Here is a 114,386-nt window from a genome sequence, read left to right as displayed (position 1 = left end):
TATAAAATTGTAAATAAATTTATTATTAGAGTAGTAGATTATTCTATTTAGTTCTTTTTTTCAACATAACATTGTAATGTAAGTTTATATCTATAAATATTCTGTAAAGTATTAATATTATATGAACATCTCCATTTATAAAGCTAAAAAGTGGGTCAATGACAGAATTGGTATATCTGCAATCACACAAAGATAGAAGTGGTATTTCTGCTTTCTATGCTTATCCAGAGAAAACATTAGATAACGTGAGATTAACTTTAATATATAAAGATTTTTCTTTTTTAAAAAATAAATAAAAAAAATTATTAATATTCTCCCAAGATAAGTTTGTTAGAGAGATATGTGGCTAAGATGATTTTTTTAATTTAAAAAGAGATTATTAATATTTAAAAGATTGTTTAATTTTTTGGGTTTAATTATTGGGTTTATTTGTTAACGGGAGATCAAACCTAATCGTTAAATTTAACAGAATATTCTTTTATTTTTAAGTATATTCTGTTAAACCAAGAAATGCCGTTAGATAGGCACTTTTAATATATAAAGATATATATATATATCTATTCTATATAAAGTGTGCCTATATAACCGAATTCTTGGTTTATGAGAAATTCGTGGGAGACTTTTTATTTATATTAAAAATAAAATGATTTATTATTAAAAATAAAATAGTTTATGAGAAATTCATGGGTTACTTTTTATTTATATTAAAAATAAAATAATTTATTATTCAAAATAAAATAGTTTATGAGAAATTCATAGGTCACTTTTTATTTATATATAATAAAATAAATAAAATAAATCCCATTAAATCTAAAAAAAACACGATTGGGTTTTTGCTGTTGTACATTTATGATTTTTCTCTTCTAGAATTACCATTTTCCTATAAAAATACTCATTAAAAGAAAAAGTTATATTTTAGCACATACAGTATAACTAAGAAGTCATAAAATTTATAATTTCTTCTTCTGTTAAATAAAAATAATAGCAACTTGAAGCATTATTATAATTATGCTGCTCTGTACATGCTGCGACAAAAAAGAATGTCAATCTTATTAATTTCTCCATGTTTTAGCTATTAATGCAAACCAGAAAAAGAAAAACATTTACTAAAACCCACCAAAACTTATCATAATTAAACTTGAGGCATTAGATGCAAAAAAAAAAAAAACAAATCAGAGAGTACATTACAACATTTTTTTGATCACGTGCTCATAAATTAGAAGCACAATTAAATATATTAGCGAAATAGTGACTAACATCCAAATTTCAGAGTTGATGAAAAATCTGCAACTGAATGAGGTAAAGACTACTACAATATTTACTTTATAAAACTTTTATTTCAATATCTTACTATTATTAACACCATTTAATTTGGATGTAGAAAAAATATTTTTGGATTGAGGCGGCAATAAAAATAATTGATACTGTCGAGAGTTTTTATTACATGTTATGTGACGCATGTCATAAAAAAATAGATTTATACAATCGCAATGAAAAAATTATATGTGACAAGCCATCATGCAGCCAGGAAAGATTTCTTACACCACGGTATATTACAAAAAACATATGATGTTATTGAAATTAAGTTAAAATAATAATAAAAAAAGATACTAACAATCTTATTATGCATTTTACAGTGCTATAACATATGTTGAACTTGATGACAATACAAAGAGCCTATATGCTGTCATGTTCTCAGATATTGTGGAAAAAATATTTTCGTGTACCGCTGCCCAACTAATGAAATATACCGCAAAGGTGTAATTTTAAAAAAATAAAATAGTTTTACATGCCTTTCATAAGTTGATTTTTTTAATTAAATAAGCTATGCACACCATGTCTAATCATTTTAAATGAAAATACATCACGATTTGTAGGAACACCGCCGCTTTGTCGACACTACCATATTTAATTTATCAATGAAAAAATAGACAATCCAGATATATGCAGACCCGGCTAGAATGAAAAGTGCAAAATACAAAAATTACACTATTATCTCTATCGAAGCAAATGAAGATTGAAATCCACCAATGACTATCATTAGTTTTCTTATCTACAATTTTTAGACAAATGCTATCTTCAATTATCAACAATTTAGAGATTGATTTTTATTTTTCTTTCTATCTTACACCCATTTAAGTAATGTTTCTTTAAGTATTGGAACATCACCTTTTAATTTATTTTTGGATTAACTTAAGAACATATTTAAATCATCAAGCTTTCTTAAACACTAAGGTGGCGTTTGGTTGGAGGTAATGAAATGGAATGGAATGGAAAGGAAATAATTTTCATTCTATTCCTTTGTTTGGTTGCATTTTAAAGTATTGGTGGAATGGTTATTCCATTTTAAAAAGAAAGGAATGACCATTCCAATGTAACAAGAAAAAAAATTAATGATTTTTTTATAATTTTTTTTATGCATTTTAAATTTTATTCTATTCCATTCCATTCCTATTCATATTCTCATTCCCATTCTCATTCCTATTCCTATATTTTCATTCCTCCCAATCAAACGCCTCCTAATATATTACATTCGGTATTCACTTTTAATTGACAACATTATAAACTATAATATTTAAATACACATAATAATAATCTCACCTAATAACTAATAATATTTTTTCTTTAATTTTTAATTATATCATTTTCAAATAACATAAAAAAAAAACTAGCATAAAATTTAGTATACGTGCCTCGCACGTAATTTTTGCTAGTATATATATAGCTAGCTATAGATAAAACATAAAATATATAGGGATTCAAGACAGCACATCTATAATTTATAATAGATTCATGATTATAGATAACTAAGTGTTGTGAAAGTTACCTCAACAAGAACAGAAAATGAAGCAAAACACAATTGACAAGTTAAATACAAAACCATAACAATAAAAAATAAACTAATTAAACTATGAACAAGCAATATATATAATAAAATTAGAGTAATAAGAACAGCTATATATTACGTGGTTCAATCAAGATAACAATGTGTTTCCTTACTCCCACTATAAGAAATATCACTTTTATCAGTGCAATTCACAGTGAAATTACAGCCTCTAATGAGTTAATCTTTATTGAACACTTTGAGAGAGATTACACACAGTAATCTGTCCAAGACAGTAGTTTGATCACACCAATATTACTCTCTATTACAACCCTCCAAATTCTCAAATATGTTCTCTATCAATCTCAACTATATAAGCCTTTCTTTTCTACTCTCTCAACTATCTTATTGAGTTGATCATCACTTACTTATAGGTATAGGATAAAAGCTCGATACCAACTGTCATAACTAATTCTGTTATTTCATCAGTTAGCCAAAGACAACACTAGGTATAGCTCATGTAATATTCTTATATCTTTCTGTCAGTTCTATATATAGTTTGTTCATTATGATGTATAAATAATTAAAAGGGACTCTCTTATTGAAGTTTGATAACTTTGCAAACTAGGACTGCACCAGGGTGATCCCATCTCACCATTGCTTTTCGCATTGGTGTTGGAGTATCTTACTCATCTCCTCAAACAATAGTACTCAAGATGAAAGTTATTCAGATTTCACCCTATGAGCAAGCACTTAAGATTAATAAGTCTTTGTTTCGCTGATGATCTTATACTATTAAGTAAGAGTTCTACTAACTCAACACAATTAACGTATATGAATTTTATGAGTTTAGTAGCAAACAAGGATGAATCCCATTTATATTTTGCAGGAGTCACGAATGGTGAGAAGCAAAATATAAGGACATTGTTAGGGAAGGGCTCATTTCCAATGAAATACTTAGGGTTTAATTTGAGGCCTACAAATGGAGAGAGATTTATTGTGAGTTAATACTTCAAAAAATTAGATCTAAACTAGGGCTGTATATCGGTCGGTTTGGGCGGTTTATCCTATATATTTTCTAACCCAATCTAAAGTTCGGGTTGCTAAAATTTAAGTGCAACCCGCCCAATTTTAAAAAAAAAAATCTATAAACCGACCAACGGTTTGGGCGGTTTGGTCGGGTTAACCCGCCCAAACCGGCCAAATTTTTTTTTTTTTAAGTTTTAAAGTCAAAATCAACAAAAATTAAAAAAAATAAATTAAAAATATTACATTCCACCAAAGTACAATACCATATATATGACTTTAAAACTAATAATTAAGTATATAACTTTATATTATTATATATTTAATCATTTATATTATATATAATAAAAACTAAAAAGTTTTAAAAAAAAAATAAAGGTGCAAAATCGGGTTGGTCGGTTTAATTGGGCGGGTTGGACCTATTTTCAACCCGCCCAATTAACAGATTGGGCGGTTTGTAATTTTTTCGGGTTATTTCGGTTTGTAATTTTTATTGATTTTTTCGGTTCGGTTTGGGCGGGTTATTCGGTTTAGGCGGTTTACAATTTTTTTTGTACAGCCCTAATCTAAACTACACACATGCGCTAGTCGATATTTGACTTAGGCAGGAAGGGTGCAACTCATTAACTCAGTGTTGATTGGAATTATATCTTATTGGATAGTATCTGTCTTTACCCTCAAAAAGTGATTGACGAAATTGAGAAGATGTGCACGAATTTTTTATAGGTAGAGAGAGGGAATACCAGCAGGATGCATTTGGCCTCTGTTGGTTTTATGGTACTCACTCAGGTACTTAGCGGAAGATTTCATATGTCTAATTACCATTGTACCATAGCTCTAATAAATGTGTATACATTAAATCAAAATATAAATTACGAGAAAAGAATATATACCAAGGGCCCAATGGATCTCTAGATGTGTATCCTCGAAACTTCTTGTAAGTTGTATCTTTTTGGTTAATCAGAAACTCATACCGTAATCTTCCAAATCGATCCACCACACACAAGAAATAGTGTGGGCTATTAGAATAAAGTGTATAATTTGTTATTGATTAACTCTCAACACATGAGCAAGAACTATTTGAGAGAGAAAAATAATTTTTCTTTTCTCCTCTGTATTTCAAAATTAGCAGTATAAAAGCTTCTCTTGATTTCTCAAATCAGGCTTCTATTTATTGTGATTAATTCCCCATTAATTAAATCATATTTAATCATTCAAATAAATATCTATAACTGAATTCAGCTACAGATATTTTAGATGAGAGAATCTCTTAACCACTTGATGATCGTCGTAGGGGAGGGTCGTAAGACAGCATGTCTGGTGAACATAAAGCACGTGTTCTTGTCTCTAACTCACACAATGATGATCAATTGACTTACCAACAAGCAATGGAAGACCCTGACTCAGACAAGTGGAACAATGCCATGGATCAAGAAATGGATTCCATGCGCACCAACAAAGTCTAGGAATATGAAATCCCGCTTGAAGATGTTACAGCTATAGGGTATAAGTGGATTTTTAAGAAGAGAAAAAATGTTGAAGGGAAGGTAGAGACCTTTAAAGCTAGGCTTATATAGCCAAAGGCTACACACAGTGAGAAGGCGTCGATTATCACAAAACCTTCTTTCCTATGGCGAGGATTAAATCCATTCGTATTCTTCTATCCATAGTTACCACTTATGATTATGAGATATGGTAAATGGAGATTAAGATTGCTTTTCTAAATGGAAATCTTGACGAAACCATTAATATGGAACAAGCTGAAGGGTATGTCAACCAGGGGAAGGTCGAAAGGTTTACAAATTACTTAAATCCATATATCGATTGAAGAAAACCTCTAGATCTTTGAATATTGCATTTAATAAGACTATTAAAGAGTATGACTTTGAACAGAACGATAAAAAAGCTTTTGTATACAAATACATTAAAGATAATGTAGTGGCATTCCTTGTTTTTTATATTGATGACATTCTACTTCTAGGACTCAATGGAGAAAGGTTATCAGAAGAAGTGGTTAGCCGAACAATTCCAAATGAAGGATTTGGGAGAAGCAAGCTATGTTATTGCCATTAAAATCTATAGAGATAGAAAAAGGGGAACATTAAAACTTTCTTAAGCAACTTATAGAGATAAGGTTCTAGAAAGATTCTCAATGGAGAATTCTAAGAAAGGACAGTTACCGTCCAGCCATGGAATTTCACTATGCAAGGATCAATGTCCAAAGACTCATCAGGAGATGGAGGACGTGAGAAAGTACTCTTATGTATCAGAAGTTGGGAGCTTAATGTATGCGATGTTGTGTACAAGGCTTGACATTTTCTATGAAGTAGTGATTGTGAGTCATTACCAATCGAACCCAAGTCTGGAACACTGAATAGATGTGAAAAACATTCTCAACTATCTTTAGAGAATAAGAGATTTCATGCTTATATATTTCGATGAAGAGTTAAATCCCACTGTGTTAGGTTATTTTTAGTATTAATTTTAGAATAAGTTTAATATATTTTAAATTTAGTTTTAATCGTGTTTGGAGCACGCTTGTTATCTTTTATTTTTGTAAATTTAAAATAAAAGAATATTAGAAAATATGAGAGGAAAAAGATGGGAAAAAAGATATAAATATCTCACAAAAAGATGATATTTAAAATAGAGAAAATTGTGCAAGAAAATAAAACTAAAATTTTAAGCCTAAATTTTACTATTTTCTGATTAGATTTTGGAAAAAGTCAAAACATAAAAGTTCTAAATCTCTCTTTTATCTTTTTGGTACATCTTGAATCATCCAATTCCGAGCAATATCGAGAGAGTTATGGCCAAAATACTATCAGTGGACGCAGTAGAAAAATCACTGTCAAAACGTGAAATTCCAACACGGGCCGCGACATGATAAAGCTGGGCCGCGGCCCGCCCCCCTAAAAAGCAAAAAAATCATATTTTTTTTTGTCTCACGTGGGTTTTGGTGATTTCCTAATTTGAATAGCATTTAACATGTGTGTTTTTCTATCTTTTTAGTCCCTAAAAGCCTATATAAAGGGTGAACTAGAGTTGATTTCATGCAAGCAATTTCAGAGAGAAATAAACAGATAATACATGTGCGAATTGGAGAGATCAACTGCAGTATTAGAGGCATTCTTTAGAGGGTTTTCAACATTATTCTCTTCTCTATTTTTATCTCTTTTCTTAAAGTTAATATGTGTGATTGTGCTCTTATAAACATGAGTAGCTAAACATTTAATTAGGGTGTAGATCGATGGAGATTGTTTAACATTGTTTTATGGTTTTAATATGATTTATTTTCCCCCTAATTTTTATGTATTCTATTTCATTCGTACTTAATTACTTTTAATTGTCTGGCCATCAATTAACTGTTTTATGATTTCGATGCGAGATCTGAGAAGTGAGTGTCGATTATGCTATAGTAAAATATAACTGAATTTCGATATAGGACGAGAGTACCTGTATGGTTTAAATAGCTTATAGGGTTTCTGTGTTTAATGCCTGTTGCATGTTAAATTTATCACGAGAGTAGAAAGTTTGCACGTAATTGAGATTTATATATCTGAGAAGACTATAAATTACCTTAGTAAACCTGTTATTGCATAGAAATAGGGAGATAATCATATTAGGCCATAATCAATAGAAACAATTAAAATCGAAGTCCTAGTTTTTATAACTGTCGATTTTCTTTAATTATTTGCTTCTTTCTAGTTTTTTTATTTTAAATTTCTTTCTTAATTTTTATTTAACCAAATAGAAGTAAAAGTTTAATTTTAACGTACTTAACTACAATTCCTAAGGAAGCGGTTTGATTGAAGATGTTCTACACGAATCTAGAAGTAGTTCCAGAAGTAGAAAAACCACTGGTGCTCTACTATGATAACAGTGAAGAAGTGGCGAACTCCAAGGAACCAAGAATCCACAAGAGAGGCAAGCACATTGAGAGGAATTACCATCTACTAAGAGATATAGTAGAAAGATGTGATGTGACAGTCTTGAAGATTGCATCGAAATATAACATGGCAGATCCATTCACAAAGACGCTACCAGCAAAATCTTTTATGGGTCATATAACTAATATGAGACTAAAGGAGATGCCAATTTACTTTTAGGTGAAGTGGGAGATTATTAGGGTTTATGCCTTGAAAAGCCTGTAAAGATATTTTTGTTTATAAATAAGAGTTTAATATTTTCATATATACTTGAATTAATTTTTAATATTGAATAATTTATATATAAATATCAAAAAATTTCTTATTCATACATGAGGCTATGACTTGTATTGTATGGAAAATTACGATCACTTAGCCTTTAATAAAATAGTCAACAACATATTAAAGTTCAGGAATCTTTAATCAACGGTTGCTAGTGCGGTTCACCGATGCCTGTTATTTGGTACAAGTAGTCTCAATTTGGATTATGGATGTAGTATGAAATCTAAGTGAATGTGTTGTATATAATAGGGATTATATACGACATTGTCTTTATCAAGAACGTCGTTTACTATAAAGACCTAATTCATATCATAAAGATGATTAATAGTAGATCGGCCTGAATCCTGAGTAATCATGAACTCGTGTTCATGTTATTAGCTTTTTTGGTTCACTCGTTAAAGTTTCTCAAAAAAAATAATTCTTATAACTTCTATTTTAGGAATCTAACAATATGGATGGCTGGAAACATGATCTATAATTATAGAATCCCGACTTTCCTAACAAATCGAATGTTGGTTCTCTTTAAGTGTTAATTCTAGAACTAAAAAGTTGTGAACAAATTTAGATTGGATCTAAATTATACGTTCACTAGTAAATTAACGGTACTAAAGGATAAAGAAGTAATTAGAAGGGTAAAATAATAATTTAACCAAAACTAATTATGAACCGATACAAGGAGGGCTAATCACTAGAATTGATTATATCAATGGACACTGCAGTAAAACTCAGTAAATATAATTCTATAATTACTAAGAGTTCAATTCTATATTTATAGTGGAGTAATCATCGAATTAATAAACATGATTAGTTGATTGATGAGATTCAATAAATAATCTAGTTTATTGGAGCTTAAAATTATAGATTCATGGTCCCCAGATTTCTACTTTGAAACACTGTCAAAGGTAGAGATAACATTTATATATAAAAGTTCAGAAAAATTTATTTTGATTTGTCAAAATAGTAATTATTTATTTTGAAATGAATAATTTATTTTTTTCAAATTTATTACTTAAATAAATTGCTGGAAAAGATAAAATTTGTTTGGACAAAAGACACCAATATTTTCTTAATTGAGACAAGGGTGACGCCACCTACACTGTGTAACATAGTGATAGGAGTATTGCCCCACTAGATTTGTTTTTGGATTAGTTATTTAATTAATTAGTTCAAAAAAGAAATATTTATTTAAATTTAAATTTAAAAAGTAGTTATAGATATTTCTAGTGGATATTCTCTCAAGGTATAGTTGAGAGATTCCCTCAATTGGTTGAGAGATTCATTCAATCGGTTATAGGAAATAAATATCTATAAAAGAACTTGGTTATATTATTTATTCAAATAATTAAATATGATTTAATAAATGATTTGAATTTAAATAATTAATTAAATAAAACTTTTATTAGATTTATTTAAATACCGTATAAACAAAATTCTAATAACAAAATTTTAACGTAACTTTTTAGAAAATCTAAAAAGGATTAATCTCATTTAATCTTTTCTCAAAAAATAATTTAAAATTGTTTTTCTCATGTATTGAGATTCCAATAAGAAATTCATATACATTTTATTCTACTAACCCACACTAGTCCTTGTGTGTGGTGGAAGATCTGGAAGATCAAGGTATGACCAAGTGACATGCTATTGGTGCATGGCCAGGTGACATGTTCTTGGAGCATGACCGAGTAACTTTTTCTCGAGCATGCTTGTCGAGACACATATGTAGTCAAGTAAGATCACACATTTGGGGTACCTCTTTGAGTGTGTCTCTGCTAATCTCCCGGTTAGGGTCGGCTAATCTTGAGAGTTAACCTTATTAATTTTCGGGATTAACATTTGGACATAAAACTCTAACACATTATGCCTCACTTTTTAAAAAATACAAAGAGAAAGAAAACCATAACCATGAATTAATTTGTTAAAAAAAGCATAAATGAATTAACTCTTATTTATTAATATATATTTATATTTCATAATGATTAAAAGAACCATAATAATATAAATATATCTTATTTAATTATAAAATAATATGTGGAGTACACACTTTGTTCATGTTCATAGTAATTAATATATTGGGAATTAAAAACCTCTCAACCAACCTTATGCCTTAATTATTGGTGGATATCTTTATTTTAATCCAAAGCCATATCAAGAGCTAGAACTAGAATATGAGCCAAAGTCAGAGTCGTAGCTTCAGGATTGGTCTAACCTTAATTATGTCTTAATTACTTGGTGGATGTCTTCACCCAGATCCAGATCCAGACCCTGAACCAGACATAGAGCTAGATCCAGAGCCAGAACCAGAGCCAGAGCCCGAGCCTGATATGGAACCAGAGCCAGAGCCAGATCCGGAACCAGAGCCAGATCCGGAACCAGAGCCAGAGCCTGAATCAAAACCGGAACCTGCTCCAGGACTTTGGTGCAATCCTATGCCTTTACTTGGTGGATGTCTTGACCCGGATCCAGAACCAGCAGCCGAACTCGAACCCGAGCTCGACCCGCAGCTCGAGCCCGAGCGACCCGCAGCTCGAGCCTCGAGCGACCCGCAGCCCGAGCTCGAGCTCGACCCGCAGCCCGAGCGACCCGCAGCCCGAGCTCGAGCCTGAGCCTGACCCAGAGCCTGAGCCTGAACCCGCTCCAGGACTTTGGTGCAACCCTATGTGTTTACTTGGTGGATGTCTTGAACTGGATCCAGAACCAGAGCCAGAGCCGGATCTAGAGCCAGACCCAGAACCAGATCCAGACCCAGAACCTGAACCTGCTCCAGGACTTTGGTCTAACCTTATGTGTTTACTTAGTAGATGTCTTGAACCAGAACCGGATCCGGATCCAGATCCAGAACCAGAATCAGAACCAGAACCAGAACCATAGCCAGAACCTGAAGGACTAAAGTCTAATCCAATTTCCTTTTTAGACATTATTCGACACTCTGACACTATTAAAAAGCTTAACAATAACAAAGTAAAGAACCATAGCCATTTCAAGGGAGCCATTTTTTCCCAAATTCGTACAATATGAAAGAGAATGTTTAGAATTAATGTAGGTACATTGACAAAATAAAGAGCTTAAAATATAGATAAAGTAGGTAAAACGGATAAGAGAGTTTTATGATGAGATAAGAGGAAGTATTTGCATAGGTATTTATAGAAGAGAAGTAATAATGTAGTGTAGCTAGAGAGAGTAGATAGATAGGAAAGATGATGAGAGTATAGGATAAAGCGCGGAAAAGTGTAGAGAGACTACCTAGCATGGGAATATGTTAATATTTGTGGTGCAAAATTTGAACGTATGTAATAATAATAATAATAATACATTTTTTTTTTAAAAAAAAATCTATGTCAGATGAATAATTTTTTGAGATTTTTTTTAAGAGAGAGAGTGGGACTGGGGAATGGGGATTATCGTGTAGGTGTAGCCAACCCATATGTGGGACAAAGCATAATTAATTTTGGTTTTATTTGCATATTTTGTGTCTAATTGTTTCAAATACACTTAGTAATTTTTTTTGAGATAAAATACACTTAGTAATTAGTCATTATGCTATTATATATATATACAAAACTCATTCATGTTGCTTAATAATTATCAGTCCTTGAAGATTATTAATTAGATAATAATTAATGTAATAAATAATTCATTAAAATTAATTTGTTAATTAATCGTGGTAATCAAGAAAGTTATCGAGCTAGATAGCTAGTTTAGTCGTAATCGTGCATGAAAATACTCAGCTTTTAATCAATATATAATCAATGCATGCATATAATAGAAGATAAGAGAAATTGGCAAAGCATTCTCTCCCGCATTGTACTGGCTGCCGAAGAAGTCACGTACAAAATAATATTAATATAATATAATATAATGTAGTCCAATTAAAAATGTCACCACACATGATGAAAAAGTAATATTTTTATTTTTTCATTTTTATAGATTTTGGGTCAGAACTTATATGGGTTCTAGTCGGTTTATTTGCTTTTTTTTTGTCATTTACTATTAAGGTTATTATTGGATAATTTATTAATTTGCTTTTTAATTACGTAGTGTAGTTTTGTCTATTTGTTATACTATGGTGTCATGCAATACACAATAATTACCTTTTTTTTTGAAAGCACAATAATTACCTTAAAACACACCATACTTCCTAAAAGATTCACATTATTTTATCGGTTTTTATAAAAGTTTAATGTCCTTTTTTTTAAAAAAAAAATTGGATGTCTTTGTTGTGTAGTTAAGGTATATTTTTTGTAGTGAATGCAAATACTTAAAAGAAAGAAACAATTACATTAACATTAATATTTATTTCTATATTTAAATTGGTAGGCACTAATAATTATTAATTGTGCTTGTGATGTCGCTGAGAGTGAGGAGTTCAAACTCTCTCTTTTTAGATTTCAATCTCTTATTCTAAACACTTGTGCGGTGTTGTGAAATTACATTTCTCAGTCTCATCTGTGTAACCGTAAAATTCTTTATTAATTATATATTTATATTTTGTTAAAATTATTGTAAAATAATATAAATATTGACAATAATCAAGAATATTATAAAATGAGTGAGATTATCATAATTACATATAAAATTAGAAGGTTTATAAAGGTCTTATTTTTTTAAAATATTTTTCTAAATAAAAAAATGATAATTGTTCAATAAAAATAAATATAGATCCATTTAAAATGATATGTCTTGCATGTCGTAAACATGTTGAGTGAATTTTATGACTATTATATTAGTTTTTCTTTAAGAATATAAAATTAAATTTTGTGAGTTAATTTTATTATTTCAAAAATTAATTTTAATGATTTCATTCTCAAGAGGGGTATAATTTGTTTGAGTGCTAATTACAATTTTATATTACAACCTCTTAGTTAATTTTTATTTCTGAAATCACATTTCTAAATATTTTTTTTTAAATTTCTTTATATAGAGGTATTCACTATAATTCTCAATTAATTTTATATATAATTTATAGTACTGAAAATATAATTTTGATATTTCAGTTTACTACGTGTGTTCAAAAAAAATATCAAACTTATTTTCAATACGGTAAATTATTCGACAATTTTTAAAAATTTACAATAATAATGTTGTAAATATAATATACTGATATTAAAAAAATTTAAAAAAAAATATTTTAACATGTATTTTTGGTCACACATATTGACTAAAAGATTGTATTTTATATATATAGGAAATTAATTATAATGTTAAATTTGGGTTTCAGTAATATTTGTGCAATAATAAGATATTTTTGACATTTATTGGAATGGTTTATCTCATCTAGCCATGTACAGTAATGAGTTTTTTTGTTTTTTGTTTTTTTTTGAAAAAAATGCATTTATAATTGATTAGCTATACAAGGAGTTGAACATTTGAAATAAAATATAGATTAAAATAAATTGTAGAACCAATATTTTAAGAAGTTGATGTTTCATTATTTAAAAATAAAATAATGTTACATTATTTAAAAACAAAAAAGTTATTGTTTTTTTTTTGATAATAGAAAGGGTGCTAAAGCACCCCAAACCAGGGAAACAAACGAAACTACAAACAAACCAACGAAAACTGAAGAATGAACGGAAAAGAAACTAAACAGCTACGACAACAAACAGAAAAAAATTGGTCAGAGACTAGGATCCCACTCAACCAAATCGTCAAGAACCGAATCAGGCAGAGCATCGGAGCTAATCCTCCCAACAACATTAAAGCAAGTTGGCCGTTTTGCGATATTGTGCGCCATGAAGTTGCACCTCCTTGGGATATGAATAATACCCCACTCCTTGAACTTAGAACAGTAATTGGAAAATCTGGCTTTAGCATACTGAATTCTAAGGTTGAACAAAGGAGAGGCTAGGTCTTGAAACTCATTTACAACATTGAGGTTATCACTCTGGAAAATGATGTTGTTCAATCCCATAGAGGCCGCCAATTCCGCAGCTAAGCACACAGCAAGAGCCTCCGAGAGCAAAGGATCAGTGACAGCGGTCTTGGAGGTTATGATTGTAGTAATATTACTCCACTCGTCACGGAACACAGCAGCTAGCACACTGCCAGAAGAGGAAATCGCTACATCAGAATTGCAGCACAGCCATGATGAAGGAGGCGGAGACCAACTTAGGATCTCAGGAACAGTCCTGAAAGAGACCATAAGATGATCGTTGGTTTTGTATCGGATCATATCAATGACACGCATGATGTCCATCTCTTTTTCGCCCACTAGCCTCCGGTTTCTCTCTTTCCAAATACCCTCCACTATACATAATGTATGGGCCATAAAGTCGATGAATGGCACATTGGATGGCCTGTTTGAATCCAGTTTGAACCACTCTGTCCATTGGGTCCAAGTGTGAACAGTCACAAGCTCAGTGCGAATGCTCCAACCTAGGTGAAACCAAAGGGCTTTAGCAAAGGGGCAATACTAGAACAAATGCAAAGAAGATTCGGTAGCCTCATTACATAAGATGCAACTATCAAATATTCCTTCCAAAATCGCAGCAAGCTTGCCTCTTGTGGGGAGGGCATCAAGGAAGAGATGCCACCACAAAATTTTCAATCGAGAGTGGAGGGGGGAATGCCAAATCAATTTCCAAATCTCAGTGCCAGCATTCTCAAGGATATCTCCCTTGAGTAATTTACAGGTTGATCGAATGGAGAATTTGCCATTCTTTTCTCCTAGCCAAATCCAAGAGTCCTCCTTATCCTCCTCAGGCAAATCAACATTAAGTATTGCATGCGCATCTGCATGTGAAAACCAGTCACGAACCATGTCAACATTCCACCGATTGTTTGGCAAAATGAATTGACTCACCCACGAGACCCCGTGAGTAGCATCTTTGAGGGGAATGGGGGTACGGTTTGAGGAAGGCACCCAGGGATCAAACCAAATTGAGGTATTATTACCATTACCAATTCCTCTACAGATCCCTTTCTGTAAAATCGACCGAGCTTCAAGGACCGCTTTCCACGTCCCTGAATCACTGCCCCTGCTTTCAATATCCATGAAGTTTCCACCCTTAATGTACTTTGCATTAATGATGGAACTCCATATGCTATCCTTCTCAGTGAGAGCCTTCCAAGCCCATTTAGTCATAAAGGATTTATTAATCTCTTCCACACATCTAAATCCAAGGCCTCCCCTGAGTTTCGGTTTACAAAGAGCACCCCAGTTAATGAGGTGCAACTTTCTTTTGATCTCAGTATCACCCCACCAGAAATCTCTAAGATTTCGATCCACTTTACGTGCAATTTTTAACGGTATCGGATCTGTAGCAGCCACATATGTTGCCATAGAGGAGCCAACAACTTGGATTAGACAGGCTCTTCCTGCTTTAGATAGCAGTCTTATTTTCCAGCTCTTCACTCTTTGGAGAACCCTCTCTGTTAAAAAATGCAGATCCTTAGATCGGTTGAGAGATCTAAATAGAGGAAGTCCTAGATAGGTCGCATCTTTTTCATTCTTCGCATATTAAGCAAGGCTGAGATTTCTCTAGCCTGGTTAGTAGGCACACCGGACGTGAAATGCACTGTTGATTTATGGTAATTCACAGCTTGACCAGACCAAGCGCAGTAATCCTCTAAGTACTTAAGAAATCCCTTAGCTTCTTTAATTGAGGCTTTCCCAAACAGGATTACATCGTCTGCGAACATAAGGTGAGTAATGGCCGGTCCATCTCTTGTGATTTTGAAGCCTTGGATAACTCCTTCTTCTTTCCTTTTCATGATGAGCCTAGAAAGCACGTCTGCAGCGATGATAAAAAGGGCCGGTGAAAGAGGATCTCCTTGACGGAGACCGCAAGAAGGAGAGATTGAGCCATGAACAGAGCCATTAAGCAGAAGACCCATCCTTTCAATGGTAATGCATTTTTCCACCCACTTGACAAAGGTAGAATGAAATCCCAGTCCCTTCAGAGTATTCAGAATAAATTGCCAATCCATTTTGTCATAGGCTTTCTCCATGTCTAGTTTAATCATCATGAACCCCTTCTTGCCTTTCTTCTTGGACATGGAATGAACAATTTCTCGGGCTACCGCAGTATTCTCAGCAATAAGTCTTCCATGGACAAACGCAGATTGGGCAGGGGAAATAATTCTGGGGAGAATAGGCTTCAGCCGAAGTGCCAGAATTTTTGAAATGCATTTATAGTCTACATTACAGAGGGCGATTGGCCTGTAATCATTCACCCCCACAGGACACTCTTTTTTTGGTATAAGAACGAGGTTGGTATTATTAACACTACAACATTTAGGACCAATAGCGGCGGGCCCCTCGGCCGCTATTGGTCCACAATCTCGCCGCTAAAGGGCAATAGCGGCGGACCTCGGCCGCTATTGGTCCGCCGCTATTGCTTGGTCACTATTAATAGTATTAGCGGCCAAAAACGGGGTCCGCCGCTAATACTATTAATAGCGGAGGGACCCCGCCGCTATTGCCCTAGGCGGTTAGGGTTTTTAAAATTGAGAGAAAAATGGGAAAATGGGGATGAGGGGTCTGATGGGGTATATATAGTGTTATTAGCGGCGGGGTATTAGCGGCGGACCCCGTCGCTAATAACATTTAATTATTTTTTCTATTTTTTTTTAAATAAAATACTATTAGCGGCGGGGTCCGCCGCTAATACCCCGCCGCTAATAGTTTGAATCAATATGGGCGGGATTTTTCCCGCCCACCTATTAGCGGCGGACCCCGCCGCTAATAGTAATAGCGGCGGGCATTAGCGGCGGACAGCCCGCCGCTATTAATTTTTTTAGAAAAAAAAATCCGCCCCCCAATAGCGGCCCAGCAGGGGCTCCGCCGCTAATAGCCCCATTATTAGCGGCGGAGGAGCTCCGCCGCTAATAGGCCTGCCGCTATTGGGGGGAATTCTTGTAGTGTAATGAATTGAGGGAGCTCCATACTATGGAAAAAGTGACGCACCATAGCCATGAAATCATTCTTAATCACATTCCAATGTTGCAAGTAGAAACCATTGGACATTCCATCCGGCCCCGGGGCCTTATCCTGTCCCATACTCTTTAGACAGATCTCAATCTCTTTTTCAGAAGGTATAGAGATAAGGGAAGAGTTATCACGCTCTCCAATCAATGTATAGTTTAGGAACTCAACATCAGGGCCACTCAATGAAAGGTTCGAGGAGAAAGTAGAGTTAAATTTATCAATGAATAACTCAGCAATAGATTTGATGTTGCTCACCCAATCTCCATTATCCGCTTTGAGTGTTTGAATGAAATTCTTTCTCCTTCTGATAACAGTAGACGCCATAAAGAACTTTGTGCAGTGATCACCATCTTTTAGCCAGGCTACTCTGGATTTCTGTCTCCAAAAAATCTCTTCTCTAGAGAGAGCTTCTTTTAGTTTGAGTCTAGCCCCATGGAGAATGTACGCGTGAACATGAACAGTCGATTCAATTTTTTCAACATTTAATTGCGCCTCCTTCACTTGCTCTTGAATTTTTCTGAAATGAGTTTTGTTCCAGTGTTGGAGATGTTCCTTTGATTTCTTCAGCTTACGATACAGGTTCACCATGGGATTATGATGAAGCTGATCCCTCCACGCATTGCGAACTACCCAGTAACACCGAGGGTCTCTTCCCCACATTAATTCGTACTTAAACGACGCTTTCGTACATCTCACACCCCCATCAGTACTGAGGAGGATTGGCTTATGGTCAGAAGTGGCTACCGGCAATAATTCAACCACCGCATTAGGGAATAACAGTCTCCAATCAACGGATACGAGAGCCCTATCTAGTCTTGCACGCTTCACCGCGCCTCCTCCACTTGAACTCGAACACTTTTGGAACCAAGTGAACTTTCCCCTAAGACACCCCAAGTCCACTAGCCCCGTTCTTGACACCATTCTTCTTAGATCAAAAGAGTAACAGGCAGAATTATTGAGTTTCGAATAATTGAGACTCTCATGATCCGCGAGAGTGCCATTCAAATCCCCTAATAACAGTATAGGAGAATTACAACTCGCACAGAAGTCACCAACACGGGTCCAGAAAACCTCCTTACCATTCAGCGTGGGGGGACCATAAACTCCCAGCAGATGCCACTTGAGACCAGGGGGATTCGATTCAATCGTGCCATTGATCCAATTTTTATCTTTCTCGTTAATCTTGCAAATAACACCCAGTTTCCTGTTGGGTTTTATGCCCTAAATAAAACTCATTTCAATATAATCAGATTTACTTATTAATATAGATCAGAAATAACATTTAATGTTGCATGGTTCACATGATTTATTTCATGATTATATGTACATAATGTATAAATTCATCTGAAACCCTTTTCACATACTTGATCCTATTTATTGTGCCGTCAACACATTGGAAAGTAAACATGACTATGTGAATAAAGTTTCCTAGATTTATCAGACACAGGGTTTTACTGATATGATAATTTACAACAGAGTTTACTTGCATTTGGAGAAGTGCTATGTTCTTTTCAGAGCATTGGTTAAAGTAAAGCTCAGGTTGGATGCATGGAGTATGCATCGGAAGGGACCGATATTGAACTTTGACTTAGATTTAATTAAACTTACCGTAAAATCTATTCAAGTCAATATCGCCTAGTTGATCCTAGATCAAATGATCTTAATCCTGTTATGATTAGGCTCAATCTTGAAAGGCTATTCGTGTTCCTTGAATTGTTAGTTAAGCCTGCTTTTAGGTTAGGGTGATACGTACTTTTTGGGAACACGGTAGTGCAATTGAGTGGGAGCGCTATCATAAACATGGAATCTATAGCTTCTATCTGGCGAATAGTAAGCAAAGGATGATCTCCTTCGAGCTTGACCAAACGAACATAAATGGTGGAGTACTCATTTCACATAAGCTGAAATATCATTTATACGGGGTCAAGTGTTTTAAGGAATAAATACATTGTAGGGTGTAACGGTAATTTAATCCCTTTACAGTGTAGATCATTCATATAGAGGATCATTGATCACATTAGGATTATAACAATGGATAACTAATGATGTGTCTATATGGTGGAACATATAGAGCATTCTATATATTGAGAGTGCAATTCTAAGTTCTATGCGTGGATTCAACGAAGAATTAATAAGTTAGTGAATTTTAGTGCTAAATTCTTGATCTACTTATTGGAAGCTCGGTTATATAGACCCATGGTCCCCCCACTAGTTGAGATAATATTGCTTGTAAGACTCATGTAATTGGTTTTGATTAATCAATTATAATTCTCAAATTAGACTATGTCTATTTGTGAATTTTTCACTAAGTAAGGGCGAAATTGTAAAGAAAGAGTTTATAGGGGCATATTTGTTAATTATGATACTTTGTATGGTTCAATTAATAAATATGATAAATGACAATATTATTTAATAATTATTTATAGTTATTAAATAGTTAGAATTGGCATTTAAATGGTTGAATTAGGAAATTGGCATTTTTGAGAAAATCAGATACAAAAGGTGTTAAAATTGCAAAATTGCAAAAAGCAAGGCCCAATCCACTAAGTGTATGGCCGGCCACCTTTGTAGCTATTTTAATTTGATTTTTTCATTATTTTAATGCCATATAATTCAAATCTAACCCTAGTGGAATGCTATAAATAGATAGTGAAGGCTTCAGGAAAATTACACTTTTCTTCAGACTTTCTGAATCAGAAAAAACTGAGCCTTCTCTCTCCCTATCTTTAGCTGACCACTCTCTCTCTTCTTCCTTAGAATTTTGAAATCCTTAGTGTATGAGTAGTGCCCACACACATCTAGTGATACCTCAATCATAGTGAGGAAGATCGTGAAGAAAGACTTTCAGCAAGAAGGAGTTTCAGCATCAAAGATTCAGAGAAAGAGATCCAGGTTCAAATATTGATTATGCTCTGCTACAGAAAGGAATCAAGGGCTAGATATCTGAACGGAATGAGTCATTTAATTCCGCTGCACCCAATGTAAGGTTTCCTAAACTTTATATGTGTTTATTTCATCGTTTTAGAAAGTTCATATTTAGGATGTTAATAAACATACTTGTGAGTAGATCTAAGATCCTGGTAAAATAAATTTCCAACAGTTCCATCCAACTCCAAAGCCCCCCGAAAGACCAACAGGGGGAACATAAGTGAAATTAGGAAAGTGAAGCTTGTTGAGAAGAGCAGAAAATCTTTCTTCAGTTAATCTAGTTTCGGATAGAATTAAAACATCGGGATTCGACCGGCGTAGAACCGCCGTCAACTGTCGAACTGCCACGACATTCCCGAGCCTGCGACAGTTCCAAGCTAACAACCTCATGGAGACATGGGAGACATTTCTGGGCAAGTCTCCACAGCCCCAAAAAGAAAAACCTGGTCGAATTGAGAGTCATTCGCATTCTTTTCACCAACCCTTTGAACCCACGATTGTTCCTGGTTGTCTCCGATTTCTTCAATTACACAGCATGAGTGTTTCTCGTTGTTCTTCTCAACAATAACAAATTTGCTATCCAAGTCAATAGCCAGTTCAATTCCATTTGCATTCCACAGGTTTCGGTAAGCCCGTTCCTTCCCATTCGAATAAAAGGTGAATAAAAGGCAACACCTTTTTTCTTAAAGCTTCTGGGAGTGGCCCCCAGTCCACGATTTAGAGGTCTCGGGTTTTCCTCTCTTTTTTGAAGTAGGCGATGGTGATACAGGGGGTTCTTGATTCTTCCTTGGTCTTCCTCTTTTTCTCTTGGGACATTTACTATCAGGAGATCCTGGTGAGAATGGAATAGGATCATCTCCTAATTCCACTGGATTCTGAGACTTAGTCCCAGTTGGGATATTTTCTATATGAGAGCTAGCCCCTTCGTGGGTTGAGAGAACACCAGGCACCATAAAAAAACCATCCACGACCTTTCTCTTTGTCGGCCCATTATCATTTTCAAAAGTCTTGAAATCTTCAATATCAAGAATAGGATTGAAAAGAGAAGGCTCTCTAAGGAATTTGTCAATTGTTGCAGCTCCAAGTAAAGGCCCAAAAGCTCTGGCCCAGCATTCAGGGGAAGGCCAATCCAAAGGTTGGGCCTGAGGCCCAAGGATAGAGTTGAAAAAATTCCCCACATTAAAATTGCTTTTTAGTGTGAAATTCTCACTATTACTAACGGCTATTTCTGTAGGGTTTTCCGAATAGGGATCACTAACCGTGGCAGAGGGAGCCTGCAGACTGTTCTTGCTTGCTTCAGGAAAATTGCCATTCTTGTGATGGGGCTGGGAAGTAGCACCTCTATCCATCTTGTTTGTAGTCCGAGAAGGTTTGGGGGACAGAGTACTGATGTCAGAATCACCATGCAACGTAGCTGGAAGTTCAGAATTGTGGTTGGAAGATGTAGCCTGAGAAGTCGCCGTCTTCTCCAAAGGCCGGTAAGGGATCACCTTCTCGATAACGCCCTCTGCCGTGTTTTCGAACGGAGTAACCTCTCCTGTCCCTGGAATGTAGACAGCCGGAAAACGATTGAGAACCATTTCTCCCGTTTCCACCCTGTTTTCAATCACAACTTCCACTTGTCTTCGTTTTCCAGGTAGTTGTCTGCGAAGCTCCCGGCATTCAGATGCCTCTGCTGCCATCTTATTATTTGTTGGGAATAGGTGCTTTATTATTTCCATATATTTTCTTAACCACAAGATTATGGATATATATAATGGATGGCTTAGATTTGTGGGCGGTACAACTTCCGCTTCCGTACTGGGCGTGACCAAATCGGTGCTCAGAGAAATTAAAGGAGAATAAAATTATTGAGAAGGAATTTATTTAGATAGATGAAGCTTCTAGCTGCCAATAATGGATTCTACTGATATATAATATATATATTCACTTAGACTATCAAAATATCTCACTAAAGTCGTAATAATATACATTGAGACTATCAAAATATGAGAGTTATAATATATATATATATATATATATCTACACGTTTTGGAATAACATACACTATTCAGTTTCACATTCTCCACGTACGTACGTTTTGTCAAAACTAACCTGACATAATGAATTAAAGATACTTAATGTATATGATGAGGATGTGAAGAGTTATGACGAAGAAGATAGAACAAACACATCATAAATTCTTTCTTTTAGTTTTGGAAAGTGAAATAGACATCAATTCTATATTTGTATAATAACTAAGTATGTAGTTATTTCAAGACTTTTCAATATTTGAAGATGTCTAGATTACCTATTTTACTTCACTATAAATATCAAAACAAATAATATAAATGTAATAACCTATTTAAATGTTTATTAAATATGTTGAAGACAGTTAAGTCTGTTAGGTTGTTAGAGTTAGTTGGAGCTTATTCTAGCATGTGTTAAATGTTGTTGAGTTAGTTGCAGGAATCGGTTAGGATTCTGTTATTGTTTTACCACTGTATTGCTAGTATAAAAGCTGTAACATTTTCCATTCAATGAATCAAGTCTTTCCACTATCTTTGCTACTCTTTCATTTCCTTTCTTCTCTCTCTCTCTCTGTTTTACCTTCTCTGTTACAGGTTCATGTTCATCAATGGCTAACCATTTTAACATGGTATCAGAGCAGTTCCCACCTTTGGGAGTAAACATGGCGACTGTTGGGAATGCTGCAACAAACTCTGGTAATGGTAATCAACCTGGTCCAGCTGGTGTTAATGGAGTCCCTGCGCGAACACGAAATCATCAAGAACCTGTGATCTTCAACCACAACATCTCGATTCGCCTGAATGACCATAATTTTCTTTTATGGAAGCAGCAAGTTTTAGCTGCAATAAGAGGAAACAGATTGCTGAAGTACATTAAAGAACCACCACCAGCTGAGTTCTTGAGCATTGCAGATCAAGAAAACAATCGTGTCAATCCTGTGTTCTCCGAATGGGAAGTTCAAGATCAACTTCTTGTTTCTTGGCTTCTTTCTTCCATGACTGAAAGCCTCCTAACAAGAATGGTTGGATGTAATTCCTCTCTTCAGATCTGGAACTCTCTGGAAAAGCACTTCACGTTACAGGTTTCGTCAAAAATTCTGGAGTTCAGGACTAAGTTACAGAATCTAAAGAAAGGATCCATGAGCCTCAATGAATACCTTCTCAAGGTTAAGCAAACTGTGGATCTGTTGGCCTCAGTTGGTGAAGTTCTAAGTGATAGAGATCATGTGGCTGCCATATTCAAGGGACTACCGAGTGAGTATGATACGTTTGTAATATCATCCAACACAAGGATTGAAAATTACTCAGTCGGAGAGATCGAAGCCTTGCTTCTTGCCTCTAAATCTAGGATTGAAAAATCCAATAAGGAAGTGGATCTGAGTGCTAATCTGGTTACGAATGATCTGGAGTCCATTGCTGAAGCTAACCTAGCCTTTCGAAGATTCAGGCCCTTCAATCGTGGAAACTCACAGTTCAGCAATCAACTCCAGTTCAACAAAAATCCTAGCATCAGATTCAACTCCAGTCCTAATACAAGTATCCCTGGGAGAGGTTACTTCAATGTCAACAGAGGCAACATGTTTGGTGTTGGTACTAATTTTTCTAATAGATCTCAATGTCAATTATGTTTGAGACTTGGTCATATTGTGCAAGATTGTCCCTTTCGTTTTGACAAATCGTTCACAGGCCACTCTTTAGCAAGCAGTGTCAATCCACCTCAAACACCAACACAGTCCCAATCTCAACCTCAAGCTCAAGCAAATATGGCAACAAACAACAACTCCACTGATACAAGCTGGTACCCCGATTCAGGAGCAACAAACCACTGCACTTACCAGGCCCAAAATCTTGGAGTCAGCACAGATTATGGAGGTTCAGACCAGCTATACATGGGAGATGGAACAGGTTTGTGCATAAAACATGTTGGTCAATCTCTTCTTTTACCAAATAATTCTTCTGAACCCCTTCTTCTAAACAACTTGCTGCATGTTCCTGAAATAACTAAAAATCTCATTAGTGTGTCTAAGTTTGCTCGGGATAATAACGTTTTCTTTGAATTTCATGCTGATATGTGTTGTGTTAAGGACAATTTGACTCGTTCTACATTGATGATGGGGAAGCACAAGAATGGCCTGTATTCGTTTGAATCCAGCCATGTCAAGATTGTCCCTCCACCTCTTGAGCAACCTGTCCAAGCATCTCACACCAGTAGCCTTAGTGTTTTTGACTCCCCAGAAATAAAAACCATTTATATGGTTACTGTCAATAATGCCAAAGTTGCTGTGTCTAGATGTGGCAAATGTAATTCTGAAGTTCACAATGATTTTACCCTTTGGCACAATAGACTAGGGCATCCCTCTGAGAAAATTGTAAACAATGTTTTGCAAGCTTGTAACATTCATATCAGCAATAAAATTTCCAATTTTTCCATATGTTCTGCTTGTTGTCTTGGCAAGATACACAAATTTCCCTTTCCTAAGGCATCCAATACTGTTATTTCAGAACCATTGCAGCTTGTTGTGTCAGATTTATGGGGCCCTTCTCATACTACTTCTCTCAACAATTACAAATATTATATCCATTTTGTAGATGTCTTCTCTAGATTTACCTGGTTATATCTCTTGAAGAACAAATCTGATGCATTCAAAGTATTCTTAAACTTCAAAGCCGAGGCTGAATTGCAGTTAGGCAAGAAGTTAAAATGCTTGCAAACAGATTGGGGGGGTGAGTTTAGGTCCTTCTCTAAGTACCTTACAGACCATGGGATACAACATAGACACCCTTGTCCTACCACTCACCAACAAAATGGTTTAGCTGAAAGAAAACATAGGCACATTGTTGAGAATGGTCTTGCATTGTTAGCTCAAGCCTCATTACCCCTCAAATTTTGGGATGAAGCCTTTAGGACTGCTGTCTATCTTCACAATAGACTTCCTACTCCCATACTTGACAACAAATCTCCTATTGAGGTCTTGTTTAACATTCAACCCGATTATACAATGCTTAAAACCTTTGGTTGTAGGTGCTATCCTAATATAAGACCTTATAATAAGCATAAGCTTGAGTATAGGTCCACTCCTTGTATTTTCTTGGGATATAGTCTCAATCACAAAGGGTACAAGTGCCTTGATCCTAATGGTAGACTTTACATCTCTAGAGATGTCATATTTGAAGAATTTTCCTTCCCATATGACAGTCTCACTAAGCCTACACCTTCTAGTTCTACCAGGTCTTCCATAGTGACTGCTATTATTCCCAAATGTTCTCACACTCCATGCATCTACTCCATGTCTGATCTAATGAGTTCCCATAATGAGATTGATCAACCTGTTGGCACTAATACTGTACCTTCTTCACTGCTTTTGCCTTCTAACAGTTGGTCTCCCAGCCAACATTCTGTTTTGCATACAGATCAGGTGTCTGCACCAGATGTCATCCCTGCTCCTGTACTCAGTTTACCTCAGCCTACTGATGTTCAACCAGATCAGTCTCTCGAGTTACAGGTTCCAGCTGCATCTGATACTTCAGCTTCTCCTACCAGTCAGTCTCTTCCTGGTATGGTTCTCCCTACTGCAGACAACAATTTTGGTTCCCCTGCTGTTCCCACACACACAGATGCCCCTCAGCCAAGCACTTCAGGTCCTCATCCACACAATGCTCACCCTATGAAAACCAGATCTAAGTTTGGTATTCACAAGCCAAAGGCCTTCCTAGTCACCAGGGAACCGTGCTCCCTTCAAGAAGCTCTTAGCCAACTTGTTTGGAATAAAGCCATGAGTGATGAAGTTTTGGCTTTAGTGAGAAACAAAACCTACACCCTTGTGAGATTACCACCAGGGAGAAAGGCCATTGGGTGTAAGTGGGTGTACAAAAAGAAAGAAAATCCAGATGGTTCTGTTCTCAAACATAAGGCTCGGCTTGTTGCTAAGGGGTTTCATCAAGAGTATGGGTTTGATTTTACTGAGACTTTTATTCCAGTTGTCAAACCAGTTACTATAAGGGTTGTCTTAACCTTGGCATTGTCAAAAGGTTGGCTTATTCGACAATTGGATGTCAATAATGCCTTCCTAAATGGCGATTTACAAGAAGAAGTGTATATGTTGCAACCCCCAGGTTTTGAGGTTCCTGGCCAGCCAGATTTGGTTTGCAAGCTCCACAAGGCTATCTATGGTCTTAAACAAGCTCCAAGAGCTTGGTTTGAGAAACTTCAAACCTGCCTGTATTCTCTCGGGTTCATCTCTTCCAAATCTGATCACTCTTTGTTTATACAACATACTGATGCATCTGTGACACTTTTCTTGGTTTATGTTGATGATATCTTGATTACAGGGAGTGACACTACTGTTATTGACACCATTATTGCAGCTCTTAACAGGCAGTTTGCTCTTAAAGACTTGGGGCCTCTTTCATACTTTTTAGGCATTGAAGTTACACAATCAGCTGCTGGTTTACACTTGTCTCAAGCCAAGTATGCCAAGGATCTTCTAGTTAAGGCTCAAATGAGCAATGCTAAACCAGCCCCTACACCTATGACAAGTAGCATTCGTTTATCTGCTTACCAGGGGGAACCCGTGGAAGATGTTCACCATTATAGGTCAATTGTTGGAGCCTTACAATACTTGACCATTACAAGGCCTGAACTTTCTTTTAGTGTGAACAAGGTGTGTCAATACATGCAAAAACCTCTATCCACTCATTGGTCAGCAATCAAACGAATCCTAAGGTATGTGAGTGGCACAATAAATCATGGATTGCATCTGCAAAAACCAGCAAACATGGACCTTGTTGCATACTGTGATGCTGATTGGGCTTCGGACCCAGATGACAGGAGATCCACTACAGGGTTTGCAATATTCCTTGGCTCAAATCTCATTGCTTGGAAAAGTAGGAAGCAGCAGACTGTATCTAGATCCAGCACAGAGGCTGAATATAGAAGTGCTGCTGCAGTTACAGCAGAGTTAACATGGCTGCAATACTTGTTTGCTGAACTAAGATTGCAGCTGACTCAAACTCCAACTATATGGTGTGATAACCTTAGCACAATAATGCTAACTCAGAATCCTGTGCTACATCAAAGAACAAAGCATATTGAACTTGATTTGTACTTCATTAGAGAGAAGGTTCTGAGTAAAACCATACAGATCAAGCACCTCTCCTCTTATGACCAATTAGCTGATGGTTTAACTAAAGCCATATCTAGTCAGAGGTTTGGTGAGTTCAGGCACAAACTCAAAATCGAAGATCGTTCGATTGTGAGTTTGAGAGGGGGTGTTGAAGACAGTTAAGTCTGTTAGGTTGTTAGAGTTAGTTGGAGCTTATTCTAGCATGTGTTAAATGTTGTTGAGTTAGTTGCAGGAATCGGTTAGGATTCTGTTATTGTTTTACCACTGTATTGCTAGTATAAAAGCTGTAACATTTTCCATTCAATGAATCAAGTCTTTCCACTATCTTTGCTACTCTTTCATTTCCTTTCTTCTCTCTCTCTCTCTGTTTTACCTTCTCTGTTACAGGTTCATGTTCATCAATGGCTAACCATTTTAACAAAATACATAATTATATATATGTTAGTGTTATATATCTAGTGCAGTAGAATGAGTAAAGCATATATAACTGGGATATTTATCTTCATTAATTTGTTCAAGACAATTTATTTTCAAAATTATTGAAAATATTTGGACAATATAATTTTCGACAATTATATATATGGTCATTAATTTATTATTATTATTATTATTATTATTATTATTATTTTCATTATTTTCATTTGAAAGATATGTGTACTTCTGTACCCCATTTTTTTTAGAAAAGAAAATTAACACGCGTTAATCAAAATTATAACAGAGCATTAAAATTTTAGTAATTAGCTAAATTAGGAAACAAACTGGACTTCGCGTGCGATTATATTTTATTTAATAATAATTAAGTTATAAAATTATATGAAATTTTAAATTTTAATATTTTTATATAACATTTTTAATAGTGAGTGCCTATTCAAAATTTCATTTTTTAACTCTTAATAACACAAGAAAAATATATTAATATTTTAGAGTCATAATTTTTTTTAATTATTTTGAACTCAATAAATTAAAATATTAATTAATTTATTTAGTGTACACATGATAGAGTTTTAGTAATTGGATTAATGTTATTTTGGTGTGATTAAATTTATATAAAAAAATAGAATTAGAAAAAAAAAATATATAACAATTCATAAGTCTATAGGAAACCCACCAATGTTGTCATCATTGTATCTCACTCGTCACTACATTTAAAGTTGTTGTCATCACCGTATCTCAATTGTAATCGTCACTATTTTGAAAATAAAAATATAACAATTGATAAATTTATATAAAAAAAATAATGATACCGAATAAAGAGAATGTAGAATATCAATGAATATATAATAATGTAAGCAAAATTAAGTTAAATTATAAGATAATATCATGTAATTTAAAAACTGTTTTGAATGAACTTCTAAAAAACCTACCGAAAAAAATAAACATAAGAGGTGAAGATGATAAATAGAAAATCGTGATGATTTTTTATTTAAGATTATAATTTCACTTAAGAAATAAACCTAAAAAAGTAATCATTGTTTAAAATCATGATTATTTTTCATTTAAGATTTTAATATTACTTAAAAAATATGAAAAAAAGAGAGAGAAAAATAAGAAAGTAGAATGAAGTTATCGTAGAGTGTTATGTCACAGTCTCATACTTAACTTTATATATATAGAGATTTGGATTAAAAATCTCATTCAAATTTTCCCATAAAATTATGTTTAATGTAACCGAACTATATATATATAAAGATAAGAAAACTTAACAATAAGTAAAAAGAAAATCAAACAAACTAAGATATTCAAAAAAAATTACAATACTTACTAATTTGTTATAACTTTAATGTATTTTTTTATAACCTCCACAATAATGGTACGGGTAGTGTCATTTACCCCTAGACTAATTTGACCCATAGGTTTGTGGTGATCGTTTATCCCACCTATGAGGGTGTTAGTCCACCCTTTTTTCCTTGGAGGCGACCACCTTGCTCAAGCTAGAGGTAAAGGTAACCGTCAGACTTCCATTAACGATCATGACCACCCGTCATGACCAACGGTCCATTTCAATGTTCATGACTTTATATTCTCCATTAATCCAGTCTCGTTATTTTCATGCCACGTGTCGTTATTCTTGCCACATCATTGTCATCAAAATTTGGGTAAATATTTGCCCTCCAAATTTTTAGCAGTATGACTATACGGTAGAATCTATATATTTTACTTGGTTTAACATAATATAATTCTTAATTTCTAATTTTCATGTGATAACAAATTTACTAAAGAGATTTATATTTTGGCTAGGACATATATAAATCTCAACCTATATGCAAATTTTCTACTCTCGTGATAAATTTAAACACATATATAGGAGGCATTAAGCAAAAAAATCGTAAATGCTACATAGATCATATAAGTGCTCTCGTCCTATATATATAATCAATACTAACTTCTCAAATTTTGTATAGAAATCATTAAACAATTAATTGGTGATCAGACAATTAAAAGAAATTCAATACAAATGAAGTAAAAAATCGAAGAAGACTTAAATCACATTAAGCCAGAATAAAATGACAAACAATCTCTATTAACACCCTAATAAAAAGCTTAAGTACTACTCATACTCATTGTGAAAACTAGATTAAAACTAATAAAAAATGGGCCTTTATATAGCTAAGAAAAGATGAAACCCTAATTTTCTCAGAGTTTAATAAAAGAGGCGGGCTGTAGATCCCATGATCCTCTTTGCTTAATCTATCCAACTTTATTTATTTATTTTTTTTTTTGTAAAAAAAGTAAGAAATTGTATAATTAATTATTTTATATAATATAACAACTGCAATTTCAAATCATTCATTCTTCTTGCAATAGTTATACAATGAAATCTAGTCATTACAAATGTCCACAAGTACTAAAAAAAATATGGAGGTATATCATAGTAAAACTCTTTTACGATATTCAGCAAGAGCCCACAGTGGAAATATATTTCTATATGCAGCATAATGTAGCATACAATTCTTCAAAAAAGTTCCAACCATTTCTTGTTGTGGAAAATCACCATCTTCCATTTGGGAATTAATTAACAATTTTGCAGCCTTATGAAGAGGAATTGGATCTCTTTCTTGTTGACCAGCATGAATCAAACCCATCATTGCCCAAGCAGTATGTACCAAATTTGAACGATTTCCTTCCAGAGGAACATATTCCTACATCATCAACTTATAAGTAAATCATGATATAATATTATTCCTATAAAAAAAAATAACTAAAATGTTCACTTGACATGATTACCATGTTAGGGCATGAAAGATAACTTTCACCCCAACCACCATCCTCATTTTGTATTCTTAGTAGAAATTTGACTCCTTTGCGTATTGATTCACTGTTATTGTAAGTCTTGCCAGCATATGCTAATCCAACAAGACCAAACCATGCACCATATGTAAAGCAACATCCCCATTTTCCATACCTTCAAATATACATATATATGAAATCATACACAATAAATAATAAGATAAATATCATTTTTTTAAATCATGTATATTTTGCAAAAATTACAGATTGAACCATCTGCTTTGTTAAGTGACAAAATAAATCTTGTATTTTTTAAAATATTATAAATAAGACCCTGAGCATAATTTTCGATATTTTTTTTTTTAATTTAAGCAACTTGATGATAATTAATTCCTAACACGAATAGATTCCGAAAATTTAACTAGTTTTATCATAACACCTATAGGTTGGATTAATTATTAAGTTTTGTTTTGACAAAAAAGTAATTCAAGGTTCTATTTATACTATTTTAAAAAATACAAGGTCCATTTTGTCTCTTAACAAAACAAAATGTCCAATCTATAACTTTTGTAAAACACAAAATCCAAAATAATATTTACCCTACCTAGAAATATCATCTGTATATTAATAGTAATGTAGATGAAAAAGGAAAGATTATATAATTACCATGAACCATCATGCCTTTGTATGTCTTCAAGGAATTTAGTAGCTTTAATTATGAAATTATCAATTTCTTTTTTTCTATGTTGAGGATACAATGTTTTGAACAAAACCAAAACCTGGATGGCTGATGAAGTGCATTCTACATATTCATGCTCAATCACAATGTCCCCGAAAAATTCAGTTGGATTAAATATCTGAATTTAAATCATATATTTAAAATAATGTTAAATTAATTTAAATTTTAATTTTTAAGATAATTTATCAAAGTCCTTACTTCCATCCATTTTTGTCCTCTTGCTGGCTCCCAACCTGTTACACCACCATTCTTACTCTGCAATTATGAATCTTAATTATAATGAGATTAATTGAATTATGAATAAATCCATAGAAGTGGTAACTTTTTAAGGAGTCTCAAACTTATTACCACATACACATACATAAGAGTATATACTTTTATATGTGCTATTTCATTGCTAATTGATTTTGAAATAAAATTTCATACGTATATATTAATGCATTCACCTCACCACATCCTAATTTATAAACCAAAGTTATGTTCTATCATGGTATCGCGATTATCACTTGCGATTTAGGGATAGTATTTTGAAGGAATATTAATAAAGAGGATCATACTTCTTATCAAAAATTTCACACTATATATCCTACTTTCTAAACACACTCCCAAATTCTAATAACAATAATAATATATTATCCTTATACATAGTTTAATAATTTTAATTAGAAAGCTTAACAAATTGCACATACATTTTTCATGTAAAGAAAAATTTTATTACCTGTAAAGAGAGAATAATATTAATAGAATCATAAATTCTTTCAACATCAATATTTTCACCAACTACATCTGGTGGCATCAATGACAGCAGCAGACAACACTGTATGATTAATTATGTATATATAATATTCATTACTTTATTAATTAGTGACCATAATATGGTATTTACATACATAAATATATATTAATTAAATAAAATAATTAATTAATATACCTTCAAACTTTCAGCAGTTCCATCAGAAATTTGCCATCCTTGATCCTGATCTGAAAATGTCCATGACCCCTTAGAAATATGGCGGTACATCTTCTTAAAGTCACCAGATGGGTTATCTTTAACCTGAGATTCCTTTAGAAAATTGTAACCTCTTGCTAGGGTTTCTCCAATTTCACCAGTGAGATCAGTAGCAATCAAAGCTTGAATGATGAAACTAGTATCCCATGTTTGACTACCAAAACTCTGTGAATTCAATCCATTCTCTTATAGACATAATTGTATCAAAATTTAAATATATATTTTCGATACATGTGGATAAGTTAATTTTTTTTTATATGATTATGTATAATATAAGTAAAGGAGGCATCCCAAACTTTCTTAAAAATATTCAAATAACATATTTATATTAACTTTGACATACAATGAAGAGAAACTTTCCAAAATGTCTAAAATTTTAGAAGAAAACAAAAAAAAAGGTTAATTAGGATTTTTGCCCCCCTGAACTTTGACATGTACCAAATCATGCCCTTGAACTTTTAAGGTCATTGAAAATGCCCCCTGAACTATTGAGATTGTTGAATTTAAAGATTTTTGTCTAATTTTATTCAATTTTACTATTTCAATGATTGTTTATGTACTAAACCATGTTCCCTAGACTTTAATATCTACCAAATCATGCCCTTCGAACTTTGACATGTACTAAATTATGCCCCCTGAACTTTCATCCATGTTAGACTTTTTTACTAAAATTAGAAAAAAAAAAAAGTCCTTAAATCCAACAATCTCAATAGTTCAAGGGGCTTTTTCAATGACCTTAAAAGTTCAGGGGCATGATTTGGTACATGTCAAAGTTCAGGGGGCAAAAATCCTAATTAGCCAAAAAAAAAAATACCAAATATTCGAAAGGAGCATAATTGTAATTACGAATTTTTTTTCTAATACAAATATGTAACCTGCATATAGTTTTTTGTAAGTCAAATTTACAAATTATTTTTTTATATATAAAAATTTAGTGATTAAATAAAAACTTAATACAAACTAACTATAGAATTGTTACAAATTGTTATCCACTTTTTTGTAATTAATTGATTTTACGATAAATTGCAATTTTTTTTGTTAAAAATCATTGAACTAATAAAATGTATATTATATCATGAATTAGCCTACAATATTGACTAATTTAAAGCACATTCATCTCTATATATGTAAATGCAATAGATGTTAATCTATATTTTATTTTTTAAAAAAATGAAAAGTATAAAGAACATAATAAGAAAAAACGATTATATAATCTAATTACCACGATTATATAATCTAATTACCTGCATTTTCATTCCATCTTCAGCAACCCATAGATAGTCTGGGATCCTAGCAAGATGTTTTTTAAAATAATCTCCATTTGGATTTTCAACCCAACACGAAAGCATAAATAAGACCTGTGAATGTTCCATGTAAGATGAATTAATGTTAAAATAATTATTTCTGAAAATTGACTAATGGATTTATGTGACAAATACTATTACATCCAAGCTAATCACCTAATGATTAAATTAAAAAATTAAAAATAACAAAGAATGTTATACATGTTTATATATTATTTTTGACTATTTTTTTAAAAAAAAAATGTATATTATATTTTTGACACCTTAAATTTAACAATTGAGTTATATCTTTATATATTAAAAGTGCCTATCTAACGGCATTTCGGTTTAACAGAATATACTTTAAAATATTCTGTTAAATTTAACGATAGTTTGATCTCCCGTTAACTTTAAAAAATATATAAATAATTAAACCCAAAAAATTAAATACCAAATAATTAAATCCAGAAAATTAAACAATCTTTTTTTAAATTTAAAAAAATAATCCTAACCACATATCTCTCTAACATAACTAACCGTATATCTCCAATGTTTGATATTTTTTTTATTAGTTAAACGTTAACAAATAAATAAAAAATTAACAAATATTAATATTGTTACACGATTAGCTTAACAGATTAGCCTTACACGATTTTTTTTTTTTTAAACCCAAAAAATTAAACAATCTTTTTTTAAATTAAAAAAAACTACACCGATACCCACCTTAAATAACAATCATCAATATAAAATTTAAACTCTATATAAAAAAAATCGTTTATAACCTAAAACATTTGAATAAAACATAATTTACAATTAGTCACTAAATTCTTAAACAAAAACCCTAGAATTTAAAATAAAACTAATATTTACGTGGCTCGCCACGTAACTCTCTTCTAGTATATATATATGCATATGTATAAAATCTATATTTATATATTATTTTTTGTAAGGGAAAAAGAATATTATACTCTTTATTATTTAATATTAAGTACCTTTTCTACACAGCCAATTGTAATATATCGACTATTTTCATCCTCGTAATGGACATGTTCCATTGTTACTTGTAGAGCTTTCTCTCTAATCAATTTGTTTAAGGGCCATCGATTAAGAAGAGGCTCGGTACACATGTACAAACTATCCCAAAAAAACTCTTGTACCCATGGATGAGAATAATATAGATCTTCCTACATAAAAAAAATATATATATATAATATCTATTATGTATCTGATCAAACTATGAAAATATGAACATAGTGAGCAATGTTAATACAACATTAATTATCCATGAATATATGAACATAATTGTTACTTTCACTCACTTTAGCACAAAAATGGCGTACTTTCTTCCAATTTATTTCATCATAAGGTTGAGTGAATAGTTCTTCTCTCAACTGTAGAATAAGAGGTGTGATTGGACCAATAAATCTTTTTCCATATAAATATGACATGGGCAAATAAACCGTTCGACAGTAACACCACATTTTAGCTGCATAAAAAATTAATCAAGACAAAAAAAAAAAAAGTGAGAATAAATCGTATAGATTTATAATAGTAATTAAATAATCCATGATTTTCATTTTATATATTTTAATGGAGAAGCTATAATAAGTAATTGATTTTGTTTTGCAATGAAAGATGAAAAACTTGTTAGTTAATAATAACCTGGGTTTATTGGAAAGAGATTGGAAGGGAGAATCCAAAATTCAGGAGGCATGGGATTGCATCCTTCCCAATTGAAAACACCAAGTATCTATATATCATGAACAAAAAGTAAATTAATTAACATAATACAACAAGTAATAATCTTGGCATGTTTCTTAGCATATGTTGAAATATTGTCTATGTAAGTGTTTTTTTTCATTGTTCTAATAAAATATTTTCTCCTCCTCCAGAATATTCCTTTTTTGTTAAAATTAGTTATGCCTCATTTTCTATAATGCCACTCGGCACAGCCTAAATTAAAGGCTCTTATTGTATTGTACTCTTATATGATGAAAAGCTCTTCTCTATTCTTTGAGCTGGGAAAATAAATTTTCCCTTTAGTCTAAATCACAACTTGGTATCAGAGTTGTACTACTCATCCACCCATATGTCTATTGGAAATTCTCAAACTCCCCCCACACCATTACCTAAAAATCGTGCCTCACAAGCTCACCCTGCTACTAATTATAACCCCGGCCGCTGCTCAAACCTCCAGTGGTACTAGTACTGCAAATAGCTAACCAAATTTAACAAACAATTACACACAACCATTCAATATCATAAACCAGCCTTTCTCTCTCAAGTACTTATTTCGAAATAACTTCACCTTATGGAAGACAACGGTGTCTACTGTGACAGTCAGTAGTCCCGTGATCCGTAAGGGGAAATACCGGGTAAGCTGTGCAATCCCACACCGCTTGGGGAAGGTCAAGTGGGATGATTCTAAGGCTGTGTAGGTATGGGACTACACAGTTGAGGAGGGCTTAAATGGATTGATTGGTGCCACCTATACCAACAAGGTGCATCTTGTCTTTCGGTAGCCCATCTCGAAAGAACTCTACAGTTAAACGTGCTTGGCCTGGAGCAATTTCAAGGATGGGTGACCTCCTGGGAAGTTTTCCCAGGAAGCGTGTGAGTGAGGACAAAGCACGCTGGAAATACTCGTGTTGGTCTGTAGGGTCAGTCATCAATCCAGGAAGCAGCCAAAGTGACGTACTTGTGTATAAGAGCCATTCATTCCGTGGGTGTAAGGACTAAATGGAGGCTTGAAGCGGGGACGTTACAATATGGTATCAGAGCAATACGGTCCTAAAGAATGTGGTTAGCCCTAACATGTAAAGTTCACCGCCATGAGACGAGCTCGACTCACTGTACTGTAAGTGGTTATTACTTATAATTAAGTTGCCTTAAATTTCTGCATGCGAGAGGGTAACATTATTTTCATGTAAAATTGATGATCAAAATGATCTTGATGTGTATTGGTTTGTGTGGTTCAGGAGTTTAGAAATGCCTCCTAGAAGGTCAGTTAGAGTGGGTCGAGGTCGAGGCCAAGGCCAAGGCCGAGATGATGGAGGGATCAATGAACCACCTCAAGCACCACAGGGATGGGAAGAGCGCATAGCCGCACTGGAAGGAATCATTCATAGGCAGGATGAAGAACTTCATCAGCTGAGACGTCAACCGGAGCCGCCAGTCCAAATAAGGCAGGATGCAGAAAATAGAGACCCACCAGCTGCAGTGGTATATCCTGCTACAGAGGCTAGACATGAGTTGTTAGCAGAGAGATTTCGGAAACAACACCCACCTGAGTTTGAGGGAGGCATAGACCCGGTAGTGGCTGAGGAGTGGATAAGTCGCATAGAAAGCATTTTGCAGATGCTAAGGGTGGATGGGAATGACCGAGTGAAGTGTGCATCTTACATGCTGAGGAAAGATGCTCATATCTGGTGGGAGGTGGTGGAACAAACAAAGAATGTAGATACCATGAACTGGGACGATTTCAAAAGGGTCTTTAATGAGAAGTATTATAACTCGGCGGTTACGCGGCAAATGTCGATGAATTTACTGGGTTAGTCCAAAGGAGTCTTACTGTGACTGAGTATGCACAAAAATTTGATAGATTGGCGAAATTTGCTCCAGATCTGGTACCTACTGATAGAGTGCGAGCACATCGATTTGTGGAGGGCCTGAAACCAATGGTTGTTCGAGATGTGGAAATTGTGTCAAGGGGTCAATTTAGTTATGCTCAAGTTGTCGAAATGGCTCTTACGGCTGAGCGGAGTGAAAACAAAATTTGGAAGGAAAATGCTGCCAGGAGAGAATCTAAGAAAGGTGGAGCCAATTCTAATGACCACAAGAAACGGGGACAAGACCAGTCCGGGCAGCCAAGTCAAGACAAGAGGTACAAAAGTGATAACGACCAACGATTTAATGGCAGCAGTGGGCGAAACATTCCAGAATTCCTTAAATGTACCAAACGTCATCTCGGCGAGTGTCGCGCAAAAGCATGCTACAAATGTGGAAAAGAAGGACACATCAAACGCAATTGCCCACTGTGGGGACAGACTGGGAACAGAGCAGAACCTTAGAAAGATGACAAGTATGTTCCAGCCAGAGTTTTTGCCATCACTCAAGCAGAAGCTGAGGCCAGTCCTTCGGTTGTATCAAGTCAGATTCCTATGGCCAACACCACTTGTAAAGTTTTGTTTGATTTTGGTGCAACTCATTCCTTTATTGCTAGCACAATTGTAAATCATATAAATGCACCGAGTGAATTATTTACTGTGGGGTTTGGGACCATGTTACCATCTGGGGAGGTTGTAATCTCTAGAAGTTGGCTTAGGGGTATACAGTCGGGATAGATGGTAGAGAATTATTTGTAGACCTGATTGTATTAGATTTATTTGATTTTGATGTAATCTTGGGCATGGATTTTCTTACCAAATATGGAGCATCAATTGACTGCAAGCAAAAGAAAGTTGTTTTCACACCAGAAGATGGAGAGACTTTCGAGTTCAGGGGGTAGGAAAGAAACCCCGCACTCCTATTATTTCGGCAATGAAGGCTGGGCAACTATTGCAGCGTGGGTGCTTAGGGTATCTAGTTAATGTGGTTGATGACACCAAGAAAATTGAAAGAAAGCCGGAGGAAACACGGGTAGTTACTGAGTTTCTTGATGTATTTCCAGAGGAGTTACCCGGGTTACTACCACACAGAGAAATCGAATTTGTGATAGAATTAGTGCCCGGAACAGCACCAGTTTCCCGCGCACCATATAGAATGGCACCATCTGAATTGAAAGAACTCAAAATACAGTTGGAAGAATTACTTAAGTTAGGGTTTATCAGACCTAGCTACTCTCCGTGGGGCGCACCAGTTCTATTTGTTAAAAAGAAAGACGGTACTATGAGAATGTGCATAGATTACCGAGAATTGAACAAGGTGACTATAAAGAATCGGTACCCACTACCGAGGATTGACGATCTGTTTGACCAGCTTCAAGGAAAAAAGGTGTTTTCTAAGATTGATCTTCGTTCAGGATATCATCAGCTAAGAATCAAAAATGAAGACATACCGACGACAGCCTTCAGAACGAGATACGGGCATTATGAGTTCATGGTGATGTCATTTGGACTTACAAATGCCCCAGCAGCTTTTATGGACCTCATGAACCGAGTCTTCAAGGAATATCTGGATCAGTTTGTCATTGTATTCATAGATGATATACTGATTTATTCTAAGACAGAGGAGGAACATGAGGAGCACTTACGCTTGACCTTGCAGCGACTAAGAGAACATCAATTGTATGCCAAGTACAAAAAATGTGAGTTCTTGTTTGAGGTTGCGTTTTTGGGCCACATTGTCACTAACGGGGGAATAAAAGTAGATCCTGCCAAGGTTGCTGCAGTGAAAGAATGGCCTAGACCAAAGACCGCCTCAGAGGTTCGAAGCTTTTTGGGTTTAGCAGGCTATTATAGAAGGTTTGTTGAGGGGTTCTCAAAGATAGCCACACCCTTAACAGAATTAACTAGGAAGAATCTAAAATTTTCCTGGTCAAACAAGTGTGAGCAAAGCTTCCAAGAGTTGAAGAATAGACTTATCTCAGCACCAATCCTCAGTTTACCAACAGAAGAGGGACAATTTGCGGTATATTGTGATGCATCTAAACAAGGGTTGGGTTGTGTTCTAATGCAAGAAGGGAAGGTAATTGCTTACGCTTCAAGGCAATTAAAAGAATACGAACAGAGTTACCCGACACATGACCTAGAGTTAGCCGCAGTGGTTTTTGCACTAAAAATTTGGCGTCATTATCTCTATGGAGTGAAATGTGAAATCTACACCGATCATAAGAGTTTAAAGTACTTTTTCACCCAGAGGGAGTTAAACATGAGGCAGAGGAGATGGTTGGAGCTAGTCAAAGACTACGACTGCGAGATAATGTACCATCCCGGTAAAGCCAATGTGGTAGCAGATGCACTCAGCCGTAGAGGTCCCGGACTAGTTTCCACTTTACAAGGAGTATCAAGGGAATTAGTGGATGACATGGAACGCGCTGGCATAGAGTTTATTATAGGGCAACTTGCAAAGGACACACTTCAATCCACTTTGTTAGAAAGAATTAAGGAGGGGCAGACGACAGATCAAAAGCTCAGTGAACTAAAGCAAGAAATTTTGAATAGTAACGCCAAAGATTATGAAATATCAGACACGGGATTAATTCGGTTCAAGGGACGAATTTATGTGCTCGATAATGATGAGCTCAAGAAGGGGATATTGGTAGAAGCTCATACTACACCTTATTCAGTTCATCCCGGGACCACTAAAATATACCATGACCTAAAAGCAGTGTATTGGTGGCCTGGTATGAAAAAGGATGTAGTTGAATTTGTGGCCAAATGCTTAACATGTCAACAAGTTAAAGCAGAGCATCAAAGACCAGCGGGATTGTTACAACCACTGAAGCTCCCTGAATGGAAGTGGGAAGAGATTTCCATGGATTTTGTGACTGGATTACCTAAGACTACAAAGCAACATGACGCCATTTGGGTAGTCGTCGATAGGTATACAAAATCTGCCCATTTTCTACCAGTACGCATGACTTACTCCATGGACCATTTTGCTGAACTTTATGTGAATGAGATTGTGAGATTACATGGGGCACCGTATTCTATTGTTTGTGATCGAGATGCTCGGTTCACTTCGTCTTTTTGGGAAAGCTTACAGAGAGCAATTGGAACTCGATTGAAGTTCAGCACTGCATATCATCCAGAGACAGATGGTCAGACTGAGAGAACAAATCAGATCTTGGAAGATATGTTGAGGGCATGTGTGATAGATTTCCAAGGATCATGGAGCAAATACCTGCCTTTGATTGAATTTTCTTACAACAACAGCTATCAGTCTACTATCGGGGTAGCACCCTATGAGATGTTGTATGGAAGAAAATGCAGGTCTCCACTGCATTGGGATGAGTTGGGAGAGAACAAACTCCTAGGGCCAGATGCAGTTCAGCACACCAACGAAGCTATTCAGAAGATCGGGGCTAGAATGATCACAGCTCAGAGCAGATAGAAATCTTACGCAGACCTGAAGCGGAGGGGCATTGAGTTCGAAGTGGGTGATCATGTGTTTCTTCGAGTGACACCACGAAAAGGACTCTCAGTGAAGAGATTTGGCAAGAAAGGGAAACTAAGTCCCAGATATGTTGGTCCATTTCAAATATTGGACAGAGTAGGCAGTGTAGCTTATAGAATAGCTTTACCGCCATCATTATCTGGGGTGCACAATGTATTTCATGTATCTCAACTCCGGAAATATGTGTCAGACCCATCACATGTTTTGAGCTATGCAACACTGGGTTTGCAGGAAGACTTATCTTACAATGAACGCCCGATAAAGATTCTTGATCAAAAAGATAGGATTTTGAGAAATAAGACTATTACCTTGGTGAAAGTCCTATGGAGAAACAGTGTGGTTGAGGAAGCTACTTGGGAGCTTAAGTCTGATATGCGAGAACAATATCCAGAATTATTTGAGTAAAATTTCGAGGCGAAATTTTCTTTTAGAGAGGGATAATTGTAATATCCGCTAACTCCGAAAGGGTATTTTTGTAATTTTATTTAGCTGAGAGTATTTTTTTTATTTATTTTACATATTTATGGATTTAAATATGTATGGGATTATTTTTTTTATGATGATATAATATTTGATTTTATTGGCATGTGCATAATGCCTGATAGATATATATGTCTGGATATTGTTATATGGGTATATTATTATATTATTATATTATTATAAATATTATTATTATTATTATTATTATTATTATTATTATTATTATTATTATTATTATTATTATTATTATTATTATCATTATCATTATTATTATTATTATTATTATTATTATTATTATTATTATTATTATTATTATTATTATTGTTACTGTGCATATACGAACGTATATATGCACAACCGAATGCCTAATTTTGTGGAATGGGAATCGCTCCACTTCGGTTCAAAGCGATATTTTTCTTGGGTTTAAACTCGATAGAAATTAGGTTTTAAGCTCTATTTTCGTACACCCAAAACAGAGAACCAACGAGAGAGAGAGAGAGAGAGCACGTATACGGCGTATACGATACCGAAAATTTTTGTTTCTTCAAGCGGAGTGAAACCTGGGTGAACGTGGGGGTTTGGGATCACTTATATACAACCTAAGGAAGCTTTTTAACGTGGTATAAGGGGCGGAAGTCGTCGATTTGAGATTCGCCATTTTTGAAGCTTCAAAGGTGCGGCTTAGTTACGGACTCGAATTCGAACGTGTTTAAGCTTGTTCTTGGGTCAAGGGAGGTTATATTTGAGTGCATGGGACCCTAAGGATTGTTTTTGACGTAAGAAAATGAAGCTTTAACGTCCAAAATGAAAATCCAAAATTTTGACTCCATTAAAGACGGTACACCGCCAATGAAGAAGACAACCCCGATCTGCCTTCTCGGACCACTTTTCTTGATCGTTTTGAGGTCCTGAGCATTGTGGAGAGCTTCCCCAATGGAAAGGACACTTCAAGAGCAATCGGAGACAAAGTTACACTTTACCGGCGACGAAACCGACGAGAACGCCGGCGACCGCGTTCTGACCGTTTCTGAGGTGTCTTTCTTAGATATTTTTGTATATTTTGATTCCTTATTTTATTCTAAGGTGCTTGGTGAAGTTTCATAATTTTTTGAATTTATTTGGAATTATTGTGAATTATTTAGTATAATTCATAGATTAATTATGAAAAATACTTAGGGTGCTCAAAAAAATCTAGATTTATTTTATATGATGGACTATGATATATAAACGGTTATAAAATTGGTAGATTGAATTTTCAGGCGATTATGTATTTTTCATGAATTATTGATGTTATTTTTTATTTTAATTATGAAAAATACCTAGGTTGCTTAGAAAATTCAAAGAAAATTATTTATGACTTAGTACAGATTATAAACTGTGTTAGATGAGTTAGATTCGGTTTTTAATCAATTTTGGTATTTTTCATGAATTTACTTAATTAATGCTTAAGTTAATTATGAAAAATGGATAAGTGTTGTTAAAATAGTAAAACGTATTTTTGAAATACCATTTACTGTCTATGATATCGAATGGAATAGGTTTTATTATTTATTGGTTGCTGTAGGTATTTATTATAATTATTGGTGATTAATTAACTATTTATTTGGACTTTAATAAGAATAAATAGTATTTTAGTAAATTTTACGTAAAAATGTGTTGTATGAATTCATGTTTTACGTTAAGAATGTTTGTTTGAGTCCATGCAATATGTTTGTGTGAATCAAAATAATAAATGCTTATGTATGGTGTGTCATGCAAGTGAAATAGACCTATGTGTTACGTATTTTTACGTAAGTTTCTGTATGAGTTTAGAGATTCATACTTGAATGTATTTTGAGTGTATTGTTGTGTTAATGAATGTTTAGGATCTTGTTCTCAACAAGGAAATTCGTTGAGGTGCTCGAGGTAGCAAGTGTGGTCTTAGCAACTGAGGTAAGAAGAGTGGACATCTGTGCACAGGGTGTATGTTATGCATACAACTTGGGATGGGTTGCTATTTAATTTGATTGTATTGTGATTTCCTTATATTTTGTGAGCATCGTTAGCATGAGAATAATATTAGGGTCTTGCTGCTTGTGTGAGCATATCACTTGCAGGTTATAACTTTATCATGGGTGAGTACAACTTATGGTAATTAATTGCCCTGTTGGATGCCAAGTGTGAGAATAACACAAGGCAGGGCAGGTTACCTCATGTCTGATCAACATGAGAGAATAGTTGATTATTGTATGTGAGTATAATGTGCGGTATGAGACTTGATGTGTGCATGTGAGAACAACATGCGTTGTGGATATATTTATGGAATGTGAATTACTGTTGATTAATATTAAAGAGTAAATTATGTCAAGTAACTAGTTAGGAGGGTTATGTCCTACATAGCTCTTCTTACTGGGTGTTAGCTCACGGGTACTCTGTGTGCAGGTAAGGGTAAGGCTAAGCAGTGAGAATGAAGAGCTCGAGGCGTGGACCGCATGTTAGGGGGCTGGCACATTATTTTGCTTTTAATGTTTTTTTTAACTACTAAACATTTTGGAACTATTATTTTGACTTAACTAGTTCTTATTTAAGTTTACAGTACTAAAAGAATTTTGTTTTAAACAATGAGATCTCATGCTTGGATGTTTTTCAATAAAGAAGTATTTGTTTGTCGTTATCTTATTAAATTATTTTATACGGACTATCCTATGTGACATCTCGGGAAATCGGGGTGTTACAATATGGTATCAGAGCCTTGACCCAGCCGGAAGTGTGGTTGACGAGGACGTCGGACCCCGTAAGGGGGCACTACTACAAAATTCACTATTCACGTCGGTCAACGCGACTATTCATCGCGTTGACCGACGTGAATAGTACCATATTTAATATATTCGTCATTTGTAAAATGTCACAAAAAATTGATAAATTGCGTCGGTTCTATATCTCTCACTAATTACCCAACCGACGGTAAAAGTCAAAAAATTAAAAAAAATCATTCATTATTAGCGTCGTTTTAAAAAGCTCACGAATACTTTGTGTGGCGTTTTAAAACTGACGGTAAAAAGATTGCGAGTGTGAGAAAACGACGCAAATCCTCCTATTCTTCACTCCTATTCTTCACTTACTCCCCAAATCGACGAAACAGACTTTCATTTTGAAGCTCTCGTGCGCGCTTTGTACTGAAATCAGCTCTGAAGGTGTGGAGCGATTTCGAACCGTAGGTCTCTCACTGCTCTCAGATCTTAAGTCTCTCTCTTTCCCTCTCTTTCTCTCTTGCGTTCTCTCTATCTCTCTCAGTCTCTCGTGCTCTGTTTTCATTTCGATCAGCTCTCGTCCTCAGCTCTGAAGGTCTCGAACAGGGATGCGATTTCGCTCATCGGCGTAGGTCTCCTCTCCCACCTCCGTAAGTCTCTCGCTTTCCCTCTCTTTCTCTCTTGCTTTCTCTCAACTAATCTCTCGTGCTAGAAATTTTTCATTTGTATGTTAATTTTTTCAAATTGGGGGTTTCCAATTTGAATGTTAGAAATTTAGATTGTTAGATTTACATTGCTAGCTTCGATTTGCCCGATTCTCCCTTTAATCTTAAATTAGGGTTTTAAAACTAGGTTATATTAAGATTTGGAATATGATTTCTATTCAATAAATGTCTGTTTGTGGTAAGAACTGGTAAATATATGTATGTTTCATTCTTTAGGTTGTTTGATATATGTAAGTGTACTGGTAATTAAAACAGATTTTTGTAAATTGGAACTAGCCAAATCCAGTTTTTTTCTCTCATTGCCTAACGTTATGGAGAAAGTTCTAACTTGAAAGGATGAAGTTTTGCTCTTGAATCTATTTACAGACTTTGATTTGTTGTCTAACGCCAATTTTTTTTGGATTCCTAGAGAATTTAATAGAGCTGCTTGCTTATGATATAACAAAAATGGTTCTAGTTCTACTGTTTCTTTTTGTTGTTTTCTTTTGAGGGAGATGAAACCTTTGTTTCCATCACAGACATTTTGTTTTGAATTTGTTAAAAAATTTACTGGTTATGATAAAAAAAAAATAAAAAGAGAGAGAGAGATTGGTTAATAACAATTAGATATTAATTATAAATTAAGAGATCATACATAAATAAAATGATGAGATTGAGAGTACAATTTCATAAGTGTTTCATTTATTTGTATTAAACATGTGATGGTTGTAGGCCAGACCAACTTAGCTCCTTTGCGCAAATTTAGCAAAGCTACTTACTTTAATGATTAATAATATATTTTGAAATGATTGATAAGCATTGCAATTTGCATGTAAAGAAAGAAAATTTTATGAAAAAAATAAAAAGTTGGTCTATTATTTCTGAACACTTCATTGAAAGGAAAGCCCTTTCATCCATTATTATAACATTCACATGTATAATATTTAAAATTTTAATTTCAATCGATTTTAGTCAATATGAAGTTTACAGGAACAGGGAATGGGATTTGTAAATTGGAATTGAACAACATGGAATATATTTATTGGTGTTTTCTCTTATCCTTATTATGATTTGTTTTCTTGTATAAAATAATTTGTTTTCTTGTATAAAATTAACATGCTCAGTTTGGTTAAATAAAAGAATTTGATAAATTGTAGTGAAAAGTTATATAAAATTAGTAGTATATTAAATTCATTGCATTAAAATTAAAGAAATATATTAAATTCATTGCATTAGAATCTGCTGCAGAGCTTTAATTGATTCGGTTTTGGGATTGTAAAGGATAGCCATTGGTTTGTTTATGCTTGCCTTTCCTGCCTATGAAGAGCTTTTTCAAACTGTAATCACTTTTTTTGTTAAAAACTCTATTACTTATAAAAGAGTGATTCATACTGAGAAATTAGGTAATTTTGCTTATTCATTTTAGTTGTAATATTTTCATTTTTTTTTTTTTTTTGGTATATCAAGTTTTCATACATTCTTAACACAATATGGACAACAAACTAGTTAAACTTTTTTAGCATTCAATAGCCATAATGTTTAAAAATGAAATCGAGTTAGACAATGTAGTCTAGGATCAAAGGAACACATCACTCTGATTTTTCTTAACAATATTCAAATTTTAAAAAGATCAATTTAGAGATATACCAGTTGCAGTCTGCAATATTCCCTCTAGCTCTAGCAAAAGGAGGGTCAAGTTAATTGAGCTTTCCAAGCAACACAACCCTCACCTAGCAGCAAGAAACTCTACTCACACTTAGATTGAATCCAATCCATAGGGTTGTTCCATTCGAGACACCGTCATCATGACCAGAACTACTTATGTTAATCTTACACTAATCATCCAGTGGGAAGTTTCAAAACCATTGAAGCATTAAATTTTTGACTTAATAATATGCAGAATAAATCAAAACCATTGAAGTATCATGAGATTTAAATGAGAGCAGTAGAACCAAATTCTATTAGCAGGATGACAGACGAGGAATTGGTTTATATCATCCATCCTCAATCTTTTCACCTGAATTTCTGGTCTACAAAATTAAATAAGCTTTTCTTCTTTTTCTCCCGTAGGTATTTTATCAAGTAAGAATGAATACTATTTTACTGTGTTATGTGTCCATGTTTTTTTGACTCTGTTCCTTCTATAGTCACTCATTATATAAACCATAATATTGAAAAGATTTGAATGAGTAAGTGTTAAAACAGAGACCAATTTTAATTATAGTTGAATGGGGCATTTTGCTACTGTTTGGCAATGATTTCATAATGATTTTATTATTATGGAATGTATTTTCCTTGTGTACATAGAGTAAGTGGGTTGGCATAATTAGTTCTATATGTTTATACTTCATCTTCATGTGAGCTGAAATTGGAAAACAAGTAGATTGATTCATATTGAAGTGAAACGAACAATTGTATTCTATCCGAGTAACATTCTTGTCTAGTATGATATATATATTGTATGTACGTACTTTTGTTTTTGTATTTTTGGCTATTCGACCAAATATACAATTTTTCACATTACTACTTTTATTCACAATGCAGCTTTTCAATTGTGGTAGTATCTTTTGAAGAAATTGCTTGAACGCTAGCTTGGAATTGGTAAGCTACTCAAACTTTATTTCTTTATATTTTATAAATCCTAGAAGAGTTTGAATATCCTAGATATTCATCCATAGTGAAGTAAGTTCTGGAATTGCATGACTGCGGTCGGATGGGTGGTAATATTTGTACTGTTAATTATAGTTTTGTTTGTTTGTATTATTGTGGATGTTTTAATAGATTAGTTGCATGTTTAAAATTTTCGGGAACGTCCGAATTATAGATGTTATGCTGTCGAAATTTCGGTAGAAATTTCAGTAGGATTAGTATTTTATTAAATTAATTAGGTTAAGTTGATATAGAATTATTTTATTGTATTAATTAGGTTAATTAAATTGTTGTTTTGTTGTTTTGTTAGAAGTTTCGAAATGGATAGAGATTGGATGAGTGCGAATAGGTTAACGGTAAAATATAGGGAAGGTGTTGACTTCTTTTTGGAGTTTTCTGCAAAGAATGCGGATAATCCTGATTTGGTTCATTGCCCATGTCTCAAATGTGGTAACATGGAGCGTATGAAAATTGCCCAAATAAGAGAACATTTGTTTAAGAACGGTATAGACAGGAGTTATAAGGTTTGGTATCACCACGGAGAAAAAATTAGAAGATCGGGCGAGGGACCCTCTAGAAAGGATAAGATTGTTAATAATGTGGAGTATGAAGATGATCACATCGCAGAGATGATTAACGAAGCAGAGTTTGAATCTCAAGTTCGTCCTGAAACATTTCAAACTATGTTAGAAGATGCTGAAAAGCCGATTTACCCTAATTGTACTAGGTTTACTAAATTATCGACGCTTATTAGGCTATACAATTTGAAAGCAAAACACGGGTGGAGTGATAAGAGTTTGACAGAGTTACTAGCTTTCTTAGGAGAATTATTACCCGAAGGTAATGAGGTGCCTTTGTCTTTCTATGAGGCAAAAAAGACATTGTGTTCGTTAGGCTTGCAATATGAAAAGATACATGCATGTCCTAACGATTGCATCCTATATCGAAAGAGATTTGTGGATGAGGTATCATGTCCAACGTGCGGTGAGTCCAGGTGGCAAAAGAAAAAGAATTCTAATGAGGTAAAGAAGGGTGTTCCTGCAAAAGTATTGTGGTACTTACCACCCATACCTCGTTTGGTTCGGTTTTTTCGAAATGCCGACCATGCTAAAAATTTGACTTGGCATGCCAGTGATAGAGTGAAAGATGGTATGATGAGACATCCAGCTGACTCTCCCGCTTGGAAAACAATTGATGCTAGATGGCCTGATTTTGCCAATGAGCCTAGGAATATCCGTCTTGGTCTCTCTGCAGACGGTATCAATCCACATACTTCCCTTAGCAGTAAGTATAGTTGTTGGCCAATCTTGCTTGTGATATATAATTTGCCGCCGTGGCTTGTTATGAAGAGAAAGTTCACTATGTTGACATTGATGATATCAGGCCCTTCACAACCTGGCAATGATATTGATGTATACTTAGCTCCTCTTATTGATGATTTAAGTAAATTGTGGTATGACGGTGTTAATGCATATGATGCCTATAGGAATGAAGCATTCAATCTTAGGGCCATGTTATTGTGGACAATCAATGATTTTCCTGCTTTCGGGAATCTTTCTGGCTACAGTGTGAAAGGTTATAATGCATGTCCTATCTGTGAAGAGAAAACATGCTCTCGCTATTTAACACATTCGAGAAAAATTTGTTATATGGGACACCGAAAGTTTTTGCCACCCGAACATGTATTTCGGACCTGGAAAAAGGCATTTGACGGTAAGCAAGAATTTGAAATGCCTCCCCCACCTTTAAGCGGAAGACAATTGGTAGAAAAATTGAATAAAATTCAATTCAATCTTGGAAAGCGAAAGTCAAAATCGAAGAAAAGAAAAGGAGGTAAGGGTGTCACAAATGAACCTCAGGGACCGTGGAAGAAAAAAATCAATATTTTTTGAGCTTCGAGTATTGGGAGCATTTGGTTTTACGTCACAATTTAGATGTGATGCATATTGAGAAAAATGTCTCGTATAGCTTAATTAATACCTTGTTTAATATTCTGGTCGGAGTAAAGATGGAATTAAATCCCGAAATCCAGATTTGAAAGAGATGGGGATTAGAGGAAATTTACATCCAGAAATTATTGGTAAACGAACTTTTTTACCACCGGCGTGTTATGCCCTGACTAAGGAAGAAAAACGATCTTTCTGTACATCATTGTCTCACGTTAAAGTACCCGAAGGGTATTCTTCAAATATCTCCAATTTGGTAGATATGGACAAATTAATTTTGTCGGACCGAAGTCTCACGATCATCATATACTGATGCAACATATTCTGCCGGTGAGTATCCGTTCTGTTTTACCTAAGAAAGTTCGCTATGCCATCACCAGGTTATGTTTATTCTTTAAATCTCTTTGTTGCAAAGTGGTAGATGTGTCAAAGTTGGAAAATCTCCGATTAGAAATTGTTGAAGTGTTGTGTTATTTAGAACAATTTTTTCCTCCATCCTTTTTTGACATAATGATCCACTTAACCGTTCATCCGGTGAGAGAGGTAAAAATGTGTGGGCCGGTGTATTTGAGATGGATGTACCCAATGGAACGGTACATGAAAATCCTAAAGGGTTATGTAAGAAACGAAGGTGCCGGAGGGTTCAATTGTTGAATCCTACATCGTTGAAGAGGCTGTAGAATTTTGTTCAGACTTCTTGTCAAATGTAGCAACTGTTGGGTCGTGTCTTCCTAGATTTGATAATGAAATTAGTAAAGGGGGTCGGGGTGTTTCTGTTTGCGACGTAAGTCGAGCTGATCGAGAGGAAGCACACCGACTCGTTTTGCAAAATGTTGATGAGGTTCAACCGTACATTGAGTAAGTTTAATTTAATTTTTAATATTCAATTCAAATTAAAAGTGTACTAATAAGAATAATGTTTAACTACATCTTGAAGGAAACATTTTGATTGGATCAAGACTACTTATCCTAGTAAGTCGAGGAACCACAAATGGGTGCAAGATGAACATTATCGAAATTTTAGTACATGGTTGAAAGAAAAGGTATTATGCAATACCGAGTGATTTGAAATTGGTATGTTTTTCATAATCATTTCATGTAACTACTAATTAATTTGATTTATGCTAGGTGATTGTGGAAATGAGTGACTCCCCGAACAATGTATCTCAGTTGCTACTTTCGATATCGCATTTTCCTTCATTTCTTGTACTAAAGTATCAATCATACTACATAAATAGTACTCAATTTAACACGAAAGATCGTGATGCTTCTAGAAAAACACAAAATAGTGGTGTCATGATTGTTGCTAGTGCTATCCAAGTAGCTAGTTCAAAAGACAAAAACCCTATTGAATGTGATATGACCTTTTATGGTGTAATCAAAGAAATTTGGGAATTAGATTACATTAGCTTTCGAATCCTGTTTTTCTTTGTGATTGGGTGAGGAGTGATAATGGAGTTAAAGAAGATGAGTTTGGATTCAAGCTAGTGGACTTGAATCGAGTAGGACACAAGTCCGATCGATTTATAATGGCATCCTGTGCAAAACAAGTATTTTATATGAGTGACCCAATAGATGGTCGGCGGTCGGTTGTTCTAACAACACAACCAAAAGATTATGATTACCAAGAGTCTGGTGGAGATTTATATCTCAATGATAAAACTTTTGAAATCAATCCACCACCAATTGATGTCGCCGTTCGGGACGAAATCATTTCTTCTCGGGAAGACGGTGAAGGATTATGGATTGAGTAAACTATCAATCTATAAATATTGGTGTGTTTTGTTTTATATTATTTTATATTTTTTTGCGCCTAATCTAAATTTTTGTGTTAATTTTATGTATTATTATTTTGCTTTAATGTGTAGGTACATTGACTATGGATGACCACGGTGACTATGATGATGATTTTGCCCTTTGGGGACAATCCATTGGTGGTGAATGCGAATCCGATCCACTGCACTGAACCGGAACTCGACACGATTCACAACCAAAGAAGAAAAATGGTAGGGGGGCATATAAGGGTACGAAGCATATAAAGAATAGGAGTGAAGGAATACTTCTCGAAGTCGAGTACAACCAATGGGGCCAGTGCGTTGGGGACAACCGCAAATGAACCGGTTAGCTTGATTGGCTTGTATGCAAGACGAAATCTTCCACTGGCATACAATGATTGGAGAAAAGTTCCAATGGAATTTAAAAATCTATTATGGGAGTACATCAAGGTAATGCTAATAGCTAAGATTAATTTGCATATGTAGTTGAATATTTTTTGCCCATTCTAACTATTATTGCTAATTTTTGCAGTCAATGTTCAAGTTAGGCCCAGAAGCTAAGCATTCTACCTTAAAAACTGCTGGACGAAGATGGAAAGACTGGAAAGCATTCCTAACAAGGAACCTAATTTTCAAATACAAAGATAAAGTTCCAGCAATGCTCGATCGTCCTCCAGATGCTTATGCTTCATGTTACAAGCCCGAAGATTGGAAAGCATTTGTTGCCAAAAGATGTAGTCCCGAATGGGCAAAAAAGAGAAAGAAAATGCAAGATATCAGGAGTCAAAATACATACAATCACCATGCGGGCCGAGGTGGTGTTAAGAAAGTTGAAGAAAAGTTGGAGAAAGAGTTGGGCCACCAGCTTACTATATATGACAGGGCAGACTTGTGGATTAGAATACACACGAACAAAAACGGCGAGCTCGATGGCCCTGCTCAGGAGGTCGCTGACCGGATTGTAAGTTCCATTTATCATATATGTGCTTGATCAAATACTTAAACACTTTTATGTTGTTCAAATTCTTACAAATTTTACTTTCTTGAATGTAGGCTGAGATACGAAAGCAAGTTGAGGAGGGGACAATATTAGTAGAAGGCTCAAAAGACATACTCACTCTAGCCTTGGGAACAGAAGAGCATGGAGGACGTGTTAGAGGAATGGGGGGTGGTATGTACGTGATTGATCCCAAAGAAAAAGATCCGGTCTTAGTTGCATCAGGTTATGTGAAACTTGAAAAGGCAGACAAAGAAGGCAATATTATAATACATGGAGTTAAAAAGAAGTTTGATGATTTCAAACGTGTCTTTATTGAGAAGGTGGTTGAAGAAAATGCCATTCTACCATGCCCTATAGAACATGAAGGCTTCGACACAGTTGGTTTAGCTGTAAACAATTTTGTAGCTTGGCCAAAGAACCTAATCAACATACATCCAGATGATTTAGCGAAGGTACATCATTTTTTTCCTTTTCAAGTATATTTTCTTGAATAATGAGTAGGTTGAACTCAAATAGTTATTTGGTGATACTTTCTTTTTAAAGAAGCTAATGATAGTGTCTAGTGGGATGGGAATGCATTATTGGTGAAAATTTTGTGGCCATGATATATTCAAAGCTAGTTTTGTAAGTATTTTAAGACTTTAACCTCGGGATATTATTATATTTTGAAATTGTAATTAATTGTTTGATGTAGATGAAAGGAAAGAAGAAAGTTTCAAGAGATCATTTGGCTCCACCGACTCAGCCACCGATAAACCCAAAGGGGCCTAATAAACAGTCTGTCAAACGGTACATTCCCCCTGCAAAGACACAATTATTGTCTGGACTTTCAGAGATTGTGAAGAATTGGCCTGCTAAGAAATCAAAGAGATACTATATTAAACCGGAAGTGTTCGGAGGAGAAGGCCAAGAGTGTTGGATCAGCGCTGACGAGGTGGAAGATGTGTGCGAGCTCCATATGATTGGAAATACTGTTATGTCTCTTTGGTGCAGGTATAATAGTTAATAACTAAGTTAATATCTAAGTTAAAAATTATATATACAACTGTTTATTAATAATCTGTTTTAATTTAGTTATTTGCAAGAACACACACTTAATCTTGGTGGGTTGAGGAATACATATGCATTTAATAATCCTGCTTCAGTATCAACTGAAGCTGGTAAACTCAAACAACGTTCAGAGAATCTATGTCAGCGAATGATGGGTATGCAACCTGAACAATGGTTGATATGTCCGTGGAATTCAGGGTAAGTATGTTTTTATATTAATAAATGTAACAAACTAATGGATCGATTAGTGAGTTGACTGAATTAACATGTTTTGTTCTGTAGTGATCACTGGTTGACAATTATGATTCATGCCAATACTCAAAGTGTTGCATATCTTGACTCGACGAATGACTTTATCCGAACTGATATTATGAAATGTATCCAAAAGTAAGTTATAATTTTTTAAATTTAGATTATGTTACAAATCAATTCATTAATTAATTTCTTTTTTGTTTAGTGCTGTGGACATGTACAGGATCGAAAAAAATATACGAAACAAGGGTCCAGTAAAAATCAACCAATACACGTGTCGACAGCAGCCGGATGGAATACAATGTGGTTATTATGTTATGAAGATTATTCAGAGTTTCATGACGGTTGTTAATCCTGCAAGTTTTTTGAAAAATCATGTAAACATGAATAACTACTCTTCTCTATTTAGTTTGTATTTTAATTATATATACTTTTAATATGTTGATTAATGTTTTTTGATCTTTTATTTTACAGTTCAAGTTAGACGCTCCCTATAGTAACGAGGAGATCAATGCCGTACGGGATGAGTTGGCCGAATTTGTGAAGCCATTGATTATAGATTAAGTACTTAAGGTTACTACACTTTTGATATAATACATGAGTAACAAGTTTTATGATTATTGTTATCTTTTGCATATATTATTAGTTTATATTTAGTTTACGATATACATGGAATTTAAGTTTTAGAATCGATTTTATTAACAATTTTGGTATTGTGTGATTAGTTAATAGAATCGATTACTAATTTAATATAAGTTTCAAAAATGTTATTTTAATTTTTTTTTGTATTATGTATTTACTATTATATAGAGTTATTCTAAAATTTGATAATGCAGGTGGGGAAAATTGCATGAAAAGTTTGCAATTTTCCCTTACTTATATTTGTGCTTCATTTTATAAGTGACGCAATAGGTAAAAAAAAAAAGTTTTTTCGAAATAGATATGACATTTTTAAACCGACGGAATAAGTTTTTTGTGACAATTTTAAAATGCCATGACACATTTAGCGTCACTTTTTAACCGACGCTTAAAATAAAATAGAAAAGTAATTTTTTAGCGTCGGTTTTAAAATGACGAAAATTGTATTTTGCGTCTTTTTAAAAACGACGCAAATAAAACACTATTTACGTCTACGGATTACACGTCGGTTCTGTAGACCGACGCAAAATCTTTATATGTCACTTATAAAACGACGAAAATACCCCTTTTTGTAGTAGTGGGGGGTGATTGTGACAGTCAGTAGTCCCGTGATCCGTAAGGAGAAATACCGGGTAAGCTGTGCAATCCCACACCGCCTGGGGAAGGTCAAGTGGGATGATTCTAAGGCTGTGTAGGTATGGGACTACACAGTTGAGGAGGGCTTAAATGGATTGATTGGTGCCACCTATACCAACAAGGTGCATCTTGTCTTTCGGTAGCCCATCTCGAAAGAACTCTACAGTTAAGCGTGCTTGGCCTGGAGCAATTTCAAGGATGGGTGACCTCCTGGGAAGTTTTCCCAGGAAGCGTGTGAGTGAGGACAAAACACACTGGAAACACTCGTGTTGGTCTGTAGGGTCAGTCATCAATCCAGGAAGCAGCCAAAGTGACGTACTTGTGTATAAGAGCCATTCATTCCGTGGGTGTAAAGACCCAATGGAGGCTTGAAGCGGGGACGTTACATCTACCATAATTCGAGGTCATAGATTGGATGGTTTTGTCAATGGAGTCAAACCTTGCCCACTTGAATTCATACCAGCTGAAATCACTACAGATGGACAACCAGGGTTTGGATTCACCATATTAATCCAAACTACGAACATTGGATAGTCAGTGACCAACTTCTCATGGGCTGGATCTATAGTTTTATATAGAATCAATTACAACAGAAGTCATGCGGTATGCCACTTCACCTGCACTCTCAAGAGCCTTAGAGAATCTATTTGGAGCTTATTCTAAAGCCAAAATGGATGAACACAAAACCATCATTCACACCACTCGCAAAGGTATGACACCCTTGATTGAATATCTTAGACAGAAGAAAATATGGTATGATATGCTTGCCCTCTCTAGAGACCCTTATCTAGAAGCTCATCTGGTGTCTAATGTAACTTCTGGTCTAGTTATTGAGTATCTCTCTATTGTTGTTCAAGTGGAAGAAAAACCCAGGCCCGGCCCTGGGCATAGGCGGGCTAGGCCTGTGCCTAGGGCCCACCCAGCCCAGGGGCCCAAAATTTTTTTTCTTCTTTTAAAATTATACATTTTTTTTTACCGATTTTGAAAAATACTACATTTTTTCCAACATAAAGGCCCAAAAATCAAAAAATTCCCTATGGCCCACTTTGTTTCAGGGCCGGCCCTGGAAAAACCTAATATATCTTGACAAGATCACTACAAGGTTTGTTGCTCAGTTTTGACAGTAAAGTTAAGAAGGTGCGGGGTATGAATGGTAGCAACAAGTAAGGCAGCTCATCTCTCACTGGATCTGGCTCAAATCCAACTACAAATCTTTCTACAAATGAAAATCTAGCTGCCAAACCAAATAACAGTTCCAATGCTAATTAGGCAGAGGACACCAAAACACATACTATGCTTTTTTTTTTTTATGTAATGCCACTTTGGAACAGTCTAAATGGCTCCTATTGTATTGTACTATGCCTATATAATCTAAATCAATCTTATAATCTAAATCTCAACCAGTGAGGATCAAATTTATGACTTCACATATATATAAATATATATATTTATATATATATATATATATATTTGTGATAGTATCATTAGGTTATGCAAAGAGTTAATGAGGGTGTTTGGTATAAGAGTATTTTGGTGGATTTTATAAGTTGAGAAATTAAGGGAGAGTCTCAAACTCATGTATGAAATAGTTTGAGATTACACAAAAATAAAAATAAACAAATAAACTTAAAGATGGACCCCTCAAATATAAACCCTCCTCTAAAATCGTACTTAAGGTTTGGTTTCATATTATCATATTTTCAACACTCAAACCTCAACTTAATTATAATAAAGAGCACATATATATTAAAATTATTTATAGCAAATAATTATATATAGGTTATATATATATACATACTGAGAGCCAAGTCTTTCCCCAAGAAGGTATGTATGTTGCACCACCATGATTAAGAATCCATTGTCTTGCTTTTTCACAAGTATTGTCTTCACCATTATTGGATTTTTCTCCTAATAATATTCTCATACAAATATAGTTGAGAACTGTGCTAAACATAATACTTTTACCTTCAACATGCAACCCCCATCCACCATCTTCATTCTACACATGAAAATTAAACAATGAGTTTTTATAGTATAAGACCATTGAATCTAAAAACATAATCTCAGCTTATAACTTAATATATGCAATCAAAAAATTATATAATGTAACTACCTGATGATAATATATATAACGAAGAATTTCTTTGCAATGCTCAGTGCTTAAAATGATATTTAGGTGACCTGTAATGTAAAGACACATCACCTGTACATACAAATATAAATTTATAAAGACAAAAATCATATGATCCAGTAATCAATTTGGTAATATTAATGTATAAACATATTCTAAAAACATACATAAGTAGCTAGACTAGAAGCTGAAACATATAATTTATATCTCATTTGCAATTTTCAAAATAGGTTGTATTTATATTTTAATAATTTTATAGGGATATGATTTTGTCCCGTGATTGTACTTTCACGGAATGCATTCCGTGATGTACGACAGCCGTCAGATGAGAGACTTATTTGATCTGACGGCTGAGATTGATCTAGGAATAATTAGGGTTAAAAAGTATAAACGTACCCTGACACTCATTTAATGTACCCCAAGACCCATTTAATGTACCACGGAATACATTCCGTGAAAGTACATCACGGGACAAAATCGTGTCCCTAATTTTATATTACTTTTTACAAATTTATGTATTTAATCAAACAGTATAATTTAATCAGTAATCTAACTAAATATTCTTATGCATAATCAAATAAAATTATAAGTTTATATAATATTCTCCACTTCAATATTTCAATTAATAAATTAAGTCCGATCTTTTTTTTTTTTTTTCTAAAACACCGTTAACAATTTAAGTCAACATTCAACAACTAAAAAGTTATTATTATTTTTTTTACATATTTTCATTTTAAATGTGACAATACTACTTGTTAATTTAAATACAGTATTAATTCTAAGTCTGAAATTTTAGATTTAAAATAGTATACTTTATTCTGTCACTATTTCAATTTAGAATAATTATCTTTTTTACCCCCTGTACTTATGACACTATACTATTATGCCCCTTAATCTATGAAGCTTGTTACAAATAGTCCTTGTATAATTTTATATGCATACATTTAGTCCTTCTGTTTATTTTGTTTAAAAATACTGTTTGTATTGATGATGTGGTATTATAACAAAGGATAGAGTAGTAATTTCATCTCTTTTTAGAGGGAAAATTGACTATGAGGTGGCATAATAACTGACAATGAAAGGTGATTAAAAAATGATTTCATAACCTTTTAAAAAAAATTAATAAAAATAATTTTATTAAAATAATTCCAATCGTTTTTTAGCAGTTCAAATTAGAAAAAGGTGTAAAATTAGGATTCTACAGTATTTGAAGAGATGGATATCACTAGAAAGAACATGAGATTTTTGGAAAATTAAGGTAATGATATTCTATTTTTTAGGATGTTATTTTTCATTTTTTTTTTCTGTGATTGTAATTTTTATGACTTGTAATTTATTTTCCTAATGGTATATAATTTTTCAACTACTATCTATGTATAATGCCACATTATTAATTTAACAGTCAACTTTAGTCAATTTTAACAGAATTAGATAGAAGGATTATACTATTCCAACTGATATATTTTAGGGGGCATTTTTAACTACACTTATAAATTAAGGGGCATCATAGTATAGTGTCATAAGTACAGGGACTAAAAAAACTAATTATTCTTCAATTTATTAATACAGTTAAATTCATTTAAATTGAAGTTTTAAAATTAAATTATTGTGTAGTACGATAAAAGAATGTTTCTTTTATATAATTTATATTTTATAAGTTTAAACTATATACTTTACACTATAGTATTTAAATTACTTTGCGAGAAAAAAAAAACACTATAACATTTAAATGGGGATTAAAGTTAAATTGTAATATTGTTTACTATATAAAGTTCTTTTAGCTATTTAATTTGAAGATTTTAGATTATCTTTAAAAGTTTTATGGCATAAGATATTTCTTCCATTCAAAAAAGTCCCATCTCGGTGAGGTTTTCCTTCTCAGTTTTGGCCTCTTCGAATCTGATCACTTCACCCTTTTAGGGTTTATGCTATCCCGAATTCAAAGAACCTTTAAGTGCATACTCCTAGAGTGCGATAGAGATGTATCTACTGGAAATGGCAAAGAATATGAATGTTCTGGCAGACAACGAATGGGAGATTGACGAATCTAGTGCGACGACAATAGGAAAACTCTGCCTTCTTGGTAGATTATGTACCCAGTAGGAATATTGTTAAGTCCCTTCTCAAGACCATCCTTTGTCGAATCTAGAAACTGATTGAGAAAGAGTTAGATTTTATGTTCAGAGAGAAAATAGAGCAGGCACTCTTCCTCATCATAAATTTCAAGAATCCAGATCACTTAGATCGACTGGTGTCAAAAATGTCGTGGTTCATTCAGAATGGATTCTTTATTCTCAAATGAATGGAGAGAACTGTTGGAAATTATTTTACCAGGATCTATTTACTATCATGTATGTTGGATTAACAACCTAATATGAATTCTAAAACAATGAAAATAAACACATATAAAGTTAGAAAACCTTACAGTGGGTGCAGCGGAATAATATGACTCCTTCCGTTCAGATCTCTAGCCCTTGATTCCTTTCTGTAGCAGAGCATCACCAAGATCTGAACCTGGATCTTCTTTTCTCCTTCTTTGATGCAGAAATTCTATAGTCTTCCATACTATGATTGAGATACCACTTGATGTGTGTGGGCACTACTCATCTCACAAGGTTTCGAAATTTAGAGAGAAGAAAAGAGAGAGAGGTGTGTGAGGCTTTTTCTGAGAGAAACAAAGTGATCAAAGATGTGTGTCTTAGTTTCCTCAAGCCAACACTTTCTATTTATAGAAAACCCTCTAGGTTTAGGTTAGAATTGTATGGAATTAAAATAATGGAAACTACAAATGGAATTTCCTATGCATAGGGCCGGTCATACAAAGGGTATTGGGCCTCACTTTGCAACTTTCCCATTTTGTTATTTTCCATTCCCATTTTCTCAAAAATGCCAATTTTCCAATTTAACCTTTTAAATGCCAATTATAATTATTTAATAACTTGGAAATAATTATCAAATAATATTGCCATTTAATATATTTATTAATTTAGACATATAAAGTCTCTTAATCAATAAATAAACCTAAAATCTCTAACTTATTAATTCCTCATTGAATCCACACTTAGAACTTGGAATTGCACTCTCAGTCATATAGAAACGCTCTATATGTTCCACGATATAGACACGTCATTAGTTATCCATTGTTATAACCTTAATGTGATCAATGATCCTCTATATAGATGATTTACACTGTACAGGGATTAAATTACCGTAACACCCTACAATGTATTTTATCCTTAAAACACTTAACCCTGTATAAATGATATTTCACCTAAGTGAAATGAGATCTCCACCATTTATCTTCGTTTGGTTAAGCTCGAAGGAAATCATCCTTTACTTCTATTTGCCAAATAGAAGCTATAGATTCCATATTTATGTTAGCGCTCCCACTCAATTGCATTACCATGTTCCCAAAATGTACGTATCACCCTGATACAAAACTAGGCTTAACTAACAAATCAAAGAACACGAATAACACTCTTGAGATTGAGCCTAACCATATCAGGATTTCGATCATGTGATCTAGGATCAACAGGTGATATTGAATTGAATAGATATTACGGTAAATTTTAACATATCTAATCAAAGTTCAATATCGGTCCCTTCCGATGTATACTCCATACATCCGAATCTCGGTAAACTTTGCCAATGTCCTGGAAAGGACATAACACTTTTCCAAGGTGTAAGAATACCTATCGCTGATTATACCATGTCAGTCTAAATCCAGTGTTCTGACAAATCAGGGAATAAACTTTTGAACATACAATAAAGATTATATTCCACTGTGCTGACAACACTATAATCTTTAACAAACTCATATGTTCTGGACTTAAAAAGAATTCATACATTATATACATATAATCATGAAATAAATCATGTGAACCATGCAACAAAAAATGTTATTTCTGATCTTTATTAATAAGTAAATCTGATTATATGAAATGAGTTTTATTTAGGGCATAAAACCCAACAAACTCCCACTTGCACTAATATAAAACAAAAAGTGCATTTCAAATAATCATTAACACCTTGATATACCAATCAAGTGTAATAGTAGTAAACTCCTCGTAATGGGATCTGACAGGTTGAATTAAACACAACCTCTTCTCTACCATTACTCTTCCTTAATCACAAAATCCTTGATAATGTGAAATTCCTCTCTATATGTCTACTTTCTTGGGATACTGGATTCTATACTTTTGGGCAACTACTCTTTGGTTATTCAGGAAGTAACCCTAGTAGTTAAGGCAAGTTGGAACAGTGCCACAAATGTATAAAACTTTCCTTAGACTGAATAAGTATCTTTCCTGCAACTTTTAACATTCAGTCTCTCTCTGGTAGACCAAGAGATTTCAGATAGGTTTTTACACTTCTCCAAAATCGCTACTCCACCCCCAAAGTAATCACCATCTCATCAGCAGACTTTCTAGCACAAAGGCAAGTCTTGAAATCTGATGTGGTGTAGTCTAAGAGTTTTAAACAAACACCCTTATTGACTAACATATAGTTCCTCTTCTTAATCTTAAGATTTACTTGATTGTCTTCCAATGTTCCTCTCCTGGATTAATCTGATACCTACTCATTACTCCCACTCAACAATAGGTGTCTGGTGTAAGGCATACTAAAGCATATCTGAGACCTCTCACTGTTGGTTTAAGAATTCTTTCATGGCTTTATCTTCTCTGGAATAGTTGAAACTTTTCCTTAGATAAATAAAATCTATGTCTAAGAAGTTGTGAAGCTTCTATAGATTTCCATTGGAAAGAAAATGCATCAGCATCTCATGCTTGCATTAGAGTAAGTAATTACCAGGTATACCACAAGCCATAGGTTTAGATAAACTCATACCTATAATACTAGGAACAAGAAGTTTTGTTAAGTCCATTGAATAAACTTATGAATAAAAATTTCCTTTCATGTCCTTGTAATAGAAAACCTTAGGTTACTCCATGTGAATGGATCAAACCTTAGTTCTCTTGGCTTTCTTCTTAGTTTCTTATATTGACAATCCATTACTTGTTTAAACTTACAATGGATTTTAATCACTAGTATCTCCCAAGTTATAAGAAGGTGAGTTCCTAGAAACTCTCCCACTACAACAAGGTACCGTGAACTATGTCTAAGAAAAATGTGGGATCATCTTGTAAAATAAGATGATAGAACACTCTTGGAATCAAGAAAAAATATCTCCTTTATTTGCTACTTTATTTTCAGACTTAGTCATTTTCTTAGAAAAGTAGTATTTGTTTAGACAAACACTTTCTTATCTAATGACTATGGAATGCTCCACCCCTAATCACTTAGAATGGCTAACAAACATGCAAACCAGGGTTAGCAGTTCTAGCTTTTCTTAAGATTTCGATTAGGTCATCCATGAATCTAGTAATGATTTACATTAAGTATACAACCATTACATCATTCTGAAATTTTATTTCCATAGAAGGATTTAGGCAACGACTAGTAACTAATCATCAATATGCAACTCGAATTTCTGGGGAGGTAAGTTTGGATATTATTCAAAATCAAATTAATGATCTTTGAACTGCATATCTACTAACTTTTTCTCCACCCCTATCAGTTCGCAAGATCTTTAACCACTTACCTTCACCATTGCTAGAAATTCATGAATTTTTTCAAACATTTCAAATTTCTTTTGCATAAGGTAAAATCTAGAGTGATCGTTTTAAGAATACAACGAAAACTCATATCCACCCCTGAATGTACATCCATCTGCGAATGAGATGAAATTACTTTCAGTGGATAAAGGCATATTAAATCTTTGCAGAGAATGATCTTGTCAAAACCACTATGAACAAGATACAAATGCCTTAGATTTATAAAATATGTGGTTGTATCTTTTGATGACTTAAGTTTAGTTAAATCAAAGAGTTCTTAGAATAGTGCAAGTGGATTCTGGTCACAGAATACTAAACTCATACAGTTTAAATCCATTGATAGAAAATGGTTATGAAACACTTGTGAAAGTGTAACTGTATAATTAGTAATTCTTTCTTGGACCACCACTACTAATCTAACTCTATGATTTGCCGATACAAGTAGGAGATATCTAAGATTGAGGATTTATATCATTTAGGGATAGAATTCCGGGAATATAATCATATGCGTCATCTAATTTTCTAAAAGAAAATAAGACTTTATATGATTTATAGACCATTCATCCAATGATATGTCATTAAGCTAATTCGAAATGAATAAGCTAAGAGGAATTAGGATAATTTCGTTTTAAATAAGAATCCAACGATGCTCCGATTAGCAAGAGTCAAAGTAATCTTATTTATACAATCTTCTTGTTTCATATTGTAAAACACTAGTCTAAGGTGTCATCAATTGATGAATAGCTAGATGTTGCATATACAATATTTATCTTTCGAGATCTAACACTATTATGTTAGTCTAATGGTGAAAATCCATTAGGGATTTATCTCATTAGAAAAACAAATCAAGTTAGACCAACAATGAAGATTCGAAATTAAACTACAATTTAATAACAGAAAATAACATTGTTCAATACAAATTCATACACAATTCAGAAATTATGAAGCACATAGCAAGTGGGAATGACAAGTGAAAATACTAAAACATACAATCCTAAATAATTTCCAAGGTTTTCAACAAACTGATATCAGTGTCCCGTTTAGGCGAGAGTCAAAGCTACCATTCATTGAATAGAGTTGTCAGCTCATCTAAAATGTCAAACATTCTAGCAACCTTTTATTCGATCAAGATTTGAATTCGCGTTGTCCCGTTTAGGCGAGAGTCAAGGTTATTCTATCTTATGAGCTTCCACCATTATTTCATATTCTTGCAAGTCTTATACAGTCGCCACCATTAGGGTGAGCATAAGGGGAGACGTTCAATATCGATTCAAATAATTCAAGGGTGAACCAAATCATCTTTGGGGCTCATCGAACAAGTGACCAGGCTAAGAAGAGTGAGCGAGTGTTACTCCAAAGGGAATCTTCAGGCACTGAGGTTTTATTGTAGGCAACCATTCAATTGGATTGTGTACTAAATGTTGAGTCTCTTGTGAAAGTTCCTCTCTCTTTTAACTCAAGAGTCACTAGTGGTGTATAGATGGAGGGTCTGCCCAAAAGGAGGAGATTTGTGGCTCAACGAGGAGGGAAGAAACAATGAGCAATTGGGGACCCTATTTATTTGGCTACGAATGATAATGACAGATGGAGGAGAGCATGAACAAACAGTATGTGGAGGGGGATGTTTCTTGTTCCATAAACCCTGTTGGTGATCTGGAAGCAGCGAACCTTGAGTGGCATGAGCAATGATTTGCCTTTGTTGGTATGCCCAAGGGTTGGGGAACCCTTGGACAATGCATTCCAACCTTTCCTTAGTGTGTAAGCATTCTCCTAGTGTGATCTTCATCTCTGAACAAAGGCTTCATCTTTTCAGATGGAGTGGGTTCGTGTCCATATTGGCTTTACTAGTTGTTTTTGTGTGGATTCAGTTGGGAAAAGTGGTTGTGGTACAAGTTATCCCTTGCTATGTTATGAGTTGTTTTTTCTTTCCTAAGGGCACTATCGAAGATATTCATACCATGGAAGCTCGGTTCTGGTGGGGTTCATCTACTTCCAAGCAGAAACTTCATTGGGGGAAGTGTCTTTCAAAAAGTCGTGGTGTAATGGGGTTTTGCCCTACGGGAGATTACAATCAAGCTCTTCTAGCCAAATTATGTTATAAAGTTCTTATCGACCCTTAGTCTTTGCTGGCTAGAGTTCTCAAAACCAGTTACTATGTTAATACTTCTCTCATGGAGGCGAAGCTTTCTCACTTTAGTTCCTATATGTGAGACATAGCATGCTCTGGGATCGTGAGATTTTGGAACATGAGCTTTGGTGGAGAATCAGATCCAAACATATATAATGTGTGCATTAATGAAGATCATTGGCTGCCTCAACCTTACCCTTTCTCCCTTCGAACCCCTCTTGCTGTCCTTGAGAACACCATGATCAACACACTGATTCAGGATAATGGGAACTTGAATGAGTCGTTAATCTGCAACCTCTTTCGCCTGGAGGATGTCACCTGGATTATTAGGGGGGAGCCTAGCAGGTCTCAGTGGCTAGACGACCTTATTTGCCACTTCACACCCAACAGAAACTACACAATGCATAGTGGTTATGTAACTTGAGGTATGCTTGATGCCAAAGCAGAATGCGCTTTTTATACTCACATGGAACAATGGTAAAAGTTTATTTGGGGATTGGCACGCAATAGTCCTAAGATTAAAAAAAAATGTTTGGAGAGTTTGTTTGAATTGGCTGCCAATTAATTTCAATTTGAATAACCATGGATTGCATATTGCAATCTTCTAGATGATCTTGTTGCTAATGGTATGCTATCTAATTGTGCCACCATCTTTCACCCCCGAAGTGCAACAATCAAGTAGCCCATCACCTAGCTCAGTTAGCTTATAAGAACAAAGAATGTTTCTCTCTTTGGTTTGAAAACTTTCCTTCGAGGGTCTCAGCTATTTTTGAAGTTTATTGGCCTCACTTTGTGTAGTTTTGATTTGTTTGTTTAATAATGTTTTTCTTTCAAAAAAAAAAAAAAAGTTTCATGACATAAATTAATCTTATATAAATTTAATTGAAAGATTAAATAATAAATTTATTATTATTTTAAAGTAATTTTATTTCTAATATATATATAAGAAATTATTTTTGTATTTTCTTTTTGTCTCTTAAGAGTGTAAATTAATTAATAAATTAATGAATTAGTCTAACCAAAGGAGGAAGAAAGAATAAAGGGCCAGCATTTTCAGAAGGCCAGTGTCCATCGCTGGCTTGTAGAGCTGAGAGGAATTGAACTGCCTTTCTTACTGATACAGTGACCTTTTCATATGAAATCTTTTCTCCATCTTCTATCTTATTATCAACTTCTCCAGTTCTTCCTTTCAATTTTTTCACTCCCAAAAACTGCATATAGACATATATAATATAAATGTAAGACACTATGAGTTATCATATATGATATACAGGAGAACTTCTATCTAAGAATTCATGAACAAGAAAATAATATTCTAATTAAGAGGTTATAACTAAATAGAGTTACATTTGGGAAAAAAAAAATCAAAATATCAAAAAATATTAATGTAACAAAATTACGTAAACAATTCTTAATAATATATTATATTAGAATTATTTTCGAGTACATATAATATTTATACATGTACTATAATTTGAAATAAAATAATTAATTCTACATAAATAAATTTATAAAATATATGTCACTACTACAAAACAAGCCTTTAGACTCGCTTTTTTCAGCATAATAATTAATAACCGACGCCATAGGGTTGAAAATTTTTAGAAAGAAATTTGACGCCACTTTTGGCGTCGGTTATTTGGAAATAACCGACGCCATAGGGTGTGCCCCCCTATGGCGTCGGTTATTTCCAAATAACCGACGCCAAAAGGGTTTATAACCCTAGCTCATCACTTCGTCTTCCTCATTCGACCAGCCAGTCCAGAAACTCCCAAATCAGAGAAACCCCAAACCCTCTCCGCCAACCACCACGAAAAATCACCCCCATTTCACCATTTTTTCACCATTTTAGCTCATTTTTATTTTCTAAATCTTCTATTTTTCATACTTAAAACTATATACCTGAAAAGATCACATTTTTCCTCATTTTTTAGGGTAAACCGAAGGTAGAGGTAGTGGTTGTGGTGGTTATACCTCCGGCCACCGTTTTTAGAGGAGAAAACATTGTATCTCAACGTCTATTAAGGTATAAATCTAATTTCTACTAATTTTAGTAATGTACATTGCTTTATTTTTTATTTTATAAATTTTTTAGGGTTTTTCTATATTATTAAATATGTATTATGTTGTATTGAATATGTATTGTGTGTGTATATATATTGTGAATGAGAAATGTATTGTGTGTATATATATTGTGAATGAAAAATGTGATATAGGAGAGTATATATGTATGTATTTTGTGTTGTATTGAATATGTATTGTGTGTATATATATTGTGAATGAGAAATGTGATATAGGAGAGTATTTTATATATTGTATATGTATATATTGAGTATTTTAAAGTTTAAACTAATAGTTTTGTTAATTAAATATTGTGATGAGAATGAGATAGGAGAGTATTAAAATAAAAGTTTAGAAATTAATTTCTATAAAATTAGTTTAGAAACAAAAATTTAGAAATTAACTATATTTTGTATTAATTTTTTTTTTCTATTTTCAATTTTATTTATGTGTTTTTATTTTTTTAGTAACTAGTAAATAGTTAGTTACAACTATTTAGCAAGTTACTAATTTTCATTCATATTCATGTATTTTTATTACTAACTAGTTACTCATAATTTATATAAGTAGTAAGTAGCTAAATAAAAAAATTGGTAATTTTGTAGTATTTCTTTACGTTGTAGGTTGTGAGGTCAATTTGCAAGGATCCGACTTATTTGGTGTTGATCGGTTTCAAGGTAGCTCGAGGTATACATTTACTAACTTTTATTATAATAATTATGAATGCTTAGTAGAGTTTGAATATCTTAAATATTCATCCGTAGTGAAGTAGGTTCTGTGAATACATATACTGCAGTCGGATGGGTGGTAAACTTTGATATTGCTAAATGTTGTTGTGATTATTTTATATTGTTTTGAATTGTGTTTTGTTGTTATTAATAGGTTTGAATTTTTTGGAAATGTTCAATTATAACCGTTATGCTGCCGAAATTTCGGTAGAATTAGGATAATATTTGATTTTTTTTTTTCTCTTAAACTTGGTTGTTAGGATTTTATCGGAAGTCACTTTATCGGAAGTCAAGTACATAATTTTTAGTATAAGGTATGCACTACGAGAAAAGGTGTTTTTGCCGGCGCATTTCGTGACATGCGCCGGTAAAAATTGTCGAGAGTACAAAAATTGTGGAATTCCAAATTTATTTTGGGTTTACTTTTGCCGGCGCATTTGTGCGCCGGTAAAACATAGCAATGCCGGCGTAGTCAAGTTAAATGCGCCGGTAAAACGTAACACCATTAGGCGCGAGAATTTGCCGCCTTTGATTTCATTTTTGGGGCGCTTTTTTACTTTTACCGGCGCATATATACGCCGGCAAAAGGATGAAAAAAGTTGGAGGGAAAATTCCCGCGTGGGTTTTATTTGGTAGGTGGGGACACTTTTACCGGCGCAATTATGCGCCGGCAAAAGTGTTAGTGAAACGCGCGTTTCACTCCTAGGTCAGAGTAAATTTATTAAAAAACTTTTACCGGCGCAATTGGATGCGCCGGTAAAAGTAGTAATATGTATCAGGGGGCACGAAGCACCCTTTCTTTCCCATTTCATTTGCAGAGCCTCTCTCTCCTTCTCTCCAGCCGCCCCTCTCTCGTTCTCTCTCGTTCTCTCTCTCCTGCGGATGCTGAAGAATGGAAGCAGTTTGACCGCCTTCATCCGTCTTTTGCTGTTGAACCTAGAAATGTCAGACTGGGATTGGCGGCTGACGGTTTTAATCCATTTGGCAACATGAGCAACTCTTACAGCCTGTGGCCAGTTATTTGTGTCCCATATAATTTGCCACCGTGGAAGTGTATGAGTTCTGAATCGTTGTTGTTGACCTTATTAATTCCAGGCCCATCATCTCCTGGGAAAGACATAGATGTATTCATGAGACCGTTAATTGATGAACTGAAACAGTTGTGGGCGACAGGTGTTCAAACTCGAGATGCCTACAACGGAACTGTGTTTTCAATGCGTGCGGCAGTGTTGTGGACAATAAATGACTTTCTTGCTTATGCTCTAATGTCTGGTTGGAGCACAAAAGGGTATATGGCGTGTCCCACTTGCAATGAACATACTCCTTCCATTGGCCTAAATAGTAAGATTGGATATGTTGGCCACAGACGCTTTCTCGAAATGAGTGATCCGAGAAGGAGAAGCAAAAAGTACAATGGTAAGCCTGAGAAGAGAGCACCACCTCCTGTATTGACGGGGGATGATATTTTATCTCAATTAGACCGAATTCCATTGACTTTGCCTGGAAAACACAAACAGTTCGGGGGTGTGAAACGGAAGCGTTCTAGTGAAGAGCTCAATTGGTCTAAAAAAAGTATTTTTTTTGAGCTTGAGTACTGGAAGTCAAAGTCCTTACGACATAATCTTGATGTAATGCACATTGAGAAAAATGTGTGTGATAGCTTAGTAGGTACTCTTCTAAGTATCGACGGGAAGTCAAAGGATATCGACAAGGCGAGAATGGATTTGTAAGACTTGCAAATACGACGAGAGTTGTGGTTGTATGAAGACCGGAATGGGAAGTGGAAGAAGCCTCCAGCTAGTTACACACTTAGTGTTCAAGAACGGATTGAATTTGCAGACTTCATAAAGTCTGTACGATTTCCTGACGGTTTTGCAGCAAACTTAGACAAAAATGTCAATTTGGATACGGGCAAGATTTCCGGGCTCAAATCACATGATTGTCATGTGTTGTTACAACGTTTACTACCGGCAGGTATCCGTAAGCTCTTGAAAAAAGAAATCCGGGACACAATCATTGAGCTGTGTGTGTATTTCAAACAATTATGCTCAAGAACACTTCATGTTTCAGATTTAGAAAAAATGCAAACAAATATTCTAACTATTTTGTGCAAGTTAGAAACAATTTTTCCACCGGCCTTCTTCGACATAATGGTTCACGTAGTTATGCATCTCCCTAAAGAAGCTATACTAGGTGGACCAGTGCAGTACAGGTGGATGTATCCTATTGAGCGCTCAATGTCTGTGTACAAGCAATATGTCAGGAATCGTGCCCGTCCGGAAGGCTCTATTGCTGAATCTTTTGTGGTTAATGAGGCATTAACCTTTTGCTCAATGTACTTTCGGGAAGTGGAAACTCGATTCAACCGTCCTGACCGAAACAATGACATTGTCCAAAACATGCCAACTCGACAATTTTCTGTATTCAAGCATGTTGGCCGACCCCTCGGTATGAGGACAGTCGACACCTTACCCATGCAAAGCAAGCGTAAGGCGGAGTGATACATTTTGAACAATTGCACAGAGGTTGAACCGTATATCAAGTAAGTATAAATTCCATAAACACAAACACACAATAGTCGACTTCATCTAAAAAATTCTTAACTTACTAATAAGTGGATTACATTATATAGTGAGCACAAGGAGTTGCTTCAAGCAAGGGGTGTAGGCAATATTGAGACAGTGCAAGAGACTGAGTTCCCTGAATGGTTCAAAACTCAAGTAAGCCTTGTTGCCTCTCAATACTGTTAATCTTGTTCTCAATAACTGTTCAACTTTTCTTAATTTAATATTTTCCCTGATATGTAGATTAATGAACTACGGTTGAGCAACCAGGGTGCAGTGTCAGATGAGTTGTATGCTATCGCTAACCCAGCGAATACAACAATTTATTTTTATCCAGGGTGCATAGTGAACGGTATTAAATTTTTGGTCAAGGAAAGGGATGATAACCGCAAAACACAGAATATCGGTGTCATGGTCCCCGGTGAAGATGGCCAAAATTTTTACGGCACACTTGAAAAAATTATGGAGTTCACTTATTGTAAAGATTACAGTGTTCTCTTATTTTTTTGTAAGTGGTTTGACACTAACAGGAGTAGAATGGATAGTGACGGTGTTATTACTAGCATCTGCGTCAACCGACAGTGGTACCAAAATGAACCGTTCATACTTGCATCTCAAGCAAAATTGATCTACTACATTCCTGATTTAAAGAACGGTAAAGACTGGCTGATTGTAAATGAGTACATACCGCGCAATGTTTGGACACGGATGGGGAGACACCCTTTGTACAGGAAAACAATTCAGCTGAAACCGAGTTCGTTGTTCAACTTCCACAGTTGGATGATGTTGACTATGTTCGCCATGATGTGGACCCAACTGAAGTTGCAAACATCCATCGTGTGAATTCACAGCCTCAACAATTAGATGATTTCATTGTCGATGATGACAACGAGGGTCTAAATACCGAAGAAGACAACTCCTTAGAATTAGAGAGTGACAGTGATGATAATGCTGTATATGTAACTGATGATGAGGACGATGAATTGTAATTGAAATAGTGTTTTAAATAAAATAAAAATTACAACCCTTCTTCTTTAATATGTTTGCAATATGTTAGTTTATTTTAAATAAATAATATGTGTTGTATATGTAGTATGTCTACACCAGGTGGCAGCAGTTCGAAAAAGAAAGGCGTCAGAGGTAAATACAAGGGCAAGAATGTTGAGGAGGAGCTCTCCAAAACACAATCTGCCAAGTTATCGATTGAGGTGCACGCAGAGACTGGCACCCCCGTAGGCAAAAACGGAAAAAAATTCAACAATATGGCCAAGTGGATGACTCGGATGTCTATCCCCATTAATAAATTCAAATGGGAAGATGTCAGTAGAGCTGACATCAACGCACTCTGGGATAGACTTGAGGTATGCCTTACTAATTTTTTTAATTTCTAAATTACTATACTCTTATTAAATTGTAATTAATGTATTAATGTGTAACTTTTTGCAGACCAAGTTTATCCTCCCACGAGATAACCCTACATTCGTAGACTACGGTGAGTACGAGATGTCAAAGGGTTTACGTGACCTGGAGGCGGCTGCAAGAAGAAGTGGATACAAAACATTGAGGAGCTTGGACAGGAGAGGGCCGACATGTCACCTCCTGAGGGAGTAACTCAAGAGGTGTGGAGTGACTGCATCGCTTATTGGAGCACAGACAAACAAAAGGTACATTTTTTAAAATTTCAAATTTTGGTAATGTTTAATTTATATAGTCAATAATAAATAATTAATTGTTAGAAAAATTATTAATTTCAGGCGAGAGCAGCGAAAAATAAAGAGAGTCGGGGTAAGATGAAATTTCTAGGAGGCTGGGGCTCCAAGCCCATTGTTTCACATGTTGTCGAAGGGGTACGTTTATATTTAACTATCATTCATTTAACTTTTTCTAGTAAAATAACAATACTAATATATTTTCTCTTGAAAATAGGCTAACCCCGACACAGGAGAACTGCCAACTGCGGTGGAAACTTTTCAAAAGTTTCACCATAAAGGCAACGATTGGCGCAACGAGTTCGCGCAACAAGCTTACGTAAGTTTACGTTTTAATTCAATTTTTATTTATTTCTTTCAATTTATTTTGTGTTAAAATTAACCATTTAACTTACTTGTTTAATTGTTTTAGGAGAAAATGGTTGAAATAGCGGCAACTCAACCAGCGCCCACTGAAGATGAGCCCGAAGAGCCTGCTGTCGATCCTACACAGTACCCCCCGAGACTTACTTGTTATGACGCAAGTACTCGGGGAACGATCTCGGCATCTTAGAGGCTTTGGCCATCTCCCACGGGCCCGAAGGGAGTTGGGGCCAAAAGAGCACTGCCACGCATCCTTCGGCCAACCGACGTTACAATGGAACGGTACGAGGCTTTACGAGAAAAAGTGGAGGAAGCGGAGCGTACAACTCAACATACGAGGCGGCGGTATGAGACACAACAACTCTACCTCGGACGATTCCAAGATCGGTTTGAGTATCTTTCTCGAGCCGTGCGGGTTTCAACTTGCCTCCCATGGATCTTCCACCATTGCCCACTCCACAGTGTTGGATCATCGAGCCTTCTTGGTGTTTGGATCGTCATCGCAGCCTCCCGAGACTCAGAGAAACAACGATGACGACATTACCCGCCTATAGAACTGTACTTTTTTTATTATCCAGTTCGAACATTTAACATTTTGTTTATATACTGATTTTAGTAGTAATTAATGTTGGTTTATCTTTTAATGTAAATTATGTTGGTTTATTTTGTTAATATAATATTATAATTATTTAAAAAAATTTAATTAATTATATTTAATTAATTAATATTTTAATTAATTAAATATAATTAATTAAATTTTTTTAAAAAATAAAATTTTATACTTTTGCCGGCGCAATAGTGCGCCGGTAAAAAGTGGCAAAAACAATTGGCGCCAACAGTCAGATTGGCGCCAATAGTTTTGCCGGCACACTACATGCGCCGGCAAAACTATTGGCGGCAATCTGACTGTTGGCGCCAATAGTTTTGCCGGCGCACTATTGCGCCGTCAAAACCTAATCATAGCAGGTTCAAGGCGGATAAGGGCATTTTTTAACACCGGCGCTTATTTTTCACCGGCGTTATTCCTCGCCGGTAAAAGGAAGTTTTACCGGCGCAGTTACTATACGCGCCGGTAAAAAGTCCTTTACCGACCAAGCTTCCCAGATAAGTTTTGCCGGCGCACAACAGCGCCGTGTGCAAAGCTTCTTGTTGATTAGGGTACTTTTGCCGGCGCAACAATGCGCCGGCAAAAGCTGGTTTTCTTGTAGTGATGCTTTCTTTAACTTACTTTTATAAGAATGTTTTTTTTTTATATATATATTTAGATAATTCTTAAATACTTAGAGTAATTTTAGAATAATATTGATGTAATACATATGATAGATATAGTAGGCTAAAAAAAAAGAGATATACAAAAAATGGTCTAATGAGATTTGAACTTGTGACCAAAAAGATAAATTGATAAGTCTTTACCAATATACCAAAACACAATCTTTATATAAATTAACTACAATGATTTTATTTAAATATTAGAAGAGATATAAAAGAATTTTATTTAACATTGATTCTAATACTTAATATTAAAATTTTATTAGTTTATTTAAGTAAAATAGCAAAATAAAACACAAAAAGTTAGGTGAAAGAGGTGCATAACATGATTTTAGTATACAAAAGATCGTTTTTTGGACAAAATAGTTGGCCAAACCGCCATAGGCTGTTTGGGATGCGTAGAACGCGAAAAAATACCCAAGTTAAAAAAAAATAATCGTCTCAAATGGATAATCGGATCAAAAGTTATTAATATTCAAAGTTTTCAAAAAAATTCATGCAAAGTTTAGCCCTTTCTCTAATTTTTTCTATTTATTTTGGTCCTTAAATTATTGTTTTATTTTATTGGTCTTGAAAAATTTAAATATATAAAAATATGAAATTACATAAAAATTAAAAAATATTACACATTATTTATTATTTAATATATTAATTATTATACAAAATATAACTTAAAAAAATTATAAAAAATATACTAATATACTACAAAAATACAAACACATAATGTCAAATATAAAATATTAATAAAAAGATAGCTAATATACAAACACTTAGATTAATGTAAATATGTATTTATTTAACTTTTCAATTTAATTTTTATTTATGCTTATTGTATATAATTTATACTTAATTTAATTATATTAATAATAAAATAATATATATATAAATTATGCTAAAAGACGAAATTGTAAAGCTAGTAAATACCAAGACCCTATGGCGTCGGTTATGAAAAAACTGACGCCATAGGGACCCTTTGGCGTCGGTTGTTTTAAATCCTATAGCGTCACCTGGAACAGCGTCGGTAGCGAATTTCGCCAAAACCGACGCCAAAACCCCTTAAAAACCGCCTCTAAAGCCCAATTTTGTAGTAGTGTGTATATATTTTTTTAAGATGTAATTATTCTTATATAGAGGTATATTTTATTAATACGAGACTTAAAAAATATATAACTAATTACAATATAGAGGTTATTCTTATTATTTATAACTGGCCCAGATTGAGACTTCATTTTTTTATAACAAATTAGAGATTCTAACAAATTAGAGATTCTCCTTAAATAGAGTATTCTTAAATAGAGTTTCTAGTATAGAATTTTGTATAATTTAATTCTATATTTGCATGTACCTAGAAGATACTTCTTTAAATATCTTCCTAAATTACATAAGATTAATAATAAGTAAATAAAACAAAGAAACCTTTAATTGAGGAGTACTATATATGTATGAAAAAACTATAAATGATAAGGACATATATAATATTATTGAACGTTTTCATAAGGGGAAACAAACAAAACAAAAGAGTACGTAAAAACGTTAATAAATAATAATAAATTGTGTCTGCAACTTGCAAACTGATTGGTTTTGAATTTAATTTTTGAATACACATAATATATATAAAATCATTTTATAAAATTTACTATATGCGAAGTCAAATAAATATATGGATTGGACTTTTTCACACACATGAAAGTACGGGGGTACGAAAAATATGAATTTAAGTACGACATACGATAAGTCTAAAAATATGTAAGCACAAATAAATTAACTTAAAAATATAGTACATTAGAAAACTCAATAATTTAATAATAATAATCATCATATAAATATTTATTTATTAATTAAAATAATACTAAGATTTAAATTATAATAATTATACTTATTTTTAATATGATTATGTGTAATGAAAAAAAAAATATAAAAGTAATTAAAACTATAAAATACACATACATTTTATTTTAGTATTCAGATTATAAATATAGTATTCTTCACACTTTATTGATGTTTCAAAATTAACAGACTCTTGTTGGTCCTTTTGATAAAGGTGATTCAAAATATAAACTTATAATGGTTTCTTTTATATTTTTATTGTAAATGATTTGGTCTATTGTTTTATTTTTATTTTTATTTATCTATTCATAGATACCTCTATTTTTTCTCTAAATTAAATAAAAATTATTACACCATTTTAATAATATATAATGGGATACTTAATATTGAGTAAAATTAGATAAAAATAAGATAAAATAAATTTTTCGTTACAAGAACTTAGAATTAAAAATTTTGTTTGACAATTATATTTATATAAATTTCTCTATACTATATATATAAAAAAAACATAAAAAAAAACAATGACTTATATCAAAAATTCAAAACTAATATTATATAAATATATGTATACTAAGGATTTTAGTGGCAAAAAATGATTGAAAACTAAATTATTTGTCACCCTCTACTACTTTATATTATATATATAGATGTAATAATCAAATTATATGGTTACTAAAAAAATTGTAACCACAGGAAACTATTAAAAAAAATTCTATACATATAATAATTTATATATTAACATACTTGCATACGCCATAGTAGATCACTGTTAGCCTTGATCTGATGGCGGTGGCTGAAGAAGTTAAGGCGGGCCTTCTCGAAGTTAGTATACAAAAGATCGTTTTTTGGACAAAATAGTTGGCCAAACCGCCATAGGCTGTTTGGGATGCGTAGAACGCGAAAAAATACCCAAGTTAAAAAAAAATAATCGTCTCAAATGGATAATCGGATCAAAAGTTATTAATATTCAAAGTTTTCAAAAAAATTCATGCAAAGTTTAGCCCTTTCTCTAATTTTTTCTATTTATTTTGGTCCTTAAATTATTGTTTTATTTTATTGGTCTTGAAAAATTTAAATATATAAAAATATGAAATTACATAAAAATTAAAAAATATTACACATTATTTATTATTTAATATATTAATTATTATACAAAATATAACTTAAAAAAATTATAAAAAATATACTAATATACTACAAAAATACAAACTGATTGTGTCTGCAACTTGCAAACTGATTGGTTTTGAATTTAATTTTTGAATACACATAATATATATAAAATCATTTTATAAGATTTGCTATCGAAGTCAAATAAATATATGGATAGGGCTTTTTCGGGGGCACGACTGACATAAAAAATATGTGTTTATGCACAGTATAAAAAAAATATGAATTTAAGTACGATAAGTCTAAAAATATGTAAGCACAAATAAATTAACTTATGAACATAGTACATTAAAAAACTTAATAATTTAATAATAATAATAATCATATAAATATTTATTTATTAATTAAAATAATACTAAGATTTAAATTATAATAATTATACTTATTTTTAATATGATTATGTGTAATGAAAAAAAAAATATAAAAGTAATTAAAACTATAAAATAACATACATTTTATTTTAGTATTCAGATTATAAATTTAGTATTCTTCACACTTTATTGATGTTTCAAAATTAACAGACTCTTGTTGGTCCTTTTGATAAAGGTGATTCAAAATATAAACTTATAATGGTTTCTTTTATATTTTTATTGTAAATGATTTGGTCTATTGTTTTATTTTTATTTTTATTTTTATTTATCTATTCATAGATACCTCTATTTTTTCTCTAAATTAAATAAAAATTATTACACCATTTTAATTATATATAATGGGATGCTTAATATTGAGTAAAATTAGATTAAAATAAGATAAAATAAATTTTTCGTTACAAGAACTTAGAATTAAAAGTTATATGTTTGAGAATTATATTTATATAAATTTCTCTATACTATATATATATATATAATAATAATAATAAAAACAATGACTTATATCAAAAATTCAAAACTAATATTATATAAATATATGTATACTAAGGATTTTAGTGGCAAAAAATGATTGAAAACTAAATTATTTGTCACCCTCTACTACTTTATATTATATATATAGATGTAATAATCAAATTATATGGTTACTAAAAAAATTGTAACAACAGGAAACTATTAAAAAAAATTCTATACATATAATAATTTATATATTAACATACTTGCATACGCCATAGTAGATCACTGCTAGCCTTGATCTGATGGCGGTGGCTGAAGAAGTTAAGGCGGGCCTTCTCGACGGCCGCTCTCTCTTCGGGTGTTCCGGCTTTAGGATCAAATTCCCATATCTGCCTTCCAACAAAGTTATTTGTGCTAAATATGTAAGGGTCATTTCCTCCTTCTGCTATCTTCAGCCTCCACATTTTTTTCCCTTTCAAATGTTTAGTTTCTGCTTCTTTTGAAAAATCCTAAAGCATATAAAAGATATCTATTTATTATGTATGTATAATATATATATATATATATATGCAAAAGTTCCCTACCGATAGGGAACTTTTTTTTAACCGTTGATTTTAGATTTTGTGGTTATTATGATGTAAGGTATATACTTTTACTATAGAATTGCTTGTATACAATTAAAACTTTATACATATTATAATAATATATTTATTTTAAAAAATAAAATAATATTAATAATTAAAAAAATTATTAATTTTTATTTTTTAATTATTATTTTTTAAAATTATTTTAAATTATTTTTATATAGATATTTATTTTCAAAAATTCTTCTAATGTAGGATCGCTTGAATGATTTTAGATGATCTTTAATCAGAACCGTACCAACTTGCTTCTCCTAAGCTCAATTTTTTTGGCAAAAAAAAATAATATCTAACGGAATTAATTAATTTTTTTTATAAGTGATGTCTCAAAAGAGCAGTCAAACAACAACAAGATAAAAACTACTGAAAAAACAGTCAATAACACCAGACGCACAACCTAAAAGCAAAACAAAGAAAAGACTAGGTGTAAACATAAAAAAATTTATGAAAAGCCAAAAAATACGAAGCCAAAAAAATGAGTTTAGAAAAAACAATTCTTTTTTGAAAATAAATATCAATATAAAAATAATTAAAAGTAACTTTAAAAAAAATAATAATAATTCAAAATTAAAATTAATAAAATTTTAAATTATTAATATTATATTTTAAAAAATAAATATCATTAAATATTATTATAATTTGTATAAAGTTTGAAATGGTATACAAGCAGTCCTATTGTAAGAGTATACACCTTACATCATAATAACCACATGGTAAATTTAGTATACTACATTTCTAAGGTTGTCTTTTATTATTAACACCTGTGATGTCCGTGCTTTATATTAAAGGTAAGTACTATTTTAGATTATGAATTTTCAAAAATTACAAAATAGACCATATGTAAAAATGAGACCCCTGAGCTTAATTTTTGACAATTTTTTTTTAATATAACCAACTTGAAGACAATTTCTAACACGAACAGATACAAAAAATGTAAACAATTTTGTTATAACACATTTAGACTAGATTATTATTAAATTTTATTTTGACAAAAAATCAGTTCAGAGTCCTATTTGTGCAATTTTAGAAAAATACAAGGTCCATTTTGTCATTTAACAAAATAGAGAGTCCAATTAATAATTTTTGCAAAACATAAGGTCCAAAATGGTATATACCCTTATTTTAATTTGTAATATGAATATAACAATATATTATTTAAATAAAAACTATATTAGTTTAATAAAAGTTTATTTAATTTTTTTAATTAATCTAAAAATGAAATTGAAAATGAAACCTCCTGTCATTAAATCCCAAATTATATTTGCTCTTAAATAAAATATATATATACATAAATATTTTGTAAGAATATATTGAATACTAATTATAAAAACCCCACGTAATAATAGAATTAATTAAAATCCCACATATACTAAACTAAAATAATTTTAGCTACAAAATTATACAAATTAACTATTAATCAAATAATTTGTCAAAAATATTTTAATGAGTTTTTACTAAAATATTTTAAATATATAGTTGTCGCATAAGAGTAAATAAGTGGTGGAAAGCTAAAATATAGCTCATTTAACAAGTTGTGTGCTCTAATAGTGTGCCAAGAAGTGATATAAATTTGGCACATAGTAAATTTGTGCCAAATTTGGCACAATATTTGCTATAATGTAAAATTTACACTACAATAAATGCACTATTTTTTTATTTACATTAATGTCATTTGTATTATTTTATTAGTATATTTTACTATATGACATTAAATTATAAAACATTTATATTATTTTTTTTATTGTTTTACATATTAAAATAATAATAAAATTGATAATAAAGTTATTAGTTTTTATTTTTTTAATAAAACATTAATTGGATGTTAAATTTTAGAAATTTTTACATCAAAAATATAAAATGATAACTTTATTACCTAAATACCACTACACGGTAAACTAAATATTTATATCCTTCATCTTTATTTTATTACTATTTTACCACATGCACACTCTTCCCATGCATCAATCATGTGAGTGACCACTATCAATCAATCCCACTATCAATCAATCAATCATCCATCATGTCCTTTTTTTTTTCTTCCTTTTCCTTTTATTTTCCATTTCTTTTCAGTTTTTTTTTTAAAAAAATTTAGTAACCTCCATTGCTGAACATTTCCCTCTCCATGATCCCACCATTTTCCTTCCTCTTTGTGTTCTTCAATTTTTTTTTTTAAAAATCCCAGTAACTGAATCCCATAATTGTTTTCTTTCTTTCTAATTCTTTCTCAATCCGTATGGCTATTACCAGTTCTTCATCTTCTCCTTCCCCCGTTCAAAAGAAAAGCTCTAAAATGGGTTTGAAATCCTTAGCTAATAAGAACAAGAGTAAACGACCTGTTATGGAGGAGGATGACTCTGATTTTGCTCATCCATTATCTAAGCGTGGTCGAGCTCCTCCTAAGAAGAAATCGAAAGTGGGTGCCCAAGAAAAAATTGCTCAAGATGTTGCTGGAAAAAACGATAATATTGGTGGTGGTCTTCGAACTAAGGTTTGTTTACCGTTTCTTTTTAGTTTTCCCCTTTTTCTAGATTTTGTTGTATTTTGCATTTTTTCTCGTTTTTGTGTATTTCGTTTGTGCTATTCTAGGTTTTCCCCCATTTTTGAAATTTTTTCATATTCAACTTTTGTGGGTTTTGTGTTTATTTATTTCTCATTTTGTAATAGTTTTTTCATAGTTTTTTAATAGTGTAAACTCCTTCTGTATGTATTTTTTTTAATATTATTTTTATCTAGTTGTTTCCTGTCCATTTTTATATCATCAATGGGTAACAATGAGATTTATCATGGATGTTGATGTTCAAAGAGTTTTTCCTGTATTTTAGTTTGTATACAGTTGTTTTGTAGTTTTATTATAGATTTGCTACTTGCATATGTTATTTCATTATAAAACTAATATACAACTATTTGCACAAAACTTACTATGTATAACTACTATTTCTTAGTCCCCGTCAAATTAAATTCCTGCATAATATATAAACTATCATAAAATGATAATGCAACTATAAGGCAACCAAAACAAAAAATAAACAAATTTATACGTAACTGGTTGTACCTTAATTAGATTTTACTCTTCTTATTGTGTTTTTTTAAAAAAATATATATTGGAAACCAGTAATCAATCAAAATGCAACTGTATATAACGTAGATGTATTATTCATGAGTTTTTTTTTTAAATTTTCATATCATACATTGTTTTGGATTTGGTGGGAGCTCCAGATCTGTTTGTTACAGATCTACATTTCATGAATCTGGATTTCGATATTAGGGGAAGTTATTTTGATCGAATAAAACAGAAAACAAATGTGTAATTTCAGTTTCTTCACAGTTTTTCTGATTTTTTTTTTGTCATTTTCTATTTAGATCATTGCAGGTCTTCTTTTCCAGTTGATTTCGCCAGAATTAATAGTTGTATTTTTCTCGTTTTGGTTTCATTTTGGTTGTTTTGCATTTTTGAAACGATCGAGGTATTTTCATCTTCATGGTTCGCTCTGTACAACTGAAGGCTTAGTGCATGTGGTATTTTTGTAAATATTTGTATGTGGACTGTATAAATGTTTAATGGGCCGGCCCAAAGTATTTTTGTAATTTTTTTTCCTTTTTTGTATTTTTCTATTTTTTTCCCTAAATTTTATATCAAATTTTTACAATAGTACATTGAAGTACAATGTTAAAATTTGATGTAAATTTATCACAAAACTACTTTTTGTGTCAAAGATAACACAATTTTTATATCTCTGGAGATGATCTAAGTAACCATTAATTTATGGTGTTTGTAATTGAGTATGTTATACTATTATTATCCTTATCAGCTTGTATTTAATTAGTCTATTATCTTTTGAGATGATAGTATCTAAAGTTACCAAACAGTAATTCTATTACTTAATGTAATATACATTTTGTTTTCTAGTATAATAAATAATTAATGAAAAAAATAAAAATTTTGTTGGAAAATTACAATTAAAATAGTGCAAAATTAAATTATCAAAATTTTAAACAATCAAACTATTAACAATGATAAGATTTAATAAGTGCAAACTGTAATTAGAGAAAAATAGGGATGAACAGAGTATATGGAAAACCAGAAACAAAAAGGACATAAAATAAAGAAATCAAGTACACCAAGATATATACTGGTTTATGTCTGATAGATCGATGTGATCTATGACTCTACTCCAGCTTTGGAATACCACCAAATCCTCTTTATTGATTGACCAAGAACATGTATAATGCAGTCGAGATTGATTCTCTAATGAGTTCTCTCAAAGTGTTTCAACTCTCACACTCTTATCCAAGAATCTTCTTCATCTATAGAAGATTAATTAACTCTCACACTCTTACCCAAGAATCTTCTTCATCTATAGAAGATTCTTCTTACAAAATCCAAATCCAATCTCTCTCTTTTCTCTGCACCTCACAATCTTTTCTCTCTCTAGCTCTCAATCTCAATTTGAACCTCTTCTTCTGAAATGACCAGATTATGTGGTATTTATAGCCTTAGGATCAAGATCCTAAATTCGGTGGCTGCAAGAAACGAAATTGTTAAGTTAGTTAGGAAATAATTAACTTAACCAACTCTCCCCTGAGCGTGAACATCCACGTCATCGTAAGACTTAGTGCATCCGGGAACATATAAGAGCTTCTGGGATCACTGACTAAAGCCACTTACTGAAGGAGCTTCCGGATAGGATAGAGTTAGCTGGAGTCGACTATCCGGGACTACCTTCTTAGAAGAACAACTAGCTATTTGCAACTATTTTTCGAAAGAATGCTAGCCTGAAGACCCTTCTCAAAAGGACAAGAAAGCCTTCCAGGACTAGCTTCCGCGAGCGAACAATTTTCCAAGAATGACATTTGGAGACCTTTTCATTTAAAACTATACCACAAATTTCATAATCTGGTAAATAAATGTATTAAAAAAATAATTAAAATAGGAAAAAAGTAACGATTTTTACATCTAAGTGTAAACTTTATGAATAGAATTAAAAAAATGAAATCTATATTTAATAATATATATTATTTTTCATGTTTATAAAAATTATTCTATAATTAATATTTTTAAAGACCTTTTGAATTTTTGATCTAAAAACAAAATAATAATTATAATAAAATAGTAAAATAATGATGCTATATTTATAATTTGCGTAGAGTTGTGAATAATCTCAAATATATTATGTTTTTGGTATTGTAATTGTAAATATAATACCAATTAAGAATTTTATTTTATATAGTTAATTTTAAATCTAATACGCATCAAAATAATTATAATAATTAAAAACTTTAAGACATTTCTTGTGAATTGTAAATCTAATACTATAATAATTAAAAAAAATTAACAACAATTTTAAATATGTAAATAAAATACCATGATTATAATAGATTTATAATGTATGGCCAATGAGGGAATTGCGTCAAGGTGATTCATTGTCTCCTTACTTATTTTTGATTTGCTCAGAAGGCTTTTCACGGCTCCTCAATATGAGGAACAATTGGGTCATCTACAAGGATTAAAGCTTACTAGACCCGCTCCATCAATTTCACATCTTCTATTTGCAGATGATGGTCTTTTGTTCTGTCAAGCTGATCAAGCTTCAGCCTTAGCCATCAAAAATGTTCTTGCTGTCTACCATAGAGCTTCGGGGCAATTATTGAATACCCAAAAATCCATCATGTCATTCTCTCCCAACACTTCAGATGTGGCAAAGAATTTTTTTAGTCAAATACTTAGCATGCCTATTTGTGGGTGTCATGAATCTTACCTTGGACTCCCTGCTTATTCAACACATAATAAAAAGGAAATGTTTAGTAATATCAAGGAAAAAATTTGGCGGTTGTTGCATGCTTGGAATGAGAAGCTTTTCTCCATCGGTGGTAAAGAAGTTTTATTAAAGGCTGTGGGATAATCGATACCAACGTATGCTATGAGTTGCTTCCGATTGCCAATTGGGGTTTGCAACCAAATTGAATCAATGATGGCGAACTTCTGGTGGGGGTCAAACAAAGACGGGTCGAAGATCCATTGGAAGCGATGGAAAATGTTATGCAAATCAAAATTTGACAGAGGTATAAGCTTCCGTTCTTTTGTTGATTTCAATCAAGCGATGCTTGCAAAACAAGCATGGAGAATATTGGAAATGCCACACTCTCTCTTAAGCCGACTGTTAAAGTATAGATATTTCTAAAGAAATTCTTTCCTTGAAGCACATTTCACCATCATTGACATGGCAAGGAATTCATTGGGGAAGAGAGTTGCTTTTAAAAGGTCTAAGGTATAAAATAGGTAATGGATTGCATGTAAGGAGTGGCTTGGATCCATGGATCCCAGGGCATAATGAATTTTGGCCTATTAGTTACATTGGTCAACCTGAAATACCAGTTTCTACGTACTTTCATTCAAGATACAATGGAATGGGATTTGACTCTTCTCAATGAGTACTTTGGACAAATTGACATTGATCATATTGTAACAGTCCCTTTAAGTTTCTACAAAGCTCATGATAGACTCAACTGGCATCATAATTCGACTGGAATTTATACAGTCAAAACCGGTAAACACTTGGCAAGTTCTATCTCAGATGCAAATGAGGAAACAACTTCGGATAACAACAACACTTGGTGGAAGTTTTTTTGGGCACTACAACTGCCACCAAAGATTAAAATCTTTGCTTGGAGAGTCATTCAACAAGCTCAGCCTATTGCTAAAGCTTTGCACAAAAGAAAAATTATTGACTCAGCAACATGCTCTAGATGTCAATGTGCTTGGGAATCGATTGGGCATGCGTTATTCACATGTAAGTTCGCTAAGGCTGTCTGGAAGCAAACTCATTTCAGTATTGATTTTAATTGTGTCCATGCCATGTTCAATGGAGATTATGTTATCCATAAAGCAAAATCCATGGATAAGGTTGAGTTTGAAAATTTCATCTGCCTAATGTGGAGTATATGGAATGATCGAAACTGCGTGTTACATGGTGGTACAAATCGTGTTTCCTCTGTTCTTGTATTTCAGGCTCAAATCTATATTGATAAATATCGATCAGCTAAGGCAGAAGGAAGAGAAAGAGGCCATGTACCAGACCAATTTCCACCAAACCAGATGCAACCTCCATCTACAAGGCCATACCAGCAGAGCAATCGCCAGCAGAGTGTGCCAAACCAGCATGTTGCTAGACAAGGTTCTGATGGTCCACAGAAAATGCAACATAACTCCATGAACAATGCCGCTGGTTCAACCACAACTGCTATGAATGGGATACCATGGAAGCCGCCGGATGTCAATTGTCTTAAAATGAATGTCGATGCGGCTTTTAATGCTATGGATAAAGTTTTGGGTATAGGAGCAGTAGTTCAAAATTGCAAAGGGGAAGTAGTTGCTGCTTTATACAAATCAGTCCAAGGTCATTTCAGAAGTGACGAAATGGAAGCCAAAGCACTTTTTCACAGTCTTAATTGGGCATTTCAACAACAAATACCAATAACACAAGTTGAAACTGATGCTCTCCGGGTTTCTTCAGCTTTGGCCACGTCACGTAAAGATTTATCTTGTTTTTCGGATCTAGTAGGTGATGTTCGTTGTCTTTTGTCCTTTTTCCCTAGAGTTACTGTTACGCATATTCGTAGGCATGCTAATCAAGCTGCTCACGGGTTTGTGAAATATGCTCTAGAGTTGGATGAAGATGTCATTTGGATAGGAGAAATGCCTCATCCTATTTTTTCTATTATTGTAAATGAACTTTGATTTGTAATAATAGTAAAAATTCCTCAAAAGAAAAAAACACTAATCATATTTTTGGTAGGCAACTTTTACACAATATAAATACAATATATTGTTCTTCGAAATATTTAATTTATAAATCTAATATCAAAATAATTATAATAAAAATAAAAATAAAAACCCACTATTTTTTAAAAGTAATAATTTATATATATTAACAAAACTATATATATTATATGACAAATTAAATAACTTTACCATACTAAATGACAGAATAACTTTACCATAACTCACTATCTTTACATAATATTTTTACATAATAGTTATAAATTATAGATAGATTATAAATTATTACCATACTAAATGACAAAATAACTAACCAAACGAGAAATTTAAATTGTTCAATACTATACTGATGTGATACTTTATAATTAGTTAGCAGTTTCTATATTATTTATTAAATAAAAATGTATGGTACTCAATATTAAAATATACCAATAATAGTATAATATTTCTTGTAATATTTGTTACACGCTTATCATTTCTTTTTTTCTAATTGTTTTTATATATATTGATAAAGAATAAAAGAAAAACAAAAAAATTGTACGTGCTATGATACCGATTTTATTTTCAATTACAGTTTTTTTTATAGAAAAGTTATAATAATTTAAAACAACTATAGTTCAAACATAAAAACTCTTTAAAAAAAAATAGTTCAAACGTAAAAATAACTATGTACAAGTAACATGCAAACAACGAAAATAAGATTTTTGTAGGTAAAGAAAATACTAAGGCTGAGCATCAGTGAGTCCAGAGCTCGAGGATGATTGTACATGTTAAGATTGGTTCGACCTGGAGAGTTCGGTCTCAAGACGACTAGTGCCTCATTTTTGTAGTTGCTGTGACGTGTTTATATAAAGTGTATTTTGAATATGTTTGTAAATTTTAATTAAAGATGGGATCTCAACTTTCTGTATGGATGTATATATTTATAGAGTTTTATTTCAAAGTTCTAATATGATAAGATTTTTGAGAAAATCTTTGATTAGCAAAAGACAGCACAGTAAGTAATAAAATCATTGTAGCATGTCTAAGCATTAGGGTGTTACAATTTTGGCATAGTACACTACGGAGTCTCATGAAATCAGAGCACTAGCAACTGCTAGTGAAGAAGTAGGTTGGTTGAGAAGCCTGCTAGCTGAGATCCCTTTATGGGAAAGACCAATACTAACTGTGTTGATCCATTGTGATAATACTGCAGTTATTGTAAAAGTTCAGAACCGTTATTATAGCGGTAAGAGACGATAGATACGTCGTAAACATAGTAATATTAGAGAATCCTCTTTATTAGAGCAGTAAGAGTGGATCATGTATGCATTGATGAAAACTTAACCAATCATTTGACGAAAGGATTAGCTAAAGAGAAAGTTTTTAAAATCTTGAAAGGTATAGTACTATTGCCCTTAGAATAATGAGTCACTAATAATGGTAACTTGATCTATGGACTAGAGATCTCAAAAAATAGGTTCAATATGGGTAATAACAAGTTATGATATGATAAGAATGAGATCATGCTATTGTTATAAAAATTATGAAGCATGAATTGCTGAAGCGATCTAAGGTTGAGATAATAAAAACTCTTAATGAGATCTATACTCTATGTGGAGTAGAGTACCGAGCTACAAGAGTACTCTTGATAGACTCACCTACGTGAATGTGAAAGTGGGGTCGCTTCCTATAAAATTTGGATAAAGTTTTAGAGCGTTTGGGATAGACATGCATGACCATTAAGGCACAGGCTTTTGGACTACACTCAAGTAAGGTTGTGCGTGGTACATCGTTAGAGATAGAGTTAAGGACTACGAGTCACTCTAGTATATTCTAAATTGTATTCACAATGCAAAGGTTCAAATCAAAAAATGCCTTTGTCTATGCTCAATCTTATTGCTTAGACTACTGCTCGAGAAAATATTTTTAAAAATTTCAAGTGGGAGATTGTTGGAACTTAGTGAAATCTTACAAAATGAGAAGTGAAGTGTGTGAGTGTATTGAGTCCTACATGGAATAAGAATATTTTATTAGAAGTGTATATAATGTAAAAATTTGGAACATGGGTCGGGGCCCTAAGGGGTACCCAGTTTTGTGCGCATGGGTGAGGATTCACACGCCAGAGCACCACACATGCACAAGCGCGCTGTTGCCGCCACCTGTCTGACCGATCAAGCTGGGGACGAGTGTGGTGTTACTTTATTTTTTGGAGAAAATTTATTTATAAAATTATTATTTTTAATGTAATTAATTAAAACAGTTTTTTAAACATGTTTATGAAATGATAGGACTAGCAACTGCTAGTGAAGAATCAAGTTGGTTGAGAAGCTTGCTAAGTGAGATCCCTTTATGGGAAAGACCGATACCAGTTGTGTTGATGTACTGTAATAGTACCGCGACTATTGTAAAAGTTCAGAACTGTTATTATAATAGTAAGAGACGACAATTACGTCGTAAACATAGTACTATTAGAGAATTCTTCTCTATTGAAGCAGTAAGAGTGGATCATGTACGCACTGATGAAAACTTAGCTGATCCTTTGACTAAAGGATTAGCTAGAGAGAAAGTTTTTAAAACCTCAAAAGTTATAGGACTATTGCCCTTAGAATAATGAGTCACTCATAATGGTAACCCGGCCTATACACTGGAGATCCCAAGAAATAGGTTCAATGGGTAATAACAAGTTATGATGTGATAAGAATGAGATCATGTTATTGTTATAAAAAAATGTGAAGCATGAATTCCTGAAGCGATCTAAGGGTTGAGATAATAGAAAATCTTAATAAGATCTATACTCTATGTGGAGTGAAGTACTGAGCTACAGGAGTACTATATTGACAGACTCGCCTACGTGAATGTGGAAGTGGGGTCGCTTCCTATGAAATTTAGGTAAATTTCTAAAGCATTCACTACACTGCGATAGAAGTGCATGACCATTAAAACACGAGCTTTTGGACTACACCTAAGAAACGTTGTGCGTGGTACAACGAGTCACTCTAGTATATTCTAAGTTGTATTCACAATGCAAAGGTTCAAATCAAAAAAATACATTTGTCTATGCTAAATCTTATTGCTTAGACTAAACCTCGATAAAATATTTTTTAAAAATTTCAAGTGGGGGATTGTTGGAACTTAGTGAAATTTTATAAAATGCGAAGTGAAGTGTGTGAGTGTATTGAATCTCACATGGAATAGGAATACTTCATTAGAAGTGTATATAATGTGAAATTTTGGAACATGAGTTGGGGCCCCAAGGGGTATCCAATTTTGTTCGCATGGATGAGGACTCACACACTAGACCACCACACACACGCGCCCCCGTCGCTGTCACCATCTGTCCGACGGACCGAGCTTGCAGCGGGTGTGATGTCACTTTATTTTTTGGAGAAATTTTTTTTATTAAATTATTATTTTTTATGTAATTAATTAAAACAGTTTTTTAACGTGTATAATTAATAAGGAAATAAAGATATTTTCTTGTCCTGATTTTCATAGTATCGTTCCCACGATCTCACATTCTAATGTTCTCTTCTGAAATGTCTATCTTCCCGTTACTACCTTCTGTGAATTATCTATATAATTCATCAGAACCAATGGGAGAAATACATCTTTTTCTCATAGAAAAATATATACAGTTATATACGATTCTATTATAAATGTATTCCAGACAGTAGTACGGTTATTGGGTGTGGTATTTTGACGGTTCTCTATCGTGCAATAGAGCTCTTATACATTGTTTTCGACTAGGCTATTTTATCCAGGAGACGACGAGAATGATAGTCTGCTTACACAGTTTTGGGCAGTGCCGCATGTCTTAAAGAGAGCGACCTAGTCCGCGACTCATGTGAAATTACTTATCGAATTATTATATTTATTATTCAAAACCAACTTATAGGTTATATTGTGGTAATTATATTGTGACAAATCATGATTCTCATGAGAGAACCAAATGTCATTCCCATAGAGTTGTTGATATTTGTAATGAGCAATCCGGAAGGGAATTTAAAGTGAGTGAGCAACATCTAAAGTATAGTTTCGGTGGTGAGGTTGATCGAACAAAGACCTCAATCACTTTGGAGGATGCATGAAGCGGAAGGTGGTTAGGACGTTGCCTTATGCTTGGATTGTCAATTCCTTTTTTAGGCAACCCAATGTTGGAAGAAGAACAAGTTTTATAAATATTTTTGTTAAAAAGAATTAATAAAATATGAAAGTTAAAATTATATGTAATCATATTAGAGTTATTTTTCTTCATGTTTATTTTATTTTTAGTTTTTGGGTGGATTTTACACTTAGTTTGGTGCTTCATGTGTTTTTGGAGCATACTTTTGATTCTTAGATGTGATTTGAGGTTTGAAATTTTTGTTAGATTTTTGATTGAATTTTATTGCAGTAAAACTAGGCATGAACAAAAGGCTTTTGTCGTTAATTCGAAAAAGTTTGCATGTTGCAACAATTTTCTAGCAAAATTTTAGCAAAAGTACAGGTTAAAGGAGCAATCAGTAATATTTTTGCTGAATTTTTACAGAAATATTGCTACAACAGGCGTAAGTTGAGATTCTTTGTGAGTTGTGAAAGAATTTTCAAAAAAAAAAAAAAAAAAATTAAAAAAAAAACAAAACCAAAGCATAATTTCTCAAATTATATCCTAACTCAAACAATCTCAAATACCCTGAAATTCCTATCCTCAAAAAACCCTATTTTCATGTCTTCTTCCTTTTCCGTCCTTATGAGTCCATATTTGTCTTATAAATATGATTAATTTATGTATTAATATTCTTAAATTGATTCTTTAAATTATTAATTAGTGGGATTTTAATTTATTAGACTATTTTAAAGACTATTCATGCATTTTAGAGTCTTTTGGAGGGATTTTAGCATATTTTGGTGGAAAATGGTGGAAGCCTCTGAGCTCGATTTTAGAAGGCGGAACTTAATTACGAATTCGGACAACCTTAGAGGTATAATTAGACTTGGAGCTCAACATGAAAGTTTTATATCTCGTTCTTAGCTTTCCATAACATATTGAATCGTCTAATTCTAAATTATATTGACAGAGTTATGACTAAAAAACTATCAGACATCGTAGTAGGAAAATTTCTGAAAAAAAAAAAAAAAAAAAGATAGCGAAAATAAAGATAGCTTTTCAAGTAGAGTTGCGATTTTTTTGTATTTTTTTCAAAAGATGAGTTATCTTTTCTTTTAGAGAGATATTTCCTAATACTATAAATATAATCCTAATTCTAATAGGATTCATCTTTCTTTTCAAGCACTATAAATGGAATCCTAGCTAATTCTAATAGGATTTATCTATCTCTTCAAGCACTACTATAAATAGGACCTCTTAGACTACAAATTGAAAGAATTCAAAAAAGTACAAATTAGAGAGAGAAACTCAGAGAGAGAACAAGGAAGAGACAGAGAGCAGCTTTGAAGTGTTCTTCATTCTAGTTCTTTTCTTCTCCTTCTACTCTTATTCTAGTTCTAGAATGAAGAACACTTCGAAGTCGCTCTCCGTCTCTTCCTTGTTCTCTCTGAGTTTCTCTCTCTAATTTTTAGTTTTTTGAATTCTTTCAATTTGTAATCTAAGAGGTCCTATTTATAGTAGTGCTTGAAGAGATAGATGAATCCTATTAGAATTAGAATTCTATTTATAGTGCTTGAAAAGATAGATGAATCCTATTAGAATTAGGATTTTATTTTATAGTATTAGGAAAAATTTCTCTAAAAGAAAAGATAACTCATATTTTGAAAAAAAAAAAAAAAAATCGCAACTCTACTTGAAAAGCTATCTTTATTTTCGCTATCCTTTTTTCAGAAATTTTACTATTGCGATGACTGATAGTATTTTAGCCAGAACTCTCTCAATATTACTTGAAATCAGACGATTCAAGATGTTTTGAAAAGCTAAGAACGACATCTAAAACTTTTATGTTGAGCTCTAAGTCCAATTATACATCTAAGGTCGTCCGAATTTACAATTAAGTTATGTCTTATAAGATCGAGCTCGCCGGCTTCCACTATTTTCCACCAAAATATGTCCAAAAGACTCTAAATGCATGAATAGTCTTTAAAATAGCCTAATAAATTAAAATCACACTAATTAATAATTTAAATTATGAATTTAAGAATATTAATGCATAAATTAATCATATTTATAAGACAAATATGGACTCATCACGTCCTAACCACCATAGCCACCTCGCCTCTACCTTCCCCTTGCACCACGACCACCTTGACCACCATCTACCCTTCTCCACCTCCATTCGCCGAAAATCCCATTATCAGACCCCAATAACATTTTTCCTCTCTTCTTTCCCCACCATCACCAAACCCAGAAATCAACCAGCCTAGAAAACCCTCCATCCACTTTACTCTCATCTCATCATCATCCTCAACTTCTTTTCACTTGAAACACAACCTCATCACCATCTCCGCATGAACCAAGTTTCACCAGTCCCAACCCGCTTCGTTCATCATCATGTTATTAAAGTCGGCAAATAATAATAATAATAATATCGTGTATTATTTTGGAGAAAAAAATCAAATCATCGCTAGAAAATATGAGAGTTAAAAATAAATAAATAGTAATTTTATACGCGCTATCTCATGTTATTTAAATAAATTTTTTACAGCTCAGCGAAAAAGTGATTCTCACCTAAAAATTTTCTTTATATATTGTTATATTGTTATGTTATTTGATTTTTTTTTCGGGTTTGTTGACATATTCAAAACTTATGTTATTTATTGTGATGTATTAACTAATAATACAGACCATTTTTTAATAAAAGGTAAATACCATTTTAGACTTTGTGTTTTATTAAAGTTATAGATTGGACCATCTGTTTTATTAAATAACGAAATTGATCCTGTATTTTCTAAAATGGTACAAATAGAACTCTAAACTGATTTTTTGTAAAAATAAAACTTAATAATAATCTGACATAGAGGTGTTATGACAAAACTAGTTAAATTTCCTATATTTGTTCGTGTTAGGAATTGTCTTCAAGTTGATTATATATATAAAAAAAAAAAATTATTAAAAATTGAACTTGGGATCCTTGTACCATTTAAAAAAAAATATAGAGTTTATTTTGTCGTTTAACAAAATAAAAAGTCTAATTTATAACTTTTACAAAATACAAAGTCCAAAATAAAATTTACCGAATAAAAAATCCATGAAACTGTTTTTTTTTTTTTTCCATATATTATGATACAGAATGAGTTATATATTAATAGATAAAATCATTTATAACATATTATTTTTTGGAATCACACAACAACTAACACGTAGATTAAATTATTGAATTGCCTTCCTCCACAAAAAAAAAATAATAATAATAAAAATAAATAATAAATAAATAAATAATGCAAATGCATTAATTGATGTTGGTAGGGATGGACCCGGGGCCCCCTAACAAATATATGGGCACATGTTTTTAGGAAAGTTTTGTAAGTATCTCACTATGATATGATTTATGTTTTACCCATTTTAATTTGAGTAATTTTTTGACATAAATACTTAAATTTAACTTTGAGTTACAAATAAATACAAAAGTTTATTTTTTGGCGATAATAATACCTAAGTTATAATTTCGGAACTTTTGTATGTACCTAAATATTAAGTGAAGTAAATTGCCATGTGGCGATTCTTGATTAGTTCAAGTCATTAAATTTTTACCTTTTTAAAAAAATAATTTAAAAATACCAATAAGAACATGACGTGTGGATAATAACTTAATATTTAACGGTCAGGTAGACATATAACTTAGGTAGAGATGGAGATTGGTTGGTTAATGTATGGAGAATGCAATTCCCGCCCCCATCCCTACTATCTATTTATACTCTCATCCCCACCCCATCTTCGTCTAATGATAAACGGATTCGGAGTAGGGGAATACCCATCATTTATGGAAAACTTATCGGATATCCATTAAGGCAAATAAAAAAAATTAAAATAATTGAAAAAAAAAATAAATTTAAATTAAACCAATATTCTCACAAATATTTAGTATGCATTTATAATCCATAGAAGATAAACGAAAAATCTACCTCAAACTAAAAAAAAAACATAACCCAATAGAAAATAAAAAATAAATATGTCTCACCTTTCTCTTTTCCCTTTTCCCTTTTCCCTATTCAATTTAGCTTTGAGAGCCCTGTAGTGATCTCTGTAATGCCCTTCCTTCTTACAATAGTAACATTCTTTTTCTGGTTTGGACTTAGTCTTTGATTTGTACCCCTAGTTGTACCATCTGTTTTGATTACTCTTGTTGTTTAACTTGTGATGTCCACCCTTGGAATCGCTTGATTCACTTTCGCCTTTAACAAACAATCCATCTCTAACACCATCTGATCTTTCATCATTCTTTTTCTGCATTTCTTTGGAATCGAGAGATGCCTTAACCTTTGTCATAGTCAAAGATTTTTTCACTACTACAAAAAAGCCCTTTTAAGTCCATCAATGTTGGACTAGATAAAGTTTCCTAGTCTATTTTATGTTGGACATAGTAGCTAGAGACATAAAAGGGGTACTTTTCAAGTCCAACAATTTCAGACTACAAAAACATTTCTAGTCCAACTATATTGGACTTGATAAGCGGTCCCACTAGGACAATTCTTTTCAAGTCCAAAAAGTTAGACATAAAACTTGATTATTGGACTAGAAAAACATTTCTAGTCTAACAATGCTAGACTTGAAAAGCAACAAATCCACCGGAGTTGAAACCTAATTTTTTTTTTAAAAAAAAATAATAATAAAAGCAAACAAAAATTAATTTTTTATTTATTTATATATAAAATTATAAACAACTACATATATTATATAATATATCTTTTCCTTGTAAATTATTTATAATTATTTTAATTCAATTAATAAACATAAAAAAAAGTATAAATTCTAAACTATCATTATATCTCAAAATTTACAATATTTGTTAGACACATATATACCTAACAAAATTAATAATTATTGTACTAAAAAAATAATGAACTAAAATGGTTAGCTAAATATTTGCCATAACTAATAATTTTTTTTTGATCCACAATGTAATGAATGTATATCTACCACCCACACTTCTCTCGTCTCGTCAATCACATCTTCTGAATATGACTTTTTGTTCTACAAAATATAAAAGAGAAATTAATTAATTAAATAATAGATATATAAAAAAAAATAAAAACAAAACTTTACATCAACAGTTTCTTGAGAACTTTTCCACTAGTCTTATCACCTCCATAATTTACAAATAATTTGTATTTAATTTAGTATTATGTCAATAATATAACATCTACTTTAAGTTCAATTCAACTTTAAGTTAGAAGAACAGTACAAGCTCAATTTTTTTTTTTCTTTCACCTGTTCTTCTTTTGGTTGGCTAATTTATTCTTCTCTGGATATTTACCATCTTCTAACTTTTGCCCTTTTATTAGAGTCTTTAACCTTGATCTTGTAGTAGATGGAGAGTTACCACCACTTTCACCCAGAATTTTTTCAAGATTCTTATTGTCATCTAAGGTTTCTTAAGATTTACCCAAAAACAGTTATTCACTACCAGATCCATCTTCCTTTGAATAATTCAAAGATTATAACAACTAATCTTCCTTTGAATAATTCAAAGGTTGTAACAGTGGAGGCTAATTAACAAAAAAGGAACTACTAATTAGCATCCATCTTATATTAAAAGGCAAATGCATGATGATGTATCTAATAAACACACAATTAAATTCATAGCAGATTCGATAAATATAAAAATTCTCATTAGATAAGCTAAGAACTGTAGAGCAGTGACTAAAAAAAGTAATACTCAATAAAAGTGAATAAAATTGAATAGAATATGTACTACCATTACAACAAACTAAACCACAAGGAAAAGTATAATCATAAATACAGTGAATGGTTATTTTGTTTTTGAGGTTGATTACGTACGAATTTCACAATGTATAGACTAAATACGAATCTCTATTATTTTGTTCTGATTTAATTATATGCAATCTAAACTTGCACATTTAACCATTAAGTTATTTAACTAGTGAGCGAGACAACAATATCATAAATTACATACAATCGAGACACTCCTAAAAGATTACTAAACCTGAAAAAATAATAAACATATTAAGAACAATATAGTGAAAGAATTAATGAGTAAGTCAAACAATATAAACTAATGAGTAGTGAGAATTCTAGGTGGAAAATACATCACTTAATCTAGAACATATAACAAAATAATTATACATTCATCAACAAGCAATGACTTCATAAATCCTAAACTTACTAAACTTAGATTTTAAAATATATAAACATAAATAAAAAGACTTTTTTTTTTTTTGGAGTAATATTCGAACAAACTCAAGTGATGAATGACATGTATATATGTGACCATACTAAATATGTATGTAAAATTATTTTTAAGAAGATCACTTATTAGAGGAGTGTATGTAATATATATGGCTAACTTAAAAGTTTGAATTAAGACCAAATATTGTAAACACATAATCAATTGTAACAAAGTGTTTATATGATCTGCTAATAATATAGTAGACTTTGGACTAATTAAACAAAAGAAATTTTTTTAATAGATGTGTGGACTAAATCCACATAGAAACACCACAAAGAAAAAGAAACTGTTATTCAACAAAGTATCTATTTTTTTCTATCAAACAGTAAATATTGGTAACATACTCTACATAGCAAATTCAAGATGAGGAAAAGTGTAAATAATGATACTGGAATAAAGAGAAGAAACTTATTTTCAGCATATGATCTAATCATCTTCAATATGTAATGTTTAACAAGAGCATATAACCATAAAAATGTGGATCATATCTAGAGATTTGCAAGTAGATAGCACGACAAGCGTACAAAAATAATTTTTTGATTATGAAAAGCACACAAAACTAGTTGATTATTTCTTTCTATGTCCCAATTAATCAACAATGATAGAAAAAAAAGTTTGTAGCTTTCTAACAACAAACAAATTATCTAACAAAGAAATACTTAGCCACACAAAATTCTCCTTAATTGGCATAAAGGAAAAAATAGCAGTGGGTAACAGAGAAATAGTGTGTTGTTATGAAAATATAAAGAGGAAAAAGAAAGAGTAAGAGACCTAAGTAATGTCCTTTTATCAAACAGGTGAGAGCTTAAAATCTAATTATCCATCGAATATCTATACCATCTGAATTTTCTCACACTATACGTTGTCGTTTCACTCAACTCAATCTTTCTTCTTCACACTCTTCAATAAATTAGTGACTAATTTATAATATGATCAGAAATTGTAGTAAGTGGATGTTCCACTATTCATGCTCTGCCATAGAATCGTATAGCGATGAACTTTTTAAAAATAACCTAAACCCATTTTACAAGTCCCCTTTTTTTTTTATTGTTTATCTTGTTAAGAAATCCATAAGAAAAGTAAGAATAGAAATAGTATAAAATTGTCAATGATAACACACCGTTGTTTTGAAACCACTGTCAACTTTTAAAGAAAAAAAAACAATCTAGTACAGAAAAGGGCAACAAAACTCTAGAAAAAATTTGAGAAAACTAACCCCAATGGCTGAAATCGGACTTGTGGAGCTATTGGCTTTAATTACTTCTCCCGTGGAAAACGAAGCTACCTCAAAATGTTTAGAACGAAGCTCGATTTTTTCTCTTTCGCGAGGTTGCTGATTTTTTTCGCCATTTTCGCGCTGGTGTGCTGCTCATTCAAAGTTGAAAAGAGAATATGATAATGGGCTGCTATTATTAATTGGGGTTTTATTTGGGCATACAACAACTACTGTACCTAAACTAACTGTTTAGTTAGTTGTTAGTTAAAACAGTTATCACTGTTTCCTTGTAACTACTTTTGTAACTACTTTCTGTTATCCTTTTCTTTTGCTTTGTCAATGTATTCTCCCCTATATAAATGAAATCATTTCCAAAGGCTAGTCAGCTTTTGCTAGTCTTGAATTGCAATCTCATAGATTGAATTCTGTTAGATTCTTAGCATAGATAAGCTCCTTCATGGTATCAGATTGCCTCTGACTATCGTCTCCAATGGCTCCTCATAATCCTGAAATTCAATCTCGTTCCTCCGCTCACACAGCCACCACCGCTGCTCAAGCTCCGGCCAATCCTCCATGGAATCCGTTCCAAAATTCCCTTCACTCTTCTCTCACTGTGAAATTGGATCGTTCCAATTTTCTAGCCTGGAAATCTCAAGTTATACCCACCGTTATTGGTCACGGTTTAGATGATATACTTCTTGGTGGTATTTCTCCACCTGAAAGATCGGTTAATGGCCAACCCAACCCCGAATTCACTATCTGGAAGAGAAAGGATCAGCTTCTTCTCAGTTGGCTTCGTTCGTCGATGTCTGAATCCGTTCTTGGATCACTTGCTCAATTCCAAAGCTCCTACTCTGCCTGGCGCACATTAGAACAGAGATACGCCAGTCAATCCAAAGCCCGCATTTTACAGATTAAGTCACAACTCTCTACGATCCAGAAAGGAAATCTTTCAATTTCGGACTACCTTGAGAAGGTAAAAATTCTTGCTGATTTCCTTTCAGTTGCTGGTACTCCTATGGACGAAAATGATTTAATCATGCACTTGCTCAATGGATTAGGCCCTGAGTTCGATCCTGTTGTTGTTCATGTTACTAGCCTTGTTGATGACCTTTCTCTTGAGTCTATTCAATCTTTATTACTAACTCATGAGAGCAGATTGGAAAGACACTTCACAATAGCTGATTCCAGCACCAAGATCTCAGCAAATCTTGCTGTTGGTCCTAACAGATCAGCGAATGGGACACTAAATCGATACAATCCATCAGGCAGAAGCTCAAACTATCCGTATAATAATCGTGTCCCTCCCAAAAATTTTGGCCGAGGTGCTTCCTCAACACCAAGATTAATCTGTCAAGTTTGTCACAAACTTGGACACACGACAGCTGTGTGTCATTACAGGTTTGACAAAGGGTTTGTTACCCCAAAAATTGGTGATTCTCGTGCCTTCCTGAAAGAAATTGACGAATCTGAAGAACATCAGGCCTATACATCCTCAATGATACCTGACTATGCTCTTGACCAAGAATGGTATGCTGATACAGGTGCTACGAATCACATTGCTCTTGGCATGGAAAATTTTGAACATGAACAACCTTATTTTGGCCAAGATGCTCTCACTGTTGGCAATGGTAAGAAACTTACTATATCTCATCTTGGTACTCACTCAATTCCTACTGTTTCTCAACCTCTAAAGCTTAATTCTGTACTTAAAGTTCCTGACATAAAGAAAAACCTTGTTAGTGTCTTAAAACTAAACAATGATAATAACGTTTTTCTTGAATTTCATTAAAAATGTTATTTTGTTAAGGACAAACTCACAGGGAATGTAACGCCCTAATGCTAAGGCACGCTACAGTGCTTTTTCAATTATTGTGCAATCTTCGCTAATCAAAGAAATTTCTGTAAAAACGTGTCAAATTAAAACTATTGCTTTAAATACTAAACTTTGTAATATAATATAGTATTTACAAATTCCGGGATCCCGTTTTTCAAACTTTGTAAAATTTACTTTTCAAACTATACATTTCAAAATACACAATTTCTAGGTCGCACAGCGACTTTCAAAATACAACTCCCAGATGTCCCGAGACCGAACACTCCAGATCGCGCTGCTTGACATGTACAATCCCATCTGAGCCCGAGTTCACTCCTGTTCAGTCATAGCCTTTCCTTTACCTACACATGGAAGTAGAAACTGTTAGTCAACAGACTCAGTAAGAAATGTATATAACACGTCATATAATTTCCGACCTGTAAATAGGCGCCCATACACCTCTTTACATAGCTTAACAGATGAGTATGAACGTTCTAACTAGGATACGACCATGTACCATGTACCACATGCACTCAGTATACCATCGTACTAGTGTAGGTAGGGTATGGACCGCACCTTGAGTACCGTTAAGTGTTGTACCACAGACACCTCGTACTTTTCCGTACAAGTGTTGGTAACACCATGATGTACTTCCAAACATCATACACCTTACCAATGCACTCTGTACCGCAACCGTACAAGTGTTGGTAGTGTATGAATCACAACAAATAAGCATGTATATATATTAACACATACATACATTCGAATATTCATATCACACATTATACACAGTTCTTACCTGTTTTCCGAATTCAAGTGTGCTGGCCGACCTGAACTGAAATCTCGTGCTAGATGGATGCCCTAATCACAATAATTGCAACACAGATGAGTGACTCACTAAATCACTTTCCGGGACTTAAACTTGAAACTAAAAGTTTCCCTATCGATAAACCACATGGTAATACCCTAAATATCTCAAAATTGGCTAAAACTAGGGTTCTGGAAATTCCCCCAACAGGCAGACCGGTTCCCAACCGGAAATCCAGTTCTAGGTCACCGTCCGGTCGACCGGTTGGTACAGGTCCCCCAGAACCGGAATTCCCGGCTCGTGGCCGGGAACCCAAAAATTTCCCCCATGACCTTAAATCTCAACCAAACTTTATCAAACTCTCCAGTACACCTATAGAATGCATAAACAACCATTTCCAACCAACAATTCACAGAACAAACCAACAATACTCAACTTGCCATTAAAGACCAAAGCTTTGAATTCAAAGCTCAAGGTTGCACAAAGCTCAACCCAATCAACAATATCAGCTGCTAGGAACTTAATTTAACTCAAATAACCTATAAAATTCGAACCCTAAGCATAAACAAACCTAACAGCCCCTATCAAACCAAAACACCATTTCAACCTAACTTTAAGGCTTGAAAATAAATAACCAATAGTCTAGGGCTTTACCTCACTTCCAAGGAAATGAAAGGAAGAAATCTGGTTTTGCCTTTGATTTGCCCCAGCCGAATGCAAGAAAGAGAGAGGAAAGGTTTATGTTGATTTTCTATTTTCTTATATTTTCTCTAAATGGGAAAAAGCTTAAGGAAAATCCATTTTCCCTTGCTGAAAATAGCTTTGCTAGGTGTCAACCAACCAAAAAGCCACCTATCTCTTATTTCTTTCAAATGACAAAAATGCACTTTAAGCTATAACTTAGGCATTTCTAAAGCTAGGGGTAAAATGGTCAATTTTCATAACCCCGCTCAATCACGATAATTTATTTTCTCTAAAATATTTCCCACTATGAAATAAGGTTCTAAACCTACCCATGTGATCAATCTAGCCATCCATCGCATTTTCCGTTGTCGCCGAGCAAAAATTACAAAAATAACATATTTCACATATAAGCTAAATAATACCCCTAGAGTTTAATAAAATCTCCGGAATCGAGAAATTATAACTCTAATATTTATTTCTAAATATTGGGGTCCACAATTAAATTAATTCACAAATAATAATAAAATAATAAAAATTAGTGCTAATTGCCTTTACTAATCCAAATTACTAGAGCGGTCATTACAATTATCCCCCCGTTAATAGGATTTCGTCCTCGAAATCTAACCTGAATAGATCTGGATGTTGAGTCCTCATATCTGATTCCAATTCCCAGGTGGCTTCTTCCACCTTACTGTTCCTCCAGAGCACCTTAACTAGTGCAATAGTCTTGTTCCGAAGAACTTTTTCCTTTCTATCCAAAATCTGTACAGGTTGTTCTTCATAGGTTAAGTCTGACTGCAGTTCAAGGGCTTCATAACTCAAGACATGAGTTGGGTCTGACACGTATTTCCTTAACATGGAAATGTGAAATACGTCATGAACAGCCGATAATGCTGGTGGTAAGGCTAGCCGATACGCTACCTGCCCAACCTTCTCAAGTATCTGAAATGGCCCAATGAACCTAGGGCTTAACTTACCCTTCTTTCCGAAGTGTCTAATACCCTTCATTGGTGAAACCCGCAGGAAAACATGTTCCCCTGCCTGAAATGTAATATCTCTGCGCTTCGGGTCAGCATAACTTTTCTGCGTGCTTTGAGAAGCAAGCATCTGAGCCTTGATCTTATCAATAGCTTCATTGGTCCTCTGCATTAACTCTGGACCCAAGTACTTCCTTTCTCTCGTCTCGTCCCAATGAATAGGAGAACGACATTTTCTACCATATAACATCTCATAGGGAGCCATCCCTATTATACTCTGGTAGCTATTGTTGTAGGAGAATTCAATTAAAGGCAAGTACTTACTCCATGAACCCTCAAAGTCCATGACACAGGCTCGCGCAGTAAGTCTTCCAAAATCTGAATAGTTCTTTCTGATTGACCATCAGTCTGAGGGTGAAAGGCTGTGCTAAACTTTAACTTGGTACCCATAGCCTTCTGAAGACTCACCCAAAACTTCGATGTGAACTTTGGATCCCTATCTGACACAATAGATTTAGGAGTTCCATGGAGACGAACTATCTCCTTCACATACAATTCAGCGTACTGATCCACTGAATATGTAACTTTCACTGGTAGAAAGTGAGCCGATTTTGTGAATCTGTACACAATAACCCATACTGAATCATACATCCCCGTAGTTCTAGGTAAACCAGTTACAAAGTCCATTGCAATGTCCTCCCACTTCCACTCTGGAAGGACTGAAGGTTGCAGTAACCCTGCCGGCCTCTGATGTTCAGCTTTAAGCTGCTGGCAGGTTAAACACTTGGACACGTAGTCCACCACATCTCTTTTCATCCCATACCACCAGAAATAGGGTTTCAAATCTTGATACATTTTGGTGGTTCCCGGATGCAACGAATAATGTGTGGTATGAGCTTCATCAAATATTTCTTTCTTAAGCTCATCAACACTAGGAACAGAAACTCGAGCTTTGTATAACAACATTCCACTATTCGAGACTGAAAAGCCTCTAGGCCGACCAGCCATTACTTCGTCTCAAGCCTTAACTAGCTCAGGATCTTCTAGCTGTGCCTTTCTGATTCTCTCTAACAGATCAGATTGAAGTGTTAAATTATGTAATTTCCCGACCACGAACTCAATTCCTGCACTAACCATTTCCGAGGCTAGTTGAGGAGCTATCATAACCGTAGTACAAACTTGCCCGGGACCTTTTCTGCTTAAAGCATCGGTCACAACATTGGCTTTCCCGGGGTGATATAAAATTTCACCATCGTAGTCCTTAACCAATTCGAACCACCTTCTCTGCCTCATATTCAAATCTTTCAGGGTGAAAAAGTATTTGAGACTCCTATAATCAATATAAATCTCGCATTTCTTATCATGAAAATAATGTCGCCATATCTTTAAAGTAAAAACCACAGCCGCGAGCTCTAAATCATGAGTTGGATAACGCTGCTCATAATCTTTCAGTTGACGAGAGGCATAGGCTATGACTCTGTCAGCTTGCATCAGAACACATCCCAGACCCTGTCTGGATGCATCACAGAAAACCACAAATTTCTCTTGATTTGATGGCGAAGCTAACACCGGAGCTGTTATCAAACGTTTGTTTCAACTCCTGAAAGCTTGTCTCACACTTATCTGACCACACAAATCTCTGATTTTTCTTGGTCAATTCGGTTAGGGGCATAGAAAGTTTAGACAATCCTTTGATGAAACGTCGATAATACCCTGCTAACTCGAGAAAACTTCGAACTTCCGTCACAGACTTGGGCCTCGGCCAATTCTTCACTGATTCTACCTTGTTTGGATCAACCATAATTTCATTCTTTCCAACAATATGACCCAGAAAGGACACCTCAGATAACCAGAACTCGCACTTTTTGAACTTGGCATACAATTTGTGATCCCTAAGTCGATGCAATACCATTCGGAGATGATGCTCGTGCTCCTTTTCTGACTGAGAGTATACAAGAATGTCATTGATAAACACTATAACTCAGTTATTGAGGAAATCCTTGAATACCCTATTCATGAGATCCATAAAGGCTGCAGGAGCATTAGTCAATCCGAATGACATTACCAGAAACTCATAGTGCCCATATCTGGTTCTAAAAGCAGTCTTCGGTATGTCCTCCTCTCGAATACTAAGTTGATGATAACCAGACTGTAAATCAATCTTTGAAAATACTGTCTTTCCTTGAAGCTGATCGAACAGATCGTCGATTCTGGGCAACGGGTACTTGTTCTTAATCGTCAGCTTGTTTAGTTCCCGATAATCGATACACATTCTGAGGGAACCATCCTTCTTTTTCACAAATAGAACCGGAGCTCCCCAGGGCGATACACTGGGTCGGATAAACCCAATGTCAAACATCCCCTGAAGTTGCAACTTAAGCTCCTTGAGTTCTGCTGGAGCCATTCTATATGGAGCTATAGAAACAGGTTCGACTCCAGGTGCCAGATCAATTACAAAATCAATCTCTCTCTGTGGCGACAATCCCGGCAACTCCTCGAGAAACACGTTGAGAAAATCTTTCACCACCCTGACTACCTCAGGCCTAAATGTTTCAGGTCTGCTGGAGTCAAAAACCACCGCTAAAAATCCTACACAACCACTGCATAGTAAATCCCTAGTCCTTAATATCGAAATAACTGGGATTCGAGACCCCTGAACTGATCCAACATAAACGAATGGATCTTCACCTTCTGGCTGAAAAATCACCAATTTCCACTTACAATTTATACTGGCTGAATACTTGGACAGATAATCCATTCCCAGTATAATATCAAACTCAATCAATTCCAGTTCTATAAGGTTAGCGCTCAACTCCCTATCTTCGATCCTAACCGGCATAGACTTAATGCGTCTATTAGAGATAACCAATTCCCCAGTAGGCATTAGGGTTCCAAACCCTCTTACAAGAAAATCATAAAGTCTATCCAAAAGATTAAATAATCTCGATACCACATACGAGTATATAGTCCCAAAGTCAAATAATACATTAAAATGGGAGTTGTTGATAAGAAGCTAACCTTTCACCATAGATGGACTAGATGCAACATCAGCCTGAGTGATAACAAATGTCTGAGCAAGTACAGGCTTTACTTCCAGCTTCTGCTTATCTTTCTTTGCCTGAGGGCAATTTCTCTTAAAGTGCCCAACCATGCCACACAGGAAGCATGCTTTTCAGTTGCACTCTCCGGGATGATGTTTCTTGCATCGCGGGCACTCAGGGTAAGAATAATCCTTGCGTACACCCTTACCTTGATTTCCTCGGAACCGCTTGTTCCGTTTTAAACCCACCATTGACGACGTAGGTTTACTCTTCTGCTTAACCATGGAGCCCCTACCACCTCTGCCATAACTAGAAATATGGCAAGCGGTATCCCGATTTCGTGGCATTACCTCTTGAGGTCCTAAAATACATTCTTTAGGGCTTCCAGTCCAGAGAGCATTCTTCATATCTGAATCTCCCTGAAGGACTCTAGGTTCATTTATCCAAATTTTCTCATGCAATGATCCCACTTGGTTATCAGCCATACTATGCTCTGCTGGTAATACCGAATTGAGAATGCCTGGCATACGAGGTAAAGGTAGTACAGGAAACCTTTGTTGTTTCAACCTCTGAATCTCCTCATCGTGTCATTGAATCATAGCTTCCATTTCTGTGAATCTTTGCTCCAACTCCCACGGAGCCTGTGACGGACGACCATCACTCCCATCAGAAGCCATCCAAAGGCTTTCACCTTGGTTGCGGGGAGAACTCAAACTCCATTCTCTCCAACCGTTACTAGCCCTGACCACACTATTCTGACTCCCCATATTGCACCAGGTGTCCATACTATAGGACAAACCTGCCAATTAGTAAGTCAGTCTGGTCAGGCAAAGACCCCATTACAAACTTTCTACCGCACTTATGGATTCTAAGGCAACGCACTTTAAAATAATTTATTAAAATCTAATATGCTTCCTAACATGCTCTCACATTCACAATTATTTAAAATACTAAACAAGTACAGGCTTACTGAACCGTGAACCGAGCTTTCTCTGATGAAGATTGTACATGTCATAGCAAGCTTCGGTAAACAAACCTGGAGGCTCTGATACCAAAATTGTAACGCCCTAATGCTAAGGCACGCTACAGTGCTTTTTCAATTATTGTGCAATCTTTGCTAATCAAAGAAATTTCTGTAAAAACGTGTCAAATTAAAATTTTTGCTTTAAATACTGAACTTTGTAATATAATATAGTATTTACCAATTTCGGGATCCCGTTTTTCAAACTTTGTAAAATTTACTTTTCAAACTATACATTTCAAAATACACAATTTCTAGGTCGCACAACGACTTTCAAAATACAACTCCCAGATGTCCCGAGACCGAACACTCCAGGTCGCGCTGCTTGACATGTACAATCCCATCTGAGCCCGAGTTCACTCCTGTTCAGTCATAGCCTTTCCTTTACCTACACATGGAAGTAGAAACTGTGAGTCAACAGACTCAGTAAGAAATGCATATAACACATCATATAATTTCCGACCTGTAAATAGGCGCCCATACACCTATTTACAGAGCTTAACAGATGAGTATGAACGTTCTAACTAGGATACTACCATGTACCATGTACCACATGCACTCAGTATACCATCGTACTAGTGTAGGTAGGGTATGGACCGCACCTTGAGTACCGTTAAGTGTTGTACCACAGACACCTCATACTTTTCCGTACAAGTGTTGGTAACACCATGATGTACTTCCAAACATCATACACCTTACCAATTCACTCTGTACCGCAACCGTACAAGTGTTGGTAGTGTATGAATCACAACAAATAAGCATATATATTAACACATACATACATTCGAATATTCATATCACACATTATACACAGTTCTTACCTGTTTTCCGAATTCAAGTGTGCTGGCCGACCTGAACGGAAATCTCGTGCTAGATGGATGCCCTAATCACAATAATTGCAACACAGATGAGTGACTCACTAAATCACTTTCTGGGACTTAAACTTGAAACTAAAAGTTTCCCTATCGATAAACCACATGGCAATACCCTAAATATCTCAAAATTGGCTAAAACTAGGGTTCTGGAAATTCCCCCAACAGGCAGACCGGTTCCCAACCGGAATTCCGGTTCTGGGTCACCATCCGGTCGACCGGTTGGTACAGGTCCCCCAGAACCGGAATTCCAGTTCTGTGCTGGGAACCCAAAAATTTCCCCCATGACCTCAAATCTCAACCAAACTTTATCAAACTCTCCAGTACACCTATACAATGCATAAACAACCATTTCCAACCAACAATTCACAGAACAAACCAACAATACTCAACTTGCCATTAAAGACCAAAGCTTTGAATTCAAAGCTCAAGGTTGCACAAAGCTCAACCCAATCAACAATATCAGCTGCTAGGAACTTAATTTAACTCAAATAACCTATAAAATTCGAACCCTAAGCATAAACAAACCTAACAGCCCCTATCAAACCAAAACACCATTTCAACCTAACTTAAAGGCTTGAAAATAAATAACCAATAGTCTAGGGCTTTACCTCACTTCCAATAGCTTAAATCCTTGCTGAAAATCCAAGGAAATGAAAGGAAGAAATCTGGTTTTGCCTTTGATTTGCCCCAGCCGAATGCAAGAAAGAGAGAGGAAAGGTTTATGTTGATTTTCTATTTTCTTCTATTTTCTCTAAATGGGAAAAAGCTTAAGGAAAATCCATTTTCCCTTGCTGAAAATAGCTTTGCTAGGTGTCAACCAACCAAAAAGCCACCTATCTCTTATTTCTTTCAAATGACAAAAATGCCCATTAAGGTATAACTTAGGTATTTCTAAAGCTAGGGGTAAAATGGTCAATTTCCATAACCCCGCTCAATCCCGATAATTTATTTTTTCTAAAATATTTCCCACTATGAAATAAGGTTCTAAACTTACCGATGTGATCAATCTAGCCATCCATCGCATTTTCTGTTGTCGCCGAGCAAAAATTACAAAAATAACATATTTCACATATAAGCTAAATAATACCCCTAGAGTTTAATAAAATCTCCGGAATCGAGAAATTATAACTCTAATATTCATTTCTAAATATTGGGGTCCACAATTAAATTAATTCACAAATAATAATAAAATAATAAAAATTAGTGCTAATTGCCTTTACTAATCTAAATTACTAGAGCGGTCATTACAGGGAATGTCCTACTCAAAGGGAGAGTTAAAAACGGTCTGTACTATTGGGTTTTATGCCCTAAATAAAACTCTATTTCAATGTAATCCAGATTATTCAACATCAATAAAATAACAGAAGTATTTTTCATTCATTTGTGTATGTTTTGGTTCATCTTATCAATTGTTTGTCTATTTGATTTATAAATTCATTCAGACCCTTTTCACATACTTGATCATGTTTATTGTGTTGTCAACACAGTGGAAAGTAAACATGACTATGTGAATAAAAATTCCTATATTTATCAGAACACTAGGTTTTACTGATATGACAATCTACAACAGAGTTTACTTGCATTTGGAGAAATGCTATGTTCTTTCCAGAACATTGGTTAAAGTAAAGCTTGGGTTGGATGCATGGAGTATGCATTGGAATGGACCGATATTGAACTTTGAAATAGATTTATTAAACTTACCGTAATATCTATTCAATTCAATATCACTTAGTTGATCCTAGATTAAATGATCTAAATCCTGATATGATTAGGTTCAATCTCAAGAGTATTATTCGTGTTATTTGATTTGTTAGTTAAGCCTACTTTTGGGTCAGGGTGATACGTACATTTTGGGAACACGGTAGTGCAATTGAGTGAGAGCGCTAACATAAATATAGAATCTATAGCTTCTATATGGTGAATAGAAAGTAAAGGATGATTTCCTTCGAGCTTAACCAAACCAAAATAAATGGTGGAGTACTCATTTCACTTAGCTGAAATATCATTTATACGGGGTTAAGTGTTTTAAGGATATAATACATTGTAGGGTGTTACGGTAATTAAATCCATTTACAGTGTAAATCATCCATATAGAGGATCATTGATCAAATTAGGATTATAACAATGGATAATTAATGACGTGTCTGTATGGTGGAACATATAGAGCGTTCTATATAACTGAGAGTGCAATTCTAAGTTCTATGCGTGGATTCAACGAAGAATTAATAAGTCAGTGAATTTAAGTTGTAAATTCTTGATCTGCTTATTGGAAGCTCGGTTATATAGACCCATGGTCCCCACACTAGTTGAGACAATATTACTTGTAAGACTCATTTAATTGATTTTAATTAATCAATTATAATCCTCAAAGTTAGACAATGTCTATTTGAGAATTTATCACTTATTAAGGGCAAAACAGTAAAAAGAGAGTTTAAATGATATATTTATTAATTGGGAAACTTTGATTAGTTTTATTATTAATAAATAAATTACAATATATTATTTGATAATTAATTATAATTATTAAATAATTATATTTGACATTTATGAGGTTGAATAAGAGAATTGGCAGTTTTTGACAAAATGGGAAACTAGGAATGATGGAAAAGGAATGTTGGAAAAGTGGAATGCTTGTTTCCACATTGCTATGGCCAGCCACCTTTGCTTCCCTTTTCCCATTTAATTTTCATTTTTTAATGCCGAGTAATTCAACCATAATCCTATGTGGTCTTCTATAAATAGAAGGTAAAGGCTTCATGTTTTACACACAGTTTTACATTATTTTCTTTCACTAAAATTCTCTGTTGAAGCCGCCACTCTCTCTCTCTCTACCTTCTCTGTTTTTCGAAACCCTCTAAGTGATAGAGTAGTGCCCACACACATCAAGTAATACCTCAATCATAGTGAGGAAGGCTGTGTAGAATTCAGAGTCAACAAAGAAGGATATTCGGGCTCAGACCTTGATTATACTCTGCGACAGAAAGGAATCAAGGGTTAGAGATCTGAGTGGGAGGAGACATATTATTCCGCTGCACCCAATGTAAGGTTTCTCATACTCTTATGTGTTTAATTTATTATCGTTTTAGAAGTTCATATTTAGGTTGTTAAATCAACATACTTGTGAGTAGATCTAAGATCCTGGTAAAATAATTCCAACATGTAAATGCTTCCCCAGCAACATACTTCAGACCCCGATCGGGAGCTTCAATGTCACATGGCCACTACTTTGTCATCTGCCTCAGACAATACTGAGTCCAATGCCCCTAGTTTAGAGTCTAAGAGTTGTGTTTCTCATTGTCCTTCAGCTGTTTCAACAGCTGCCCAATCTTGTAATCCTACTGCTATTAATAAAAATGAGATAAATTCCGATGCCCCCTTTGTCTTTACACCAGTTCTAATGTGAATACTGATGTTAATATATGGCACTCCAAATTATGTCACCTAGCACCTAAAATTTTGGGCAAAATCTTGTCTAAAATAAATATCTCCCACAACCTTAAAACTCTTAGATTCTGTGAGGCATGCAAAATGGGAAAAAGTCATAAGTTACCCTATTCTCAGTCCAATTCTCGAGCCTCTCAACCACTTGAGTTGCTCCATACTGATCTTTGGGGCCCCTCTCATGTTACTTCTCTTGAAGAATACAAGTATTACATCATCTTTGTTGATGATTTGAGTAGGTTTACCTGGATCTTTCCCTTAACAGTCAAATCTCAGGCCTTTTCTCTATTCCTAGAGTTTAAAAAGCTTATTGAAAAACAGTTTGAACTCCCCATAAAAACTGTCCAATCGGACTGGGGAGGTGAGTACAGGATTTTTGCTAAGTTTCTTACTCAACATGGCATCTTCTTTCAACATCCTTGTCCCCATGACCATGAGCAAAATGGTAGGGTCGAGAGAAAGCATCGACATATCACAGAAACTGGGCTCACTTTGCTTGCTGAATCTGGTCTTGACTTAACACACTGGTGGCTAGCTTTTCAACATTCTGTATGTGTCATCAACAGGCTTCCTACACCTGTTATTGATGATCTCTTACCATATGAATGTCTATTTCACAAGGAGCCTGACTACAGCTTTCTTAAGCCTTTCAGATGTTCTTGCTATCCTCACTTAAGACCATATCAATCTCACAAACTCGAGATTCGATCAGAAAGGTGTACATTCGTGGGCTATTCTATGCAACACAAAGGATACTTTGTGCAGAAGTCAAACAGGGAGAACATATATTGCTCGCAATGTAATCTTTAATGAGCATGAATTTCTAGAAAAAAATGCATCAGCACACAAACAGGTACAACAATCACCCTCCATCTTATTTCCTACAACTTCATTTTTTACTCCTCCTCTGGACAATATTGTAACTAACTCAACTGTTCCTGATGATGTTGCACCTACTGTTGGTGTTGTTACTGCAAGAACTCCCAGTACTCTGCCCACTGCACCTGCACCAACCGCAACCATTCATGAGCCAAATGAACCCTATGCCCCAGCTGCAACCATAAATGAACCCAATGCGCCCAATGCTTCAAATGCCCCCTCCACCAATCCTATCTCCCAGGCACCAAATTCATTCTCCCACATCACCACACCTACCATTCTTCCCACTCCTACAGAGTTATCAGCCCCTCCACCACCCACAAATTATCACCCAATGACAACAAGATCCAAAAATGGAATCACTAAACCGAAAGCATACCTAGCCACCAATTATCCTTTACCTGAATCCCTCACCATAACTGAACCTAAAACACTCAAGCAAGCCTTAGCCAATCCTAAATGGTTTAAAGCCATGCATGATGAATACATAGCTCTTAAGAAAAATGGAACATGGACCTTGGTTCCTTATGATTCCTCAATGACATTGGTTGACAACAAATGGGTGCATTGGGTAAAACTCAATTCTGATGGTTCAGTCAACAAACTCAAGTCAAGACTTGTAGCAAAGGGCTATCTACAAACCCCAGGGATTGACTTCACAGACACATTCAGTCCGGTTGTCAAACCAGCAACAATTCGATTGCTTCTCACTATTGCTGTAACAAACAAATGGCCAATCAACCAGCTGGATGTTTCGAAGGCTTTTTTAAATGGCTCACTCCAAGAAACCATGTATATGCCCCAGCCCCCTAGTTTTGTTGATGCAGAGAAGCCCACTTATGTCTGCAAGCTTCATAAAGCACTATATGGACTAAAGCAAGCACCACGTGCCTGGAACGATACACTGAAACAAACCTTATTCCAAAAAGGTTTTTCTGCTTCTCGATCTGACTCATCCCTGTTTATCCGAGGCTCTGCAAGTGATTTAGTTGTGCTTCTGGTGTATGTTGATGATATAATCATCACAGGGCCAAACACCACAGTTATCAACAATCTTATAAAGGAATTGAATCAAGTGTTTTCCATCAATAATCTTGGGCCATTACACTATTTTTTGGGGGTTGAAATTGCTTGAAATACCACTGGCATGTACCTATCCCAGACAAAATATATCTCTGATTTGCTGGTGAAACTTCACATGGATGGTGCTAAGCCTTCTCTAAATCCAACAAGCTCTGCACACAAGCTTTCACTAACCGAGGGAGAACCATTTATGGACCAAACACTCTACAGAAGCACATTAGGGGCCTTACAATATTTGAATTTAACTAGGCTGGATGTTGCATTCATTATCAACAAGTTGAGTCAGTTAATTCACGCCCCAACAAAAGTCCATTGGGAAGCATGTAAACGGTTATTCAGATACCTGAAATGGACAATTAATGAAGGACTCCTCATCAGACCAACACCACAATTTTGTCTTCAAGCATACTCCGATGCTGATTGGGCAAGTTTCCCAGATGATAGATGATCCACAGGTGGATATGCAATTTTCTTTGGAGGAAACCTGGTGTCTTGGTCTGCAAAGAAACAACCTGTTGTCGCAAGATCGAGTAAGGAAAGCGAATTTAGAGCCCTTGCAAACACAGCAGCAGAAGTAAGGTGGCTCTGCGCTGTCCTCAGTGAACTCAAAGTTCCTCTGCCTAAAGCACCAATAATCTGGGTTGACAACTTAGGTACAGCCTCTCTAGCTGCCAATCCAGTCTTTCACGCTCGATCAAAGCACATTGAAATCGACCTTCACTTCATTCGTGACCAAATACTAGCAAAATAAGTTGAAGTTCGATATGTGCCTTCCTGTGACCAAACAGTAGATATCCTCACGAAGCCACTGTCAACTGATCGATTTCATTATCTCAAGCACAAGCTTCAAGTGTGTCCAACACCCTTTCGCTTGAGGGGGGGATGATACAACAACTATTGTACCTAAACTAACTGTTTAGTTAGTTGTTAGTTAAAACAGTTATCACTGTTTCCTTGTAACTACTTTCTGTTATCCTTTTCTTTTGCTTTGTCAATGTATTCTCCCCTATATAAATGAAATCATTTCCAAAGGCTAGTCAGCTTTTGCTAGTCTTGAATTGCAATCTCATAGATTGAATTCTGTTAGATTCTTAGCATAGATAAGCTCCTTCAGGGCCTTACGTCCAACCGTATTGGACGTGGCTCTACCACAAAAATAAAATAAAACAAAAAATTATAATGAGAAATTTTCAACTTATAACGTCCACTATAATTTTTCTAGTCCAGCATTATTGGACATAATGTAATTTTTTCCAAGTCCAACAATATTGGACTATGAAACTCCCCATAAGATTTTTCATGTCGAACACTATTTTTGTGGGACATAAAAAGGTTATTTTGTAGTAGTGTTTGCCATATAGGATAGTATCTACAAGATGTTCATAGGATTTTGGCAGTGAGCTAAGTAGCAAGATATTCATCTTCTATTTTCACTCCTATGTTGCTGAGATCCAAGATGATTCGATTGAACTCATCAAGGTGTTTTCTGAGTTCTCTCATATCTTCCATCTTGAGTGTGTATAGCTTCTTTTTCAAGTACAGTTTGTTTGCAAGGGATTTTTTTAGATAGATTGAGGGCAATTTCCCCCATAAACCCAATGTTGTTTCTTCACTTGATACTTCTATCAGCACCTCATCTGCCAAACTCAGTAGGATAGCACTGTGTGCTTTTGTCTCAATTTCTTTGATCTTCTTCTTATCATCTCCCAATTCCTTTAATTCTTCCTTATTAATGGCTTGATAGACTCTCTGATGAACCAGAAATGCCTTCATTTTAATCCTCCATGCATAATCCAAAGTCATTGGCTCCATTGAACTTGTCTACTTCAAAACATGCAAAAGCCACGAATCACTTTTTTGATTCTGTTCTTGCTCCAAGAACCTGAGCTCTAATGCTACTTATTGTGAAAGCAACAAGCAAGAACATACAGCACAAGAATTAACAATGGAAACCCGTTAGAATTGTGCAAGGATTGACATCATCAATAACTAATGGCAAAACAGATTTAATCGAACACAATGAAAACATGAATTTTATGAGGTTCAAAAAAGATTATGGTAATTCTACATCTCTAGCCAAAAACAACCACAATAGGGCTATAAGAGTCTTTATTAGCTGATGAACAAGAAGAGATTACGAGTGGTTCAATTACACAACTCAAGAAGCTTTTGCTTCTGTTACAAACAATCTCACTAGTGGTGATGATGATTAGAAATGCATCACGCTATTATAGCCCTCAAGAACTCACTACTCTTATTCTTTTCTCTCTGAACAGCTCCTCTAATTCTCTCACTCTTTATCTGGTTTTCTCGATGTGTGTTACTCCCAACTAACTAGAATTAATGAAAAGCTTTATATAGATTTTGGTGTAGACTCGAGTACCAACATAGACAGTTGGTTAAGTTAGTTGAGCAATGGGTAAAATAGATAGAGAGTGATATTTGGCCGAAACACAAATAATAATAATAATAATGATAATAATAATACATTATCTGTCATGTTAATATTTTAGATTTTAATTAGTAATAATATTAATTTTATGGCTTCTTTTCTCACTAAAATATTTGTGGGCCTCCATTTATATGAGTCGAAGTTGTAGAATACTTTTTTTATATATATATATATACATCAATCAAATTTACCTCCAAAAAAAATTTAATTCAAATGTACCTCTTTTTATGAGTATTGTATGTAAATTATCCTCACACACTCACATAACTAAGACATAATTTTAAATATAATAGATTTATTTTATTTGTAGATAGATGTGTAGGTTTGTAGGAAAATTGAGGCAAAATTTTGATTAGAGAAAAATAAAAACTATCGTGAAGTGATAATGGTAAAATCGGTAAAATGATTGAAAAAAGAAGTAAACATAATAGATTTTGAAAGAGATGGGAAAAATTAAAGGCATCTAATTAAAAGAAGAGCATTGTTATTAGGCACCAGTGATGCCTAGCACATTTGCGACATGTCGCGTTGCGATTGACTAACGATACTCCCTAAAAGTTATTATATTAAATTATATGAGACCCGATACTTAATTGGACCAATAGCGATATTGACACATAGGTTGGTGTTAGGCACCACTGGTGCCCTGTAGCATTTCTCTTAAAAGAAGTATGTAGTGTAATTTTCA

At 33.8% G+C, this 114,386-nt stretch overlaps 4 protein-coding genes across 8 annotated transcripts; 3 read left to right on the top strand and 1 right to left on the bottom strand.

The window, feature by feature from the left end:
- Positions 1 to 29,823: 29,823 nt before the first annotated feature.
- LOC133038737 (beta-amyrin synthase-like) lies at positions 29,824 to 77,199 on the bottom strand. Of its 5 annotated transcripts, XM_061116970.1 has the most exons (14): positions 76,932 to 77,199; positions 65,176 to 65,367; positions 56,396 to 56,485; positions 56,081 to 56,281; positions 34,969 to 35,056; positions 34,626 to 34,792; positions 34,299 to 34,490; positions 33,268 to 33,381; positions 31,946 to 32,188; positions 31,733 to 31,831; positions 31,213 to 31,269; positions 30,942 to 31,132; positions 30,273 to 30,450; positions 29,824 to 30,187 (listed from the first exon to the last, which is right to left on the bottom strand). In XM_061116970.1, exons 1-14 carry the CDS (start codon positions 77,130 to 77,132, stop codon positions 29,915 to 29,917), a joined length of 2,286 nt encoding a protein of 761 aa, XP_060972953.1. In that variant the 5' UTR covers positions 77,133 to 77,199; the 3' UTR covers positions 29,824 to 29,914. The 5 variants fall into 5 exon arrangements, 4 of the variants coding, with proteins under 4 accessions (XP_060972953.1, XP_060972954.1, XP_060972955.1 ...); XM_061116971.1 differs by lacking the exon at positions 31,733 to 31,831 and having other exon boundaries at positions 76,932 to 77,187; XM_061116972.1 differs by lacking the exon at positions 65,176 to 65,367 and having other exon boundaries at positions 76,932 to 77,187.
- Positions 43,898 to 48,876, top strand: LOC133038960 (uncharacterized). The gene is made up of 3 exons (XM_061117683.1): positions 43,898 to 44,281; positions 46,880 to 46,936; positions 47,295 to 48,876. Exon 3 carries the CDS (start codon positions 47,305 to 47,307, stop codon positions 48,874 to 48,876), a length of 1,572 nt encoding a protein of 523 aa, XP_060973666.1. The 5' UTR covers positions 43,898 to 44,281; positions 46,880 to 46,936; positions 47,295 to 47,304.
- On the top strand, positions 49,028 to 50,373 carry LOC133038959 (uncharacterized). Its single transcript, XM_061117682.1, has 4 exons — positions 49,028 to 49,186; positions 49,562 to 49,788; positions 49,868 to 49,973; positions 50,059 to 50,373. Exons 1-4 carry the CDS (start codon positions 49,028 to 49,030, stop codon positions 50,371 to 50,373), a joined length of 807 nt encoding a protein of 268 aa, XP_060973665.1.
- LOC115713270 (uncharacterized) lies at positions 50,460 to 53,785 on the top strand. The gene is made up of 10 exons (XM_061118429.1): positions 50,460 to 50,661; positions 50,799 to 50,867; positions 50,977 to 51,155; positions 51,238 to 51,666; positions 51,759 to 52,157; positions 52,400 to 52,698; positions 52,780 to 52,953; positions 53,038 to 53,142; positions 53,213 to 53,384; positions 53,482 to 53,785. Exons 1-10 carry the CDS (start codon positions 50,460 to 50,462, stop codon positions 53,569 to 53,571), a joined length of 2,118 nt encoding a protein of 705 aa, XP_060974412.1. The 3' UTR covers positions 53,572 to 53,785.
- Positions 77,200 to 114,386: the final 37,187 nt, after the last annotated feature.

The sequence above is a fragment of the Cannabis sativa genome, chromosome 6 (assembly GCF_029168945.1).
Source record: "Cannabis sativa cultivar Pink pepper isolate KNU-18-1 chromosome 6, ASM2916894v1, whole genome shotgun sequence".
NCBI lineage: Eukaryota > Viridiplantae > Streptophyta > Magnoliopsida > Rosales > Cannabaceae > Cannabis > Cannabis sativa.
This window is presented reverse-complemented; position numbering and strand designations above follow the sequence as displayed.

Bases quoted from the DNA above. Each gene is read 5' to 3' on its own strand.
- LOC133038960 (XM_061117683.1), top strand. From the start codon at position 47,305: ATGGATAGAGATTGGATGAGTGCGAATAGGTTAACGGTAAAATATAGG.
- LOC133038959 (XM_061117682.1), top strand. From the start codon at position 49,028: ATGGGGATTAGAGGAAATTTACATCCAGAAATTATTGGTAAACGAACT. The intron at 49,187-49,561 runs GTAGATATGGAC...TAAGAAACGAAG, and splicing joins CTTCAAATATCTCCAATTTG to GTGCCGGAGGGTTCAATTGT. The intron at 49,974-50,058 runs GTATTATGCAAT...GATTTATGCTAG, and splicing joins GTACATGGTTGAAAGAAAAG to GTGATTGTGGAAATGAGTGA.
- LOC115713270 (XM_061118429.1), top strand. From the start codon at position 50,460: ATGGCATCCTGTGCAAAACAAGTATTTTATATGAGTGACCCAATAGAT. The intron at 50,662-50,798 runs GTGAAGGATTAT...TTTAATGTGTAG, and splicing joins CATTTCTTCTCGGGAAGACG to GTACATTGACTATGGATGAC. The intron at 53,143-53,212 runs GTAAGTTATAAT...TTTTTTGTTTAG, and splicing joins ATTATGAAATGTATCCAAAA to TGCTGTGGACATGTACAGGA.
- LOC133038737 (XM_061116970.1), bottom strand. From the start codon at position 77,132: ATGTGGAGGCTGAAGATAGCAGAAGGAGGAAATGACCCTTACATATTT. The intron at 56,282-56,395 runs GTAGTTACATTA...TTTCATGTGTAG, and splicing joins GTTATATATATTATCATCAG to AATGAAGATGGTGGATGGGG. The intron at 34,491-34,625 runs GTGAGTGAAAGT...TTTTTTATGTAG, and splicing joins TACGCCATTTTTGTGCTAAA to GAAGATCTATATTATTCTCA.